This window comes from Corythoichthys intestinalis, chromosome 2 (assembly GCF_030265065.1).
Source record: "Corythoichthys intestinalis isolate RoL2023-P3 chromosome 2, ASM3026506v1, whole genome shotgun sequence".
NCBI lineage: Eukaryota > Metazoa > Chordata > Actinopteri > Syngnathiformes > Syngnathidae > Corythoichthys > Corythoichthys intestinalis.
In genome coordinates this window covers 44300754-44423163 of record NC_080396.1, presented here as the reverse complement: position 1 = coordinate 44423163, position 122410 = coordinate 44300754, and the positions used below count along the sequence as shown (strand labels likewise).

Sequence of the window (122410 nt, the reverse complement as noted above, 5' to 3'; positions counted from 1 at the left end):
ATCCGAGCAGTTCTTGAACGCAACACGACTCATCTGCACACAACAGAGAACTTTTTCCCCATTCCTTCCTTCCTAGTACTGCAACTTTGCCCGACGATGTTAAAAAAAAGCGACATTGGATAATTTCTCGCGGCACACCTGACGATCTCTCACGGCGGCGGCACAATCGGTTGAAAAACACTGGAATATAGGATTCATTCTCCCCGTGTGTGTGTGTTTTTGTGGAAGATTTTTTAAAAAATTACACAGTACAGTTTAATCGAGCTAGGGCGGGCACAGCCGTCCCTCAGGGCGGGCACGGCCCCCTAATGCCCGCCCATGCCGCCGGGTCTGGTTTTGACCTACGAAGGGCGCCATGTTTTAATCGCGCAATGGACGCTTGGGGTGATGACTCAGATTGTCACTGTCACTCGACTAATACTACCCGGTAAATGCAATTCCTTCTACGCGGCGAGACGTCCAACACATGCGCTTATCGGTTAAAAGCGGCAAGTTCTTACTATTTCTGTTTTTACTGAGTCTTTTTCATTGCCTCAAAATACTTTTTGCATGTATTTCCCTCTCACACTTTTAACTATTATTTTATGGTAGCTTTAAAGCATATTGTTGATCTTTTAAGCACATTAGTCATGTAGAATATCTAAACCACCCTTATTTGATATTACTATGTTTAAGTATTTTCTTAAGGCATCTTCAGTATGTTCTGTCAGTATGCATCTAAACAAAACAAACTGAAAGCGCACGGTAGTAGTTTGGGTGTCAAATTCGCCTCTTGTTGGACGTTTCGCCAGTGTAGCACATTTTGGCAGAACACCATTTTTCCCCCTACTCTAGCCTCGTCTCATCCCGTCTTTCCTTTTCATTTTGCTTTTGCTGCCCGTTTTGTGAAATATCGACAGTGGTGTCATGCTCATTAATGATCCTCTCGGGCTCAAATTGAAAGGGTTGAACAGATGACACGTTTATGTTGCTAGAGTCATACTCTGGAAGCCCTGCAGCGTAACAATGTGACATCAACAATGGCGACTTAAACAATGGCGACCTAAACTAATTTTACAAATTGTATAAAAACGAAAACATCAAGAGGGGTTTCAATATTTCATTATTTTAACCCATAATAACGTTTTTCTTTTAAGAACTATACATTTTTCTATCTGCGGATCCCTTTAAATTTTACATTTTTAATGTCTTTTTGGGTAGTGCTCTGTAGTACTTCTACTCAAGTTGTGCTAGGTTTTAAGCTCTGAGTCATGTGGGGATCAGGTTGGGTTTAATCCTCCAGAGAGAGTGTGCGTGTGAGTGCAAGAGAGAGGACAGAGAGAGAGTGAGGGAGGTCTTATTGGGTTTGTTGATTTGGAACTCTGCTTAAGGTCCAGTACGTCTTTTGTATTTTTTAACAAGGGAAGACTGGCTGGAGCTCCTGCATTTCAATGCCTAAAAAATAGTGGCTTCTCAGATTTTGGAATTTTTAACACCAATTTATCATTCAGGAGTTATTTCATATTATACCCTGGACTCTGGACTAGACAAAATCTTACCACAGCCAACTGGGAGGTACATTATTAATAGGAGCCATTGGTCAGTTTTTGGAAGTACGATAATTTTTTATTTTATTTTATTTTATTTTTTAAAGTTGATTTAAATCTATTCTTAGTTTTGAGCTCAGTCAGTAATTCTTTTTCCGCAAGATATAGACATTCAATGTTAAGACTAAGTCTTGAAGTTAGAGAAGTACTATCTGGGAAATCCGTTGTTGATCAGTAATTTTGAACCCCATATAGATCTACGATCCAATAGGGTGGCCATTTAGCCCTTTGTACAGTAGTTTTCCATGGCTCAGTCAGACATCTGGCCCAACCAGGACCTCTCAAGCTCCACTGTGGTCCACAGCCCTGTCACTTTTTGTTCTGAGGGAAATAACCAGAGAGACAAAAATGATGGGGACGAAGAGGAGGGAGACGAAGAGGTCGAACTTGCTGAAGAGGTGGGGGAGGACATATTGTTAATGGCTGAGGCAGGAGAGGGGCAAGCTGAAAAAGAATGTAAAGCTAGCGGTGAAAAGGAAGAAATTGGGATCCAACCAATAGCCATGGTACCTAATGAAATGACAAGTAAGACAGAGGAAGGCAAGGGAAGACAGGACGGGAGTGGAGAGGTAGAGGAAGCACACGAACAGTCCGACTTAAGGGATAAACAGACTAAGAAAGAGGGCACAATAAAGGAAGAGGCAATGCCAAGTGGAATTCTGTGCCACTTTGTAGAAGCACAGCGACTTGAAGAGGACAAAACTGAGGAGGAAGATAATGAAAAATACAAACATGGTCAGGGTTTGAAATTGGTTGAAAACAGAGAAGTTATAGAGAAATCTGTAGAAGCCCAGACAATAATTGAAAATTATATAGAGTCCAGTGACAACGTTGCGGTTTTAGGAAGTGAAAAAGGTCCTGTCGATGGAGAGGAATTGACAGCCGAGGGGATTGTAGAAGAAAAAGAATGCTCAAAAGAAAGAGAGATGATGACTGCTGAAAACCAGAATTATTCCTCAGTTGATACACAATTTCACAATAGCAAATGTCATGAAAGTGAAGACCAAAAAAAGTCTGGAGTAAGTGGGGAAGAGATGAAAGAAGATAAAATTCAGGATGGGGAGCACATAAGCGGAAGTCAAAACCTGCCTTGCTTTTCAAAATTGGTAGACAATAAAAGTGATCAACACACAGAAAATAACAAAGAGTGCGGAAAACGAGAGGAACCAATGAGGAGCGAAGGGGTCATTCAGGAAGAAAATACATCTCATGAAACAAACATGGAGGCAGACAGTCTAGTTCATCTCACAACAATAGACGAAGATGAAAATGGTAGAAACAAAGATGAAGAAGATCATGGCAAGCATGAGGAACTTATTGGGATTACGGGAAATTTACAGGAAGAGCAAAGATCATGTGACATATACATGGTGACTGAAGGTATACTGAGTCTCTACACATCAATAGAAGATGAAAAGGATGACAATGCCATAAGAGAAGAACAAAATGCCAATGAGATTGTGAGAATAAGCACAGATGTAGAAGAGGAAGATCAGCACCATGTAATATTGACCACAGAAAATGATGCTCATCATGTTGATACAGGTACAGAATCACAGAAATCCGATGAAAATTCTATTACAATGGATGAGGCTTCTCACAGTGATCAAGCCTCAGCTACAAATTCAACGGATTCTCATGAAGGGGCAATAACAACAGATGAGGTCACTCAGAGTGATCAAGTCTCAGCTACTGATTTACAGGGTTCCCATGAAGGCCGAGTGGCAACACCTGAGCCTGCTCAAAGTGCTGAAGTCTCAGCTTCAAATTCCGAGGACACCCATGAAAATACAGTGACAACGGAGCAAGCTACTCACAGTGATCAAGCCTTATCTACTAATACACAGTATTCTGATGAAGATTCAGTGACAACAGATGAGGCAGCTTGCAGTGCTCAGGTCCCAATGACACTTTCCCGAAAGTACCATCAAGGTGAACTGACCACTAATGAATCAGATGAAAATGTAGAAGCATCTCACACAGTTCAATTTTCATATGCTAATTCAGATAAATCCCATGAATGTTGGGAGATGGAGACTACACATACATCAACCTGTTTAGAGGACGATGTGAAAGATATCAGCATTGAATTAGCTATTCAGGTCAAAGGTAAAGATGATGACTCCCAGACTCCACATGAAAGTGTCGTTTTCATACCTCCCCCTTCTTCTGTCGAACACACCATTCAGACCAGTCAGTTGATTGATGAGGTGAAACACAGTGAGACATCCACATGTGACAACTTGGATAGTGCATTGGAACAGGAATTGACCAAAAACATCCCCCAGCAGGAGGTCCAGATGCAGGAGTCGGTGAATAACACAATATCTTCTTCAAACAAAGCCACCAAATCATTTAAGGAAACTGAAGAGCCACCAGATATTGCATTAGTACATCCCTTAAATAAATCGGATGAGGACATTAGCACTAATAGAACTGGGACATCAGAAGTAAAGGTGCAACAAGAAAACATTTCCATCATGGAAATGGCTGGAGATGACCAAACCCCAGGTGAGAAAGACAAATCGGACATCGACAGTGACCTCAGCCACCAGATTGAGGATATGCATTTCATCACCCAACAAGATGATACAGAGAAGGATCTGGGATCAGAGAAAGAGGTGAGACTGTCAGCAGAAGAGCTCATTCCAGAGGAATCTGAAGTTGTTTGGCACAAACATGTACAAGACCACGGCTTGCTGCCTCTTGACAAAAAATACACAGATAGTAATGATGTGAGGGACGAGCTACGTAAAGTAGAACCTGTGAACATTTTAGATGATGAGGTTAAAGTGACGAGCATGAATGAAAACAGACAACTTGAAGAGTTGGGGAGCATTGCGTCAAAAGAGTCTGTAGATTCCACGTCAAATGCGCATGAAGACGAGAGGCCAGTTAGCAAAGAGTTAGAACTGGATATTAATGGAAGAGTCAAAGAATTAAAAGAAGCCATGGAGAGTGGAATATTCTGTCCTGAGACACAGTCGATAAGGAAGGAAGTAAAACTATTGTCCACTAGACGAAAAGATAACGCATGGATTAAAATGAATCAAGGCGAACCAGATGTGACTTTGGAACAAAAAGACCAGAAAGACAATCTTGTAAAAACAGAAATCAGAGAATCTTTAACTTTTAACTCAAGTCTAGATGTGAGAGATGCATGGATGAAGGAGCTGAAGTCAGTCATCAAAGATGAAAGTCTTCCAAAAAAGAGAGATGAGCAAGTGAAGAAAAAGAGGGTGGTGCTATTAGAGGATGGCAAGCAATTCTTTCCTCAGGCGGATAGGAAGTCAGAAAAGCAACCAGAGATGACGTCACAAAATGTTGTGGACAGCTATTTTCCACCTGTGCAGGACAACACAACGACAACACCACATGACCAGGACGAGATCTCACTTTATGTCAAGGTAATGAAGTACAGCACAGTTAGTCAAACAATTGCTACAATGTGCTCATTCAATGAAAATAAAAGTGTAAGTGCCCTTTTGTAAAAAGTAGTAGCACCTGAGATTAGTACTCTGGTGATTCATATCAGTGTTTCACACAGCTGGTTTTATTCACTCAGCTCTGTAATTGGTAAACACTAAGTAGTGATTTAAGGGGAGGGAAACTCTTGAGTGATAGTATTTAACAGTAGCAATCTGGAAACTGTTTTACCAGAGAGTAATCAACCAATTATCAGGAATATTCATTGAAAGAGACAAAACATATTCCAGTCTATTAAAACATTTTATACTGAAGATGAAGGTCAAAATGTCAATCAATTCAGATTTAAAAAACAAGCAACATGGTCAACGAAGAAAGCAGATGAAGATGATGTGAAATGGATTACTGTGGCCTACTATCATGTGTTGGAACTCATTAATCCATCATTTTTTTGTATCACTTCCCCGCAACATGTTGTGGGCAATTCAAGTATAGCCTATTTCAGATGAACTTGGGCATGTACACTATGGAGTGGGCGCCAGGCTACCTAATAGGACAAAAAGTGGCTACATTTAAATTCAAGTCACAAAAAAGTAAATATCTTCTTGCTCCCTGTTGCTACCCCACCAACCTTCGGGAAAAAAAAAACAAGCACACTAACCCCCAAATAATTTACAAATTATTGTCTTTATCTATTCCATGACATGCCAAATGCTGCCTCTTTCTGACATTTTAGCAGGTATCTTAGATGCCATTAAAAAAAAAAAAAACAGGTGATTTTCTAATACTTAAAACTGAGAGCATGGTAGGGTCAATGTGCATGCAGGTGTGTGCTGATACTGCGAGAACAAATGGCAATCTGAATACGCTTATCTGTTGACATTAAGATGGTGATTTGCAAATCAATCTGGCTTGGCAGTCAAACATATACTGGCCACTTTGTAAGGTTTTATTGCACACTCACCTACAGTATATTCAAAGTACCCATAATTTAAACTAATGAGTAACTCAGTGCCGGACAGTGTATTTGGGGCCTGAGCGGTTGGGAATTTGAATAACCTATTTCATCACTATTATGTCACAATAAAAAAGTTGTGTATACAAAAAAAAAAAAAAAAAAAAAAAAAAAAAACAACCTCCTAGCCACCCAGAGGGCAGATTACATTGACAATGCAAAGCATGAAAGTTAAAATCTCTGTATTGGTTGTAGGTGTGAATGGGAGTATAAATGGTTGTTTGTTAATATGCACTCTGGTAAACAAGATCAGGGTGTACCCCACTACTCGCCGAAGTCAGCTGGGATAGGTCCCAGCACACCCAGGTCACAACCCTATGGGGAATAAGCGGTATAGAAAATGAAGGGCTGAATAAAAAAGCTACTGCACTGTATCTGTGTTCAAATGTAGGGAGTAAAAGTAAAAAACAATTTAAATTGCAAATACCTGTACCTTTAAAAAAATAGACTTACTAGGTACAGTGGCAAATAATTAGGTCTTTATTACATTCAACCATTTCCAGAAGGGAGGTTTAATAGGTTGAAAAAATGCACTAATGCTCTGTATTATGTGGGAAAGCAGCTTGTCTCAGGAAAAAAAAATGCATTAATCAAATTGTTTGTGTCTGACACCGTTGCTTTTGATAGGCATCCAAGGTAATGTTTGAAGTTTTTTTTTTCCTGTAAAGTGATGAACTGAAGATAATAAGAATAGCTTCTCACATAACCATGGAAACAAGTTGAGAGCAATTATTTGGAGCGTAAGAATGTTACTGCTGAAGGTAGAAGGCTAATCTCTGCATTCTCACTCTTTAAGCTGATTAGCCTTCTGTTTGGTGTTCAGAATTGTGGGCACAGTCATCCTGAAAGCAACACAACACACAATGCACAATGCAACACATTCATCTCATTTACATTATGCAGGGTTTCTACAGGTGTATCAGCAAATCTCATTTAATGCTTTTGAATGCCACCTAAAACAAATTTAATGCCCATGCCCGACTGCAGATAGTTTCACACACGCAAATTGTAAGTTGTCCGATAATGAATTTTTAGCCAATATCCCGATATTGTCCAAATCCCAAAATCCGATACAGATATCAAACCGATACAGATATATGCGAATGTGGACTTAACATTCATTCATTCATTCATTTTCCATGCCGCTTATTCCTCACGAGGGTCGCGGAGGTGCTGGAGCCTATCCCAGCTAACTTCGGGCAGTAGGCAGGGGACACCCTGAATTGGTTGCCAGCCAATCGCAGGGCACAAGGAGACACACAACCATTCACGCACACACTCACACCTACGGACAATTTAGAGTGTTCAATCAGCCTACCATGCATGTTTTTGGGATGTGGGAGGAAACCGGAGTTCCCGGAGGAAACCCACGCAGGCACGGGGAGAACATGCAAACTCCACACAGGAAGGCCGAAGCCCGGGATTGAACCCTTGATCTCAGAACTGTGAGGCAGACGTGCTAACCACTCAGCCACCGTGCCGCCTGGACTTAACATATTATGGCTAATTGCATATTGATGCCGCACTGGATACTTTTAATAATGGTAAATGTAACAACTTCAAGGTTTTCCCAAATAATATTCTGTGAAAAATAAGAACATCTTCAACTGAAATTATATGGTAATTTACCTATGTTTCACCTCTATATTTATTGTTGGAATCAAAATAATGCAAGCATAATTTTTTTTTTTTTTTATCAAGTGCAAGTGCAAAGTGCCAATAAGGCACTGCCATATGACATATGGCTCACGCAGTGCTTCTGGCTCAAAATAACAACAAAGGTACAAAGCTTCAGTATAGTGAATGTGCATGAGTATAGCCTATAGTTGATTATTTTTCAATCATTTAGCGTTCATTTAATTTTTGCATCATGCATGCAAATGGTCTGCTCACATAACAAATCCCAAGCAGCTTTGTTTGAGAACATCAATGGTCAACAAGCATAACTGCTGTACTAAGCTGTCACCAGCCTTTGTACAAAGGCAGGAGGCTTCTACATTCAAATTGTAGGCAACATGCATATTGGCCCAAAACTGATATTATCTCAGTAATATCAGACAACTCTAATAAATTATGTTAAAAAAAAAAGTTTTAACCATCAAGATTACATAATTTTGAATGCCTTAAACATTTAATGCTTTTTAAGGCCTGAAATTTGACAAAATCCATTTACTGACTTTTAATAACCGGATAAACCTTGTTATACCATATTATATTGTTTCAAAGTGGGTCAGTTTCAACACACACTGTACAAGTTTGTTACCTTTGTCAAAGCTATGGAGTTATTTTTACTTGGTCATTACTTTTTTTTTTTTTTTACTGAAAAACTTCTCTACACATGCACATTTACTAATTTAACGAAGAAGGCTTGAACAGAAAAAACAAAAGCTAGCAGCATGACCTGAACATGATGCTAAATTACTTAAAAATAACTTATTTTTTAAAAATACAGATGATTCGAGTATTGCTGAAAATCAGAAGGTTGTGCTTTTTAAAAAAAAATTTTTTTTTTTTTAAGGTTGGCAAAAGACCGCGCATATGCCACAAATGATTATTTGGGCGACCATGTCAAACAATTCTCTCAAATAGACTCTTATACAGTAGCTCATGCAAATGAAATAATTGTTTTCCACATGCATATTTAGCTGGTCTAACAGATTTCTTAATATGTGTCTAGGCAGGTAGTGATGGGGAGAGCATCGGTAACTGCCCATTCTGTCAACGTCTTTTTATGATCCTCTGGCTCAAAGGAGTAATCTTCAATGTCACCACTGTTGACCTCAAGCGGTAATTACTGTAATTACTTTAATACTCTGTTGGCATACATCAATGATGAACTACTGTGTTCTCAACTAATACGCAAATTGAACTGTATCACCTAACAGCACTAGAACAGTACAGAAAATGGAGGAGCTTATTGGACGACTGGTTCTCATACATTTTCTGTGTGAAATGTGTACTAATGTCTAACCTTGCCTTGCACGTTACCCTTTCTTTTGTATTGTCAGGAAACCTGCTGATTTACAGGATCTCGCTCCAGGTACTAACCCTCCATTTATGACTTTTAACGGAGAGGTCAAGGTCGATGTCAACAAGATAGAGGAGTTCTTGGAGGAGAAACTGGCTCCACCACGGTACATGAGTGCGCCCCATTGTAATAAGCAGAGTTGATAGTATGCAATGCACTAACATTCACATTTTAAATAGCATTGTATGGTGTGTTTCCATTAAAGACATACGTTTGTCTGTTCATTTTTTATATTACCAGATACCCCAAACTCTCACCGAAACATCTGGATGCCAACACAGCTGGCATTGATGTCTTTGCCAAGTTCTCTGCTTACATAAAGAACCCAAAGAAGGACACCAATGACAGTAAGATACAAATATTCAACTTTTTGTAAAATTACATTACACAAAATTGTTTTATCAAGGCATACCTACTGTTAATGCATTGATCTCACAAATTTCACCACCGTATAATCAATATTCAATGTAACTTGTGACCAGCTATGGCACAAATTACCTGTTCATAACTGATCTAGTTTCATGCCATTTTAAAAAGTAAATTAAACTTATTTCTGTAATATTTGATCGTCAATTACATCATTCTCTCATTCACGTTTTTATGATTGGCAAAGCATTGCACTCCTGTTTTATTCCTGTGATGTTTGATAAATATGAAAAATGGTTGAATCATGAGGGCATATGTATCAACACCTGGGCCTGGGGTCCTGATTTGACCCACCAAATCTGTTAATCTCTCTTCATTTTGATCCGTGTGTTCAGCCTTAGAGAAAGCGCTACTTAAATCTCTTCGTCATCTTGATGACTTCCTGCGGACTCCCCTACCATTTGAAATCGATAGTGATGGCTCAGGAGATGTCTTGGAGTCCACCAGGAGCTTTCTGGATGGGTCAGAACTGACCCTTGCCGACTGCAACCTGCTTCCTAAACTACATATCCTAAAGGTTTGAGGTTCTTCACTGAAAGTCAGTTACTTGCAGTGTTTTTTTTTTTTTCTACCTTAGATTTTCCCTCCTCTTACTAGGTTGTAGCCAAGAAATACCGTGGATTTGAAATCCCTGCAGAGATGACGGGCATATGGCGGTACTTGAACTGTGCCTATCAGAGAGAAGAATTCAACAGCACCTGCCCCGCTGAGAGGGAAATTGAGTTTGCCTATGTTGATGTTGCAAAAAAAATTAAATAAAATCAATTCAACTGGTAATCCAGATATTGGGGTAGCAGCGTATGGCCAGGGGGCACAATCGGCCTAATGCAGTCTTTAATCTGTACACTTCCTACTCCCAATTTTTTATTTTATTTTTTTAATGATTTGTATTCATTTGTTATTGACACAGTGATTTTTGATCAAATGAAAAAGTTTAAGCATAACTATTAATTACTTTTTATCAAATAATTGAATAATGAATAATTTAATTGATACTAACATTCATTCTAAATAACATGACAATTATTTATGGGAAAGAAATTTACCAATAATGCAATAAAAATAAAAGTTTGGTTATCATTAAATTTTTAGAACTAATTTCTGGATTGATAATGCTATTTTTAAAATGAATTTAACATTTTTACATACATGCACATTTGTAAACCTCTTTCATAAATGAACTGGCCCATTTCTCTATTTTCAAAGTAAATATGCCTCTTTTTATAAAAAAAAAAAAAAAAAAAAAAAAATGCTCAACCCTGATTCATTCTAATCAAAAGGAAACAAAAAGGACTGCAAATGATCATTACTCAAAAATTCTACTTGCGAGACACCCATTCTGAATGTAACCTACTGTGTGACTTGTGCAAGTAGGTGTAAACTAACAAGACAGGTCTCACATTGAACGAATCTCTACATAAATAATGCTGTATCAGTATAATTTGACCGCTCCAAAAATGAGCATGACTGTATATTTGTGTGTAGGCCAACAAGGAATCAAGTTGTTTTAAAGATAGAACAAATTGCAAATTTAGAGTATACTGTAATTTTTAACAGCACTTGTTACACTGTTGGAAACTCCTGTTTGCATCGTTTTTGTTGCACAACAATTTCAGTACCATGTTCTAAACCAGAAATTACTGCTTTAGCATCATTAAGCTAAACATTTCTTTTACGTCCTTTGTAAATCATTTACAATGATTATCTGCATTTACTAGACAAAATAGGGAAAATGTCAGCTCACCTCATTATTGCTATGTTGTGACTTTGAACTTCATTTTTTTAGGGGAGTCTGATTTAAATGCAAATTTGCCTAATGATGGATTTAGGTGAAAAATTTCGGGGGGGGGGGGGGGGGGGGGGGGGTCAAAATTTTCACAAAACAACTGCGTTCTTGTATCCTTAACGTCTCCAATAAACTGCTTTTTGTAACGATACTAGTAATGGTTGTTGTTGTCTAATTCCTTTCATTTCATCCATTTCTTTTCATTGTTTGCAAAAGTTTCCAATTTGCACACGCCTCGGTTCCATAGAAGGGGTCCACTGTTTAAACAATCACAAATCACTGCTCATCCATACATTCCTCATAATCACGGAAAGCAGAACTTTATTGCCGGTCATCAGCTAAAAACAAAGCATTCATCAGTTCAGGCTGTTGTCAGTTCAGGCTGTTGAAGTTATAGTCCTTTGTCTTAAAAAACAACAACAAAATTAATAAATAAAATACAGTAAAAAGGGGTTCTGTAATAGACGACTGCTGACATATGCTCATTAAGTTAAGAACATCTTACTGATGTTAACTGGATTCCTCTTCCAAATGCTTTAGTCTCTTCCTCAAATGCTCAGAGATGTCATTCAGAGGATTCCTTTTGCCACTGAGAATTTTCACCGCCTCGCCAAACCTACTGATTTCTGATTCCCTGTAGCAAGAACATAAAAAAATAAGCACAGATCTTTTGATAATATCACCTACTGTATTTTTACAACCATAAGGCTCACGTAAAAGTAAAAAAATTCCTCCAAAATGGACGGTGCCCCTATTGTGTGGACTGAGTAACAAAATGCGTGTGTTTGACTGGGAAATTTTTTACAAGGCGGACGTAAGTTAGAGCGGCATGAAAACCTTAAGGGGAGACAGTTGCGTGTGATGGGGGCGAGCTCCCAGTACCTATCAAGTTCAAATGTGTGCGTTACGCTAAACAACATTAGGAGGGGAACTTGCTGTTCTTGAACGAGACCTAGTCCAGCCGTTCAATTCGGATACAGAAGACAAGGACTTGAATTTGTGGATTGATTACGATTGATGTGAGTACTTTGTTAATTGTTCTTTAATAAAGCAAAATTGAACTCAGTTTTGCTCACGCTCTCTTTAAAATAAAAAAAAAATGCTAGCGCGCATGCTAGCGTTATGTTTTTCATGTGCCTAATAATGCGGTGCTCCTCGTGTGTGTGTGTTAAATACAAAAACATCACCTAAAAATGAGCCTGCGCTTTTTAATATGGCGTGCCCTATGGTCACGAAAACATGGTAATAATGAGCAAAAAAGGACTTACAAGAGCTTGCGTTTCTGTAGCGGTCTCATCTGACTGAAATCGGTTCCTGCGCACTTCTTAACAGGCCTAATGAGGAGGGGAGTCGTGATTTATTAAAAACATAATATTCACCAACAATCACATACAGTTTGATGTATCGTAACCACTTTGAAGCGTAATCTATTTGGAGTGTATGTGTATTGTTGGCGACACCAGGTTTAAAAAAACCCGTACAGGTTTGCGCATTCATTTTTGAGACAACTTACAATTTGTTTTTACGTCGAGTTGTAGGGCCATTGTGGGTTGTAGTCGCCGGTGAGATGAGCTCTGACAGCTCAGGCAGGGCTTCTGCAAGAACACTCATGTCTCCCACAATTGGAGTGGCTTTCCGCCGGGCCTGCGCCGCTAGACGCTCCTTTGCCAACTTGATGGTGCTTATTTCTGAGAAGGAAACCCAAAAACAGTAAGCAGGTAAAGCTCATTTGCACCAAGCAGTATGCTTTGGTTACTTTTCGTTTACAGTGTCGAGGGGACATTTATTAATCAACTCACTGCTAAGCCATCGTTCTCGCCTTTCTTTCATTTTTTCTTTCTTTGACTTGATATTCTTTTCTTCAACGGGACCTATAAACACAACACACAGACACGTTTACTTGCTAATGATGAAATGAGGCAAGCTAATGGTGTAGAAATGTCACAGAGATGTTTTCAAAGCCCACCTGTCTTGGCAGATATGGGAGGTGCCGGAAGGTCTTTAAATGTTAAAGTTTGCCGCAGGGCCTCTGGAGCAATTTCCGTACCTGAAAATATGCTGGGGGAGGAAGACATTTGGTTCTGGGCCTGCAGAATTAAGCATAATATTTTTTACTATAGATTACTCTGGTAATCAATCATTCAACGGATATGACAATAAACTGTGTTTACTCCAAGATAAAAAAAAAATTTAATGTAAGTATATTAAAGAATAGAAGTAAAATATCTCATACTGTGCTAAACCAGATATCACTTTAGAAGCATTTTAATGCTACTATAAACTACAGTGGTACCTCGACATAAGATTTTACTTCGTTCCAGGACTTGGTTTGTATGTATGTCGAAATGTTTGTCAATCAAGACGGATTTCCCCAAAGGAATACATTATGAAGTTTTTAAATTGAAATGGTTGATCAATTTTATCAAAAATGGACAGTCCTTTTGGTATATGATTCCCAGTGCGATTTTTCAGAAATTGGGGGGGGGGGGGGGGGGGGGTGTTAACTTTTTGTTACACTGCGTCTTTAACGACTGCTCTTTGCCGATAGAATTGTCAGATTTTCTTTCACAAGTGCTCCTCTATTTGGAAGATGATTTTCAAACATAATTTTTCTCGGCATAACACACCTATCAACCTTGAAACAACATTAATTGAGGGTGCAAAAGTGACGTTGATTCAACGATATAAGATCGACAGCGAAATGTTGATCCAACATCTTTTCAACGTCTTTCTGCTATCTGGGATTTGTATCAGGAGCCATGTATACTGGTACAGGGACGCTTTTAACCTTGAAGAATATGTTCCTTCTTTAGATGCAAATTGTGAATGCTATGTCTAACCAATGATTTGAAAGATATGTAAAAGAAGGCAGACAGTAGAAAAGCAGTCTCTAAACAGAGGATGCCTTGATAGTTGCCCAAACCCAGAGACATGTGAGTTTCTAACATACTTTGCCAAAAAAATGACTATTCCAATTCTGATGTTCAAATGAGGGTCCTGAAACATTTCTGAAACAGCTATACACAAGCAATTAAAAACCTAACAAACCTAATTAATATGGTAAATGTGCTTTTCTGTTTTCTTCCATTACAAATGTTGACCACTACATGTTGACACAATTTACTTTTAACGATAGTAACAATAATAATAAATACAATACACCCTGAGTTATTTTATTAAACTGTACAATGTAGAAACCATGGGAATTCTTTCATTATCGAAGTTATTGAAACGGATGGATACTAAATCGCGCTGCATAAAATGTTTTACAAGATTAACGCGATGCATAAAATGTTTTACAATACTAAGCAGTATAGACATTACTGGGGAGCTACTTACGTGTATATTTGCAGTAGGTATAAGAGAGCCATTTTGCACATGAGAACGGCTTGGTTGTTGGGTTTGGAAGGAGATAGGATCTTCCGACCCTTTTGACGAATCACAGGTTGGCAGCCACGTCAGTTTCACTGCATTCTGATGCAATTTCTGACGGACGTTCTTAATTTTTCCAACCATTGTCCCATGAAGTCAAACTGATAACGAGATATTGAGGAATAACTTTCCTTACAAGCTAAGCACTGAGGTATGATTTCACGCCACAACACGAGTGTCCATCTTCTTCGTTGACCATGACACTATCGAAGCTTCAGTGAGTGTTAGCTCATACCGCCACCTAGCGTCATGGAGTTTAGAATAAATGTTTAAACTACAAATCCCCCTCCGCACTCACACACACACTCACCCCATACAATTTTAATTGCTTTTTGTTTCCAGACGTGAGCAAAACTAAATGAATAAACAATAAAATAGTATTTATTTTGTACAGGTACTACACAAACTTCTGTATTCAGAAGTCATTTTTCACCAAAGCATTACTTGTGTTTCAATTTTCCATCACATTTGCACAAGTTCCAAAATGTGCACTTGAGTCGTGAAGGAATCCTGCTACTGATCAACGAGCAAAACGGCATATGAATGATGATCAGATATTTATTTTAAATGCTTGGTATATGCTATACAAAATCGGGACAAATCACTATATACAAATATAAATAATAGCACGCGAGCATTGACGTTGTTCAATATCAGTTGCTGTTCCGAATCAGATACATCCCTACCAGGTTTGCTACTTCGCACTGTCGTACATTTGTAAATTTGTTTAAATTTGCAGTGTGTATAGCTCACCCGGTATATTGCACAGCACCCGAACTATCCCACATTGTGCCTTGTGTTGGACAACAGATGGTCACCGGGAAATGGATGGTATCATGATACTATACATTGCATCCATAAAGACCCCTCCCCTCCCATTTCCTGTCAAAACCTGACAGATATAGAGAAGGTTTGTGTGGAGGAATTTGCCAAAATCCCTTTTTCCATATGTCAATATCTGGTGAAGAACTACAAAAAGTGTCTGACTTATGTAATTGCAAACTAAGGCTTCTGCACTAAATACTGTATTAGCACTGATTTTCTCAGGGGTACAAATACATATGAACCCCAGTAAATTACAAATTATTGAAAAATCATACAATGTGAGTTCCGGATTTTTGGGGGGGATTATGTCTCTATAAGTGGAAATGCATCTATGATTGAAATTTCAGACCTCTACCCATTTTCTAAGTGGGTAAGGTAAACTTGCAAAATCACAAGGGGTGCAAATACTTATGCTCCTCACTGTAGGCCTATATACTGAATTTTCGGACCATAAGCCGCTACTTTTTTCCTTCATTTTGAATCATGCGGCATATAGTCCAGTGCGTCTTATTTTTTTAAATTTGGGTTAATAGGCAACACATGCCTCCAAGCATGCATTGCAGCACTGCAGATGTAAATGACAATCAAAATTCATGTTCCGTGCTAATTATTTATTCAGTTAATGTTCCAGTTGTTTCATTAATTGCTTGTAACACTTCATTTGACAGCGGCGTCATAAGACTGTAATAAGACCGTCATAATTATGACATGACACTATCATGGGCATTACTGAATGCTTATGACAGATGTCATTAAGTGTCATCCAGCAAATTATCGGATCTTTTACATTCATTAAAAAGTGAGATAATTTGCCGAATAACACTAAATGACATGTTATAAGCATTCATTAATGCTCAGGACAGTGTCATAATTATGATTGTCTAATGACAGTCTTATGGCGCTACTGTCAAATAAAGTGTTACCAAATGCCATAACCAGCAATTAATGAAAAAATTGGAGCGGTAACTGAATAAATAATTAGCACAGAACATGAATTTTGATTGTTATTTACATCTGTTGTGCTGCAATGCATGCATGGAGGCATGTTGGACAACAACAGTGCTGGCAGTAGGTGGCAGAAGAGATTGACTGTCTCCCCCAAGGGAGCAGTGATGGCCAAATGAAACTTATTGAAGCATGGTGGTTCATTGGGTCTTATGACAGCCTTATATGCCGCTGTCAAATAAAGTGATACCAGTTAATACAGTATCTTTTGGTGTAAATATGCCATAATACAGTGAGGACAGCAGCGGCTTATATTCCTGCATGGCTTATCTATGAACAAATGCCGTTTTCGTGTCACATTTGGTGGGTGGCGCCTTATGGTCAGGTGCGCCTTATAGTGCGAAAATTACAGTATATAAACATATATATATATTAAAAAAAAAAGAAAAAATTACCATACAACTCATTCTTCCATAAATCTTTATTTTCGCCATGAAGATTGTGCAATAGCATGACGTGATTAAAACGTGATTGATGTGTTTGCTCCTGAGAAAAACCATGTTCAGGAGATCAACAAAGCTGGAGTCACATATTGTTGTCTCAGATAAGGTCATAGTGAAAACATGGTATGACTTAAAACACTGATTTAAGGCAAAAAAAATGCATATGGTAATAATTGTAAAGCATAAAATCGTCCCTATTGCCCAGCCACAACATTTAAATTGTAATGGACAGCAATGTCCAACTGTTTTACAGATGTCTGTCTAACGGTTAATAAACTTTATCCAATTTACAAAAACAACATGCTGTTGGCATAGATAAATAAATGAAAACAATATTTAAAGGATTGCAGACATTCATTCATTTTGGTTAGGAATGAGTTGTCTGACAAAAGTCTAAAAATCCATTACAATGTTAATTGTTGGCAGTGGGAAAAACTGGTATCTGCTTTATTTTCCTTGATTCCAGTCTAATGTGGCTCTCTTGGTCCCTGTTTGAGTGGATAACCTGGTTTCTCAAGCCGTGTGAAGCCCTACAAGCTCACAGCTCTTCTTCCACAAGTTTACTTGAAGCTCACAGTCATAAGAGTCTTCGGCCGATTGCCTCTTCTCTCCATTGTAGAGGTAGCAGCCACCCACTCCTTCCATCTCAGAAGCAGCTGCAGCATACATGATTATGGAGGCACCTTCTGATGGAGTCTGAGGACAGAAGTAAAATCACAATTGCTGGTTAAAATGTCAGTGGGTGACTGGTTAGCACTATGCCTCAGTTCTGAGATCATGGCCTTAATTGCAGACTGATGTGTATGTTTGACATACAGTACCCTGAACAAAGTCTTGGCAAATGGCTTTTTGAGTGCTTTTGCAAGGCTCCATAGGTTGTCATACAGTGCCGTGTCCACCATGCCCGGATCCACAGCATTGACCATCACTGGGAAACCTTGGGCTGTCATCTGATCTTGCAGGTAGTAGGTGAAAAGAACTAAAGCTAGTTTGCTTTGAGCATAGGCACCGTGGGAACTGTAACTTGCCCTGGGAAAGACAGTGAGGAGACCAGACATTAGTATTGTAGATACCCATTACATAATTAAAGAGGGACAATTCAAGGTTTGTCATTTACAAATTCTGGCTGCGAAAACACTGAACATGTGCACTTTTTCCGGTGCATTTAATCTGTAAGCCATTTACACTATATTCAATGCTAATGTAGTGAATTGAGTTTAAAAATATGTTTGTGCATTTGTGTTCAAAATGATTCAATCCCAGTATAGTGTGTATACCATGTTTTATCTTATCCAATCAAATTAAAGCAATAGCAATCTGAGTATAAATGACCTTCACGTGAAAGATGGTTGCTTAAAGAATCTAAATCTGCAAATCACACATTTCTTAGAACTTTGATAACAGATAAAATGATGTTCAAACACGGGTTGGAAATACACAGAAAAGAAACATCTTTTGAAAGATAAACTAATCATGAATATAGACGTCCGAGTCTTTTACCTTCTGTTGAGATCATCCATGTATATAACCCCAGCGTAGTGTGTTGCGGAGGACATGTTGATGATACGGGAACAAAAGCCTTGTCTCCCTGATTTCTTCAGTATGTCAAGCAGCAGATTGGTCAGTAAAAAGTGGCCGAGGTAGTTTAGAGAAAAGTGGAACTCAAAGCCATCTTCGGTCGTTCTCTCAGGTACCAGCATGGTCCCAGCTACACACAGTGAAAAATATAAATCTAACCTTGTTGCAATGTCAGAAAGTGTGACATATTTTACAGTGTCACACCAACAGTTGGCCATATATATTATTTGTAAATAGAAAGTAATCCTCCTCTTAACTCTAATAATAATACATTTTATTTCAAGCGCCTTCCAAAACACTCAAGGACACTGTACAAGAGAGATTAAAAAATTACCAAACACAAATTAAAGCAGGATAAAATAGGAAATTAAGAGGTAAAGATAAAACAGAGCTAAGGATCAATGTGGGTTAAGAATCATTGAAAAGATGTGTTTTGCGTCGGGATTTGAAAAGTGAGTGTGTAGATATGTTGCGAAGTTCAGGAGGTAGGGAGTTCCAAAGCTGGGGGCAGTGACTAAAGGCTCTGGAACCGAAGGTGGTGTGACAGGCATGAGGGACAGAAAGTTGGAGGGAAGAAGAGGAACGAAGTGAACGGGGGTTAATACAGAGGAGGGTAGATATTTAGGATCGGGCCAGGCCATAAAGTGCTTAATGATATAGTGATGTTTTGAGATATGAGATTAACTTGTTCTGACCATGCTCACTGGAAACTCTAAAGCCACCTTTCCCTAATGAAATAGATGGAAATGCAACAAATGCATTCACTGCCAGCTTTCCTAGTTAACATGGATATGACTTCGACAGTCATTAATAAAATTAGTTTAATGAATTCCATTCGCACCCGCCAAAACAAGAATTGTTTTTTAAAGTTTTTTTTTTTAAATAAGAAAAACATACACTCTATAATATTTGTCTTTATAAAATATATATATATATATATATATTCTTATAATACATCAGGTTTGTTTGAGTTTGTTCACGCTCATCACACAGGTCTTACTGAGTTTTTGCTTGCAAGTCCTCCCCCTGAAAAAAATAAGCCCAATTTTGGTTATTAAAAATGAAAAGCAATACTAATAATTTTGGGTTCTCGTATCTCGTGACTTTTATCAGTCATATTGATTTACTTCTTCTGTGTTGCAACTTGTCCATACACACCACTTTCATTCAATCGAGTATCTTGTGATGAACCCGGACATCCCTCATACCAAGTTACTGCAGTATTTTCTGTTCCTCTATCTGTAGCAAGTATTTTTGTTTTATGAGTTGCAACAATTCATGACCCAATCGTCTCAGTTGCCTCTTTAGAGTTTTCCGGTTAGGAAAACAGCAGTCCTATTATTGGTTTGATAAGCAAGCGCTGCGGGTAGTTTTTTGATGCTGTACTGTGTACATTTTTACACTGAAGGATGAATAATTAATTTTCTCATCTTGAGATCTTATCTCATCAATGGCACTACTATACTGAACTTAACACATTCCATCCAATAATGAATATTATATTGTTCACTTTAAATAGTAAAGTACAAATAAATAAGTACATTTTAAAAATAAATCAAAAAACGGTACTGTCAGGGAACAGGATGGCATGCAGTGTTTTTGGGGAAAAAAAAAAAAGACAGATATGGGAGGAAAAAAGCCTACCATTGTTAACAAGCACATGGAGGGGAAGACCTCTGCCTTTGAATGCTTCAACAAATTGCCGCACGGATTTCAGTGAAGTCAGATCCAGAAAGAGAAACTCAGCTGCAAATTGAGTACAAGTTAGATGTGAAAGACACGCTTATAAAGACATAAGACATTAAAATAAAACCAAAAGTTTAATTTTTTGTTTGGGACAATATTTCTCTTTAGTCTGTTCATTTTCCTTCATTTTAAATGATGCCCCATTTTCAGGGAATTTGCAAGAATAAAATATATGGCATGGCGAAAGTTCAGTATTAGTATGTATTTCTACATCAGTGCAACCATCGCTTAACAAATTTACATCGACTTTTGATTAATGTTGATCAAAACTGAAAAGTATTTGAACATTTGATCAACAATTTAGATGCATGTCTTGTATTCTGAATATGCAAGTGGGCATGATATTGCTCCATGTTGTTATCGTTAGATAAAAACACAGCAAGATACCGGACCCACATTACTAACATACAACTGGACTATTAGGGATAGGATTTTGCAAAGTTGTATTTAGTTAGAAAAAAAAGTGCTAAATAAAATGTTGATGATAAAGTGACATGATGAAAAATATCAAATAAATTACCTTTCCCCTCTTTGCATTCTCTCTGAATCGTCCTTGCAGCAGCTAAGCCCTCCTCTTTCTCATTGCCAGCTAGAGATGACGGTGATGATTGAGAGAAGGCTCGTTAAAAACACAACAGAAGTCTACCGAATATTTTCAACTTTAGAAACAAGTACGACTGTGCTACAGCGCACTACAGGCTGAAGGCTGTGATGAAGAGTGTGCCTACTTTTTATTGGCGAAATCGTAACCTATAACTGGCAAGTTCTGTAATGAATAATTAGCCCTTATATATATATATATATATATATATATATATATATATATATTTTTTTTTTTTTAAGCAGACTAAGATGATAGGTAGATACTGACACATGCTACATAGCTGCTGTACCAAGAGAACATGTGCTGCTGTACCAAGATAAAATATGGTAAAGTATGCCAAATGCATCTAACACTTAACAGGAAAGATTTAGGATTTAGTCATGTGTGTGAATGTTTTAAATGTCACACAATTAATAATAATTAAAATTCAAATTTTTGAAATAAAATCTAAAACAAGTCCATCTTTATCGTCAGGTGAATAGGAGGATGTGATATATATTGTTTCTGACCAACAGAGTGACAATTTGGAATGGATTATACAGGATTTAGTGTCAGAATTAGCCTGGCATAAAACTCCAATGGTTTAAAATTGACGATGGAGACAAATAGTAAAAATAAGAATGTTTAGTGTAAAGTGATTAGAAACTAGCCTACCAATTATGACATGCATGCCAAGTCTTGCCAGATGTCTTGCAGTTTCATAACCCATTCCTCTTGTACCACCAGTAACAATACCAACTCTTCCATTCTGTTTTTGTAAAACTGTAAGAAAAAAAGATGGGTTCAGATTGAAGTTTAATCAACTTAAAAAAATGATAAACACACCCAAAGAGAATGCATATACTCTACTGTTTAACTCGAAATCTTCATGTAAAAATCAGGCATTAATTAATTCAACAGGTAATTAATTCAACTATTTAATCAGCCCTGAGACAAAAAAAAATGTACTTCAAGGATCGACGCATATACAAGGACATCCCAGAAGAGGCTGCCGAATTTCATTCTGATCCATCAACAAATAACGGCGGAGTAACAATTTTATTCAGTGTCCTCACCAAGAACACGAATAAAGTAGTGAGATCTAGAGCCCTCTCCTCAAGTGGTCTAATAATTTTCAGTCAGCAAAATAAGGTAGAGAGTTGAGTTGTTTCAAAGTGTAATAAGGATTGGGGGGTGGTACACTGTCATTTTTTAATCTATTCCTCTGTTACTCATGAAAAAGGGTTGATAATTTTTAGGGACTTATACCGTCATAGACTTCAAAGTATTAAGCTAACTATGGGCAGTAGGCAGGGTACACCCTGAATTGGTTGCCAGCCAATCGCAGGGCACAAGGAGACTAAGAACAATTCCCAAACCTAAAGACAATCTGGTCTTAAATCAGACAGACATACATATTTTTTGGGATGTGGGAGGAAACTGGAGAGCCCGGAGATAAGCTAAGCAGGCACAGGGAGAAGATGCAAACTCCACACAGTAAGGTCGGGGCCCTGGAGCCATGTATGATATACAGTATGTCACAAAAGGTGGTGGCACTGTTGATGACTGCACAGAACATGTGTCTCACAGTTCTGAGAACAAGGGTAGGTAAGCAATAGTTATAGGAAATGAATGGGTGGAAGGCTCGTTTACAGAGTTGTAAGACTGCACTTTGTATTATACCTCAAAACTGTGCAATAGCTGGCCATTAATGATCCATTTTTATGCCTTGAAATTACACCCAATACAAAAGTTACGTAACATCTCTTTTCAGCTTATTAGTAGTAAGACGACAAAGCACAATACCCCTTTTGTGACTCTCACATGCTTTGCCTACTTTATTTAGGTTGGCTTTTTTTTTTAACCAGCTTTAGGTCTTGTTGGCTCTTTATCAATAAAGCAGATGAGGCATAAAGTACCGAATGTTCTGGATTGATTGTGTCAAACTGATTATCCTCATTTAAAAACAAAAAAACAATCGACTCTTTTCAACCTTGACAACACAACACAATATATATGAATACATTGATTTTTGGGCCAGCCAGTACAGCCAATTTCTCCAGTACTTGTTTTTATCCAATTGAGCATATTTGGTTAGGCATACACACAATGAAAGTTTTGATATCATCCAATTAAGACCCACTCCCATACCCTAAATGAGCACTTTACAAGCTTATAAGAATGGAGCTTTGGAAACAGACTCACAGGTCAAGTACCGCGGCGGACTAAGTATAAACTAGTTGCTGGAGAGTTGGTAGTCAGCTTCCTTGAGACCTATAATACAATAGTATTGAGCTGTCCAGAATTCCCCCTAGCTCAAGAGGTTTCTCGATCTCTCCTTGCATGCCTGCATGAGCCTAATTTGGTTGCGTGGGGTGTGTAACACAAATAATACAAGGCAGATTGTAACTCGAGTTTCCCTTTTAAGATTAGATCACCTAAAAATAATTTTAAAATAATTTCCTGTTGCTCAATGTTTCAAACAGGTAGGCCTGTTTTTTTGTTTTTGTTTTTTTGTAATAATTTACATTTAAAATATTCATAATAATACACAAATATGTGTGAATACCTGAGCATAATAAGAACATCATCATCAGACTCTATAACAAAAAAGTAGTCAAGAATGAAAATTCCTTTTATGTATTTTCATTTAAAAAAATAGAAACAACAATAATATTTAAGAATTGTTCATGCCATAAATGCAATACTTAATAATATTTTTCAATTAAAACCAATATTATTAATTTATTATTATTATTATTATTACCAACAATGCCAATAAAGACGTATAAAACAATAAGAGCCAACCTGGTAATGTAAAAGATCTGTGGAACATCTGGTAGATGAGAACTCTGATTCCACAGAAGTAAAGTTTGAGAAGAGGCACCAAAACCTCCAGTACATTCATGTTTGCTTTCCAGCGTCCGACTGCGTAGTCCCGTCGGTCGGCTGAGTGGAAACAAGAGTCGTGCAAGGGTTCCGCCCCCGATAGTATGACGTCACCCCGACCGAGCCTCACATCAGAAAATTCACCTTATCATTTCTAATTTGAGTCTAACTGCTAGTCATATTTTAATCTTTGGCCAGATCAGATCGTCACGCTCTTTTTGAATCCTGTATAATCCTGTATAATAAATTGACAACACTACAAGAGTGGACTGAGGTGGATTTATACTACCGGTAGTTTGAATACATACATTTTTCTATGTGAGGGAGGGGTTATGGGTCATTATCAATATAAAGTGCCGTTTGGTGTCCTCATCAGAAACACCCAGTTATCATGAAAATGTATACAAATAATTAAAATCTTATGTCTTATTATGGGAGAGCAAAGATTTTCACACATATCTGGACAACAATATGTCTCTTAAAATCTGTTTCCTTTATTTTATGTGTACGTTTTCCATTTGATATACTCCATTTTGACATGTCCCACACACTGCACTGCTAACTTCAGTGTGTGTAATAAATGGTTAAATGATAAAAAATGAAACGTTTTTACATATTAACTTATTGCCACAGCAAGTTATTTGATAGAATTGGTCATTTTGACCATGCATATCCTTACTTTCATGAAAATATTTAACATTTTCCCCCCAAAATACAATGTCCCTGAAAAAATTGTCCTCCCTGTCATTTAGGGAAAACTGCCTCTTTAGAAAACCTGCTGATTTTTTCAGTGATGTCACAAGACCAATTTTGTCTTCCTTTATCGGTGACTAAAACAGAGGCTAGTTGCTGAGTATGTATTTACACTTATGTTTCGCAATTTTTGTCATATTAGGTGTGTAGTCAGATGTTGTCAAGCTTAACCTGTCCACTCTGTCATTAAAAAATATCAATTATTATTAAAACATTTGATATATTTGAAAGCTGTATGTAAATACGTCCACAGTCTGCTTGCTAATTTAACCATTTTGCGCACTGAAGGTCCACCATGTGGTTAATAAATACCAATATTCGACAAAAATCTCCACCCTGTCATTGTCCTCCCTGTCAGCAAAGCTTCCATGACAGGGTGGACAGGGTTCTTAAAAGTTTAAGCCACATACTGATAATGTCAACGTGCTAATATGATAAGAGTTATTACGTACATTTTATAATGGGTCATGCTAGACATGGTAAAAATGGATCAGAGCAGCACTACAGAAAGTTTGATTGGGCAAGGCAGATTTACTCCCCATTAAATTGGTTAAGTTACACTTTTTGTGTTGAAATTTTCAAGGTACGAGATCAAAAGGAGCTAAGACAGTAAGGAGATAATCAGGAAAGTCGTGGTGCTGACACTGAAAGAAGAAGAGAATATCTGGAAAAAGAAAGGGCTTCCAAATGACCCTCCGAAAGACATGATCCCTTGTCAGTCTGGGCCCACCTCGATCCAGTTTTGAAGGTAGTGAGAGAACGACACCTACACGTCACAATAATTTTATCAGTTATGGGCCTGCTATGCGGTATCGACAAAGGACATATAACTTCCCTCTCAGCAAAGCCCTACTAGTATGGATTCAACGAAATGACATGGAATTACTTTGCAGCAAGTCATGTCAAAGGGGCACCAGATGCTGTGGGTGGGGTCCTCAAGAGCTCAGCAGATACAGATATCCCTGATGCTCAGACCTAGTATGACAAGCTGAAAACCCTTGACACATCTGTCGAGTTGCTCTTCATCTCAGAAAAGGATATTGTATCCAAAAGTGAAGTACCTGCAATAGCTGCCATAAAGGACACCATGAGAATCCACCAAGCATTTAAGAGGTCACTCCTGCTGATTCATCTAACGAGTCCCCATCATGTGGAAAGACATCAGAAAATACTTGGAGACCAAATATGATTGCGGTAAAACACATTGGAAACTGGTGTGTCGTTAATAATGACAATGAAGCATATTCAGATGTCATCAGAGAGGTCTAAGGGCACAGTGTGAAAGTTCAGTGCATGCACCGCCATGGCATAAACAAGTTCTATTGGCCAAGTACCTGGGATGACATTTGTTGGTACCATGACTGGCAGGTACTTTGCCGAATACCAGAACCACAGGGTGTGAACAAGCGCTCTGTACAGATTGAACCATCTTGAGCCATGCCTCTGCAGAAATAAAATTTGTTTATAGATGTGCCTCATTGGTGTTCAGTTATGTTCATTTGTTTCTCTTCAGGTCAATCATTATTCAGCAATTTACCATCTCATTGTACAGTTCAATGTTTGGCTGATTCAGCAGAATCATCCATGGAGTTAAGTTGTAGAATGCCACAATTATGGCTCATTTTGGTGTTTTGGTAGGTTCTGGTAGTTCCATCTGAAGGGGATAGGACCTCTGGTATATATATTTACATTTAAATTATTTGATTCATTCAACGATCTTTCACAATTTGTCCACTCTGTCATGCTAGGTCAACCCTGTCAGTTTACTGTCCACTCTGTTATTTTTTATATTCTAGGAAAATAATGCATTTTTTTTCACAAGTTAGCAAACTTTTTGTGCGATTTCTGCATGAACAAGTAAGGGCCTTATAGTATCAGCTGAAAATTTGACCACATATCTTTGTTGACAGATTTTATTGAGAAAAGAATGTAGAATTTTTGCTGATTTTCAGGAAAATCAAATAATTTCCCCTAATTTAATTATTATCCAAATACTTTTCCAATTAAACAAAACGTGGCTGTAGATAAGGACAAAAAACCTTCCTGAAAATATACATTTTATAATCACTATGCAATTAGAATATATTTATTCTGCTTTGAATTTGTCCATGACAGAGTTGACATAATTTGCTGTTTACGTGTACTTTGTCTGCTTGTAGTTATTATTAAAAAAGTGTGGGAGCTTGACCGACGTGCATTCCTAACAGTACAACAGGTAATTGATACTATAAATGTGAAGTTGAATGGAAAATCTCAGCTTTTTTTGGGGCAAGTTGGAAGTTCTCAAAGGCACCGTATATTGATAATGACCCTCATCATAAATTAAATTATACTAAAGGTAACGAAAACCCAGGAATTCGTGTAAAAGAACAAATGCAATTCTTACATATTATTCATAAGTGTTCAAACTCATAGTGTTAAATGAAAACTGCAACAATTAAACATCAAGGAAGTATTTGCATAATATTGTACACTGAACATGGTGTCAAAACAAGCAAAGTTGAATAATTAGATCTTATAACTTTGCGCAAATGTGCAAAATATATATTTTAAACGCTGTAATCCATTTCCTGCATTATTGTATTAATTTCTCTCTCATACCCGAAAACAATTGATAACAAAAATAACTTTTATGTTCTCATGTTGGCACTCAAGCCCATTGCAAGCATAGTTTGCTTCTGTCTTGGCCTATTTATTGCCACTGCAATCAATTTAATCCTGGACAGTATAAATATGATTTCCCCCCCCCAATTTATGTGATTATTGTTTGTTATGTGATTATTATGTTATTTTTTTAATTCCATCTAAGAAATATACAGAGTGTCACAGGACGCTTCATTTTTCAAATTTAGTTCAGCTACCACTCTGACAAAATTTGACAGTTTAGACCAGGGGTCTCCAAACTATGGCCTGCGGGCCGGATGCGGCCCGCCTCCACATTTGGTCCGGCCCGTTGAACAATACCAGAGAGCATTTTTATTTTTAAAAATTTTTTTTTTTTCAATAGTGCTATTTATTTCCTGCCTTTTTTCTGTGAAGAACCCAGAGAGGGTTATTTGCTTATTATCTATTTAATTAATACTGTTATTCTTATATTATATTATATTATATTATATTATATTATATTATATTATATTATATTATATTATATTATATTATATTATATCATATCATATCATATCATATCATATCATATCATATCATATCATATCATATCATATTATTATTTTATTTATTTTTGTTCCGTGAAGAATCCAGAAAGGGTTATTTAATTGTGGCCTTCTGAAAAACAATACATTTTTATATTTAGGCACTCCTGCAATCGTCACACTTTTTCTGTTACAAACTGACCCTGGCCCCTCATCAGAGAAGGGAAAAGTTATGTGGCCCTCACAGGAAAATGTTTGGGGACCCCTGGTTTAGACGTTGATGTTTACGCAAACATTTTCACCAATTGACCTTCGAGCAGTGTCACAAAATTGCCATCTGCCAATCAGTTTCTCCTTCTTCTACTGTAGTTTAATACAAATTTTACACCATACCACACCATAGCCATCACACAGCTCTCATGCATGATCCAGTTTACAGCAGTAAACAGCTAATAATGAAAGGGCAAAAACTATGTTGAGGGTGTCATCGGAACTAATAGTTCTAGGAATGAAAAAACTTTGACTAAGCTTCAGGCTAAAGATTATGACAACACCCTTTCATTCACTAATCACAAAGGGTTCATTTACAACAAGCCACTCTGGAATTTCTGTGGGTGATCAATTACACTCTACAAGACATTGAAAAGGTTGGGATTAGTACTTTACATCAAGATGAATGTGGTCTTCATCTTACAGAGGAGCACATTTTGTGAAATGATTGGATTTTTCACACTTAAAATGCTATGATTTGATGAAGTTATGCCTTGCTTCATGGGCGGAGCTTGGGGGGTGCTGAGGGGGCTGCTGCCCCCACCTCTTGTAGGACCCTGGGATGGAGAGAGGTTTAAAATTAAAATATTGGGTGAACTGGGCCCCCAAGTAGAATGCACACAAATTTGCACCTTTCTCTAGGTTATGAATAATGATAAATAATGATAAATAAAAAAATAAACATACCAGTACTAGTTTTGTTATATGCTACCTAAAGCCTGTAAATGCTCTAGCATTTTCATGACAGTTAAGACAGAAGAAGAAAGTTATATATTTCATACATGAATTAATAAAAATTTGTCTTTGCATCATGGCTGTCTCAAACGGCTGGAAATTGGACAGTCTCTCTAAACCCCCCCACCCATACTTAAGCTCTCCGGTTTACTTGTATTTCAGAGTCAAGCCATTTCCGACAAAGAGCATCGTCCTTTGAAAGTGTGAAAAGAGGAAACTCTCCTTTGCGTCTCAAAAATACATTTCACATAATATAACAACATAAATTATTAGATTAAAAAAAGCTGCCTTGTGCGTTTTAGATAAGCTGTAGCATTTCATGTAAAGTGTCTTGGGGCTTAGGGGAGGGGGGGCTTGGCGAGCAGGAGCAGTGGGGCGCATGTCAGCGCAGAGGAGGAGCTCAGGGAAAGGGGTGGAGGTTGGTACCACCGTGCATTTCAGCAGCCCCCAACGGCATATAGGAGAGATTTGAAGTTCTCAAACATAGGTGAATAGGTTAGAAAATCACTCCGTGTTTTTTTTCAACCAGGGAATGAACATATAGCATGATTAAAAGCTCAAAAAGTGACATTTGGATGCTTTCCCACTTAAAAAAAAAAAAAAGCCACTTTGCTTTTCTCAGTTGTACAATGGTGTTCCTGGTACTTGCAAATGCTAGGTGTTCCAAGGTAGGTAGGTAGGTACCTTACTGATATACAGTATGTATATCAGTTATGGGGATGGCGTGGCTCAGTAGTTGTTCCCTAACCCAGAGGTTGTGGGTTCGATTCTCTGCCCTGATGAACTTGCCTAAGTATCCTTGAGCAAGATACTGAACCCCACATTGCTCCTGGTGCTACGTCACCAGTAGGTGGATGGCGACGCAGTGTAAAGCGCTTTGAGCGCCTTGAAAGGTGGAAAAGCGCTATACAAGTATGACACCATTTACCATTACCAGTATATAGGCTAGCACTCAACTATAATCTCAGTAGTTCAAATAGTGGTTCTCGAAATAATGTGGTCACATTCCCTGATGCTGAACTGCTTTGAATTTGTGTTGTTTAATTATTAGGGGCCACATAGCGTACTATTATTGGTTTTCTCTTAGTTCATTCATTTTCATATCATAGTTGATCGCTATGGTGCTGAAGCTTTTAGGCCCCACTGTTGCGAGCATGTGTGTGTTGTGAAATGAATATTTTTTTTATTTGTTTTTTGGGGGGGACCATTCATATTCCTCGCCCCCTTTTACCCCTTTCATTTACCCCGTCAGTGCCTTGGTTTTCCCTGAGGGCAAATAATACCAGGATTGATATGAGAAATTTCCTTTAAACACTTGATTTAATACAGTGCAAGCTTGGTTTGAATAGTGCTTTTTGTCCATCCATTATATTCACCTCTTATCCCCGACAAGGCTCGCAGGGCGTTAAGCCCAAGTGAATATCAGCAGCAGGCTAGGTACATCAAGAACTGATTGCCAGCGAATCACAGGGCAAAAATCGACAACCTTTCCACCTGCAATCACACCCGCTGCCAATTTGGTGCTTAAGCATATTTTTCTGATGTAGGAGGAAACTGGTGTACCCAGAGAACCCACACAGGCCAGAATTGAACCCTAGATATCAGATCTGTGATTCAAACATGCTACCATGTCCCTTGGTTCATACCATTTCATGGTAAATTCTTTACCCATTAAGCAAGGAATGGTTATGCTCATGGTTTCGTACTTATCAACCTACCAGCTAGTTGCTTTCCTAAGGTCAAATTGAAAACCCATGGGAAAATTATGGAACCAATTACTATTCTCATGGCCTTTCACTGAGTTGTTTTATTGTGTATAAAAAAGGCAAAATACAGACAAGACAAACATTTCAAATGGCAACTGGGGGAGGGGGTTATCACTCAGCACTGTGGAATAACTATGGAATCATTGATCAAACAGACAGACAATGCTTTGCTGCGCAACCTTTGGCTTATATCTGGCACCAACATTTTCTAATTGATCAGCCTTACAAGTTGGAGCCTTGTCATGGACCATTTTCCTCAACTTCCACCCCAGATTTTCAATTCGATTGAGAATTGGACTAATTCGGGCCATGAAGTTGACAATATGGGTCTGTCTACATTCAACGTTTTCAGTTTTCGCTCAATGACATCGCTCATGTTGGAGCTATAACAACTTTATCGAGAAAAACAGAGTCTTTTAGATGAAGCAACAATGGCTTCAGAGAAAAAAAGACTTCGACGGCAATAATGGAATGCAATAATGGAATGCTTGCTGCCAACCGTCCCAGCCAAAATGGATTCTATGCTTTATGCAGGGGCATAGGTTTGCATTGGCAGGGTAGGGACATAACACTATAACTTTTCAGGGTGCTGAAATTGTCCCCACCAACTTTTAAGCAACCTTATTTGCTTTATATTATGACATCAGTTATATAGGTCATTTAGATTGTCTTCTCATATAGAATTTACCCTACCATTAGTAAGTGAATTACTTTCAACATGCTCAGACTTACATTTAGCCCTTTTAATTTGCTGAATGTGACTGTTCATTTTTTTGTCTTCAAACGCACGTTTGATTGGATGACGACTTGCATTCATTTGAAATGAATTTATTTATTTTCTGCATTACTTAAAAATAATTCTATTTCTAGCCTGTGCATGCATTTTTTCAGATAATCATACATTAACCATAGTCGAGGTAACACGTTTTCATTTGTGTTGTACTTGTGGACAAAAGCAGTTGTGTTTTACCTGAAGGAAAGCTCAGTTTTTATTTATATTTGTTATACCCTGATTAAGAATGTTTTTTTCCAGTTATATTAATTTATTTAGAAAGACAACGTTGAGTGGTCTTAAGACAAACGTATATTTTTTGCATTTCTGCATAGTTATGAGACAAGTGTGTATTTATTGTGAATGTTAATGTTATTTAAGTTGTTCAAATATTGCAATTTAGATTTGCTAATAAAATCCAGAAATTTACTCTGAAAGTTTTCAAAAATGTTTCTTTTGAAGTTTTTGGAAACAAAGGTTTGAATTGAACGGTGTATCACCTGAACTAATACACGTGACAGTTAGTGCAAGTCAATAAAGATTTATTTTGCATTGCTCATTTAGCCTATCGATTAATTAGGTTCATATTCGTGAGCAATGTAGCCCCGACCCCCGATCTGTTTGGTTTTAGTAATGTCCCGGACCCAGCAATTATATCGTCCCTACCAATGTTGACACCAAACCTACACCCTTGACTGTATGTCTGAGGTCGTCATTGGCACTTGAATATTAAGATTCACAGCCATCCTCGTAGTTTAAAAGAATTGGACATCTGTCGTTGTCAATGACAGGCCATGAGTAAAATACTATGAAATTGAAATAATAATGATAATATCTTTAAAGTGTTATGGGGGCCATAACTGCAGTGATATTATAGGAGTGGGAACCTCTTGGTACCTCACGATACGATACGATTTGCGATTCAAAGCCCACAATAACGATGATCTGACAATATGGTGATACAACGATTTTCGGTACATTGGTCAGGATATCATTCTAGGATATTCCACAGACAACTAATGAACAGAAAAACAAGCTTTTGCTGTGAATTGGAATGACTTTATCACTAGTAGACATCCAATCCATTTGAACTGGGAGGGCCATCCCTCCCACTTCAAATGGATAGTACGTCTATGGCTGTCAGTGGCAGCCAATGTCAGGCAATGAGGTAATTTTGGGCCAGTTCAGTTACTTCCTGTTGATTTGGGGGTATTTTATGGGTCACTTCCTGTTTATTTGGAGTTATAGAACAGCAAGTGACCTGGGAATCACCCAAATGAATAAGCAGGGACTCAAACTCAACAGGAAATGACCTGTAAATGCCCCGAAAATCGGACAGAATGTCTGCGAATGCTCTGGTTTCGAATGAACGAACGTTCCCAGCCCAAATGGATTGAGCGTCGAGCACAGTCAATGGGAGCCTAAATAGAGTTAACTGAAAAACTATTATGGTGGAAGATTTTGATAGCAACTTGTTGGTTCCTTTTTTTTTTATTTTTGTTTTTAAAATTATTAACTCATTCACTCTCAGCCATTTTCACCAGAGCAAGGCCCTTTGCTCCTGGCCAATTTTGACTGATTTTGCAAGGCCCACAAAAAAATCTGTTCTATTACTATATAAACATGGAACCCACCAAAAGAAAGATTAGACTCTCTTATTTCAGCAGGAAAAAAAGTAAGTTCATATCTTTTTCCATTCTTTATAAATCAGCATCAGAAAATAGCTTAGTTTGAGCAATTTTCCAATTTGTGATGAAAAAACAAAGAAATTGAGCTTTTTGTGATAGCACACATTTCCAACATAACTTTGACTTTAACACAGCTATTTTTTGCTTTAGTTTCATTCCCAACATCTGAATAATGTTTTTCTTTTACAAAATATCATAAAGAACAAGACAAATAGAACTTTTGATAGCAAAGTAACAATTTATTTACACATAACTGACTGAGAGATGACGCTGTTGTCGCCGAGATGACGCTGTTGTCGCCATGACAGCCAGGTAAACTTTTCCCTCATCGCTGCCTGTCTCATAAAGATGGATTTTTTTGAGTCTCTGCTGGGTCTGCTCGGAGAGCAGCACGGACTCAACGGCATATTCCGCTGCACTGGTGGTCCCGGTCGTTCTGCTTGGTCGTCCAGCGCCTGCCATTCAGGGCGTCCTCTCAGTTGTTCTGCTCGGTCGTCCGCCGCCTGGCATCATTCCGTGCGGCCCGGCCGTTCATTGCCATTGAATCGGGTTGCAGGTCTTACCAAATGCGCTACTGCACTTGAGTGGCAAGTTTTATTGCTTTAAAATGGATTTTCAGCTTTGTGCTTTGGAGCTCAGTTGAATCAGGACCCAGAGATGTCTTTTATGAAAAAAAAAACCGTAATGACGTCTTTGGGACACTGAAACATTTAAAAATAGAACGTATATATACGTTTTTGGGAGCAAATGAGTTGAACGTTGACACCTTTTTAAAACGATATCTCGATTCTTGGCAGGAGCATGTCGATAACCTTTTGGGATACAAAGTATCACAATTAGGCTTGCCACCCATCCCTTGAAATACAGAATCGTTCCGTAATTGGGAATTAAAAGTTGCGTTCCGTATCAAACCAATACGGAACGCAGTTTATTCCGTATTTCACAATTGTCCCATGGGGCAACCCCGCGCGACCCGCGGCTCCGGCGTCGGGGAGGGGTTGGGTGGCGGTGCGCCCAGCTTATGCACGTCTGTCACACACAAACACATACCTACGCTCATGAGTGAACACTGCGCCAACAATAATGAACAAAAAAGGGCAGGAGATATTAAAGACAGCCAGATAGTTATCTTCCTGCCCGCTGCTGTCTGCCCAGCACTGCGTGCCATTTCCGGGTTCGTTGCCTAGTTACCTCGCTCGCTCTGCTCAATGCACCGCCCCGTGCGTTTTCAAAACAAAGATGTCTCCAAAAGCAGACGCTCAGGAGTCAGGACACCCCACCATATCCTCAAATGAGGAAACGTCTCCAAAAAATGGAGTGGCTCGATAGAATCCCTGATGTTGATTATAAAGCGAACTGCAAGGCAAGCAGGAAAGTTTTTGCAGTGTCTCACGGAGGTGTAAAACAGCATGCTGCAAGGGACCTCCTCAAACGGAATATAAGATCCCAGAAGAGCCTTCATCACAATTCTTTGTACCTGAAACATCCCCTGAGCTTGATTTGGTATGCTATTATGCTCTTGTATATGGATAACATATAGGCTATATTTATATTTACCTTCATACATCTTGCATTGATAGGAGCATAGCTAGGCTATTTCAGTTGCTACTATGGTTGATTATTTTCAGGAATGTTGATTTTTTTTTTTTTAAACATGTTTTTATTATCAATCAATATGGAATGGATTTATGTACCCATAAAGAACATCTTATTTTGTTATGCTAACTAATGCTCCTCATTTGGAATTATTCCTAATAGATTAACAGCAAATAATCACTGAATAAATAGTCCTACTGCGAATATATACTATCTATTGATTGATTAATTGTGATACCAAAATTAGTAATTTGACATCATTGCACGCCTACCTTCTAAATTACTGCAGCTGAGGTGACACAGGTATACCACACAGTAAAACGTGGCCAGAGCTACAATAGTGTTGACTGTGGACACAGGCTTAATCAGAAGATTTTTATGTGATTCCAAAATGGTGAAGAAAATGACTTTGGGGAGAACAAAGCAAGAGGCATTGTTGAAACAAGTCCTGGGTTCAAAGGCAGTGGGTGATGTGCTCAAGATCTTAACGTCACCCATCCCATTCTCCATACAGACCGATGCCTCGAATAAATTGAGCAGGAATATGTTTCCAGAGTCAGGGTCACCAACAAAATGCTGGACTTCATAGAGAATGCAGACGAGTCAGCTGCTGGAATTGTAGCTCTCCTGCAACATTCCCTTAAGAAATTTGGCTTGTCAATGGATCACGAGACCGGATTCAGTGCCAACAACACAAATGTTAATTACGATATCCATAACTTAAGTTTTCACTAACCTGCAGAAAAAAACAAAACAGTCTGCTGCAAGGAAACTGCCATGCCCACATATTGCACAATACAGTTTTCGCATCTAAAAATACATACATTTCTATGCATTTTAGGATTTTTGGGGATGCCCCTATTTTTCGCCCGTAAGGCTTTGGGCGCGACGGGGTCGTCCCTTATTTCTATTTCTGAAAGGTGGCAACCCTAATCACGATATATCACCATTTCGATATTTTGTCACACCCCTACGCAGTGTAATTCTGTTTTTATTCATTTTGGTTTTATCAAAAATATACATCAACATTTTATTCATTTATAATCGTCATTTTGGAATGTTTTTACACACCCTACTCGATGTCCCTCAGGTGAAGTCAAACTCAAATGTACTTCGCCTTGCATTCACTAGATGGAAGTGCAGATTCATGTGAAAGTTCACAGTCGACCTTGGATCAGCTGAGCCGTGTCAAAAAAATAAAAAAATAACTCATTTTTATGTTGATACTATACTACCACTCGAAGAAAGGATTGTTAAACACTTGTTTTATTAGTCATTTTGTTAGTCACCAAGTGGACGGGCTTTATTTGAGAGGAACGCCCTGCCACACCCAGCCGGTATGGCACGAAGTTAGGGTTTGTAACTGGATACCACAGACTAGACTAGAGCCAGCCGTCGTGTTTTCTCCTGTGCTGTTCCCTGAAATATCCCCGAGCTCAAAACACGCACACCGGAACGGCCTCGAACCACATACCTTATTTTCGTTGTTACTTTCTTTCCAGTCTGGACACTTGAAACAGGAGATAATACTTTGTCAACATGAAGTTTTATTTGCTACCCGCGGTTCTCCTCCTGGTGACTGAGGCATTGACGCAGGACGGCAAGTTTCCCTCCCTTTTATATAATGCGTGCATAACTACTGTTCGAAAGTTAGGTTAAGCAAAGGTCGCACATTTATACAAATATATGGCGTTATACAGTCACAGTGGTAGACAAGGAACTGTTATTAATAGGTTTCTCAGAACTCTCGTCATGCATATATGGAGCTTCTGAGTCACCGCCCAACTAAACATGACTGGTTGCGCTAAATCTAGCTTCAACTAAACACCATAACCCAAACTACTTAATAAACAGCTTATTATTAAATGTTCACTCATGAGAATAGTTGTGCCCCTATTACTTAACCATAAAACTGACGCAATGGGGGGAAAAAGCAGTCAAAAATCTTAACTCTTGAGTACGGGTGTTTCCTATGGTCCAAACCAGTGATATTTAACAGCATCCCATACTGAATACATTAGTTTTAGTTACACTGTCGTCGTATGAGTCGGTTTTGTTCGGTTGACTTAATCCACTTAACAGTAAAGAGATCTCACTCATTTAATATCCAGACGAAATGTTTTCAGGGGGCGCATCTGCAGATTCGTATCATCTGACACCATATAGTGTAAAAACCACAAAAGAACACAATATCAATTCCAAGATCAGTACAAAATACCATGAAGCAACTCTTATATTACTCTTATATTACTTTTTATTAACAGCCACAGATCCACTTTCCGATTGTCAAGGCGGCTAATCTATAGCTCTTCTACTTCCTCTTTCTGTATCTTTGGCGTGATTCGTTTCAAGATGCAGGATTCTGTCGGTTTCAGATTTTTTTTGTTTTTTTGCCCCAAGAACCTAAAAGGTCAATTCTGTGTATGGACAGAAAATATTGCCACCAAATGTACAATCCACTCATGAATTTAACAATTTAATGTACATCAGGATTTATTTGGACCTATGGTCAGAAAAGAATGGCAAGATGCAAAAATGGACACACACAAGTGTGTTTTTTTATTATGAGGTAATTACATGAACTGATGAATGCTAGCAAGATGATGTGAAACTTGCTAGGCCCGAGGCTCACTTTTAGGTGACATTGATTGGGGCATTTGTCCGTCAAGGTCCCACAGCATTTTTTTTTTTTTTTTAAAGCAACAATATCTGCCAAGAAACAGACAACATAGATGCTACCATTTTTACATTGTTTTCCATGTGAGGAAAAAAGCAGATCAATGGGAGGTAGGGCTGCAACTAACGATTATTTTTATAATTGATTAATCGGATGAATGTCCCTTCTTTCAATTACCTTTCAAATTTACCTTGAAAATGTTTTCGGCATGATCTGAGTAGCAATGAAGACAAAGGCTAATGCACAATTCTGATTTTGTGTTATATCTGTTTTTTTGGTGTGTCCGTTCAGACTGCCTTTGTCCATTGAGCCTGTTCAAGTATCACGCATGCACACTAATTCACAGTCCGAGATTGACCCGCATGCGCAGGAGCATCAAAACAAATGCTGGCTCAACTTTATTCTAGGGTGACCATATTTTGATTTCCAAAAAGAGGACACAAATAACAGACATAAACAATCCCAGTTTCGTTTTATATTCAAAGATTATATGGATTGATAGAATGCACGCACTGTGCATGCGTGACGCACACATATACGGACAGTTTGCCCCGACTCTCGGCCGTGTAAGCACTCTTAAAATATTGCTCAGTTGGAGCACAGAAAGAACACTGAGCATTCTCAGGCTTATCATCCCCCCCTCCATTTAATTTTTTTTTATGACTGTTGTCAAGCTCGCTTCTTCCCTAAAAGCCGCGTTAAAGTTAGGCGCAAACGCTAATGCACAGCACCATTTCGAACATAGCACCCTGTCTCTTGCGCTTTGCTGATGTAATTGTTGCATGAATTCTGATTTGGGGGACTTGACAGTTCAGATCGCAGCCAAATTCTGGAAAAATGTGGCCCAGATTGGATTTTAACCATATATAAAAGTGACCTATATCGGATTTGAAATGGTCCACTTTTATTCAACCTGTCCCTTTCAGACCATCCAGTTAATGCCTGCCTGTCGGAAAAACACGAAAAAATTGGATTAGTGCATTAAAACCTGCGGTATGAACCTATACAAAATGGATGACTATTTCCTCCAACTGTATCGATTATCAAATTCGTTGGTAACTCATTTATTAATCGATTTAATCTATTAGTTGTTGCAGCCTCATTAAGGAGCTTGTTTAGACAGTAAGATGTCCGAACATTGGCAAAAATATGAATTGTTTTCCAAAGGAAAAGCAGATTTTTGTTCATGTCCCACTCTTATACAACAAAATTATAATGAAGAAATCTGATCATGTTTACAACTGAGAAGTTTTATATATGTTATAATTTCAAGAATTTAGACAAGTATAATGTGAAGAAGGTCCTAAACCAGGGTTCACTAAATTCGGACCTCGGTGCCACTTTTCCTGTCATGTTTTCCATGTCTCCCTCCTCCAACACACCTAAATCAAAATAATCAGAATCATTATCAGGCTTCTGGAGAGGTTGCTGATGACATAATCATTTGATTCAGGTGTGTTAGGGGAGAGAGACGTGGAAAACACAACAGAAAAAGTGGCACCGAGGTCCGGATTTTGTGAACCCTGTCCTAAACGATTATTCAGTTCTCAAAATATTTGTCGATTAATTTGCTAATCAAATAGTTGTCGATTAATTGTTGCACCTCTAATGGAAGGCAACCACAGCGTTAATCACACCCATCCTTGTGTTACATTGTAAAAGCAGTGCATCAACATCTTGGAAAGTTTTGACCTGAGGAATGTGCTTCCAAGCTAAAAATAAAAAAAAAGCTAAAAATATTCTGCATAAGTCACTTTGCCTCAACCTGTACAATTCTACGAGAAAATAATCAGAGATTTTGCAGGCCCAAGTTCTGTTTGATTTGATGGCTACAACCCACATTTCACCAGGTTCCTGTTGTCAGACTATGGCACAAAATCACAAAATGGCTGTAATGAATGCACTGAATCTAATTGCAAACATGTTAACTACAGTTTATAGATTTTATCTGCAATTACTTGAGCCAAATAGTTTGGCCAGTTTGTCGCTCTCTGACAAGTTATTTTTGTTTAGTTAAGCTTGTGTCTTCAGGGGGGCAAAATTCATATTGGCACATGACTTTTGTCAGTATTTTTTTGTTTGTTTGTCATTGTATTTTGAATATGATGACTGTAGTTGTAATTACTTTGCTTTGATTTTTTTATCTATAACATGTGACAATACACAATAAAGCATTCAAATAAATTATAATTTTTTGTCTCTTCCAAATAGGATTTGACCTGATGGATGCCCTTGATGATATAGGTGAGTAGTCTTAGGTTACTTGGCTATTTGCATTACATTCATACAAATCTAATAAATGTCAGAAAAGAGATCATTTTTCTTTTATTAATAATATATTGCATGTGTCAGATCTAATCACATGCTTTTGAAAGTGTTCAGATACTGACTGACAAGATTGTTGTTTCTCTTAGATCCAACACCACCAAAGCCCAAAGAAAACCCAAAAGCCCCAGTGAATCCTGACGATGATGGTTTGTAGTTTGTTTTTACAATTTTTAAAATTTATTTTAATGTTTATTTTATCAGGCAGTCTCATTGAGATTAACGTATCTTTTACAAGAGAGGCCTGAGCACAAAGGAACATTCACAAATATCTGACAACACAAAATACACTAACGGAAACAGTTACAATGATCAGTAAAAACATCAGACAAAAGAGATTTAAAATCACCAAGATGAATGATTGACTGTAGTCTAAGACTAGATTGCAATTCGTTCCACTTAAGAGGAGCATAATAGCTAAAGCCAGTTCTGCCAACATTAGTGCGTTTGAGTGGAATTTTTAGGGTTAAGTAGTTAGTTGATCGTGTTTTCTTAGTTACTCGATTTGAATGACAGGAGAGATGTGAGGTAGCCAGGAAGTTCGCACAGTAAAGCGTTATAGATGAATTACATGAGGTGTATATTTCTTCTTCACTGTAGTGAAGACCATCCAACGTTTTGATAAAGGGTACAATGAGTGCAAAAATTGTCATGGGTGATGAAACGTACTACGTAGTGCACTGTGATAGACCGGGTTTAACTGATGAAGAGTTGATGGAGCTGCATGACAATACCCCCATAATCAAGAACAGAAACAAAAGAAGATAACACAATGGTGTTTCGGTTAGAAGTTGACAGACAGCCTTTGATTCTATACAGGAAGCTAAGTTTGAATAATATTATTAATGTATATCGTAAAAAGGAGTGGTCCAAGGCAGAGGTTGCGCTAGACTTTTTCGTTGTCTGTCATTTTGACTGACAGTGTCATAAAAATCCGGTCATAATCTATTTTTACCCGTCACTTACATTTTAAAAATGATAATAATGACATATTCAATAGTATTTAGTTTTCATTCATTTTTAATTAATATTCTGTCCGAACAAGCTTAACAAGAGGCAAACAGACAGCGGAGTGCACCAATCAGCGACGGGCAGACGTGCCGTTAGCAAAGCGACGAGGGCAGGACGAGGGACTTGCGCGCGGAAGTAAACATACGAGGAGAACGGAGTTTATTCAACATGGCTAGCGCGAGACAGACTGTTGTCAATGACTCTTGTCGATGTGTTTTAGCTCATTTAAAACTGAATTTACCGCGGATTGGAACATTCTCGGCTCTCCCGTTTGCCATCCGTGTTGTTGTAGAGACGATTTTCGGCGTGCAAGAGTGACGTTGCTCGTGAAGAACACGTCACGCAAATAAACAAATCTGATTTGTCGATTGATTTTGTACCTACTCGAGAGGCTGTGTCCCAGACTTTTCTCTCAGTGTTTGAAAAATACAGGGAGAACAGTCTGGCCGTGCCAGGCAATTACTCAGTTGCCTTGACATTTTTCCGAGTAAGGCCAACGACGTCATGCATCAAGAGAGACAGTAGCTAATTAATATGCTCACTCGCCACCCTGTGGTCTGGGGTGTGAATTGCAACCTGTCAAAATGACGGATGGACTTTAGTTTTTTCCGTCACCGTTTTAAAAAACCGGTCAACGACGGAAAATATTCGGTTAACGCGACCCCTGGTCCAAGGACAGACCCCTGTACAAGAAAAGACAATAAAAAGCTTTCTATCTTTATGATATTGGTTTGATTGTGTATAAAAGAGAATTATACAGAACTAACATTTTTGTATGCATACATTGGTTCTTGGGGAACCTGCCCAAACATTAGATGTGAATTTGCCCAACCAAGCAAATCTTTCGCGAGCTGCCCATGGTCCCATGGATGTGCCCAAGTCGGATGTTTGTTGTTGTTGTTCTTAAACACAACATACTGATTCATTCATTATTTTGAAATAATCCAAAATCTTGGAAAAAGAGTTCAGTCCTTGAAATATGTTTTGGAAACAATATTTTCTTTTTAAACTTGGCTATAATTTATTGTGTTTGTTGACACAATCTGTGATTAAATTGGTCTTTGAGCTAGTGATAAATGATAAATATAACAGATTTACAATATTACTAGCTCCACATGCAACTCACGATTTGTTATCACTTTACAGTTAGACTGAGTCTGCACATCATTAGATATATTACATTTACATAAGGAGAAGACAAAGTAGTGTCTGTATCATTAGTTGACGTACTTTCTTCATGTGTTCATTTAAAAAATATAAATACATTACGGCTCGAATCACTGAAGTATCAGTAGTTTAAATATTTTGTTTAACAGTCAATTTTATAGAATAAATGTCTGGTATTGAAGGTACCAAAATTTGTGTATCAATCTGCACTCCTTTGAGCAAAAATTCTTGACTTGCATTTGTGTCATCTACACTACAGGAACTGTATAGAAAAGTTTTAGGACCGGTGTCACAAAAGATATATTTGAAGCCCAAACTACAAAAGTCAAATTTTCTCTTTGAATTTGGACCGGATAATGAAGCGGCAGCTCTACAAAGAGAAAGAGTGAAGAAGAGCCCAGAATTACAAATTTATAGTTGCTTTACCATGACAACATGTTTACAATGCCCTGAGCATCTGACACTTCCTGGCTGAGAAGACCATTGACAATCTGCAAGCACAATAACAGATGGATGATTGTTTCTGTTGTTGTTTATTTATCTTTTGCCAAACTGAGCATCTAAAACCTTTTATTTGTCTTTCTTTTCATAGATAGACTGAGCCTTTTTGATGCCTTAGGACCAGGTAAAATATTAATACAATTCCATCAACCACTATAGTAGTAGGTTCCCATAGAAAACTGGCAAACTGGCACTCATTAGTTAACTGTTTTCCCTAGGATTTGGAGACTATCATCTGACTTTCATTGCAGTTCAAAACGTCAGATCATTAAATATGCCTCATTGGCTTTCCATGACATGATGAATTTCATGATACTGAAAAGTATCATCCAATAACTGTACTGCCATCCCTTGATGGGGAAATTTAAAATACGAAATGTAGGAATCAGTGATTATTTTTGGTTGGTTCAGCTGCAATGTATCTAATACATTCACAAGTGTGCTACCTTTGATTCCACCCAACTGTTCCCAATTGATGGGTCAGACCGACAGATTAAATTTGGGGGGGGTGTCAGGTACAGTATTATACAGTACATCTTATTTTGTATTGGAAAAAAAAAGGCCATGAGATAAATACATGCAATTGAAGTTATTTCATATCATATCTCATTTTAATCCACCTTTGGACAATTCAATAAATAATGTCACATTTTAATTCTTTATTTCATTGATTCATGATATCCCCCCCCCCCCCCCCAAAAAAATGACATAGAGGAAAACCCAAACAAACATTGGGTAAAATAATGCTTAAATGCTGTCTTTATTCATTTTATTTGTTAAAGATGATCCAGAGCCAGCGAAACCAAAGAACCCAAAGCCCAAACCTGGAGATTCTGGTAGATTTTTCTATCTTTTTTCCTGTTGAAAATATGTAAAATCAAATAAGCAGCTTTTATTTTTGTACCACTGTCTACTACACTACCAAACATGCATTTGTTTGCAGGTGGCTTTGAATTAGACCTGGAGGATGCTCTAAATCCAGGTAGAACTTGTGCTGCATGTTCATTAAATCTTCAGGGGTCATTGCCCCAATGTCTAAGGAAGAACATTATTTGTTTCCTTCTATATTCATTCCATGTTTAAAAAAAAAAAAAATCATCTCAAGTAAAAAATTAAAGCTCCAAATTATAAGTAGCATTTGTAATTGTAACCATCTTGACCTTTGGTAATGTACTTTCTATACTGCCACTGGAATTGTGTTCTTTCAAAGTGAATGGTTTTGTGTTTTCTTAAATGAGTTTCCCTTTCTTTAAGACCCAAATTCCAAACCAGACAAACCTGCAGTCAATCCTCGAAGGCCTAGTGGAGGTGAGTTTAGAAATGGTCTATTCATAGAATCCAAGTCCAGTAAGACTTGCGTATATCCAGCAGTATCTTGGCTAGTCTGCCAACATATTCTGGTACAATGCAATATACAGTCCTGTAGTTTGCCTTCGATAATAAACTATTTGTCCTTTGGATAATGCCTCATAGGTGGAGGTCACTTTGATGATAATGATTTACTTGATGTAAGTGATGGAAACTACAGGCCTGAAGGAGGTAAGACATCATCTGTAGACTGTATACATTTTTATTTTATGACTGAACATTTGATAATTAAATGTTAAACTTCTAACATATGCATGCATTTCTTATTACATCTCAGGACGTGCAGGAAGTAGTGGCTATGATGAAGGTATGTTGAGATAATAATGCAAACGATGTACAGTATTAAAAGACAGATGTCAATTTTCTCGAAAGCCCTTGGTTATTTTGATGCCTGTAGTACAATTGTTCAGTTGCTCCATTAAACTAGATTAAAAGAATAAAAATATTAGACAGCTCTCAGCATAATTGCAAACATGCATACACAATTAGACTCAATTATACAGTAAATTACTAGCAGTATGGCCTGGCGTTGCTTGGGTTTGTGTAACACAATACAACAGAATGGCAGATAAAACATACTTTCCTTAGAGATGCAGCTGTAATGTAGTAATAGTAAAAAGACACCATCAGGAGATTAATGCACAATCGCTTTTCCATCACAGTGTACAGTGTGAATGTCCAGCTGAAATGAATCCCTTAGTAATATTCCAGAAAATTGTAAAAAAAAAAAAAAAAAATTTTAATCCAGCGTCTTGTTGTGGAGTACTTAAAGCCACAACGTACCATCACAGCACATTTAAACCGGAAAGTTTGAGAGCCAACTGCAACATTGCAATCGCAAGAGACAAAAAGGGATATAGTATAATTTTTGGAGTTTTGAATTAACCTTCTGCACTAATTGGTGGCCTACAGAGATCAAACCCGTCTAAGCACACTCCCAGGAATATAAAGTACAACTGTATACAATTCCACCTCCCTCCACACACACAGAAAAAGTTCAGTTTATATACAAGTTTAGATTTAATGATTTAATGAATGAGGATAATTGTGTCACTAAAAAACGAACAAAACCAACATGCTGGTGATTTTTAATTTACTTTACCAACATTGAATAACTATGTTTTTTTTTTCGTCTTTCCAGGTGGTGCTGATCAGCCTCAAGGTAACTTTAGTCTCTCGCTTTTTTTTCTTTTAACGTCGTGTTTATTGTCATGATATCTTATGACTGCTCCTGGAATCATTTAATCACCCCTTGGGCCATGAATAACATTTCCTTTTTCCTGTCGAAAGACAGGAAGAGCTAGCTTCTGTGGCCACCTTTTACATCTAAAAGTGGCCATTTTGAGTTTTTATTAAAAGTGCAACCAAAATCTAGTGCCCACTGGGACAAGAGAAGTGAGAAAAGTTGCATTTTATTTTATTTTTTAATTCACTAGTGTGTCAGCAAAGACAATGAATTCGCTCAAGGCTCTGTAAATAGGTTGTTACATTGATGGCTAGTCAGAATTTGAAATTATGCTACACGTTAATTACTATATCATGACCAAACTGAGATTCAGAGATTTGCTGGATTTTTTTTCCCACTTATTTAAATTTAAAGTTGTCAGTCACTCAGTTGTTACAAGACAGTTAAATTTACATTAAATGAGCTTGTGGTAAAATGAAGCTAATTTATGAGGGTTTGTACTCAAGCTCATTTTTTCTCAAATCAAATCATCTGACACTAAACAATTGGACAGATAGGGCAGAGGGATATGTATTAACATAATCCACAACATTAAATATAAAAATATTTTCTATCAGGTTAAAATATGCCCAACCAGATACAAACATTATAAGACAGATTTTGAGATGACAATGTTTAAAAAAACTTAGAAATTTCAGGTTTGGCTGTTGTCAATCCTGTAATGCAGTGGTCACCAACCTTTTTTGTACCACGGACCAGTGTGATCTGGGCCTTTTTTTTCACGGACCGGCAATGTGTAGCAGAAAATTACAGTAAATATAAAATAATACGACGGGGCTAAAAACGAAGATTAAAGAAACACTTGGTAGCTTTTTAGTTTTGGTCGATTTTAGCGACACCGGTGGACATAAGCGTTAGTGTTTTGCCTTAAGGAAGACTGAGTTTCCCATGAGGACCAGGGTACACCTTGCCTGCCACGGCCAGACTGTTCTTCCTGTATTTTCCAAACACTGTGAGAATAGTCTGGGACCCACTTTCTTAATGGCCTCTCGAGCCGAACGAAATCATCCGTGCAATCAGATTCGATTATTTGCGTGAGGTGTTCTTAACTTAACGAGCAACGTCACTCTTGCGCGTCGGAAGTCGTCTCCACAACAACACAGATGGCGAACGGGAAAGCCAATAATACTAGTATGTTCCAATCTGCTGTAAAATCAGTTTTAAATAGGGTTGGGCATCGAGCATCGATGGGACCCGGTTGTAACTCTCCGGTTCTCCCGAAACCGTTAGAATTTTAAAATTTCGATTCCATGTTTCGATGCCCTGACAGCCAAACAGAAAAAAATTGCTGCCGAAAACCACGAAGAGGGAGCCACAAGAAGCGTGTGTGTGTCCATTGCAACTTCATTACAACCATGGACACAGTGAGGCGGCGCTCAAAAGTTTGGCTTAACTTTACAAAAAAAAAAAGAAAAGACAAGTCAGCTCAGTGCAACACAACTATATCATGCAAAGGTGGCTGCACGACCAATTATGCACGACCGGCTTCGATACGAGTGCCATGTGCATAGCTAGCTGAATGCTGCGTATTTGACATGCTGCGCCGTCAAAACCAGGTAAGTAAAACTGTGAGTGAAAGCCGGGCCAATGTTTATTCTGTATATGCTGGTAGCCTGCTTTTTTTCCTCCTTAGAAAACGTTTTGTTTCTTGTTGCTCTGCCATTTTGGCAGAATTTGCGCAAAAGCGTTCGCATCGACTTCCGTCTTTATAATGAATAGGAAATGAGGTAAGTGATGTAATCCGTAAAGCAGTCAGCACATTCGTAGTTTTTTTATGTGGCAGCGTTCCTGCCACCCCCCTCAAAGTTAATTAGTGCCGGTGAAAGCGATACAGAAACCCCGCAAGATATAAAAGCGGTGTCATTCAACTAGTTTTCAGTCGACATATTATCTCAAATATAAGAATATATTTTATAAAGTTTGAAAAGCTACCAAGTGTTGCTTTAATTGCAGGGAAAATGGAACTCACCATACGCTCAACCAACCTTTTTTAACAGCGGCCGCTCCTAAAACTTGACAGCATATATCCTGGTCACAGGCATAATGAGTTCCTCTCCAATCGTGAACGGTTTCTTGGCCTTAGCAATACGGTTCGCCACAAAGTATGATGCTGTCAGTGCATTCGCTTTTGTTGCCTCGCGTGCTCACTTTTAGCCACTTATTATGCAGAATAGACATGGTTGTAGGCTCCTCTTCTGGCTCAGCAGGTGGCCTTTTAGCCGTAAAAAAGCTGCCCAAAGACGTCGCTGCCCGCAGCACATTGCCAACAGCAGCTAACGTTACTGTTTACATTGACAGACGCTAGGCTGCTATAGGTGTGCAAACACCCCACTAATGGCAGCCAACCATTAGATGGCGACGGACACAAATCTCTGCTCAGATTAGTCAGTAGGGTAGACAATCATATTGATGTATGAAGAGGCACAAGCCAGATTGCAGTCGTTTACAAATGATTTATTATTTCTCTGCGACCTGGTAGCAAATGCCCCACGGACCGGTACCAGTCCCCATCCCAGTGGTTGGAGATCACTGCTGTAATGGACTTTAGATCAAGTTGAACACTGCATTCAGCTGTTATCGTGTATTAAACAGGGATACATTACACAAAAATGCTCATTTGAATGCTTTGTGCTGGGAGCAAATATTTAATTTTAAGTAGGCTTCAGATGTGCTGCTTCTTGAGAGAGACACAAAAAAAAAAAAAAAAAAAAAAAAAAAAAAAAAAAGAGTTACAGTGGCTGATGCACTTTCAGCTGTCTTGTAAACATTACAATGATTCAAACGATCTAATTGAAAAATTTCACACTATACTGCAGTAGGCCAAAGCTCAAGGTCCGGATATTCAAAGACTAACCGTCCATGTTCTTGACGCCATTCACAAGGCCATGACCCTTTAAAGCACAGGTGTCCAGAAAGGGCCTAGTGGGTGCTGGATTTTGTTCCAACTGATAACGCGCAGAGAGTTTAACCAATGAACTTCCTGCTGAAACAAGCAGCATCTGACAAAGTTTAACTGATTACATATGTAAAAGATCTAATTGGTGAAAAGGTGTCCTCTTCATTGGTTGGAAAGCAAACCTGCACCCACTAGGCCCTTTCCGGAATCGGTTTGACACCTGTGCTTTAAAGGCACAAATGCAGAGTCGTTGACGTTACTTCCGACTTATCCTGCCCTGCTGGCCAAAAGTATTGGCAGCCCTGCAATTCTGTCAGATAATGCTAAATTTTTCCCAGAATGTGATTGCAATTACGAATGCTTTGGTAGTGATATTGATTTTGCTGGCAATGAAAAAACACAAAATGGAAAAAAAAACAAATTCTTATCATTTTAAACAAAACTCCAAAAAGGTGCCGGACAAAAGTATTGGCACCCTTTGAAAAATCATGTGATGCTTCTCTAATTTGTGTAATTGACAGCACCTGTAGCATATAACAGGTGGTGGCAATAACTAAAATCGCACTTGCAGCCAGTTAAAATGAACTAAAGTTGACTCAACATCTGTCCTGTGTCCTTGTGTGTACCACATTGGGCATGGAGAAAAGAAAGAAGAACAAAAAACTGTCTGAGGACTTGAGAAGCAAAATTGTGAGAAAGCATGGGCAATCTCAAGGCTACAAGTCCAAGGAAAAGAAAAATTGACGATATATTTCAATGAAAGATTGTGCAGATGGTGGATAAAGAACCTTGACTAACATCCAAACAAGTTCAAGCTGTCCTGCAGTCCGAGGGAACAAAAGTGTCAACCCGTACTAGCCGTCGGCGTCTGAATGAAAAGCGACTCTATGGTAAGATTCCCGGGAAGACCCCACTTATGACCCAAAGAAATAAAAAAGCCAGGCTGGAGTTTGCCAAAACTTGCCTGAGAAAGCCAAAAATATTTTGGAAGAATGTTCTCTGGTCAGATGAGACAAAAGTAGAGCATTTTGGGAAAAGGCATCAACATAGAGTTTACAGGGGGGAAAAACAAGGCCTTCAAAGAAAACAACACGGTCCTCACAGTCAAACATGGCTGAGGTTCCCTGATGTTTTGGGGTTGCTTTCCTGCCTCTGGCACTGGACTGCTTGACCGTGTGCATGGCATTATGAAGTCTGAAGACTACCAACAAATTTTGCAGCATAATGTAGGGCCAAGTGTGAGAATGTTGGGTCTCCCTCAAAAGTCATGGCTCTAGAACCACTAGAAAATGTTCTGAGAGAAAGCACTGGAGACTTCTAAAGTGGCCAGCAATGAGCCCAGACTTGAATCCCATAGAACACCTGTGGAGAGATGTGAAAATGACAGTTTGGAGAAGGTACCCTTCAAATCTCAGAGACCTGGAGCAGTTGGCCAAATAAGAATGGTCTAAAATTCCAGCAGAGCATTGTAAGAAACTCATTGATTGATACCGGAAGTGGTTGTTCGCAGTTATTTTGTCTAAAGGTTGTGCTCCCAAGTATTAGGCTGAGGGTGCCAATACTTTTGTCCGGCCCATTTTTGGAGTTTTTTTTGTAAAATAATAATTAATTTTTTCATTCTCTTTTGTGTTTTTTCATTGCAAGCAAAATAAATGAAGATATTACTGCCAAAGCATTTGTAATTGCAATCATTTTCTAGGAGAAACTGAGCATTATCTGACAGAACTGCAGGGGTGCCAATACTTTTGGGCGTCAGTGTATAGTAAAAATTGTGTTTTTGGCATGCACAGCAAATGATAGTTGATATACAAGTAAATAGTTACCTAGCTTGGTCACAAAATGAATTCATCGGTCAACATTTTTACTTTGTCAATACATAATTTGCAGTAATATCAAAAATGTTAAACAAACAGCTCCGTATGTGGATTGAGAATTTTGGTGGGACGATTGCGTCAGTGACACTTTTAACATTTTGGGCTCTGAATTTAAAGAGCGATTTTCTTTGTGGAACCTATCAACTCTATAATAAACCTACATTTATTGCCTATTCATGTCATCTTTATGAGAAGCCGTAATATCCCAAAGAGGGTGCCAAAGCCTTGGTATTTGGTCGTAGTATAGTAGCATTGGTAGTATTGTTTCTCTCTACTTGTCATTTTTGGATCATAATTTACCTTCATAAAATCCTGAACGGAAGTAATGAGGCAAATTTCAGACTGTCTCAATCACTAAACTCTTTCATCTCTTGATCATGTTACATGTGTAATTCATTTTCTGGCCATCTTTTTATGTTCTACACCACTTGTTATTCACTGGGTTGCGTGTGAGATGATCCCATCTGACTTTGGACAAAATGTAGCAAGTTTGATTTCACAAGGGGAAAAAAAGCAAAACATCATATCAAGAAGCCTGAAGATGAATGGCACTACTATAGAAAAAAAGAAAAGCTGAGATTTTTTGGGTGGTCAAACTATATCGCTGTATGAAATAATGAGCTGTTGTTGCTAAAAAAATGTTTTACCTACAAAGTTTCAGAAGCCTATCAAGATGGACTCAAGAGGGTTTTCTTAACGCCTATAATATTATTATTATAATAACTGGTGAGTGGTGATCTTTTGTAGTTAATAGTCATGAACTCCATTAGTGTGATGGTGAAAGATATAAATATGAGCGGGTTCATATCTTTATAAATTAAAATAGAATGTACATGTTTTGTTTGGATGAAAGTGACAATGAATGTGTTTTCGTAATGAAATGCATCAATGTTTCACGTCGAGCAAAATTATTTAATGTGTTGGGAGTTAATTTGCTTGATTATATATCTGCTGGACAGGGCTGGGATTTGCGTATAGACACATGATGTAGCCTAGAACCTAGGTGATGTGTGCAACGTTTATAAATGAGGATCCTGGTCTGGTGTGTCTGGCTAAAATTATGCTGCAATTTTGTGTTGTTGCAGAGGTGTGTCTGGCTAAAATTATGCTGCAATTTTGTGTTGTTGCAGATCCAGACCTGTGGCTACAAATCCTGAAGATGCTAAATTTTAACATGCCTGAGGAAATCTTAATGTGGATGTCCAATATAAAAAAGACCTTAATACCACTCTTAGAGAGGGCCTTGGAGCTTATGCAGGCTATTCCCTAATTGTACACTGCTTTTACATATGGGTTTGAACCTTCTACCAAGGTATTTGATACGCTGTAGTATTGTAAGAAAGATAAATGGCAATGGTCTGGGTTGTGCATCTTGTAATATTATGTTTTATTCAGTTGGCTCGCTCACCTTTGGCTTTGTATGATTGATCCGTGGAATTCTGTTAGGCTCCTTTTTGATGTTACAAATCTGTTCCTCCTTTGCCAGGTGAGGATCACTCTTTACTACTGGCACCATCAAGAATGTTTACCAAAATGCATCTCTAGGCATTATCAAATCATCTGAAAAAGTAGCCCTTTACAATCCACTCATCAAAGCAACTTTTTCACTTGTTTTTTACCAGCTCACTGTCATGCGTAAAAGTTACCAATACTGGGCATGTGACTGCAGTTTAACGATTGAGAAATTCACTGCCTATGCCTCTTGGCGGTGAAAGCAATTTTTGCTGTCACACAACCATGCAGTATACAAGACATCACCCTAAGCACGCAGATATTTAAATCCCAGCTCTAATGCTTAAAAGAAGACTGGGTGTTACTCTCCCTGGTTGTGGTCTACCACTGAATGCATGAATGATCTGTATACTTGAAATCATGGGTAACATACATGTCTTTGTTTCTCTTACTCTGTTAGCACCATTCTCAGGCTTAAATGTTATATCCACCGCCTAACAGGCTATAGATGGAAACTAACTAAAACTAGAGTCCTAATGTTTAATAATACACATGTTCCCTTGAAAATTAAACTGTTTTCATGGGCAAATTTGTTGTTTATTATAATATCCCTGAAATATAGTAATGATTAAAACAATTCCCCCCACCTCCAAGTCAGCAAATACACTTATAATATATTTTTGCATAATCAATGCTGTAAAATGTTTAAATGAATGAATGGATGGGAATATAATAATATGGAAACTGCGTTTTTTTTTAATGTAAAATGTTGGTGTACAGTTATTATTAAATTCAGATTTCTCTTAAATTACTGGTGCCTAATGAGCCGGGTGGTTGTCAGCATTGTGTCAAGGTCGTTGAAGAATTCTCAAAGATTTGAATGACACCTGCATTTATGAGGGTGTGTCGAGATTAGTTTTAAGTCTCCAGTTTATGAGGTACTATGAGTCATGTGTACTGTATGTGGCTGCTGTATGTTACATGATTAGATGGGTGGAAAAAATGAAAAACACTAATGTCAGTTTTCTATTGTGTACTATTATTATTGAAAATGAAAGTCTCATGACAGGATATTGAAGCAACCAGAAGTTCTGTTGGGACTAATAAAGTATCTGACTCCGACAACAATAAAAACGGTTCCTTTTTTTCTGTCACCTCATGTCAGGACACACCCTGCACATTCTCATCATAACCAACAAGAACAATCAGCTTTTCGTTTTTCAGCTTGGCATTATTCCTGTCTCTTTTTGTCAAGTTTTATAGTTCCTACGTTTGAGCAGGGCATTCACTGCTCGAGGGTCGGCTCGGCTTATCCCCCTAATTTGAAGGCACAGTGATCGATCCGCCAGTGACTTCTGTTAGTCTCGTAAATCAGTATGAAAGATTAGTAAAAGACTAAACTAGAATAATTGGTGAAATAGGGACCTCTTCTGGTAGTCAATGAGCTAATCAATTGAAATTAGACCTGCATTTGTACATGTAATCATCACAGTGTTCCTCTACCGAACACCACAATTGTAGCGTCACTTAAAAGTCTTGCATATTCGGACAACTGTATAATACAGTTATGCTTTGCTACCTATTTTAATCAATAGTAGATTAGTGCTCAAATTATTTTAAACAGTTTATATTTTTGTATCACTTAAATTCAAGGTATTCTAAGTATAGAGTCAAAGAAAAAGCAAATGATATAGTTTATGACATGTTCCTTTTTGGTCTTGCAGAGGCTGGTTCCGGAACAATTGCAGGAATCGTCAGTGCTATTGGTGTGGCTCTTGTAGGGGCTGCATCCAGTTACTTTGCTTACCAGAAGAAAAAACTGTGTTTCAAGATGCAAGGAGGTACTTATTCTTCATTACTATGACATGGTTCGAAAACCGCAGTACCTAACACATTATGACTTATGATCAGGTGCAGACCCAGAGAGCGGGAAACGGCAGCCTACACAGAATGATCCTCAAGGTAGGCAATTTTATTTTGCAAACAAGAAATACCAATTTCCCAATATTGGATCACCACTAAACAACAAGAGGTATCGCAAACTCTTAATGTTTTTTTCCCCCTCATTGTTATTAATGAGCTTGAATCAATCTATCTATACATTTGAAAACAGCAAATCCCCCATTCATATTACTGGTATTACATTTCAGAACCACCCACAACAAATAAAAAAAAAAAATTTTTTTTTTTTTAAACACTCTCATAAACATGTGAGAAAACAGCTTTTCAAAACTTTGTAAATATTCGTACACCGAAAAATGGCATGTTACTCAATGTTGAATATTTAACCTGACAATCATTGCTGAATGTGGCAAAGATTTAAACTGGTGCAGACACTAATGCAGACATTTTGTATTTCCTTTTTGGTTTCAGTTTTTAGCAACCTGCTCAGGACATCCTAGACAGCCCTCCGCAAAACATACGCCTCTTCCATGGAACTGCATCTAACTTTTACGTCTTTCTTTGTACAAAAGTATTGTGACTTCTTGGAAAATTCTGCTGCCCGATAGTCTGTTTTTTGTTGTTGCAAAGTTAATTTTGCCAACATGATCAGTCACTGCAGATTTGTCATTTGTAACCAGCTACCCTTCTGTAATGACACTTCCTGTTATCATTTTAGAAGGAAGATCAATTTGATGTGTTTTGTACGTCACGTCTCATAACATTTTGTAGTATATGAAGTTGGTTTTGTGTCAATAATAGGCAGAAGTATTAAAATAGCTTGGTGCAGGTTTTTTTTTTTTTTTTTTTTTTTAAGGTTTACAATGATGGGTATAATCCAGGTAACTCGTGTCATGAAAACCTTTTTTGTTGCAGTGGTAGCTTCACCTAGGGGTGCATTGACTGCTGGCTTTTGTAAATTACGGTTTCAATGTTTGTTCTTTGTTTTTTTGTGAGGCCATACTTCTGGTACGAGTTAACTTACATTGGTATCTGAACCTTTTGGAATTTCTCACATTTCTGTATAAAATCACAATCTAACGTGATCTGATCATACAGATGAAAAAACAGTGTCTGCTTTAACTAAAACCACCCAAACATTTATAGGTTTTCATATTTTAATGATAGTATGCAAACAATGACAGAAGGGGGAAAATAAGTAAGTGAACCATCACATTTAATATTTTGTGCCTCCCCTTTGGCAGCAATAACTTCAACCAGACGCTTCCTGTAGCTGCAGATCAGTCTGGCACATCGATCAGGACTAATCTTAGCCAATTCTTCGCTCCAAAACTGCTGTAGTTCAGTCAGATTCCTGGGATGTCTGGCAGGAATCGCTATCTTTAGGTCATGCCACATTATCTCAATGGGGTTCAAGTCTGGACTTTGACTTGGCCACTCCGTAACATGTATTTTGTTCTTCTGAAACCATTCTGATGTTGATTTACTTCTGTGTTTTGGATCATTGTCTTGTTGCAGCATCCATCCTCTTTTTAACTTCAACTGTCTGACCGACGGCATTAGGTTTTCCTGCAAAACATCTTGATAAACTTTTGAATTCATTATTCCATTAATGATTGCAAGTTGTCCAGGCCCTGAGGTAGCAAAACATCCCCAAATCATTATGCTCCCTCCACCATGCTTCATGGTGGGGATGAGGTGTTGATGTTGGTGAGCTGTTCTATTTTTCCTCCATACATGACATTGTGTTACTCCCAAACAATTCAACTTTAGTTTCATCAGTCCACAAAATGTTTTGCCAAAACATCTGTGGAGTGTCCATGTGCCTTTTTGCGGACATTAAATGAGCAACAATGTTTTCTTTTAGACCGCAGTGGTTTCCTCCATGGAGTCCTCCCATGAACATAATTCTTGGCCAGTTTTACATATAGTCGATGTGCACAGAGGTATTGGACTGTGCCAGTGACATTTCTCTAAGTCTTTAGCAGACACTGTAGGGTTCTGTTTTACGTCTCTGAGTATTCTGCACTGGACTCTTGGCCTCATCTTTGGTGGATGGCCACTCCTTGGGAGAAAAGCCACAGTGCCAAAATCTCTCCATTTGTAGACGACTTCTCTGACTTTCGATTGATGAACATCCAGACTTTTAGGGATGGTTTTGTATCCTTTCCCAGCTTTATACAAATCAACGATCCTTGATCGCAGGTCTTCACACAGCTCTTTTGACCAAGCCTTGATGCACATCAGACAATGCTTCTCATCAAGATAATTCTTGCCAGGTGTGTTGTGTTTTAGTGGGCAGGGCAGCTTTAAACCACTCATCAGTGATTGGGCACACACCAGACTTGTGTGTTTAGTAAAAATTTGTTTCAATTACTCTTTAAGTCTCCTTGGGCAGAGGGTTCACTTACTTATTTTCCCCCTTCTGTCATTGTTTGCATGCTATCCTCATTAAAAGATGAAAACCTATAAATGTTTGGATGTTTTTTTGTTAAAGCAGACCGTTTTTACATCTGTGTGATTTTGACAAAGATCTGATCACATTTAATGGTGATTTTATTCAGAAATATGAGACATTCCAAAAGGTTCAGATACTTTTCCATACCACTCTACATCAGAGGAAGCCACAACATCCGCTCTAACATAGTTTTATTCACAATTTGAGTTCAGTCACTGTAAAAAAATAAACTCCTAAGTCAAGGTACCACTTTATTTTGATGGGTGAATGTAATGTCGGTGCACGTTTGAAGTAGAGATTTGACTTTGTATTGCTGCCTGAGGCTAATTAATAAATATTAGAACTGCATTAAGATTCAGGTATCAGAAAACAATTCCTTCAGTTAATGTCCCACTAAACATGATTTATTCCCTCCTAAAAACATATTTTTGCGTCAAAACAAAATGATTTTGGAGAATTCAAATGTTAAATGCTTTTTTGTTTTTTTAATATTTGATATATTTCAAAATAACTATTTTAAGAGTATGCATAATTGAAACTAGCATTTCTTACCATTTTCAGTTCACATTTGTATTACAGAGGGATTTACTCATCATGTTTTGTCTTTGTTGGCAGTTGCTACGGATCAGTCACAACATCTGGAATGCATTCAGTGTGTTACTTTTTCCATATTTCATTATGTTACAGTGCTTTAGTCATTTTTTTCCTCATTATGGACCGTTGTAAAATATTCAAGGAAAAAAACATCAATTTCATTTCAAGCTGTAATAGCAATATCTGGAAAAAAGAAAAAACGAGAGTACTTTCTGGATGATCTATATGTTCAACATGTTATTGTAATAATCTTACTCTTGCCAAATAAAGTTCTGTTAATTTGTGGTTGGTAGATCACTCCATTGATAATGCCAATTCATTTAATTCCTTTTGAATGATGTCCCTTTATCGTAAAGAACACATTTTAAGTGGTGGGCGCCATCCGAGTGTTGCCCGCAAGGCTAAAAAATTCCAGGATGATAAGATAAAAAATGACAAAGGACAAGAGCACCTTAGAACCGCAGTTTTTTCTTTTTTAATTTCATTTCGAGTCATGTCACAATGAGAAATTGAGGAGAAATTTCAAGTGAAATTAGCAAACCTATATAGCAAAATTATAAGGCACCTTTTGTTGCCTTTTGTAAACAAAAAAAGGAAGTAGTATTTTCCCATAATACTTGCTCCTGGCCAAAAAGTCACAGGGTTCAGAGGTCACAAGAAAATATGCAATTGTAATGAAATATAAAACATCTGAGAAAGTAACAGTCTTGCATTTTCTTTGAAGTTTAGGCTCAGAAAGATACAAAAAAAAAAAAAAGAAAAGAAAAAAAAGGGCCAGTGGGAAAGAGTATAAAAAGCATGTTTAGTGGTATGATGAAAGTTACATCTAGACTCATTTGAAGTTGATGGACGTTTGCGGAATATCATGCCAAATACAGTGAACCCCCAGGATTCCCCAAGGACAGAGACCAAGACTGACCGCAAATAGCAAATTCCCATAAATATCCATGCCACTTAAAGTGATTATAATTGCTTATAATAGTTGAAATTGTAGACATACAGTCCCAATACTTATGGACCCAAAACACCTAAATAAAAAGCTTACAATTATACTCACAAAAAAATAGTTAATAACACACACACATTGTACAGTACCTGTACGTACACATAAACAAGAATTATGATAAAGAATTAGTCTAGTGGCGCAGTTTGTTGTTGAAACAAATATTTAACTGCATAGTTAACGAGATGTAAGATGGTAATGTTCAACTGAGCTGTTGTGCGGCATGGACGTCCATTGCCATCAATGGCAGTAAATGAGTTTGAGACACTACACTGCACTATTACACATATAGATGACAGCATTTTACCTCTTACACCCCCCCATAGCGGTACAGAAAACTGACAAGTGAGTTTTCCTGCTGATGGTAGTTTAAAAAAAAAAAAATCCTCGATTTGGTATATCTTTGAATGCCAAACTGCCAATATGAAGGGGTCCACTGTATTTCCTTAAAAGATACAGGACATGTTTTTCTTCTTTTTCTTTCAATGTTTCTTATACCCATGAATAAAACACTGTGTGAGATGTTAGAAATTTTTGAAGATCTCCAAGTCCCTTGGTGGAACAGATGGGTCCTTTTTCCATTCATCATTGGGATAAACTTCAAAGTTAGTTGTGTCGCCTTCATGGGAGACTTTGGGAACTATTGGCGGCTGTGGATTTACACATGAATTACAGTTAGAACTAGCTGCAAATTGTTACTACAGCTAAACGACAATACAAATATTGAAATAATAATGATTTATTATAACGAAACAATTATTGATCACTAGAACTGCACTCAACTTTGACATAAAATCAATTCACTTCAAATGACTCTAGTGCTCAAGGTTATGGGGGGGATATAGAATTTTTTAAAAACTTACTTTCAGTTTTCTTAACGGAACAGACTCCCATTCAATGGCCTTAAACCATCGGTGCTTTTTTACGTCATCTGCTCCATTCTGAAGTAGTGGAAAGAAGGTTGAATTCCAACTAACTTAACACCAAATGCATTTCAGAAAAACTCATACTCAATGTCAAAACGATAACAGAGTTTTCAGCAAATGTCTATGAGGAAGGGGAATTTTGGAAATAACAAGCATAATTACAGGCATGAAAATGGGTCAGAGGTTAAAAAGGTGAGAAGGGTGTGGAGGAAATATATTCCAGTACACTGTATTGTACACCCCAACAAAATATTGAGCTCTGTCGACCCACACTGTGTTTCGGCAGGGCCATGCAGAGACCGGTGGAGGGGTGGGTGCTCGTAGATCAAAAGGGGCACATGAACAAGTATTTAATACACCTTAAAACAACATAACTTCAATTTTAACCAGCTTTACATAATAATTGGCTGCGACTGTGACATACTTTAATTGGGAGGGGGCAACAGTGAATAGAAATCAAAACTGTCATCAACACTTTCTGGCTGTGACTCAGTCAGTCTGCCTCTTTTCTTCCTTCAACCTCTGCATCAAAACTTCCTTCCTCAACTTGTTCATCTGAGAACAAACCACATCAGATGGTCACTGAGCCACCAACAGCACAGTTTTCTTAAAACTATTATTTCATTATTATCCATACTTAACAACTCTAGCACCTAATGATTAATAAAGCAATGACATAAAAATCTTATAGAAAAATAACATTGTAATTGTGTTTATAAATGGATTTAATACCCGACTATCCTTGCAAACTTGTTCTTACCAGGTCTGCTATTCACCCAGCTGATGAGGTATCCACTGCCTTTAGCAGCCTCATCTAACTCCTTTTTTTATCCCTCAATCTCCCTTCCCTACGACGCATGTCTATGTAATGAAATATAAATATTTAAAAAAACAAACAGACTCCCCGGTGGCTTTTAGTTTTAAAGCTTTCTTAATTTCTTTCTCACTCAATAACGATGGAGTTAGATTTGTGTTTTTATTATTCAATCAAAAAACAAAGTTACTTCTATCAAAAACAAAGTTGCTTCAATCAAAATACAGTATATACTTTTAATCCCAAAAAGTAGCTTCAATAAAAAAAAAAATGTTTTTGATTGCAATAATAAATTTGAGACAAAAAAAGCATTTGAAAACTATTTTTCTTGATTGAAACAAATTTTTCCATTTAAGTAATGTTTTGCGTTTGGGCCACATTTTGGCTAGGACATTTGTGTCTTTATTATTCAATCAAATAAGTTGCTTCAAACAAAAAAATATATATAAAAAGAAAAACTTTGCACATGTGCCAATCACCGTTTACCAAAGCCTGAGAGGGTTTTGAGTAGACTCACTACAGTGCCTTGCAAAAGTATTCGGCCCCCTTGAACCTTGCAACCTTTCGCCACATTTCAGGCTTCAAACATAAAGATATAACATTTTAATTTTTTGTCAAGAATCAACAACAAGTGGGACACAATCGTGAAGTGGAACAAAATTTATTGGATAATTTAAACTTTTTTAACAAATAAAAAACTGAAAAGTGGGGCGTGCAATATTATTCGGCCCCCTTGCGTTAATACTTTGTAGCGCCACCTTTTGCTCCAATTACAGCTGCAAGTCGCTTGGGGTATGTTTCTATCAGTTTTGCACATCGAGAGACTGACATTCTTGCCCATTCTTCCTTGCAAAACAGCTCGAGCTCAGTGAGGTTGGATGGAGAGTGTTTGTGAACAGCAGTCTTCAGCTCTTTCCACAGATTCTCGATTGGATTCAGGTCTGGACTTTGACTTGGCCATTCTAACACCTGGATACGTTTATTTTTGAACCATTCCATTGTAGATTTGGCTTTATGTTTTGGATCATTGTCCTGTTGGAAGATAAATCTCCGTCCCAGTCTCAGGTCTTGTGCAGATACCAACAGGTTTTCTTCCAGAATGTTCCTGTATTTGGCTGCATCCATCTTCCCGTCAATTTTAACCATCTTCCCCGTCCCTGCTGAAGAAAAGCAGGCCCAAACCATGATGCTGCCACCACCATGTTTGAAAGTGGGGATGGTGTGTTCAGGGTGATGAACTGTGTTGCTTTTACGCCAAACATATCGTTTTGCATTGTGTCCAAAAAGTTCAATTTTGGTTTCATCTGACCAGAGCACCTTCTTCCACATGTTTGGTGTGTCTCCCAGGTGGCTTGTGGCAAACTTTAAACAAGACTTTTTATGGATATCTTTGAGAAATGGCTTTCTTCTTGCCACTCTTCCATAAAGGCCAGATTTGTGCAGTGTACGACTGATTGTTGTCCTATGGACAGACTCTCCCACCTCAGCTGTAGATCTCTGCAGTTCATCCAGAGTGATCATGGGCCTCTTGGCTGCATCTCTAATCAGTTTTCTCCTTGTTTGAGAAGAAAGTTTGGAAGGACGGCCGGGTCTTGGTAGATTTGCAGTGGTCTGATGCTCCTTCCATTTCAATATGATGGCTTGCACAGTGCTCCTTGAGATGTTTAAAGCTTGGGAAATCTTTTTGTATCCAAATCCGGCTTTAAACTTCTCCACAACAGTATCTCGGACCTGCCTGGTGTGTTCCTTGGTTTTCATAATGCTCTCTGCACTTTAAACAGAACCCTGAGACTATCACAGAGCAGGTGCATTTATACGGAGACTTGATTACACACAGGTGGATTCTATTTATCATCATCGGTCATTTAGGACAACATTGGATCATTCAGAGATCCTCACTGAACTTCTGGAGTGAGTTTGCTACACTGAAAGTAAAGGGGCTGAATAATATTGCACGCCCCACTTTTCAGTTTTTTATTTGTTAAAAAAGTTTAAATTATCCAATAAATGTTGTTCCACTTCACGATTATGTCACACTTGTTGTTGATTCTTGACAAAAAAATTAAATTTCATATCTTTATGTTTGAAGCCTGAAATGTGGCGAAAGGTTGCAAGATTCAAGGGGGCCGAATACTTTTGCAAGGCACTGTATGAAGCTTTTAATAAAGCCAAGCATTTTCTAACTACTTTATTCTTGTTTAAAAATAATTCGGTGGGGCAGTAACATGTTTAAAACTGATCATAATTCTTACATTTTGAAGTGCTTGAAAACCATTTATAAATGATACTTTGGTGAAAAAAGTGAAAAAAACATGTCTTATATATATGTATCTTTTTTCCAATGTAAAATCCGAATAAATGCATTGAACACGCACAAAAAATGGGGGGGGGGGGGGGGGGCGCTACTTCGCGGTTTTCACTTATTGCGGCGGGTTCTGGTCCCCATTAACCGCGAAAAACGAGGGATCCCTGTATTTCTGAAAAGCTTTAAGAAGCAGGACTCATTCCCACCACTCATCGGGCCGGTGTTGTGCCGACACCGGCCGTCAGCTCAAATCCAAGCCGAAAATAACACGTCTTCGGCGGACGACGGGAGCGATGTGAGGCGCCCCCTCCATCCGAGAGAATGCCGCTTAATTTGACTCAACAGTGTGTTTCTTCGTTTATATTACCGCTAAATACACAAGCTTGACGCCAATTTAACGGGAGCTATTTTTTTTCATGGGAGATTTGGCTAGCTCTGGCAGTGTTCAACGCAAGCTGCAACGAATGGCAGTAACTTTTTTATATCGCAAAACGTGAAAACGATTGAAACCGTTACTCACCAAATTCAATCTGCTGGCAAATACAGGCAAGTGTGTATGCTGCGCTCTGGTCTGCCCCGATGTGGATAAGGCCTGCTTTTTGTTTTCGCAGCTTTGCAATTCAACCGAAGGCTCTCCGAGCATTCCATGTACACGCGTAAGGAGTGCGCGCGTTTGGAATAATGGAACGCAGCTTGGGCCGATGATTGGTTCTCGTCAGCGAAGTATCTAGAAGGATTTGCTGACTGTGTTCTTAAGTGCTCAGTTTACATACTAAGTTAATCACATGATGATAATAATAATAATTAAATAAAACCTCCCGACCCCCCCCTCTCCTCCCAAAAAAAATTTCTCCTCGGATCTACGCAATTCACGTAGGTCGTCCTTTTTTACTTCAAAACGGCAAATTTCGCCGAAAGGTGAGAGATTTTCATGCCTGTAATTAGCATAATAAGCAAAAAAATCCCTTGTAGAGAAATTCCAGTAACACTTTAATTGAACTCCGTGTCAAAAGACCGTCATAATTATGACATGACACTGTCATGACCAGTAATGAATGCTTATGACAGATGTCATTAAGTATCCTTACCCTAACACCGTTCCTAAACTCTAATCACAATCTAAGGACATTTGGAAAAATCTCAATATTGCATTAAGTGTAACTGAAATTCCTAGCGGCAAAAAATGAAGATAATTATTTGTACACACTTAAAAGTGGTATTATATGGTTATTATTTTTATAACTTTGTGTTAAACAGAAAAACACCAAGGCATGTAATTCTATTAGTTACGTAATTGCTGGTTTGACATTTTGAAAGCATGCATTGAATCTTTTCCTTGGGCAAAAACTCAAATCATGTCTGATCATATCCTCTTAACATGACTAATACGAATACTACACTGCAAATGCACATTATGGTTTTTACAGGAAAAAGTGATAAATTTGTTGCAAATGTAAATGAACTTTAAAAATAAAAGTGTTCTCTGTGTGAACCTCTTCAGAACAGTATTTTTTCTGCTGGGAAAAAAATAAAAAATCTTTGCTGATTTTTACTCTACTGAAATACCAAAACAGCGCAGTTTTTTGGTCGAGGATATTTCATGGTTTTATTGGTTATTTGTAATGTTAAAGTTACATAGTTTTTAATGAGAAATGAGCACTTATATTTGCCTTTTTGAAGTTGAGTTTTGTCTCAGCCATTTTAGAGCCAAAATAGCAAAGAGGGCGTGGTAAACCTCATAATTTAATTTTGATTGGTAAAGTTTCATCCAATCATCTTCCAGAAATGGCAATAGCGACTAAATTCAGTGTATTTATTGATTTAGAGACGCGAACGTGTCATGTCCTTCCGCAGCATGCTCAGGTCTACAGGGGTTAAATAACGCATGAAAAAGAAAGGTCTTTTTTTAATTTCAAAAAAGGTTATATAGTTTTGGAATACATTGATCCTTCGCTACTTAGTGCTTCAAACTTTGCGCCCTCAGTGCATCGCGGATTTTTTTTTTTCAATTAAAAAATAATTTTATAGAGCTGTCCCAAGCCGATCATGTAGACTCTCACTATCACTCCTGCCGTTTTTCTTGGTCAGACAATGCACGAGATTTTCTTATTAAAGTTAACGATGATTAACAGACATTAAGGTTTGGTCTTGCCAGAGACACTTAGAAGCCAAAACCTCAAAGCGCCCCATGCGTCAATCATCATTATTACTTGTTAAATAGTTGCTGTGGCAACTCATTGTGTGTATGTGAGCAGCTTGAGTGGATTTGAGTAGACTCACTCAATGAAGCATTTAGGGTTAGGGTTATTATTGGGGTAGTTATTACATTTGTAGTGCTTATAAAACAATTTATTTTAATACACAGTGCCTTGCAAAAGTATTCGGCCCCCTTGAACCTTGCAACCTTTCGCCACATTTCAGGCTTCAAACATAAAGATATAACATTTAAATTTTTTGTCAAGAATCAACAACAAGTGGGACACAAACGTGAAGTGGAACAAAATTTATTGGATAATTTAAACTTTTTTAACAAATAAAAAACTGAAAAGTGGGGCGTGCAATATTATTCGGCCCCCTTGCGTTAATACTTTGTAGCGCCACCTTTTGCTCCAATTACAGCTGCAAGTCGCTTGGGGTATGTTTCTATCAGTTTTGCACATCGAGAGACTGACATTCTTGCCCATTCTTCCTTGCAAAACAGCTCGAGCTCAGTGAGGTTGGATGGAGAGTGTTTGTGAACAGCAGTCTTCAGCTCTTTCCACAGATTCTCGATTGGATTCAGGTCTGGACTTTGACTTGGCCATTCTAACACCTGGATACGTTTATTTTTGAACCATTCCATTGTAGATTTGGCTTTATGTTTTGGATCATTGTCCTGTTGGAAGATAAATCTCCGTCCCAGTCTCAGGTCTTGTGCAGATACCAACAGGTTTTCTTCCAGAATGTTCCTGTATTTGACTGCATCCATCTTCCCGTCAATTTTAACCATCTTCCCTGTCCCTGCTGAAGAAAAGCAGGCCCAAACCATGATGCTGCCACCACCATGTTTGACAGAGGGGATGGTGTGTTCAGGGTGATGAGCTGTGTTGCTTTTACGCCTAACATATCGTTTTGCATTGTGGCCAAAAAGTTTAATTTTGGTTTCATCTGACCAGAGCACCTTCTTCCACATGTTTGGTGTGTCTCCCAGGTGGCTTGTGGCAAACTTTAAACGAGACTTTTTATGGATATCTTTGAGAAATGGCTTTCTTCTTGCCACTCTTCCATAAAGGCCAGATTTGTGCAGTGTACGACTGATTGTTGTCCTATGGACAGACTCTCCCACCTCAGCTGTAGATCTCTGCAGTTCATCCAGAGTGATCATGGGCCTCTTGGCTGCATCTCTGATCAGTTTTGTGATCATGGGCCTCTTGGCTGCATCTCTGATCAGTTTTCTCCTTGTTTGAGAAGAAAGTTTGGAAGGACGGCCGGGTCTTGGTAGATTTGCAGTGGTCTGATGCTCCTTCCATTTCAATATGATGGCTTGCACAGTGCTCCTTGAGATGTTTAAAGCTTGGGAAATCTTTTTGTATCCAAATTCGGCTTTAAACTTCTCCACAACAGTATCTCGGACCTGCCTGGTGTGTTCCTTGGTTTTCATAATGCTCTCTGCACTTTAAACAGAACCCTGAGACTATCACAGAGCAGGTGCATTTATACGGAGACTTGATTACACACAGGTGGATTCTATTTATCATCATCGGTCATTTAGGACAACATTGGATCATTCAGAGATCCTCACAGAACTTCTGGAGTGAGTTTGCTGCACTGACAGTAAAGGGGCCGAATAATATTGCACGCCCCACTTTTCAGTTTTTTATTTGTTAAAAAAGTTTAAATTATCCATTAAATGTTGTTCCACTTCACGATTGTGTCCCACTTGTTGTTGATTCTTGACAAAAAAAATAAATTTCATATCTTTATGTTTGAAGCCTGAAATGTGGCGAAAGGTTGCATGATTCAAGGGGGCCGAATACTTTTGCAAGGCACTGTGTATGTATAAATAAAGCTTTTTTCAATTATACTTTGGGACAAAAAGTGAAAAAACATGTCTTATATTTATCTTTCCAATGCTAAATCTGAAATACACTGATGACATGAACAATGGTTTTCAAATGTTCAATGTGAATATGAACTCACCTTCATGTTCCCAAGTCGTCTAGCTCGGTCAATTACTAGAAATTTCTTGATTAGGTCTCTGTTAAAAAAAAAAACACAATCTGTGTTGATTGCTGCTCAAAGTCACTTCATATTTGCAAATATCAAAAATAATACAATCTACATATTAAAATTGCACTCCAAAAATGATAGGAATTGACTTTTTGTCACCATAGGGAAATGATTAGACTTGATACTAAAACTTTTTCCAATACGTAATTAATTTATTGGCAGAAAGTCCTGGTTGTTTTACTTAACTTTTTTGCAATACATTTTAATTCAAACATTATTCACGTACATTATCTAATGTTAGTCATAAAACAACTATACTTTTTTAAGTACAAAAAGCTTACTTGACATAAAAATCCAGATGACGCGGGAAATCTAGTTTTCCCGCCAGAATTTTCTGATAGATTCCAAATGGATTGTCATCAAAAAATGGTGGGTGCCTGGGGAGAAGGAATTAAAACTTAATTTCTTTGCATCTGAGCGCAAAAGATTTAATATAGCACTTGTTAAGAATAGGGCAAATATTTTCTACAACGCCGTGGTCACCAGAGTAGTTATATATACATAGTTATATACATTCTAGTGCGTTTCTCAACTTTTATTGAGCTAAAATCGTATGATACAGTACCATTAAAAAAATAACACAAAGACCATATATAAATGATAATGAACTAATAGTTTCAAATTCTGTTTAATATCTCAAGACACATTTAAGTATTTCTTTAAAAATTCATTATTATATTTCTTTCTGTCCCATTTGGTCCTCTGTAAATTAGGTCAAACAAAGAAACTGTAAGGCTTTTCATGCCACGCCACATTGTATATCACTGGCATATTTGCAGTGTTTAATATTTCTTCTCGTTGAGTTTTCACTACAGAGTTTATCTCCACGTTCTTCTTGAGCTTTTGTATCTTTGGTACGCACCCAGCCAACATTTCAAAGATGAGAATGCCAAGAGCCCACCAGTCCACTGCACGGCAATGACCTTTGCTCTGGATGACTTCTGGCGCAAGATACTCTGGAGTGCCGCACAGAGTCCAGGTTCTACTCCGGAACAAAAAAGACAGACTGATGAAACAATTCTGCCAAGTATTTCAACTCATTATTGAGTGTGTAACATATTATACTGCGCCCAGTAAGCCAATGTACAATCTACATACATCAGAAGGAGCAGAACATTGTGCAGTGACTGGGAAAAAAAATACGACTAAAACTTCTTAGATCATTAAAAAAGCTGAATCATTTTACCTGTCAGAAAGCTTCTTGGCAAAGCCAAAGTCAGTCAGCCGGATGTGCCCTTCCCTGTCCAGCAGGATGTTCTCTGGCTTCAGGTCACGGTAAACTATATCTTTGGAGTGGAGGTATTCAATAGCACAGACAATCTCAGAGGCGTAGAAGAGACCAGTGGTGTTACTGAAGCGGCCTCGGCTACGAAGGTAGCTGAAAAGCTCGCCGCCGGGCACATAGTCCATTAGCATATAAAGGAAGCATTCATCATGGTGCGTCCAAAACCTGACACAGAGAATAAAATGTAGATAAGGTCGCAGTTTCCTCGCCTTTACTGAAAAAAGCATGGCATTCGAACAATCTCAAAGCACACTACCAAACAAAAATGCCACCAAAACCTACATATACTACACTGAAACAATGACCATCTCATCTCAATTTTCTTACAACTGTTGGTGTCAAATTTCAGTTTGATATTGGGCAATGTAGTTTTCGCCAACGAACACTTTTTTCATGACGATGACGAGACGGTAACAAGCTTAAAACGTGTTTTGGGGGACTAAAACATAACGAGCCAAATGCAAGTTTTGGTCTGACGAGGAGACGAGAACGAGACAAAAACGCGCCATAGTTTCCTTCACATGTTCAAAATGTGTGACAAAAACAAGACTGATATTGGGGTACGTTGAGTTCTTTTGTATGCATGGCAGCACAGGTTATACGCAGGTTAACGAACTTCGGGCATCTAGTTGATCTGCCCGTTCCTGTATTTATTTATTTTTCCCTTCAGGCATGACAAATCCAAACAAACATACAGCATTTATATGTGTTTACAATTAATTCAACTCGAAAAGAAAAGAGCTGACGGGAGAAGCCGAAGCTTATTGAAACCCGTCCCCAGTACACCATAAAGGACGCAGAAAATATCAAATATAAAATTTTTGACATTCAGATTTTGTAATGACCACAAGTTTTTTTGTTGTTGTTTTTTTTTTTTAAATAATAACCATCCCCTCTGATTGTTCATTTTCCCAATAGTCCTTAGTCGATCGATGTGCTCGTTATGTTGATTAGATCCAGTAGACAAGTTCATAATTTAGTACTTAGTTTATGCAGTTGATTCGATCCAGAAGATAGGGAATAGCTGAGGACCGATGGTAGGCCGTGTCCGCCACACTCCTTTTGTTGACTTAATCCTCGTCGCAGTTTTTGTTCCTTGCTGACTCCCTACGAACATTCATCTCAAGGTTGCGCAGCTTCGTAGTAGGTTGCATCGCCATTTCGGTTGTGGACTCATGGCCTGGGGGACTGGCGTCGCTAGGTCCTTCAGAAGGACCGTCCCAGCGATCACTGTCCCACCTGGCACAATCAGAAGCTGCCAGCAGCGCACCATAAGGAAACATCCTCGATATCGTTCCTCTTCGAGTGTGGTCAGACACAGCGGCCGCCGTCTACCCCAGCTATCCTCCACAATATCCAGACGTAAAAATGTTTTCCAGGCAGGTGCGTTGCCCAGGTTCTGGCAGGACAGTGGCCAATCGACCAGTCCCATGTCGTTACAAATTTGAAGAATTTGAAGTCAGTTGTCTGTGAGTTCTGTTTGCATTGGCTTTGAGTTCCCTTTGTTTTTTTGGGTTTTTTTTTGTCTTCCATTGTTTTGGGTACACTCGGTTTTGCTTCCAGCTTTGAGTTGCCACCCAGACATTATTTAACATTTGTACAAACCAGACATTATTTAACATTTGTATAGTTCTTATTATGTCCAAGTTAGCTTGAGTCAGCAACATAATTATTTAATAAGCTTTGTTTATACCTCCTCTTAAAAACAGCCAATGACCCTGAGCTGGTCACTGCAGAATCTAGTTTGTTCCAAAGCTTTACATCAGAGTAAGGAATCGAAAATGATTTTAGGTTCTGTAACTCACTGTAGCAATCAATTGAAATCTCACCGCCATCGGACCAACCAAAGATGTAGATATGTTGTTGGACTGGACAGTTAAACAACAATAATTTTACTGGACCACAAAAGTCAAATAATGTTTGGTTTTGTGATTTCTCAGTTTCATATTCTATTGGGACCTATACCAGAAACATAACATTTATACACAGATAGTTGTTGTTTTTCTTTACATTTTTTTTTTCATTGTGACTTTTCTTTCATTACAGAGTGGTTTTCGCTCAGCCAAATAACTGATGATGTCACAAGGCTTTGATAGTTAAGGCACTTCAACTGTGTAAACGATAAAAGAAGTAATTTTGACAAACTTTTCATTTGGTGCATCAGAGTGCCTCGGCATCCTGTCAGGTAGCATGCAAACTCTTTCGCTTTGTCTCCCCAAATGTCTTGGCGTCCCGCTAGGTGGCATATGGGCATCTCGCATCAATAAACCAGAGTTGTCAGTGACAAGGAAGGAGATAATAGATATGTTTGTGCACTGGGAGGTGGTAAAAACCTTTGTGGATGCAAAACATCCTGAATTGATGCATCCTGGCCGTGATATAGGTTTGGTCAATGACACCTCTTCACACATTGTAAGAAAATCTTAAAGGCAGAGGCAGACGTTCTTTGAGACGTATTTTAAGTAGTGATGGCCAAATGAAGCCTTATGAAGCAATGAAGCTTTGCAGCCAATTGGTTTGCACATGTAGCAAAGCTTCATTGTGCTTCATTTACTCTATGGCGCCATCAAGTGGTCTACAAGCCCAAGAGGTCAACATTGTTAAGAATTCAATGGTTATTTGATTATGAGAAAGATATGAATGTGCTTATGTTAGTAATTTAGTATGTGAACAAAATAACAAAACAAAAATAACAAAACAAGTACTAAGGATAATTTGTTATTCATTTTTGTTGAGAAATAATAGTTTTCCCACAGTGGCTGGCTTTAAACGGTTTCTTTTTTTTTGGACAATATTTCACCAGCTTTAGAAAATATTCTTCTTTCACAAGGCACAGATGAAGCTGGGGTGCTGATAAATGTGAGTGTCAGTTTTTATAAATTTGGGTAGGTATTCTTTTGTGCCTCCCAGTACACTAATGGATTGTTCATTCTGTTGATGTTTGGTTCAGATAGGTACACACACTCACATTTATATTAATGTAGTTCTTCTCCCTTACCTTATTGAAAGCAATCAAATGAAAATGTTCCCATACAGGGGAGGATCGCTTTTTTTTTTGCGCAATTTCCATCGCAAGCAAAGGACAAGGCTCGAAAAAAGATTGCACTGGTTGCACTGTTGCGCACAGATCATGTAACAAGTACAGGAGCCCGAAATGCACAAAATGTGAGATAACAGGCGATCGCCATTGCGTTTTGCAACCAATTTATACCGTAGTCTGTAGCCTACTGTGTTTGCAATGCGCGCCGAACGTCGGATCACTTCCGAAGCATACATCAGCTTCAGCCGGCCGGCGAGGCTTCTCACGCCATCATTTCCGGGTTCTGCCGAAATGACGCGCGCCTCGCTACAAGCCTCGTGGAAACACCCCTCCCATTACTCGACACAAGCTTCGGAACCTCGGCCCATTTCGTCCCATCACTAATTTTAAGTGGTCAGGGGGAATCTCGCAGTTCTTGCTCTCCTCATACTGCAGTGCTAGCTCGCACTTTTGTTACACTGCTAGAAGACTTCACCCTCCAAGGTAAGTGCTCGTATATAAAAAACATTGCTTTTATACTTTAAATTTTTTTCCTCCAAACTATTTAGCCTTGAAAATGATGCCTAGAATTATTTTTAGGGGTAACATGGATTGGAGATGTAACGGGTACACTCAGGTCCGTTGAGGAGCGTGGAAACCTCCCTGCCGATTCCTTCATGTAAGGACGCTAGTGGCTGCACCATTGGCTCGGGCTTTATTGGCGCAGTGGTTACCGTCCTTGCCTGCCGAGTGGAAGCATCGTGGCGCGCGGTTCGCGCCCCGGCCTGGTCAGAGGTGGGAGCGGAATGCGGAGCGGCACTGACACACCGGTTACAGACACATTAAATGGTCTGTGCTCATATCTTGATGGTCCATCGTGTTAGAACTAAAGGGAAGTAATGCAGAGACTTCACTCCTATGTGATTATTTATTGAGTGTTTGTGTTCAAAATTATTCTCATGCAATTCTTTAAAATATTTTACCGATAGGCCTTAGACGCAACTTAAATTGGTACAATATTTTTGGAAATATGCCAATATATGTCATTTTAGAGATTTCCTCTCTAACAAAATTATTCAATCCCTTACATAAGTAGTGCAACACCCTCTGGCAGTGATGACATCCTCAGATGTGAATCTTATCGTATTTCCGATGAGCAAAGGCTTCAAGCTCATTCACATTCTTGGGCTCCAAGTTGCATGAAAGATTCTTCCGATGGAATCGGCCATAAGACATGGGCATGGTTCTCACTGTACATGAATGTTTGGATCTTTGCAAGAACGTGTGGGGAAAAAACTCACAGTTGTATGAGGAAGGGGTGGTTGACCTCTTTTAGAACCGCCTTCTCGTTGTGTACATGCTGCTCCTGCTTCAGGCGTATCACATCAGGTATCCTCATTTGCTTCAGGGCATAAAAGATCCTGCTGTTCTTGTCACGAACTAGGTATACGCGACCAAAAGTTCCAGTGCCTGAGTAAAGGAGACACAACGAAGGAAGGGTGGCAAACATGCAAGTGTTAACTACAGTGTGTCACAAAAGTGAGTACACCCCTCGCATTTCTGCAGATATCTAAGTATATCTTTTCATGGGTCAATACTGACAAAATTACACTTTGACACAATGAAAAGTAGTCTGTGTGGAACTTATATAATAGAGTCAATTTATTTTCCTCTCAAAATAACTCAAAATATAGGCATTAATATGTAAACCCCTGGCAACAAAAGCAAGTAAACCCCAATGAAAAAAACGTACATCCCTAAATGTCCACATTGAGTACCCTCCAAAATGTCATGTGGCTCGTTACAGGAGTGCTGTCAGCGTTGCTGCAGAGATTAAAGAGGTGGGGGGGTCAGCCTGTTAGTGCTGAGACCATACGCCACACTCTACATCAAATTGGTGTGCATGGCTGTCACCCCAGGAGGAAGCTTCTTCTGAAGACGGTACACAATTAAGCCCGCCCGTCTTATCAGACCATAGGACATGGTTCCAGTAATCCATGTGCGTTGTTGATACGTCTTCAGCAAACTGTTTGCGGGCTTTTGCGGGAAAATAAATTAACTCTATTATATAAGCTGCACACAGACTACTTTTCATTGTGTCAAAGTGTCATTTTGTCAGTGTTGTCCCATGAAAAGATATACTTAAATATCTGCAGTAATGCGAGGGGTGTACTCACTTTTGTGATACACTGTATATACTGCTAACTAGGCAGACTAAGCGTTTGCAATCAGCACACCAATCTAGAGAATCTCTAAAAGATACTACGAGGTTAGACATGTGCCGGTTACCGGTTTCACGGTTTACCGTGGTGTGAAAACGTCGCGGTTTCAAAACCACTAAAATTTTCCGTCATACCTTAGTACGGTATTCGCTATTTTTCATGTGCCAAAATGCAGCCGAAGTGGCTTGGTGCGGCACCGCTCACCCCTTCCCGTTTGTTGCTGTGAGTGTCACTAAACAGCCAGCAAACCCAAAAACAAATCCTCCAAACACAAGGCGTACTTTTCTTCAATTTATTGAGCTCTCAAATCGTGGTGAAATATACAAATAAATACATTTAAAACGCTGTACAATTGTATTTTTCCACGTGTGATTAGGTTCAACAGGATAGCAGTAGCTCCATTAAAAAGTTCGCCAAAAACAAAACACACATTTTCCTTTCAAATTCAATATAAAAAACTAACTAAAACTTACAAAGACGAATGTTAGCCTAGGCTAAACTGGGAGAGCAGCTTCTTTTATGTCTCACAGCCGATGAGTGAGAGAAAAGCTTGAATGAAGGGGGGGAAGAAAAAGAATAGCGTCAAAGATCGCTAATTGAGAAAGGAGGTCTCACTCCTCACTTTTTTTTTTTTTTTTTTTTAGATGAAACCTTTCCTCAACAATATTTACATTTTAACTAATTTATAAAACTAACTTATACATTTTTAACTAACTTATTAACTTATGAATTCTTTGTTCTTTTTAACACAAAGGCATGGCATCATGTAGACTAGAGTTGACACAGTGGCTGAAAATGACGAAACTTCACTTGAGCTTCCCCCCTCAAAAAAAAGTCATACAGTATATATTTTTAATTTTATTTAGAAGTGTTTTTACTTTTTATAGAAATTATTTTGTTCTTACTCTAATATTGAGCAACTTGAGCTGTGGCTGTGGGTATAGTCTAGGTTCTATTTATTTTAATTTTATATAATATTTGTTATTTTTTGTTAATTTATTTATTTTCACATTATATTCATGTTCCAATTTGCAAGTATGTTTTGAAAAAATCCTGTTCAATGGATTTTTTTTTTTTTTAAACCCATACATCTCAAAATTTTGGAGCTATAATTGCAATACCGTGATACCGTGAAACCGCGGTATTTTTGCTCACGGTTATCGTACCGTGAAAATCTCATACCGGCACATGCCTACACGAGGTATATTAACTCATCGGCTGCCATTAAGGGTGATAGACAAACCAGAGTTGCTTTGAAAAATGAACTACTCTTACATTGCAAACGCAAGTTTTTGAGTGTTCTAAGTGCTAATATGGCAAAGCTAAGGAAACACATCAACAACCTTTTGACTCTTCCAACAGCTTTAATGTTATTTTGTACTGAAGCGTGATGATTCAATGGCAGCCATTCTAGATCAAATGGATTTGATGCCTATCACTGTCAATTAAGGGTGTAACGGTACATGTAATAGTATTGAACCGTTTCGGTACGTGGTGCTCGGTTCGGAATGGACACGTACCGAACGAGTTTTTGACGTGATATAACCCTTACTTTTCGAGGCTGTGAGTCGATCGAGTTAGAGTTTCTTTGTGTAGATTATATTTACTCCGTCTTCTCTACTATAATGAGGACCAACACAGCAGGACAGTATGACCCAGAAATGTCAACGGCGCGACAATGTGGCCGCCGCGAGAACGCATTGAAACACGGGCGTTAAGAGTCAATCAGCCAATGCACACCAGTCGCAGTGCGGCCGCGTGTTAGATGAGTCCCAGAAGCAGCTCAACGCGGCCCTCCTGCGTCAATACTACTACCGGTAGCTAGGATCGGGCCGGAAGTCACTCGTGTAAAAATACGGTGGATCCGGTCGATTTTCAAACTAATATGCAATCATAACCTACTTTTTGAGTCCATCCGATCTCTTGAGTGGTAGATCGGGGCACAGTTGACTTGTCTTTGTTGATTTACTGCTGTCTTCTCTGCTATAATAAAAACCAACACGGCCCCGTGTTCAATACAAAACCCTCCTACCACAACAAAACAAGTAGGAACTAATATTCCATAGGAACTAAAGTTATACAACATAAAATATACAATATAAATGAATACTACATCACATTTGTAAAATATAAACACATAATAAAATAAATAATAGCCCATTGAAATATAATACATTTAAATGAGCTAAAACACCTGTAATTAAATAATAGGAATAATACACAAATCCTGCTTACACAATTAAATTTATTAATTTCTGTGTGGCGCTTTAACTTGAGAAAATCCACCAATAAAGCTTTTGAAAACCGTTCATAAGAAAAAAAAGTTTCATTGAGGCATTTCATTTGTAAAATACATGTTAAAATCTTTGTCATCGGGATTGCTTTTCTCTTTAGCACAGGACTTCTTTTTTCTTCTTTCTTTCAGAAAGAAAGCTGACCAATACGCGGGCTCTGAAAGGCAAATTGTTGTTGGATTATCTTTAAATACCCGCTACTTTTTGAGCAGAATTCTAGCTTTGTACAGGCTAATGTTCCTATTGTTGAAAGCACTAAAGTGTGTAATAAATAACTAGCACATTTATATTATGTATTTTGTTTTCTTACTGTACCGAAAATGAACAGAACCGTGACCTTAAAACTGAGGTACGTACCGAACCGAAATGTTTGTGTACCGTTACACCCCTACTGTCAATGTATACAGTATGTAATGTTTTGGGCCCTTTCGGTCTTCTCTGTTTTAGTACTGCTACTTATTTTTTTGTATTTTCCAGCACTGTGGATTTCCTGTGACACTGCGACAGTCATGTTTGAGAGACTCGTTATTGCTGGTAGGTATTAACTGAATAAAACATAGATTTACGCCTAAATGGAAAGATAAAACGCCTGTTGTTATAAGAATCTTGTTGGATAAACTGAAAATGATGGGTATTAGTTGGGGAAGCCAGTATTTCCAAACATTTAATCAATGACATTAGTATTTTGGCCAATGAGATGTGATTACTGTATCCCAAAATGTCCGCTCTTCCTCCTTCCCTCATTAATACCCATTGTAATGTGCACCTGTGCCCTTTTCTATCAGTTTATATATGCGTCAGCTGTGTCATTTTTTTTTCTACATGAAAACATTTTTTTCCATTGCCAGAGGTCTAAGAAATCAACCATTTGCATACTTGAATACTTTGCGCAACTGTCTTTTACATGAAGAGGTGTTGTCTTTCCCTTTAAGGAATATTAAATGTTGAAGCAAAACGACTAACCCAAGTTTTGGCAGCATTGTCGGTACAAGTCAGCAGCGTTCATCTGCCAACCGGAATGTACCTAGACATGTATTGTTTACATGTTTTCTGAAAAGGTGTTCTCTATACGAAAGAGGAACGTTTGAGATGTTCTTGCAACTCACCTACTGTGGCGATGCTCATCAGATCATCAAGACAATACCTCTGGAGGTTGTCCGATGCGTCACCCGAGGGACCGCTACTACGGACATTTTCTTTGGAACAATTGCTAACTGCGGTATCTGCTTTGGAGGACGCCATGAGTTACCTCCGAGGTTATTTAGTGAGGGTTGAAAATGTTGGAGGATTAAATAAATACGCCATTTTATAGTATCAGCATGAACTAAGGAAGGACATTTTTACAAACGTAACGACATTCTATATAATATTCAGTCATTGTCTATTCAGGCCTCTACTGGAAATAGCACAAAAGAAGTTGTTGACAAGTAAATGCCAGAGAAAAGTGGTTCGCTTAAAAACAAGCAAAAGCTTAAAATATTACAACAATTGTTAGAAAAAGCACCGTATAAAACTACGAAAATGAATTGCATGTTAAAAAATTCCAGATGGATGAATCCTACGCCTCCGCATTTCCTTATTTACGCCGAGTACGCTGTGTACGCATGCGTGAATCAGCGACTCTCCTCTTCTATATTTCTTTTGCCGTTTAACAACAAACCTAAATATGCATTGGCGTCCCCTAGCGGAGAAAAAAATTCTTCTATTTTATGTATTTGAAATAAATACGAGCATGCATACATACATACTTGTATAAATTATATAAAGAAAATCCAAGGACTACTACTATTATTATATAAAGAAAATCCAAGGACTACTACTATTATATTTGCATCTTTTTTGTTTATTTATAACCGAGGATCCGTCTGACTTGAGTGAGTGATTCTGATTCTTGAGTAATTACCCGCTGACGGTTTTATATGTGATGTCCTCAGGGCCATCGGCAAGTATAATGGGATGCTAGGCAAGAAATCAGGAGAGATGGTGATGAGTTGGTAAAAGGGGTGGAGTCGTGTACATGATATATGATGTTGCCAGGCAACTGGCAGGGAGAGAGCAGGTGAAGGGTGATGCTGGTTGGTGATGGAGTCTCGGATTGTAATAACCCCCTATACTAACCTCATTGTCGTCTTCCACTACATTTTACATTTCACTTAATGCATGATACATTTATTAGTCACCTTGTATGTAGCATGTTGAATGAAGCTATTTATATTATCTATATTAAAACATTTGGTTGATACACATTATAATATTATGAAAATTGAACATGTATTACATTTGCTGAAAAAATGAGCCAGTCATTCAGGGTTAGTACTATTAATGAAAATAATGAACAAAAATGAAATCCATTTTAAAAACAAGACATTTAAGGAAAAAATATGTAATTTTATTATTTTGGCATTTAAACAATTAGACCATATGTGCAGATAGCGTTAACTTCTGCAAGCAGTTCACTAAAATACCATTTTATGAGCAGTTAGAGATGGGTATTGGATGATGAATGGTTCATATCTACAGACAATTGCTTAATTTTTATCATTTGCATGACAAAAAAAAGTCAGGAGGCTGGTTGGCCATTATTAAAATGTGGTCCCTCCCTTTTTTTGTGTGATTAAATCTCAACCCTTGCCCAATATTCTGCCTTTCAACCAAAGTCAGCTATAAAGGGCCGAGTTTCCTTTGATCATTAACAGGATAAGCAGCATAGAAAACGAATAGATAAAAGTCACTCACTCTTCAAACACACAGATAAGCACCCCACATAAAACCTTGGAAAACCTGCTTTTTACTGAATGTTTTGGAATGGATTAATGCCATTTTTATTCATTTAGATGGGGATTTTTTTCCTTATATGGGCATTCCAAGCTTGATCATTAGACAAATTTAACTGCTATTTCAAGGAAAAACTATTTTTGTGTGTGGGATGGGTCAACAGAAACCAAAAATTGGTCAATATTTGAATTTATAACTGGGCAGTCTAACAATTGCTTTCTTTTAGGGAAGCACTACAGAAAAATCACAACTCAATGACCACTTTAAAAGTTGAATCCATCGTCCTAGTTAGCAGGTCCAGTGCTCATAATTTTTTTTTCTGTCAAATGTAACACTGTACCACTCAACCCAATGAGTGAGCAACAGTAAATCCAAGATGACTTTAGTCAAGAGGTAGGGAACATTCAAAATTGATTTTTGAATTAAAATTACATTACTTCCATGTTTTTTAATGTGCGATGATGCTGCAGTACCTGGAGACAGCCCACAAGTGCGAATGCTAGTGTTAATGGTTATTAATTCACTTCGTATGTACATGACCTCCCGCTCAAAGTCAGCTGGGATAGGATCCAGTTTACCTGTGACCTGAATCAAATAAGCAGGGGAAGGAAGGATGGAAGTTTGCATGAACGCAAAAGAAGTTTAAAGTTTGCTGATTGGAAGCAAAAAAACTGCTATAAAAATTAAATATGCACATTGTTAAGCTTTGCTGCTGAACAGTCTCATTTGTTCTGCATGCATACAATCAGCTTCGCTGTGTTGCATACATGCAAACGACGATAGTTTAAATTCTATAGGAACATTTTTGTGTCTGTGTGTGTTTTGTGTGATGAAAATAAGCAGGCAAGGAAGGCATTGAGGCCCCAAATGGACCAAATTACCTATAAATAGAAGTAATTTCTATTTTAATGCATGATATATAAATAATTTCCAACCAGCAAGAGATTACCAGATATGCAGAAAAAAAACTCAATTTTACTTTATCTAAAGATGATTTATCACAAATAATATCTGTGGGTCATCTATTGACTGACAACCCAATTAACTCCTATTGAACAAAACGCCGGTAGGTACATAACTCACACATGTACTCACTTTTTGTAGCATTTTGTGTGTTAGTGTGCAGTGAGATTTCTTTCATATGAAAAATGAGCCTTTACTCAATAAAGGTTGGATGATGCTGGTACAGACAGAAGTGAAAGGCAATTACAAGCTTGTTAACAATAGCAGTTCCCAGATTATTTTACCGATATATGGGTTGATATATTAGTTGATCAAAAATGGCCAATGAGTCTAATGTATATAAAAGGCACCTCTTTAGTGATAATTCTACACTTTATCTTGATTCTTGTCATATTCTGCAGTGTTCATTCTTACTTGCTGTTAGGCTAATAATAGATGAGACAATAAGACCTGTCACAAAGATGTTTTGACATATTTCCTATTGGCTCTATCCACCACGGGTTATTGTGGAACTACTGTGAGCTATCTGTTTTGGCTGCATTTCATTCAAACTTGGGAATTTGGCTTTGAAACCTGTGCACTCTTAGCAGCAGGTAAGAAGAGAAACATAAACGCTAAATCTGCGACCATTTTCCTCAGTCAGAAAAGAGTAGGAAGGGAATCTTTCCCCAAGTGCACGAGTTCAAGTATTTAGTGTTTCAAAAAAGGCAAAAACATATTCGAGCCCGTCCCCCACCCAACCAACAGCAGGAAAAAAAGCTGAGTACTTGCGTGATACGGCCATTTTTAAATTAATGACACTATCGATAGCAGCACTAACTACAGACAATTTAATAGTACACTCGAGTGCGTCAATTAACAAAACAACCAAACAGAGAATCACAAGTGTTTGTAAGAGTCTTTTCAAACTTCTGGATAATTTGGTCCCTTCAGCTATCATACTTGACATACTAGTACTTGCCCATTTCTTGAGTCATTCCTCAACTCCTAACGATCAACATACAAGCACACAACAATGGAAAACAATCTATTTCTTTTGCTCTTTCAAATCTTTTTTCTTCTCACTGTTTTCTTTCTCGTATTTGTCCCTGTCAGATTTTGTCACGCTGTTGTAAGAGGGAGGGGAAGCAGTGGATGCGGTCATTTCTGTTTTTTCCGAGGTGGAGTTCTCGTTGAATTTGCTGATGACCATAACGTCCTTGTCAGGGTCACGCAGGCCCTCTTTCAGGTGCTCTTTGTAGAGGGCTGAGGCCTTCTTCATGGCGGTGCAAATCATGTAGCGACGGAAAGCTCTCTGGATGATGATGGAGGACATTTCTTCCTGCTTGCGGCGGAGAGTAGTTGTGATTGGCTCGTACGACACCTTTGAAGGATTGGATGCCATAAAGCGTTCCTCCATCTGCCCTCGCAACACATCCATCTCACCGCCTTCCCCGAGTACGCGCTTAGTAAAGGCAAACAGGATGTCGAGGCAGTGGATGCGCTCGCCGCTCACCATCGGCAAGTCCATGGAGATGAGCTGAATCATGTTAGGTTTGGGCATACGCAACGGCGGGTCGAGCGCATCGGCAAAGTCTGAGAGTTTGCTGTACTCCACGAACTGCGTGGCATCAGGGTCGAAGCGCTCCCACACTTCGTAAAACATCTCAAAGTCATCCTCACTTAGCGGCTCGGCACTTTCTTCCGTCGCCACGCTGAAATTCTCCAGGATGACGGCAATGTACATGTTGACCACAATCAGGAAGCAAATGATGATGTAGCTGACGAAAAAGAAGATACCCACTGATGGGTTGCCACAGTTGCCTTTGTAGTAGTTGCCTGGGTGTTCCATTTGGCTATCACAGTCAGGTTCCCTCTTGTTCAGGATAGGTGCCAAAAGACCATCCCATCCAGCTGAGGTAGTGATCTGGAACAAGCAGATCATACTATTTCCAAAGGTTTCGAAATTGAACAAGTCGTCGATTCCGGACTCCCGTTTGACGTAGGCAAAGTTGGACATGCCAAAAATTGCGTAGATGAACATGACCAAAAAAAGGAGGAGGCCGATATTAAAAAGGGCAGGAAGTGACATCATCAGGGCAAAGAGGAGTGTCCGGATGCCCTTGGCACCCTTGATGAGACGGAGAATGCGGCCGATCCTTGCTAGACGGATCACGCGGAACAATGTTGGGGAAACAAAGTATTTCTCTATCATGTCTGACAAAAACATGCCTGCCAAAGTAAAAAAAAAAATCAATTATCATTTTGAAATACAATTAAACTCAAAGTAGACCCATTCATATAATGTCCTTACCTACAATTGACAGGATCACCACCACAAAATCAAATATATTCCAACCTATGGTGAAGTAATAGTGACGCAAGGAGACCATCTTTAGTATGCACTCCCCAGTGAAGAGTACAATGAAGACCAGGTTGATCCAGTAAAGGATGTCGTCCATGTCCTGAGTCTGGTCATCAGTCTCCACCATCATGGTCACCATGTTAAGGCAGATGAGGATCATTATAACGATGTCAAAAGCTTGCTTTGTTATGCAGTCGAACACACAGCCTTGAAATGCATTCTGAGGGCCAAATAGATTAAGAAAAAGATTGATTACAAGATCCTCAGAGTAAATAGAGCAGAATGAGCACCTGGAAAAAGGACCAGAGTGAACCTTACTGTTGGTCGAGGAATAGGTTTCTGCGGTTTCTTGGATCCTAACTTCTTCATAGCGTTGTAGTATTTCTTCTGTTCCTCTGTCATAAAGATATCTTGCCCTCCAAAGTATAATAGAGATTTGACAATATGGTTATAACCACAGAAATAAAATAACTACGACATTTTCAGGTTATCCTATTGTAATTTTTCATTACAGTTACCAGATTCACAATATTAAGCCTGACTGGTGCATTCCAGTGACTGTAAAACCAATCCTATGCCTTGGATAATTTATTTTGTTCAGTTCTATTAATCAAGGAACTTTTACTACATCTTGTCACATTTTTTTCTAAATAAATTGGCAGCTCAGAAAGGCTACTTATCTTTTTTTTCTGCTGGTTGAAGTTGTCAATAATAACGCCAATGAACAGGTTGAGAGTAAAAAAGGAACCAAAGATGATGAAGATGACAAAGTACAGGTACATGTACAAGTTCACTTCATATTTGGGCTGATCCTCCAGCTAAAAAGATATTGACAGAAAGAATAAAAATGGTGTCACTACATTGACGAATATATTGTTAAATTACAGTGTATTGATTTTCTAATTTGGAAAAACTTACATTACGAGAATCCACTGCAGCATACATTATGTCCATCCAGCCCTTAAAGGTTGCCTAACAACAGATAGGAAGCAATAAGTCGGTGTCATCGTGTCCAACGGTTTACCTAGAACTCTCAAAAGTATTTGGATTTTGAGAACAATTACTTTTGCTGTAGAGTGGAAATTTGGGGGTTTGAACATTGAATATGAGACAAAATCTCAGCTTTTACTTCCAAATGTCCACATCTGGGTCTGACAATTTAGCAGGTTCTGTTTGAATACAGTATGAAGATGAATGGATTTAAAGTGAAACACAAGCAATTGAGAAGCTTGCAAAAAAAATGACAAATCAATCACAGTCATTGCACAAACATTGATTATCTTGAATGCAGTGAATTCAAGACATTTCATTTTGTTGGAATTCTGGAAGCCCTGACTTATTCCATTGTATGAAAGAGACATGTTTGATACGGACTAAATCCATTTTCTGCCACTAGATGAACATGAATATTATAATAGTAATTTAGTGCAGCAATCATTTTTAGGCCAGTTTATGGAAAACGAATAATATCATAGGGCACGTCTGAAGATTTCTCAACATTGGCCTAAGTGTGGCTAGGTGATACGGCCTTTAAATTGCAGTGATTTTCACCTTAACACCTGCCATGGATGCCAATTCTCTTTCTTGTGGATGACTAATAAAAACTGCAGTTACTTTAAAGTGTAAGTGTAAATATTGTACGCTTTGAAAATTGGTTTTATATTACTTGTTTTTTGTCTTGTATTTGCCCAAATTGTCTCACTTGCAGGGGTGAAAGTGAGACGGAATGCACCGAATAGGTGTTCCGCTATGAAATACGAAGCTGAACGCCGTTCCGGCATATTGTGCTTTGATCCTGAAAATATGACGGCAAGTGTCATGCCATGCCATGTTTAAAAAAAAACCTGCCACGCTGCTACACACGCATCTCCAATAAGAACAATCTACTAACGTCAGATTTACAGACATAAGTGTTAACAACAAGCCCAATAAAGAGCTTGTGTAGCGTCATCCATTTCCACCGATATTTATTATTCATTTATTTATTCTGCGTAGTTCTTCCCAGCATCTCTCTGTATCTGACAAGTAGGGGTCTAAAAAATCCAGCCCGACCCAGCCCGATCAATGAACTTGATTTGCAGGGATGAGCCGAACCCGAATTGACATTTTGGCAGCCACCGGGGCAGATCGGGTTGGGTTCGGGCTTCAGATCTATTTTCTACAACAACAAAAAAAGCTTGTTGAATTAAAGGTGCAATGCAACGGAAAATTGATCAGATCTTTAAAAGAAAGGAAAGAGTTTATTTTATTTGGGTGGTTCAGAACACGTTCCATGTTATTGTGTACCTATTTTTGTTCATTTATGTAAGGCCTTTATGTACTGCCAATGGCAGTGTATCAAATACTTGTTCTCCCCACTGTATTTATTTCCTTAAAATTGAAATAAAGTCAGTTTGCTTTTTCTTCAAAATATATCCCATTTCACTGTGCATAATATAAGTCATTTGTACTTTTTTTTAATAAGGAATTTTATTTATATATTTATTATTTCTAAAAAGTCAGTGTCTACAGTATATTAACTTCAATTTTAAAGTATATCCTATGTTCTTAAATAATTAAAATTGAGGTTTCGCTTTTAAATTTGAGGAAATTTAAAAATTAGATGGAGTTTTAGATGGATTTTTTTTAAATCAGTGAGAAAATACAATTTTGAATGGAAATCAGTTTCTCATTTATGCCTTGTTCCAGTGTAATGCAGCAGCCTAATGCCTGTATGAAACCTATTAATTCATTCATTCATTTTCTGAGACGCTAAAGCTCACGAAGGTCACGGGGGTGCTGGAGCCAATGGAGTTCCGGCAAGAAATTTTAGCCACTTTCACCCCTGCTCACTTGTCAATTTTCATGCTCCCACCCGTTATTAGGAACGAATGTGATCAAGTCGTTCACTGGATTTCCCTCGAATCAAACAGCTGCTATTGAATGATATGCCGGACCATAGTTATTTTAATATTTTCCGTGATCAAAATGTTCCGTATTAACAGGTTTAGTCACGCAAAAGCAGTGCTTATACTTCTTTTTTCGCTTGTTATTGAGACATTCAAACCCCCTTGCATTTTGCTACGATAGTTCAGAATCCTTTGAGAAGACTGCCTTTGGCAATTCAATGGAAAGCAGATTCGCCTCTCAACAACGCCCAGAGAAAAATAATGCCTGCTGCTCGCCTAGAAAGAGCAAGTATGGCTGCACTCATGAGCGGTCATGGTGTCTCGTACATAAGGTTCCAGTGAACTTTTCTAAATTAATTCCAAGAGTAAAACAGACCAGGTTTCATTATAAACCATATCATGATTTTTTTTTTTTTCCTTTTCAGCTAACAATCGGAAATATGCTTGCATGTTGTCCTGGATTTCTATCTGACCTTGCTGGGTGGTTTTATAATATAATAATATTATTATTAATTATAATATTTAATTATTATTATTATTATATATATTATTTATTATTTATCTGGCCTGTTTATTGTTTTCTCCAGTAAACAGGCCAGGAGGTTATCAGGGTAGGGGGTGGTTTGTGAAAATAAACTTTGATGTCTCCTAAATGCAATTAAAAACACCATTTTATGTTTCCTTGGTCTAGCGTTCTGTAATATTTACATTTGATTGATCAATTTTAATTGAGTGGTCCAAGTACAAAATCAAATTGCAGTTATTTATAGGCAAAGAATGAACACATGCATGCGCATGTGCCCCAGCATACTACAGACTGAAGACTGTGCGCACATGCCCTCTACTGCTTAACTCGTAATTTACAGGCAACTCATGCCCCAATAAGTAACGCAATTATTTAATTAGTCCTGATACAAAAAAAAAAAAAAAAAAAAATCGGGCTCAAGGTTCTAAAGATGCTGGCCAATTCTACATAGCTAGCAAGTTTAAGACGACCAGTTCACGAATCATGTTAGGGTAGGACTTAAAATAAATAAATAAATAAAATAAAAATAAATAAATAAATGAAAAACCCAGTGGCGACTTGAGGCTTTCAGCCTGTAAAAATTTCAAATATTGCTACTTCGCGCATCAGCCCTTGAAATAAACAAGAAAATGTTGATGTTCTTTCTTTTGATGTCAAACACAATTGTTTTCAGTTCATAGCAAAAGTAAAGACATTGGCATCACTGTTCCAAAAGATTTTGGTAGGAAGTGCAATTTCTGTTTTTAAAATTGTCGCTGGTTGACTCGGCCATGATCTGTAAATTAAATAGCACATCAAAATGCATGCGGAGACATTTTGAAATCCTTACCACTTGTAACAATGCCAAATAACCAGCACCGACATTGTCAAAATTGATTTTGACATTCTTCCATCTGGCGCTGTCGTTGACCAAATAAAGGCAGTCAGTCTTGTTGTTGACCACTTCAATAGGGAAGACTTCGTCAGTGGTCGTATTGACGCAGTAGTAGTACTTCCCTGCAAACAGGTTGACCCCCATGATGCTAAAGATGAGCCAAAAGATGAGGCAGACCAGCAGCACATTCATGATAGAGGGGATGGCGCCCAGTAGTGCATTCACCACAACCTGGAGAGGATCAAAATACAGACAAACTCAGCACCTTGGTAGTCAACTGGAGGGGCTCTGTTTACCTAAATAGGGAGGCTGCTTAATCTGGGATAAGTGGCCATTACAATCATAATCACTTGACTATACTTACATTAAGTAAAAGCTACATTTATTAAGTGATGTCTGCACACAAAAGCTTTGACTACCAGACATAAGAATGTGACGGTTGATTGAGTCAAGTTTGTAATTTTATAGGAAAAAAAGCAAAACAGAAAAAAACCTTGGAGGCAGGATGAGGTCACAACATTTGTCTGACTGTAAATGAAAAAAGACACACAACAAAGAAAAAGATTACAGGTCACATTTACAAGGCACCAAACAAGCAGCGTCAAAAAGCAATGTCTGCAATACATCAACACAATGTAAAAAGAAACATGCAGATAGAAAAAGTACAGAGTTAAGTTGTAGGGGGAACAATCAGCATGCGGCTCAATTGAAAATTCACATTTTAAATATATTTAGTAGCGTATCCATTCCCACACAATGTCAGGCAAAGAAAACTACCTAAGATATCTAAAAGAGAATTAATTGTGTCTTAACATCAGCATTCCTTACAAAATTGTGATTAAAAGGGACTCTTACTCACCCTCATGCCCTCGAACCGAGATAAGGCTCTGAGTGGGCGGAGGGCTCGCAGCGTCCTTAGCGATTTGATGGCGGTGAGCTCAGAGTAGCCCAGAGCATTGGCCACAAGGCTGACAAGGGACACCTGAGAGTTTAAGGTGTATGAGATAAGCAGGGTGGACCTGGTTAAACTAAATTATCCCTTACAAATGTATAGAAATTTAAAGGGAAGAATGTCAAATGATCCTTAGATTACTACCTTGGGCATACTTGGTATAATAATACAAAAGTGGCATAAATAACGCAAGACTTCATATGAAGCCAAATCTGTTAAATATTGCACATACGTCAACAATCAGGAAGTCGAGCCAGCACCAGGCATTGGTGAAGTACTTGACAAAGCCGTAGGCCACCCATTTCAGCAGCATCTCCAGAATGAAGACATAAGTAAAGACCTTGTCTGCATACTCCAGCATTGTTTTGATTGTCCTCCTCTGTTCAATATAAATGTCCTCAAAAGCCTGAACAAAATTCACAGAATGAGAAAAAAATATATTCACATTAAGGCAGGAAGGGATGAACCGTTAATTGATTAAGAGCAAAGCTCAAAAGTAATAGATGTTTCCGTTAATTTGTTCAAAGGTGAACCTCAATTATTTTATTTACACTGGTTTTATAACCTTTGATGTCATTACTGTATATTAGATTTTGAAGACAATTTGCGTTGAAAACGTCCAGAATGATTGCCCATTGGAAAAAAGGCTGTGTCAGTGAACAGCGCTTATAATAAGAAGACATCACATGGCCTCCTGGCCAGTGGGTGTGTCGGTGCCTATTTAGAAAAAATATTGATCATTTGATGTGGGGTGTCACAAGTCTTACTACCAACGCGTAGCAGAATTAACAGTCTTCACGCAAGCATGCTAAGTGGACGAAATAAAACAGGTTGAATGAAATGAAATCGGTTGAGTTTTCAGTTTTCAAACTGTGATAAACTACTAGAGTAAGTGAGGCTACTTTGTCAGTTGTCTGTAGGCTTAAACAAGCAGAAATCCCCAAATTGAGTAAATTAAAAGAAGGAATGCTTCGATTTATTCATGTAAAACTGCAATTAATTCTTTTTGTAATCAAATATGTTGTACGCTGTTTGTATTGGTACATTTCAGTCCCTAAAGGAAAATTCTACCACACAGGACAAAATGCTGTACTCCAATTACATACACAGTTACGATGCCTCATTGATTCTTCATTTGAGCTGGGATATTGTGAAATTCATCTTGAATTCACCATGGTTACTAAAATGGCACATTGTTTACTTGGTCAAGGTCACTGTCTCGCAGTGCTGCCACTTGCTCATGTCTGCCAATACGCAAAAGTTCCCGCAAATTTCAAGAATGGATTCATGGATTTGCCATTTAAAGGACGTACTTTTCAGACGAAAATCCCTTAATCGATTCTTAAATGGCATGTTTTAAGGTTTCAATTACTTTGAATAAAATATTTCTCTTCCAAGACTCTTGGTTTTACTGGATTGCTAAAAAGCTCCCGTTTTTTTTTTATCACTCTGTATTTGTTGCAAGTTATGAGTCATGTAAGCACACATTTTAAACTCACCAGTGCACCGCTGCTAAGCAGGATCATAAATATGATAAAGGACTCAAACCAGTTGTGCTCCACTATAACAAAACAGGTTTTCCGGAGTGTCCACCAACTCTTAAACCCGCTTTCTTCCTCATTGACCTGGCAACACTGGAATCTGCTCACACATCCTGCAATTGGGGAGAAGAACAGAGAAGAACACAAATGAAACAAATCACAGAAGTTATTGGACCAGAGTTGCTACAATGATTAGCTACAGGATCTTGACCCCCACATCCCCCTTTCCAAACTCAAAGCTACCATTAATCCTTTCCTGTTTCCCCAACTCAACATATTTTGTAAAGGAAAATGGCACTTATAATAGGGATGTGACAAAATATCGAAATGGTGATATATCGTGATACTTCGTATCCCAAAAGGTTATCGATATGCTCCTGCCAAGAATCGAGATATTGTTTTAAAAAGGTGTCAACGTTTGATCTTTTTTTTTTTTTTAAAAAGGAACCAACAAGTTGCTATCAAAATCTTCCACCGTAATAGTGTCTCAGTTAACTCTAAGGCTGCCATTGACGGTGCTCGACGCTCAATCCATTTAGGCTGGGAACGTTCGTTCAATCAAAACCAGAGCATTCGCAGACATTCTGTCCAATTTTTGGGGCATTTACAGGTCACTTGCTTTTCATTTATAGGTAATTTCCTGTTGAATTTGAGTCACTGCCTATTCATTTGGGTGATTCCAAGGTCACTTTCTGTTCTGTAACTCAAACAGGAAGTGACCCATAAAATACCCGAAAATTAACAGGAAGTAACTAAAAATCAACAGGTAAATTACCTCAAATGGCCCACATTTACCTCATTGCCTGGCATTGGCTGCCACTGACGGCCATAGATGTTTGAATGTTCATTCGCTTCCTTCCTCCCAGTTCAAATGGATTGGACGTCTACTAGTGATAAACTCATTCCAATTCACAGCAGAAGCTTGTTTTTCTGTTTATTAGTTGTTTGTAGAATATCCTAGAATGATTTTCTGACCAATGTACCGAAAATCGTTGTCTCACCATATCGTCAGATCATTGTTATCGTGAGCTTTGTATCGCAAATCGTATCGTATCGTGAGGTACCAAGAGGTTCCCATTCCTACTTTATAATATGGTGTAATAAACACATATAGCAAATAAAATGTATATACAGTGTAATAAATGGGTTTGCGCATCTTGACGACTTACATCATAGCAACAAGCCAGCACCAAAAACATTTTTAAAAAGTCCCCCCCCCCCACTATTTCAAAGTTCAGTGACAAAATATTTTCTTCACACTAATGATAATTTCCCATTAGTCAGGTCTTTGGTGCCGCAGTGTGCCACCTTTGGAAATAATAAAAAGAGTCTCAAAATACAAATAGGTCCCAAACAGTGATGTTACCATGATGCCAGGTGTGGGTGGGCATTAGCCTTACCTGGGGTAAAAAAAAAAAAAAAGCTACAATGCTCAAGTAGGTCGAAATCCAGCGTAGGGCTACTGCACCTCAAAACATGTTTTGTTTTCTCCTTGAGATAACTGTTCTTGTGATTTGGTCTAAACAGATAAAAGTTGGTTTGATTTTATTTGACTTAGAACACATCCATAACTGAACAATATGGACATGCAGGTGACAATGTTTTTTTTAGGTAACCTATTGTGTTTCCTCGGTTTTATTATTATTATTATAGTTATTCTTTGTTCCGCACCCCCTTTGAGCTCTATTTGACCCCCTTAGAATGCTTCAAAATGCACCAAAATCGGCAGGCAGGTCAAGACAGGTGCAATCTTTGATAACTTGAAAAGACAAATTCCAAATACACTATGTAGTGCCAAGCGCCCCCTAGCAGTCATTTTTTGTTCCGCCGACGCTTTGAGCCCTACTTTGACCCCCTGAGAATGCTGCAAAACTCACCAAACTCAAAAAATTTCAAAATTCCCCCCAAAAATAAAATAAAATAAAAAAATAAAAATATGTGTAAATGTGTGTAGCGCCCCATAGGAACAAAACCAATATTTCATTTCATTTCATTTCAATTTTTTTTTTATTTTTTAAAAAAAATAAATTTAAGGTGAAAGAGGAGGTAACAACGCAAAGGTTAAAACTTAGAACACATCAGTACTATATGAATGGGATACCATACGCGGTGCCCAGACTGCCGTTAGTACAACATCCAGTTTTCTTTGGGTGGGCAAAGCTTGTCCGTGGGTGGGCACTGCACAGCACCCCCCCACCCCCGCCCCCATCCCCACCCCCCGGTAACGCCCCTGGTCCGAAATGTTTATGCAAGGAAAGCAAGGAAATTTGTTTATAGTGAACTACAAAAAGGCGGGACTTCACTTCATTTGATTTGAAAGTTCCTCTCACTCAGCTGAGCAGGATATTTATATATTAGAAATTTCAGATGTGTCAGACAAAATGCCAGGTTGGATTATTAAGCAAAACGACGACAGACTACTTTTCTTTCTAACCTGATGAGCATTTCTATTCACTGTCACTCAGCTATGAGTTGAAGAGAGCAGCGCAGAGCATGAGCAGTTCTGTCCCACTTTTTCTTGATCTATCACACTTGTAGCCATCTCACCCTCAGTAAAGCAGGCTTCTGGGTCCAGTGACTCTCCAAGCTCCAGTTCCTCTGAATCAACCCCATCTCCTGGTGGGCGAATATCAACAGTGCTCCCTTCTGAAGAGCTGAGTTGCCGGGGCTCAATGTTAAGCTTCTGCATAGAGAAGAAAAGTTGCAAAAAGCGAGACTGCAAATGTAGAGTCATTCCAGGACTTGACTTGTCCTGAATTGGTTTTCAGTGTTACTCTGATTAGTCACTGTCATATCAGAGTTGGGCATCCTTCTCATTGTCATCACATGCAACATTGATCAAATGTACCTACAGGCTTTGGAGTGACGTATCTGAATGCTCAAATCATATATAGCAACACATGACATGGGGTGTTGGATATTAAAATAATGCAACTGTGGGTACGTTTGATATGGCCTCAGTTTGAGGACGAGTGCATGCAGTATTTCAGTGCATCATCAATCCAAGCCTGAAATCGTACCAAGCAAAACGTGTGGTATTTTCACATCTACTGAGAAATGAAGTCCCCTGATCAATTTGTGTTTGTTTAAATATCTCCAATAAAAATAACTAGCTTGCTGCTTGAACCCATAGACACATAATGTATTCTTATCCACCCAGCAAAAGTTTTGATCACCAATTTTCCTCAGTGACATGAAAATACAGTATTTCCATTCCTTGAAAGCCGAGTTAAAGCCTTTTCTGTTTTTGTTGAAGTTGGTAGATGACTGCATTAGCTTTCCAGCAAAAACCAGCACTGTGCACTGTTTATAAGACAGCATGTGGTCTGGTGTTTTAGTTTTTCCCATTTATATGAGACTGTATAAAGATATGTATTGCAGCACTATCTTCTGGGTAATGTGAGACTTCCATCGTGATGTTCTTTTCTTTTTTGATAGAGAAACCTAATGTGTCATTCCAGAATTGGAGGACATTTTACGTCCTGCCCTTCGAATTTTAAATATCATCATACAAAATTCTAAAACGTGCTATTTCCGAGTCAATTTGCTTGCCCTGAGAGCAAACTTTTAAAAATGAAATAAAATAAATCGAGAGAGAGAGAGAGAGAGAGAGAGAGAGAGAGAGAGAGAGAGAGAGAGAGAGAGAGAGAGAGAGACGAGCATAAATCAAAAGAGAGAGAGAGAGAGACAGAGAGAGAGACAGAGAGAGAGAGAGAGAGACAGAGAGAGAGACAGAGAAACAGAGGGAGAAAAGTATGCTTGAAAATAGTTTTTAAAATACCAAATAAGTCTGGGGTACTTTTCCTTCATTAATTCTTTTGTGGCCGTGGGAAGATTAGTTTTAATAGATATAAATATATTAGGGCTGTCAAAATTATCGCGTTAACGGGCGGTAATTAATTTTTAAAATTAATCACGTTAAAATATTTGACGGAATTAACGCACATGTCCCGCTCAGACAGTGTTCTGCCTTTTGGTAAGTTTTACAGCAAGGCTTTTTGTGCTGTCTAAAAGCAAACTCTTGTGGTCGCTTTGCGACATGGTTTATTGTTTTCTTGCCAGTTCAATATGGCTGCACGACGTCTCAGGCTGACGCCTACATTGTAATGTTGTGCTTATATGATCCTTGGACAAGATTTGTCCGTAAGTATAGTTGTTGTAAAGAATGTACATATTATGTTAGTAAATGAAATGTTATATTTTTTGTATGAGACGCTTTTTGTTTATGTTTAGTGAACCTGTATAGCGTGCTAAGCTAACGTTGTTGCTAATGCAATGCTTGTGTACTTTTTTTTGTAGTTTTACAACGGTCTAAAGAGGACAATGGTTTGAGGCCATTTTATTAATAAATCAGATGAAAAAGGAAGAAGTCTGATTATTAAGGCGTCGTTCACTAGCTGTCTAGCTTTGGAAAAAGTAGACGCCTCGGAGTGAGGAAAGCATAGACAGATTTAAATGACAGTAGAGTGAAATGCCCACTACAGTCCTTATGTACCGTATGTTGAATGTATATATCCATCTTGTGTCTTATCTTTCCATTCCAACAATTTATTTTACAGAATATATATATATAATTTACAGAAAAATATGGCATATTTTATAGATGGTTTGAATTGCGATTAATTGCGATTAATCACGATTAATGAATTTTTAAGCTGTAATTAACTTGATTAAAAATTTTAATCGTTTGACAGCCCTAAAATATATATAATATTAATATTACTATATATTTATAGAACGTGTATCTCACAACATGCACCCAACACTATTACCATAACCTTTTCATCACGGCAGAAGAAGAAAGCAGTAAATAACAGGATTTTTTACACTTTACACCAGTTTTTTCCTCTTGAACAGCAGTAATGGCTAAATAAAACAGCTAGCTTCTACTTACGAGAAAAATCAAACATTAGTAGGCTACGCATCCCTTTTTTGTTTGATCCTATGTTACCTGCAACACAGTTACTGTGATTATGCCTGACATTGTAAATATCAAATAAATCGTGTAAAAAAGAAAACAAAAAAAAAAAACATTGAACCATGAGCTAATCAAGCCGTTGCTAGTTATCACCTATTATCGATGAAAATGTACTAGAAAACCAGAGATGTGAAGGCTTATTTTTCGAGAAATTTTGAAGCCAAAATATTTTCCAATTTTGGAATGACCCTCATACTAAATGCACGTGACTTTATTTCTGGTGTATAAAGTTTTGAAACATGTCATCCTAGACAGTGCAACAGTCCTGATTGCAGTGGGACCCAGCTAATAGAACATGGGAATGATGGAAGCATGCTTCTTAAGTGTGCCCTGACCTTTGAAAGGATGCTGCTTTACTCTACCGTGGTGCTCGTTTTACCCAAATGGGTTATGAGATGACATCTGGATTTACTTTTATATGTAGCAGGCTAGTTTAACACGTTATACTACACTCTGCACTGTGTGGCAGAAGGCTCACTTTTGTATTAAAAGTTATTGATAAATAATTAGGTTGATTTACACTATTTTATTATTAAAGTGAATGACAAAGAGTTGTGTGTTTTGACACCCTATGACATGTTATACATCAAAATCTTTTTCGTATAATGTTATGTGGGAAATAAAGGAAAGTGGGTTGTGGGCGGGCGGAGGGCAAGACCAGGCAAGAACGAAAATGCGCAGTCCATTAAAAATATGAGGAAAATAATGCCTGTTCGTAAATGACATTGGCAGTCCTCGTGGTGAGTGCTATGATACAGTAAAGTGGTCTTACAGTTCTTCTCTCACTGAAAACCTTGAGAGCATCTGTGACATAGCTGCAATAACAAATGGGGGAGTTAAAGTAAGTCATGCACACCATAATCCAGCATTCAACCTCATGCCTGTGTTCAGAATTGAGTGAGGATTTTCTTGCATAAGAGATACATAAACAGCGCACACCATCTGTAACCACAAATATTTCCATTATTTGGGAGAATTCGAACACCTATACCTATAAAATAATGGTTACAGTTGCTGGTGCATATGCTCAAGGACTGTTAACCACCAAGTCCTAGAGAACATATTATTGTCTGAATGACAAACGCCACAAGGAAAAATCCACGATTCATGTGGGGCGTACAGCCATCCAACAGACAAAACTATAGTGGTAAAAACTGATAGCTTAAATTAAGTTCTGGAGGATTAAAGAATTAATTACAGTGGCATAGGATCTGGTGAGAAAATGCGACAACAATAGGTTATTTAATTTTATCTGTAGTTTCAATTAGATTGTTTCTCGCTCACATAAAAAGGAAGCTGAGATCACCCTTTAGGCCTTTGTCAATGAAATTAGTAGCATCTGTAGTGTTTCACAATGACCTTCTTGGTCTGTTTTAAATTGATTGTCATAGTTAATCCTAGTCAATGGTAAAGAGACTGCAGCTCCTCTCCGAAAGGTTTCATCTTTGTAAATGTCACAGTTCATGTCCTGAAAATAAATTGCAACTATTTGTTGGAGGGATTTTTGGAGTCACCTACTGTTGTTACACCTTCTCAATCTGTCCAACCATCATCCTACCCATCCTGATCTGGCTTGCATAGAGTCTGAAGGTTATACCACCCACATGACACGACTTCAAACCAACCTACAAACGAGTCAAAAATATCTTGGGCAAGAACAGGGATTGGTACCCTGTTCAAAAGGGCTGATGAATTATAAAGTACTTCGTTACCATTACTCCAAACAGGGGGAATGATTGAACAATGTGCTTCAATTAATTCAAATCAAAACATCAAGAAACAGAAAGACATCAGTCTAATCTTACCTCTTTGCTGCCCTCTACATCTGAGGAATCGCTGCTTAAATCCTCTGTGTTGAGGTTCTCGAAGTCTGACTCACCCACAGCAATAGGCACTGTGACTGTCAGGCTCGGGTTGTGAATAAATGACATGTAGGGACATTCATCTATAGGGTACTTTTCAGTGCTATCCCCGTCGACCATCCCCCCGGCGACAAGGCCTCCACCTGGGCGTCCGTTGCCCTCAGGTGTCATGTACATTCCGCTAGGGTCCTTGGTCATTTCCACTGTTGTGTGATTAGTGATAAAGTTGCCTTTGCCATTGCTATGCAGTTCTTCCAGGGGTTTGCTCTCTTCATGCATACTAGATCCTTTCCCAGTTCCACCAAAGAAAAGGCTCTGGAGGAATTGTCGGACAGAAGATTTTAAAAAGGCAATGCCGCGCTGGATACGGCCCACAGCAATTTGCAAGTTATTCATTTCGCTGTCATCGTCAGTTGCCGCCAAGTTATCAGCGCTGAAAGAGCTCAGAAGCAGTGCCAAGAACAGGTTCAGAACCTACAAAGAAAGAAACAAATGTGACATAAGACTGAAAACAACTGATAAAAAGAACTAAACAAATGTGACAAAAGACTGTTAACAACTGATAACGTCAGGAAATGTACAGATTGTTGAGATATTGAATTTTGATTTTCCACTGCATTACATGCCATAATATGAAAATCTTTTTACCACCAAGTTTCCGATGACCATCACCATCATGAAGACAATCAGACACATTGTCGGTCCTGCTACCTCCATGCAGTCCCACATAGTCTCGATCCACTCTCCACACAGCACCCGGAATACAATGAGGAAGGAGTGGAAGAAATCATGCATGTGCCAACGTGGTAGTTGACACCCTCCATCGTTTATCGTACAGAAGAACTCCTTGTAACTCTTGCCAAAAAGCTGCATTCCCACCACAGCGAAGATGAACACGATGATAGCGAGCACCAGGGTTAAGTTCCCAAGGGCCCCCACTGAGTTACCGATGATCTTGATCAGCATATTCAGAGTTGGCCAGGATTTTGCCAGTTTGAATACCCTCAGCTGTTGGAAAATCAATGGCAAATAAAATAGAGATTAGTGCTGCAACGATTAATCGATTGAGTCGATTATAAAAAAAACTTCTAATCAAATTTTCCTGCTTTGAGGATTCGTTTAATTAGAGTGGCGTTGAAATGCTTTGTTTTGAAAGTGTTGCATTTAGCTTTATTGATTTGGGTGGCTACACGGCCCTCTAGTGGCAACAGTGACTATGACATAACTCATTTAAAGGGAACCTTGGACTAGTAGGCTCTAATTAGGCACAATTGTTCTCTTTTACTAAAATACGTTATTAGAAACACATATATCACTGCCATTTATTCAAAAATATATAATATGTAATACATGTTTTGGCCTACGGAGGGCGCCATGTCTTTTGACGCACAAGGCACGCTGGCAGTGATGATGTGGTTGGGCTGGACTGGGAGAATAGCTGTGCTAGCTAGCAAGCGAAGCTAGTATGATAACTGCCATGATTTTGTCACATTCTGCTGCTAGACAGATTGTTTTGTCACAGAGCTGTGGGATGAGTTCTCAACGTCTTACCTGCATCCAATTCCAGCTTATGAGCATTGTTTTTAAACCAATCCTAGGTGGCTTGCCGAGATATTGACTTGTTACCATTTGACAATTTGTATGTCTCTTTGTTTCTAGTTGCATAATTGCCTTGTTTTTTTTTCATGTGTCTGCCTCTCTCTGTGGTTTCCCTCATTTTTTTTATTTTATTTTTTTTATCCCGACCTGCTGTCACAGACCATTTTTGTGTCTCCCTTTTTCTCGTTGTCTGCTTGCTGTCTGAAGTGAGCCGCGTTTTCTAATTCCGTGGTCAAGCCGGCCGCACTTTCTTTTCAGTTGTTTCTCTTTCAGGTTTTACCGCACAGACAGAAAATGCGTGTGCTATAACATCACGTGGAAATACAGTCCTGTGGTACATGCGCTCTCTATCGCACGGCCAACATTGGTTTGAATCCCACTGGGGACCTTCATTTAATTGTTTTTGCTGCTCATTTTGTGAAATATCGACAGTGCTGTCCTCCTGCTCATTACTTTTCTGCTTGGTTTCAAATTTGAAGGGCAGAACCGACGACATGTTTATGTAGCTAACAAGTGACACTGTGGAAGACGGCAGCACTGCCCAGTGACATCACCACCCAAAGTGCATTACGTCGTCAACAAGAATGGCGACCTACTATTTTAACAAATTTTTCAAATTTTATAAAAACGAAAACATCAAGAGGGGTTTGAATATGAAATTATTATAAGTCATACTAACATTTAGTATCTTTTAAGAACTACAAGTCTCTCTGTCCGTGGTTCCCTTTAACATGGCTGAATCCAGCTGCTCCCTGTTAAGACCAACATAAGTTTTTGTTTGCGCTAATATGTTTTTTTTTATGCATTCTTAATTTAGTCTACAGGTATCTTTAGCAGAATATGTGTTTGAACGATTTGTTAAGGGCACTGTAAAATTTTTTTTTTTTTTCGCATTTTATAACATTTAGGCTAGTGGACTTTTTCTATGCAAGTTAGCCAATTGTTTTGTTGTACTTACAGTAGATCCTCATTTATTTCATAATTATTTTTTTTAATACCGTTTGGGTTTTTTAATTTAGTTTTAAATGCATTTATTGTTCTTTTGAAATGAAAGTGCAATTCTACATAGTTTGAAGAAACGCTCTGGAATTTTATTTTGTATTTGCATTTAATGTTTTGTAAGTGAAAGTGAAATGAAAGTGCAGGTTGAGATATTTATCGATTACTTAAATAATGGATAGCTGTAGCCCTAGTAGGGATTATACTCTGCATTTGGATAGTGCAGATGCGTTGGTAGTTTTTGTCACTTTGTCCCGTACCAGTCGAAAGGACCTGAGCACAGACAGGCCCTCTACATTGGACAAACCCAGCTCCATCAGACTTAGACTGACAATAATGCCGTCAAAAATGTTCCAGCCTTCCTGGAAGTAATAGTAAGGATCGAGGGCGATGACCTTGAGGCACATCTCTGCTGTGAAAATGCCAGTGAATACCTATTTGAAGAACAAGGTTAAAACCATTGTATACATGAATAGACGTCTCAAGTGGGTGAATGGTTGTGCAAATGTTACAAGGTACCTGGTTTCCGACAGAAAGGACATTGTTGAAATCTTTCGTCATTGGATAATGCTCCATGGCCATAAAAAGCGTGTTGAGGACAATGCAAATAGTGATAGTCAGATCCACAAATGGGTCCATGACAACCATGCTGACAAACTCTTTTATTTTAAGCCAGGCAGGGCAGCAATCCCAGATCAAACAAGTGTTGGCAAATCGATACCAGCAGGGGGGGAATTTCTGTCTCGACTCTTCAAGCTCTAAAAGGGGCATAAAAATGAAGTAAAGATCATATTGCAAAGATGAACAATATAAAACAAGTGCTGTTCATATCAATTGATTTTTGATTGATTATAATAAAGCCAATTGACAAATATTTAACATAATGTAAGGAGTAACGAAAAGTTTCGGTATTGGCCCACAACCTAATTGAAATCTTAGGTTTCTGACCTTCCATGGTGTTGGTGAGGATGCTGGCCACACTCATGGCTCTTTGCCTGCCCCCTGGTTCATCTAAATAATCAATCGAGTGTTGCTTTCTCACTTCAGTGTCTGTTGTGGTACCCTAGGGAAAATGCATAACCCAAGGTATTGATGAAATATTTGACCAAAGGCTCATGAGAAAACTACAATTTATAGAGGCATTCAAGACTTGCCAATCATCCCAAAAGTAGTGTCCTAGCAAGACCGCAGTATTACAATGCTGTGAGTACTATAGAATAGGTCTCAGTTTCAAAGTTTGGTGACCCCTGCCTCTAACAAACTACAGCCAAGCTGCCATATAGTAGTTTTAGAGATAAGGAGGTGGTGGGGCATATTTCTGGCTGTCTTATTGTACTGTCCTGAATTTCAACCATACACATGGGAACTGAGGCGTGCAGAATCTGTTTTGATTCAAATGAAGGGCTAGGCACTCTTGAAATGACAAATGTATCATTTTGAATTATCGGAGGATTAGAACAGATCCGACTGCTTTACATTAGGGTCCCAGAAATATTTGACTCTTTCAGTGCCATCGACAGGTGTAGATGTCTAATCAAGCTCTTTTCATTCTTCTGCTATTAATTTAAATAAGTTTATCACTAGTAGAAGTACAATCAATTTGAACTAGGAGGGCTGACAGAATGAACCTTCGTTTATTCGCTACCAACACTTTACATGGAATGGACGTATCTCACCATCAAAAGCAGCCAATCACCAACTCTTAAATCATAGGTTCTTTTTCTTTTGCCACACCAGCCAAGCCTGGTGACAATGCACTGAAGTTGAGGTTCTGTACTTAGATGTACATGCAAAATATGAATGCACCATCTTTACAGAGAATGAGAGTCCCACTGAAATTGGCAGCGAATGGAATGTTTCACACCCACAACAGCCCTCTTTCAAATGAGCTGACCTGTCCGTGTCTGCCAAACTATCAACATCCGGTTTAGGATACCTCCTCGCACCACATCGTACCGCATTTGTTCTAGTTCTGCATTTAGCACAAGAATAGAGCTCAGAATATTTGAAATTGCAAGAAATGTAGCATTTAAAAAATTCTGCGCACCAATTTCAAGTAAATACCAACACATTCTTGGGAGTTCAATAAAGCTTTTCTTGAATTAACCACAGAGTTGTGACTACAATTCGTCACATAGTAAACATACTGTATGTGGAAGTCATTAGTAAATCTCAGTTTCTCACAAAAACAAAACAAATAGCAAATTATCACACATTATATTGAAAGTGGTAAATTTCAGATGTAAACAGGGTTAGAAATAGGGTTGAGTCATGTGGTTTAAGTCATCTATACCAAGTAAGTCAAGTCAGTCCATACGTTTTAACTAAACAAGTCGCAAATTCAACTGGCATCTGGTCATGAGACCTGAGTTGCCCACTTCCTTCAAGTAATTAAGTTACAATTAATAACAGATGACAGTCACATAACTGAGTCGTGTCACAACATGAGACCTACCGGAGAGTTAGTTACAGATGTTCCTCCAACCAGTGAAACAACGCCATTGCAATCCACCGCGCAATGCATCTTGCCGTTGGCAGGAAGCATCACACGAGGTACCCTGAGGCTCGTCTGGCTGATGGCGCTGCAACGACGCTCCAGGCGACGGGGTAAAAAGAGTGAGCCCCGGCGGCTGTCGCTCTCCTCGAAGGTACTGTGCTCGTCGTCCGCAAAATCGTTTTCAGAGCCCATGTCGCGAGCTCGTCCACGGAAGCTGAAGAGGCTGCCCTGGCTGTTCCTCCGTGGTGAGAAGAGTGATCCTCGTATACTGAGCAGAGACTGTAACAGAGTATTTTTGAGCTCTTAAACCCATTCCTTGCAATTGACGGTGATAGATGCCTAATCTATTTTACTTCAGATGCCTGGCGATTAATTATCATCTTTCAATGCCGTTAACGGGGATAGACGTCCAATCCATTTTCAGTCTAAATGAATTGGACTCCTATCGCCATCAATGAATGAGTTAACATAGCTGTATGGGTCAACAACGATTTGTATTTTTAATAAATATACAGTAAGCTGCACTTTCCATTGAGAACTCTTTTCTCATAGCGCGATTTACAAGTGAAAGTCAATCATGTTTGAGGAAGTTATACCTGATTGGGTGAGGAGCATCTTTTCTCATAGGACAATCTGTTCGCATCCATGGAGAAGTGGAAGGATCTGTTGATGCTGTCCACAGTTACAGATTTATGGAACCTGTTGCATGAACCCCTCTCCTCCTCCTCTTCCTCCCTCTGTTTCCTTTTTTTCCGCCTATTGCGTCGCTCTTTTGCACTTTTTGAGCTGAGCTTGGATGTCACAGAGGAGGACTCAGAGGTGGGGCCCCCCCTCTGGCTGTACTCGCCGCACTCCGTGGCTGCTGCCGCGGCAACCTGTTAGCCAATCGGAAAACAAAACACAGTTGTCATGGCAACCAGATGGCAGGCTGAAAGGCTGTGTGAGAATAAGTATGGAAGAGACAGCCTGGCAGCTCAAAGCTGTCATAACACCACGAAGTACACTGGTATTTTTCAGTCAAAGTTACATTTTTAACTTAACTTGAGTAAAATGTCTGACTTATTTCTCTTTGCTTTCAACATTGAATTCAATTTTTGGATTTCATTTTTTTGGGGGTGTGGGGGTGGCATTTGGAAAACAAGGTTATAATCAAAATAAAAAGATAATAATAAGAAAAAAACACATACAAAAAACATGTTTTGTTTGTGCAGAACATTTTTAAAAAGTACAATTCAGAACATAATATACAATAAAATTGACTTTTTTTTTCAAATAATGGATTTCTCTTATAATGGCTTCTCCTTTTTTTTTTTTTTTTTTATAATTCTCATTAGAATTAGATGAAAATGAAAACGGTGGACGGGGACCTAACCTGACTGCTAATAGCAAAAATCTACTAATAATTACAAGTGCCATGGGAAAAATGTAGTCCGAAATCACAAATAGACAGAGGATTGGGTAAAAAAAAATGCAAGCGTGGGGTCAAAACTAAAAATAAAATAACTAAGGGTGGCCTTAACACTACAAGAGCATTGGGCTAATTAACAACTCTTCTGTCTAATTTGGGTCCAATTGTTTGGTAAGATTCTCTTTTTGTGTAAGCTTTCAAAAGGCCGATCTGAACACTTATGATTTGCTAAGAGAGCAGTTGTGACCGAAATCAGATTTCCAACAATAAATATATCCTGAAGTTTCCCCTTGTGAAGTGCGACACATCTCAATATATGACATGACGTATATAGATAGTAAAAGTGCTCTTGCCTGTGCTTCCTCCTGCTGCCTCTTGAGCTGTTCCATCATGGCCTGGAACTCTTCCTCTTTCTGTTGGGCCTCCTCTATGGTGGCCTGGTTTTGCTCATCATAAGCCATGGCCACAACAGCCAAAATCAAATTCACAAGGTAAAAGGAACCCAGAAAGATCACCAAAACGAAGAAGATCATGTAGGGCTTCCCTGCAGCACGTAAAGTCTAAAAGATCCAAGATTAGAATTATGACAATAACCCAAATGTTATTATAATGATAAATAAGCAGGAATACAACAGTATGACAGGGAAAACAAACCTGCTGATAGAGGTTCTCCCAGTAGTCCTGGGTCATAAGTCGGAATAGAGACAGGAAAGCCCAACTGAAGGTGTCAAAACTTGTGTAGCCGAAGTCTGGGTTACGGCCCGCTTTGATACAAACAAAGCCTTCCGGACAAACCCTGTAACACAATGACGGTGATAAATTCTGTCTAAAATCAATGTCTTTGGTCGAAGATTGCGAGTTTAGATCCGATGTATTTACAAACCGATGTCTCATATGTTTTGGGAAAAGTAAAATCCATTTTTGGAAGGCATGAAATTCACTTGTCGTTAATCTCAGCCAGAGGTGGGTGGTAACACGTTATTTTGACTCGGTTACACTTACTTGAGTAACTTTTTGAGAGAAATGTACTTGTAAGAGTAGTTTTACTTAGCCATACTTTTTACTTTTACTTGAGTAGATTTGTGAAGACTAAAAGGCTAGTCTTACGCCGCTACTTTGGGCTACACTAGTCGTTACATTTTTCCTCTTTGTTTTTGGCCATAGACGCCAACAGTTGCGCTACCAGTTTTACCAATGAGCCGTCGCACCAACAATCACATGACTCCATTATGCTAATCAGACTCAACCTTGCCGTTCTTTAATGTGGTTATGTAGTAGGTTATAGTCTTCTTCTTCTTCAAAGTACAGGTAGTCCCCGGATTATGAATGAAGTCTGTTCTTACACTGGCGACCTCAACCGAATTTTCAGCGTAAATCAGAATGAACCCTTTAAGTACCTCTAAATACCCCCTAAATCTCAAAATAACGATCTAAAAACATGTATTATACATTATATTAATAAAATTAAGTAAAAATAAGATACCTTGAGGTACGTTGTTTTAAATGCCGTTATATTCAATGACTATTTGGGCTTACTCGCGAGTGAGTCGCCATGCTGGGAGAAAAGGGCGCTGTAGAAAGAGTAGGGAGGCGAGCGAGGGGGGCCAGCGTCGCCTCTCTCAACGCTAGCCTGCCGTCTGAACTCAAAAAGGCAGATCAGGACTCATAAGAGGAGTCTACGCAGGGAGGAGAAGCAGCAGGAGCAGCAGCACCACGAGAACAAGGAAGCAGCAGATCTCCCGGCCAAAAGGAACTGCAGGACGGGAGGATCCTGACATGAAGAATGGCAACTGACAACTCGGTACTGTTTACGCGACAAAAAAAACAAAAAACAAAAAAAAAACAATGGAGACAAAATTGCGGACGAGACCCAACGTCGTAAAGTCAAAATTACGCAAGTCGGGCACGTCGTAACCCAGGGACTACCTGTATAATAATAACAGTTAGTATACATAACATTGTGCTGAGAAAAAAAAAATACAGTAGCTAAAAAAAAACAAAAAAACATCGTAAGCAGTTACTCACAATGTAACTCATTACTTGAGTATTTTTTCACCAAATACTATTTTACTTGTACTTGAGTCCATTTTTTGGATGAATACTTTTACTCGAATAATATTATTTTGAAGTAAGGCTACTCTTACTTGAGTAAAATTTTGGGCTACTCTACCCACTTCTGATCTTCGTCATGTGTGTTCTGACTGTTATGCAATAAACATGTTCCAAGATGACTGGTCAATTCTGAATAGTATCAAAACCACTGCACACCTGTGCAAACACATTATCTCTGTTGCTTATTTCTCTCCCGCATGTGAAAATATTTCATTTTTATTTTCAATTATGCTGTACAGTTTATCAGTCTTGGTCTCTTTTGGGGAGAGGGGGTCAAAATGTCTCAGGGACCAATTGTATATGAACGCTAAGCAAACCACTAAACAATGTTATAGTCCTGGATTTTTCATTATATTTTATTTAGTTTTGCAATTTTTCTCTTCTTCAGTTAGTCTGAATTAAAACAATGGGGAATGAAACAATTATTAAGACAATTCTTCTTAATAAAAATGTCAAAAGAATGGCTCATCTGCGTGTATGTAGTGGTGATACTGTCACTGCAATCTAGTTTAAGTCATTGCGTCTAGTTTTTGGCCAATGGTGGGAGTTCAAGTACTTTACTGTTCCAAAATTCCAATTTAAACCTTGATCTATATTCGTTTCATTAACACAACAGATAACTATTAAATGGTGTCAGTGTTTATTAGGGGTGCAACGGTTCAGTTAGCCCACGGTTCGGTTTGAACCTCAGATTTGGGATCTCGGTTTTGGGATCACGGTTTCGGTTCGGTTTTGGTTTGCTTTTTGCATTTTTGTTTTTTTTTTTAAACTGCCTTTATTTTGCTTTTAAGAAAATGAAATAAACACTTAAAATGTAAACATGTTTGACTGTTAAAATGCCTCTTAGCTCTTTGGCTAGTTTATGACTACTGAAATACACACACAGTAGTAAAAAAGTTACCTGGCAAAGTAACTGGTGTTACCTTTCATGTTTTGTTTTGTTTTTTCTTTCAAAAAAAGAAAAAAACAAAAAACAAAAACACAGTAACCTTTGCTATGTTTGGAGGTCATTTAATGTTCTGAATCAACCGTTAAAGTTGATAAAAATTGCTCCTGTTTTTGCATTAGTTCCCTTCTGTTTACTTTTGACATTTGAAAATTTTACAACTGTTTCATCATTTAGAGATAGACTCAAGTCAAGATTTTGCCGATTTAGGAGTATTTTAGATAAAAAGTTACTTAGGTTCACTAGGAAGGTTCACTACCTTTCTGAGAAGTTTACTGCCCTAAAATGGCGGCTGTTTACAAACGCTACCGAGTCTGTCATTTCGCATGTAGTTCTATATGCATGAGATGTCTAGGCGTAGGTTGTAGGCTGTCGGCTACAGTCAGGAAATATTGGAGCCACCTAGCCTAGCATCGCGTTTGCTACAGCGTCACAAAAAACACTCTTCCCTCTCCGTGCCTCTGACTTTTCTCGCATCATTCAACCAACGTATTAACGAACGGAGGAAAAAAAACGTGATGCACGAAAAACGTACAGAATTTGAACGTAACGGACGGCGTACACATTTAAAAATCAGTGCTCACTTGTACAAATTACGCCGAGACCGTACAACTTGACAAGTATGAATTATAGTGGACCGTCACAGTTAGGTAGTAGCACTCTGTAGCATGGGACGTCCAACTATCAGTGGTCACGGCGAAACTATGTGCTTTAGCGAAGTCATCTTCGATGGCTTTGCGTGCCTTTTCATAAATGTCGGGCAATACGTTGTTGGAGAAATATGTCCGCGAGGGAACAATGCAACGCGGGTCAAGCGTTGCAAATAAATTAAAGAAGCCCGCCGTGTGTTTTCACTGGTGTCAGCTCCGGGTTGTCCTGCTCTGAGAAAGTGATATCTGTGGGTGATGCCGGCTGAGGTGCTGGAGTCATGTTATAAGTGTTGCCATTAGCATAGGGAACAAACGCTGAGCAATGCTTGCAAATTTTTTTTTTTTTTTTTCAATATTTTCTCTCCCTCCTATTTTCTCTTCCACCGCATTGTAGTCCACGGGGAAACCGAAATGTTGCCACACCGCAGATTTGAAAGAAGCCAGTGCTTCCTCAAAATTCGGTCTCTCCACTCCTCCGCTCGCCATAGCTTTTTGTTTTCTTTCTTGTTTCACTTTCACTTCACTCGTAAGCAAGAGAGGGCGTTACTCGGCTTCGATTACACAGGTGCTTGACAGCGATTGGACATTTACTTGCGGCGGGGCGGGAATTTCTCCACAGCTGTGCTTCACGTCACACACAGAGCTCGACCAGTACATTCCACAAGCGTTTGGAATAAATTAATTGCAAAACCGAAAAGGCGCGGTTCATAACGGTGTATTGAACCGTACAGGGCGAACCGTACGGTTCGACTTTGAAACGCAAACCGTTGCACTCCTAGTGTTTATATAGAAATAAATTAAATGGTCAAGAAAATAAATATGAAACATAAATCTATCAACGCTTACCCAGCCCCACTGCCATTTCCACAGAGCAGAGCATCCCTACCACCAGGGAGGAAATAGTAATTACCTAAAAGAGAAGACAGCATAAATGTTACAGTTGCTTTTCCAATGGGATTTTACACACCGGGTTCCAAAGAAGTTGGAATTTATTATTATATTATTTTTTTATTCTCATTTATAATGTAGACTATTTGGTCTGGTTCAGTTTAATACATTTTTAACTTTCATTTAGTGAAATATCGACTCATATCAACATCGACATTCGGGGGAAAAAATTTAGATATCAAATTTAGACCATAACACCCAATTTACATATGACCATCACACATACAGTAGCTTGTATCAAATTTAGCATCAGTCTAATTTGCACCCAGTTAACAAGCATCTGGCCCGCTTTAAAAGGCTTACTGTCATTGCTGATGTACTCAGTCCAGTTGAATGCCCTCCCTGTGTTGTTAGGGAACATGTCGCTGACTTCTGCTAGGCTGCTGTTGAGAAGAAACATGTCGGTGGCAATGGATTCGCTGTTGTTGGTGTTGTTGCCAGGGATTGGCAAGCGCACACATTTCTGCCTTAGATTGCCCATGAAGAGTTGCAGGCCAATGAGAGCAAAGACGCTGAGGCAGAATACTGTCAGGATCATCACATCCGACAGCTTTTTGACTGACTGGATCAAAGCACCAACGATAGTCTTCAAACCTGAGCGTGGCACAAGGTAAGGGAAAATTAAGAGGAATTAGGATTATGACCTATCAGAAACTATTTTAATGACAAAAGCTTCTCCAATGAAAAGTAGTCAAATTTAGGTATCTAAATGAAATACTGTACTGGACTTTCAGATAAGCAAGATGATCACAATCACCATTCATCATGGAGAAACAGAATCTACAAAAAGTGATAGTGACGTGTGATTGACTTTTTAAAATGCATTTTGCATCAGACTCCAAAACAAAACAAAAAAAGCTTGCTCGGTTCCAAAGGGAACCCATTATTGCAAAGCATTAAGAAAACTCCGGAAAGTGGTCTGTGCCAAAATGAAAATTGAAAACATAATTTTAACTGTTTAACCTGAATAAAACCCACACAAGCATAGGGAGAACATGCATTTTCCAGATCGATAGGCTTCGGCTGATTGAACCTCTAACCTCAAAACAGTGAGGCAGACATGTTTTTTTGGTTAATTTATTTCATGATCATTCCAAATGGCTGGTTCAGTTTCTATTCATTTCATTATTCAGAATTTTGGACTTAAAAGTGATGGTATTAAAAGCCCAATGGAATGTATCACAATAAATAAATTTGTTGAGAGCGCCTATCAAAAAAAGTTGGACAACAACTGAGCTGTAACTCAAGCCATACCTGAAACAAATATGAATTTCCCACAGCGAGTAGGCAGATTCAGCTCATCTAATGGTATGAGAAGCTGTGAAGCATTACACTCATTTATTGTATCCAAATGTATCCAAATCTATGAGATGGTATTTAAAGTGAGCTTCATCTTGTATTTGTTGTAGTAGTTTTTTAGTAGTCGTTGTTTTTATAATATTTGAAATAAAGTATATGTAGAGGCAAGTTAGGTTCATTTAAAGACGTTGAATTGTTCAGAATCATTAAAAAGATACATCTTTCACAGTACAGTGGTACCTCTACATCCAAAGTTAATTCGTTCCAGGCCCGTGTTTGTAAGTCGAAATAGTCGTATGTTGAGCAGGATTTTCCCATAAGAATACATTATAATTTCATTAATTCGTTCCACAGCTGGAAAACCTACACTAAATCCTTAATAAATACTGCTGGTACTATTACAAATGGCAATTACACATATCAAAAAAAAAAATTATAAATAAAAACCAGAATAATGAAATAATAATCATAATAATCCCTGTAATAACGTAACGAATCGGGTTCTAACGTGGCGGATGTGTTTTGCGTAATTTACCTGAATGCACCGCATCGCTAACGTGACAGAACGAGGGAGCGGTGCGGTTGAAATTTTACTTTCTCTTTTAATGTTTTGTTGAGAACACTGTCAACTGCATGGACAATAGGTGTGTTGTGTTGCTCAAATTCTGAAATAAATGATAAAAACCTGACGAAGCTAGCGATTTCTTTGGCGATATTACCACAATAATAACTGTCACCTTAACTTCGATCGTAGATTGTAGACATTCTACGGCCATATTGTTGAGCAAGTTCACGGCTGCGCACCCCACGCTCATATTTTTCTATCATTATCTTGATTTCAATGGTCAGCGTCACATTTTTCCTTGTTTCACAACCTGCACTAACCTTCTTGGAACCTGTGTTGATTTCACTCACAAGAAAAACCGCCCTGCGTCTCTCTACGGCGCTGCCATGTCGTCGTATTTCAAGCATGTCGTCAGATGTAGAAACAAACGGTGAGTCAAAATTTTATGTCGGATGTCAAAAAGATCGTGTGTTGAAGAGATCGTATGTCAAGGTACCTCTGTACATTGAATTGAGTCATACTGTATTTTTAAATTATCATTGTAGTTTGGCTGAACATATCTTTAATATTCCATTTTACCATATGAACACCATCTTTAATATTTAAATCATCGTTGTAGTTTGGCTGAACATATTTTTAATATTCCATTTTACTATATGAACATCGCCTTTAAAAAAATGAAAAAAATAAATCAACATCGCCTTTAAAAAATGAAAAAAAGTAAAACAACATAACAAAAACAAAACTAAGGATAGTACATAAATAATTCATATTCCGTAAGGACAGCGAAGTTTCCTCCCACAGTTGAAACCATACTTAGTATAGAAATACAGTCAGTATGATTGAATACTTAATGTCGAGGGTTTTTTTTTTCTTAGCGCTATGCAGTGGTATGATGTGGATATTATTTGAATGTAACTCCATCAATTTTTCCTCCTGATTTGTGCAATGAAAAGTGCTTTGAAAAACTACTCACTAGATCCCAAACAACAAAACATGCCACAAACACAAACGCACATGAATTGCCACCAGCAAATCTTCCTTTGCAATGTGTCATGCGTAAAGGAGGGAAAAAAAAGCACAACAAATCCACAGGTGGCTCCCAAGGCAAGAATAGGTTTCAAAGAAAGCGTTCTGCCTTTCTATGTGTCTAAAAGCTAGGAATCCTTTCAATCTATGCAGATTGAATCCAGATTCCAGCTTTTTTTTTTTTTTTTTGAAGGCAACATGAGGGATGGCAAAACGGCGCTGTCAAGCTTTACTACAGTGAAGATGAGCTCGGAAGTGATTACATGTTGCCCAAAACGCCACTTAGCAGTGAGCATTTGATTGGCCTTGTTTAGCCTTGATGGTGTGCTCACCTGGGATGACTGATATAGTTTTCAGGGCCCGCAGAACCCTGAAGGTTCGCAGCGCTGATACATTGCCCAGGTCCACAAACTCTGTGACATATCTGTAAGGGAGGAGGTAGCGAGGCAGGGGTGGGGGGGTTCGGGGTGTTGCGAGGTGTTTTGGGGATGCGCACGTTCACGCACACACGGCACAGACATTCACACGCATGACATGAGAAAACAAAAGGGGAGGGGTCGTGGAAAAGGGAAGGAGCAGCAAATGGTCACACACAGAAGGATAAACTAGGGCAGCCTTACCTGGTATGACTGAGATAGTTTTCAAAGCTCTCAATACTCTGAATGTGCGCAGAGCTGAAACATTGCCTAGGTTTATAAACTCGGTTATATACCTGCAGAATTAAATGCACAGTTATCACACAGCATCACCCAAGCATGAGCACAAATGTACACATTTGAGAAAATTCAAGACACAGCTGTTAAATTGGTAACATTATTTTTGTGCGATGCTTCGTGACACTTTGCTTTGAACATGCTTGATGTTCCAGCTGATTCTTTAATTTATTCTAGCCATAGAAATTTGGATTCGTGAACTCGTTCCATATTGATCCCATCAATTATTAAGTGATTAGCGATAAAAGTCTCAAGTGTGCCAAAATACTTACGCCATGAGGATGACGCTAAAGTCCAGCCAGTTCCAAGGGTCACGCAGAAAACTAAACTTGCCCACGCAGAAGCCTCTGGCCAGGATCTTTATGAGTGACTCAAAAGTGTAAATCCCTGTGAATGTGTATCTGGCAAATAGCAATGACAAATTGTGTGTTACAATAAGACAAATTGCAAATTTGTCCAGCCGCCATGTTATGCTTATGTTGTTTGTGTTTAATCATGTTTTAAGGTCGTCTGCTTAAGCTTTTGTTACCATGACAACCAGGGACAGAGAGAGACAGTAACGCAAAGGCAAGGGTTAATGCTACACCAGAGTGTGAAGAAAAACAAGTGAGTGCTGGTACCTCTGCAGCTCTAGTTTGACCTGCTACTGCCTCTGTGCAGTACAGCAAACAGACTCTAGCCGTCATCTTTCCTCTCATTGGCTGCCATTGACAGCAATAGATGTCCAATCCAATTGAGTTAGGAGAAAAAGATCATTCATCAATGGCAGTCAATGAGTTAATAATGGACGATCTCCATCCAGCCGAGCTCCGAAGTTATGGCCAGAGAAACTATGTGTGGGCGTGGTGTTATGTAAATTAATATTTAATAAATACAGTATGTTTAAAATTGTTGCATTTATGAGAAGAAGGAACCAATGACTACTGTACATGTGACAGAGAATAATGAACTTACTCTACATTCTTGGCCCATTCTGGAGGGTTACTTAGGGTCATAAAAGCACAGTTGGTTAGGATGGTGAACATGATCAACACGCTGAACATCGTTGATACACAAAGGTCAAGGAACACAATGGAATATCAACATTCAGAATGCATACACAGTAAACTCAAAAATACATCCAACCCAGATGCAGTGTCTAAGTATTTCCGTGCTTCTTTAAGAAAGCTGTTTAACTTGTTTTCATTGTGGGGCACATCAGTATTAAGGTTGCTTTCAGTGGGTTGGTTTTCACCGAAAATATTCTGTATAAATGTATGGTCTCCTTACCACTTGCATTTATTGCATAGTTTAGATAAAATTCTGCAAGGTCTGAGCCAGTTACAACATGTCGTTTTGGTATACAGTACATCCAAGTCTCATTTTGTCTGATTAACACTTTATGTAGCTCTATGTACAGTACTCTTTAAAAAGGATATGAGTGGACTAAAACTCGAATCGCTATTCTCCTAAGCGGGTTGAAGGGGCTTAAGATGTACAAGGCAGGAGTGGCGTTGAAACGGAAGATTGCCTTCCCACGATTCAATACTATGAAAGTCTGAAAAGGAAAAAAAAAAAAGAGTGAATACATTAACATATTCTAGTTTATACAGTGCATTATTAAGAACAAATGTTAATGTGTGGGCAATCACACTAAACAGTTTTCTAGGCCTGATTTATTAGTTTTATTAATGCAAAAACGGGTACAAACTTGATTGCAAACTGAAGTGGACCTACTAACCAGGCACTCCTAGAATTTGTGTACTGTGCTCAGCAACATGTTTGTTTGTTTGCCTCTGCCAATAAGACTTCAAAATCCATTACCCCAAATAGACATGTGCCGATTACCGGTTTCAATGTATACCATGGTATGAAAACATCAAGGTTTCAAAACCGCAAAATTTTCTGTCATACCGTTCTGAAGGTATTAGCTATTTTTATGTTCCAAAAATGCATGGAGAAATCCCTCGCTTGCAGCTGCAAGGCTCAACCCTCCCCAACCGGTTGTTGTCCAGTGTCAGTGAGTCAGCTGTTCTACACGATGGCTGGGGGAGGTGAAAATGTTTTTCCCCCATCGAAGGAAACGAAAACGCTGGTGTGGGAATACTTCGGCTACAGAAAAGTGACAGACGGCTGCGGCTTAGACGCAGAGGGCCAACAGACATGTAAAACATGATTGCGGAGGGTGGCTGCTGAGGAGGCAAAACTTCCAATATGATTACGCTTTTATACAAAATTAAAGGTTAGTAAACCCTGTCATGAACGTTTCTCACCAGCTACGAGAGTTAACTCCAGCGTGTTTAGTGTGTCTAGCAGCGGTAACACTCTGGCAACTATCTGTGTTGAAAAAGAGAGTGTGTGTATAATGTAAACATGATACAAGTCATACACACGTGCTTTTTATGGAAAATAATTCAATTATTTCTGTTCTGATGGTAGTGATGTTGAGCTGTGGGTTAAGGCTCACCTAGAGGACTGCATTTATTTTAATTTTATTTAGAATATTTTTTAATGTACTTTTTTATTTATTTTAACTTAAAAATTATACTTATGTCCAATTTGCTAATGTTTTAAGAAAAAAAAATCATGTTCAATGGAAAAAAGTTTTTTTTCTAACCCAGATATCTCAAATTGACACACTTTAGAGATGTAATTGCAATACTGTGATACCCTGAAACCGGGATATTAAGGTTATCATACCATCAGAATATCATACCGGCACATGCCTAATGGCAAACTTCCTTTTGACCTTTTGTATTAGAGCGCCATAAATCAAAAGGCCTCTTTTGAATAAGGCAGACTGCAACAGCAGTACAGCAGTTGCAAAGAGTGCACACAATCTATTAGAGCAACGGAACAATGCAATTTAGTATCAACTACTCATCAAACAATGTCACAGACACAGACATGTTCAAATGCTGCATTTTACCACTACAAAATGCATTTCCTTTGCATGTCACTTGCTGTTCATTTTGAGTCGCTTTCTGTTGTTATTGGGGCATTTCTGGACCACCTCCTTTAGTGTTTTTTTTTTTCTTTTGTGGGTCCACCAGTGGAGATTTTGTTTTGTGTGGATACGAGTTTACAATCTATACGAGTAAATGGAAAATGTTTTTTGTTGGGTTTTTTTGGGGGGGGGTGTCTTTGTTTCTTAAGCAGGTGTTGAATGTGTGAAATGAATAGGGCCAAAGAAAGTGAATGGGGATGTTTTTGTGAAATTTTGGTGGAATTGTGTGTTTTTGAGGGGGAAAAATATAATACAAAATTGGTTCACCTTTATTCTGATTTTTGATAGATGAATGTTGTGAATTAGATTTTTAAAAAATGTTAGATTAGATACATTTAGATTTTTTTTTTTAGTTTTTGGCATATCAGTTTAGGACAAACCGACTGTGAGCGTATATCAAAAGGTGGCCTGTGTCAAGTACTTTTTTGGAACATTTTGGAGGTGGAACGTTAAAAATTGGCCAAAGTGTGTAGGCTGTGCAACATGCTGAAAAAATGGGTGAAGTTTAGTGTAGTATTTTTTTGTGTTGGATTTCCACAATCATTTTCAGAAAAAATAAATGTATGCAGATAGGAAGACGTCTGAAAATGTTAATCTAAAAAAAATCTAGTTATTGTCTAGTCACAAAAAGAGGTGTCAGTTATCTTAGTAACGAAAACGGTTACTAGTTTACTAAATGTAGCTTATGCTTTTATCCGCTGATCAGAAACTGTCTGCTCTGAACTTTTTGGGATTGATTCAAACAGACCTTCTGGTTGCTGTAAAAGCTGTCCAAATCCTCCAAGGGAGTGGACACCAAACTTGGAGGGATGTCACCATAGATGAAGGGAAGTGATTTTCCTGCCTCCAAGTCACTGTTAGGTTTGGGTCCATTTTCATCATCACAGTCGCTGCGACGCTCTGCCCGCGGTCTCCGGGCCTCTTCTTCGGCAATGCGCCTCTCAATGGCGGCCAGAGACTCCGGGACAAAGGGGCGGAAGCTGTCAGGACCAGGCGGTACCAGCAACTGGGCCATTTTGTCATCCTGCTCCTTTAAATCGAGAGTGGCTCAGTTGGATTAGGGAGCTGCGGTACAAAGGGAAATGAAGGGATATTACTTGGGTTGTGTCTTATTAAGTCTGTAGTTCAACAGCGTGTTTTTAAGATATATTGCACAATTTCTAGAGAATTTTAGTGGTATTACAAACAGTAGCTTTCCGAAAACTCTGGTGAGACATTATCAACGGATTATCTCTAAACTGAATGCGCCTCATGGGATACTGCACAAAATTTCAAAACTCATGTTTTCTTGCCTATCAGCTTTTAAACTAGATCAATCACCAGAAAAGTGGCAACGGCAAAGCTACCGCATCATTCACTGCTCAACTTGCAGGGGCAATTAGTCCCAGTGGCCTTGTTGTGACGTTTTAACCAGTAAAATAATGAGTCTTCCATTGTTTACTCTTCTGGCATCACAAAACAACTCCGCCGTTTAGTCTAACATACTACATGCCCACAGTATGTTTAGTTATACAACTGTAAATGTCGCGGCCAATTGCTGAAAATTTCTTCTCTGTTGCAGCTTTGTTGTTAGTAGAAGAATGCGCATCAGCTTGTTTGATAAATTGATTTACAAATACTGAATTTAATTCAGTTGGGTTCTCACAGACTCAAAGAACATGCAAAAGTATACTTGTGGTCATTAAGATTATACCGGAACAGCGATTCCCTAAGATTTTAACTGTGAGATATAATAGAGTATGCCCAAGGAAATGATCCTATTTCACGTAAGTGGTCTGGGAGGTATTATGAATTGACTACTTATAATATATTATATACAGTATACTTGTTGTATGTTATTTGTACAGTATATCTATGCCAGGGACGTATTGTGATGTGTGGAACAATGAAATACTGCTCCCCTTTAAGCATATTGCAAAATGTACAGCACCATAAGCTGTATAACCACCTGTTGCCATTCATATAACAAAAGAACACCTTGAACTAAACCGGTTCAAAAATCACACTGAATAAACTTCTAGGTAAAGTGAGGCAACATTATTTCATTTAGCACCTACATTTTGTGAAACTTTTCTCATATGGGGTGTTTTGAGATTTATCTAAAATAAAATGAGCAAGTCCTTTTTTTCTCTTGTCTGATTGATTGCAGTGCTGTTGTTAATCCTGGAGCACTGCCAGGAACTAAGGTGAATGTATCTTCAACATTAAGAGCTCAGCAGCAGCGTATTAAAGCAGTTGCTGCTGGATTTTGATAAGTCTAGTTGAGCACTGACTACATTAGGTTACGTTTTTTGAATGGCAAAGGTACCTCACAGTGATGCTAAAAGAGTGTTCTGAACAAGAAGAACAATCCTTGTGTCACTGTCGCAAAAGATGATTCTAAAAAGTGTCCATAATGATCCCATATCACTTACAATTTCCCTGAGGATCAAGTCGCTTTCTATTCTTTTGCTTAATATTAAATGTCCATGAATATCATATCCATCGTTGATAAATGGTCATTCTATGATAAAAATCTGGATTTAGTCTTTTCTTCAATTTTTAATTTCTATATGAAATTAAGGATTTGAAAATGGTAAATGAATGTCCAAATGTTCTTTTCTATGACATTGACATTTATAATTCAAATGGTCGGCGGGGTAAAGAGGCGTGTTGCTCGTGTGACTACTGATTCGTTGGTCCCCATTGCGTATTTAGCGCCCCCCCCCCTTCGGCTATACTGTATATATTTTTTGATGACATTACAAATTTCATTATGTAGATATACAGTATGTAACCATGCATGTGCCAAAACAACCATCACTTCAGAAACTAGAGTGACTTATAGTAAATAGTTAAATAATGTAAGTAGAGTATTATTATTTACAAATAAAATGAACATTTTAATGATTACAGATTCCTGTAAAGGTCCAATGACGTATGCTATGCTTGTTCTGGTTATAGAACAGGGTGATAAAGTTCCCAGGTTTGATCAAAGAAAGGTTAAGATGCCTTTTGGTGACACGTCATCCCTATAGTTGGCGTTCTGGCACATTATGATTTACAAATTAAGCACTGGTTATCTCCCAATATCAAAATTGCTATAAAATGGCTAGCAAAAAAGTAGTAGATAGGATTTTCATATGTTGTTAGGGCAGAATCCTTTCACTTCCTCTGCATTTTTTTTCGTTATGAGTTAAAAATATATTCAAGTGTTTATAGATCATATTTTCTTGGGCATTTATAGTTGCAAGGATAAATATAATATAGGAGATTATAAAGACTAAGACTGAAATATTTATTGATTTTACATTGAAATCGTGAATTTAGACATTAGCTATTGTGCTAAGAAATCTGCTAACTCCTGCCTCTTTAAGTGGGAAATAATTGCTTTTTACATTTTAATAATACATTCAGAAAAAATACTTGCTATAAAATTATCACAATACATCATATAAATTCATCCATGATGTGAAATTTATGCCATATCGCTCAACTTTCAGTCTCTGTCTGATGCAGTTAGTCAATGACCAAATATACACAGTATATTTACATGCAGTTTACAGCTACTTTAGGTTTAGGGCAAGATGTACAACACGCTTGGCAAAAAATATATTTGTACATATAAGATAATAACCTAAAATATCATTTGGATACAAATGGCAGTTACTAGTGAGTGAACTTGAAAGCAAGGGTGTAGGTTTGGGCTCAACATTGGTAGGGACGATATAACAGCATAACATGCATGTACACTTTTTGCAGGGGACGGGACGTGAATAAGACCAAACAGATTGGGTAAAAGGGAGTTAGGGCAACATTTCTTATGAATATGAACCGAATTAATTGATAGGCTAACTGATCATTGCAAAATAAATCTGTATTGCGTTATACCAGTGCTTCTCAATTATTTTCTGTTACGCCCCTCATAGGAAGATACTATGCGCTCATGTGCTGGTCCTAATGGGAAACGCAGTCTTCAAAAAACTACCGCTTTTGTCCACCAGTGTCGCTAAAACCGACGAAAACTGAAAAGCTACCAAGTTCTTTAAGACCACATAAACAAAACAAAAATGAAAATTGAGTAGAAGTGGGTAAACCTCGGTTCACTACATGTCTCACAGTTTAATTAACGTTGCAGCAGAAAATACGTACAAAAGTGGAGGACACTTCTCTCTCAGCAGCTCGAGTTTTGCAGGTTATCAAAATCACACAGTTTAATGTTAAGCAAACTCTGATACAGGTTGTAGCAAAATTTGTGGTGTGTTCCCCACATTCATAATATTGACATCTTTTTACATTTCTTACAGTGGCTGCCGCTGGCTGGGAAAAAAAAAACTTCTAATAGCCCTTCTCTTTAAAGGGGGCGGTTGAGGCGGCATGTTGGCAACATGTATTTCCATCGGGTCAGTCCGTGTGTGTGTGTGTGTGTGGGGGTCAAATCATCAGCAAGTCAAACATGAGTTTGAGGGGGGGAAATGGACTAGCACATTCAGCAAGTGAAAAGTGGGTAAATATAAGTCTGAAAATAATTCACTTAATAATGGTAGGGTCACTTGTATCCTTACAACATATGGGAAGGCAATATAAACTACCTATATAACTGAACTCATTATAAAATGCAAATAGGGTTGCTTAAAAGTTGGTGGGGACAATTTGAGCATCCTGAAAAGTTGGTAGTGTTATGTCCCTACCGTCCCCATGCAAATCTACGCCCTTGCTTGAAAGAGCCACATAACATTCGCGTGTCCTTGCATTATTGGTCAGAATTTACAATGTTTTGATGGGATTATGTTATCCCATGTCACGTTACTAAAGTTTAATTAGATTTTAATTAGATTTTTTTTCTAAAACCATACAACCCTTAAAAAACTACATCAGGGACTGACCATCCCCAGCATTTATCCATAACGACAAGTCTTTGTCACATTAAACCTTTTTTCTTTTCAACTATGCAATAAAAACAACTGAGGCTTTGCAACCAGCAATTTGTGGAAAATAGATTCAAAGCCAGGCCCAGACACCGCATGGCTGTCTTTGAATACACTAAATGACTAAAATGACACCCATGTAAACCACAGTGGTCTCTAACGCATTAATAATTCAGAGCAATCCCTAGAATATACAGAAATTCCATCCAGAAACAATCCGAGTGGCAAATATGACAATTCTGTTTGCGAAGATGCTCTTGCGAGTGAATTTCTGAAAAAAGTCTGGGCGTGTCCTTGCCAGATGTGTCTATTTACACGAGAAGGGAGCGGCCCCTTGTCTGAAAAAAGACAAATACCTTTCATATGCTATGAATGGCAATCTAGAAGCACATTAAAATGGTAATCTCCCAACGGTAATTTAGCCTGACGAAATGGTGGCTGTCAGGTTGAAATGTTATTTTTCGTCCATTTTGTGTCCAATATCATCCCTTTTCAACACCCCTCCAAAAAGGAGGCGAAATGACTGACTCATAGTTGTACGCATTCATTTGAAAATATTATGCATTGATTTTCGTGTGCGTGACGTTTGTTCGACTTTGAGACCGAACAAGCGCACAATTTTTAAACACACAACTGGTTTGATGCAGATTTAGTTTCCTGAAATTCTGGAAATATCTGAAATACATTCAATTTACATGGTTGGCACCTCCTGTAACAGAGTGAACTTGTTATTTACACCTAGCTTCTATAAATCAATATTTTCCTAGAGTGTCAAATCGGATTTGTCACACGTCAAGATGAAGAATATAATGGAGACTCACCATCATTGCGACGTTCCGCAGGTGGCCCTTCTAATGTAAAATCCCATCTCATTTTCGCTTTTTCTTAAAACCGCATTGGTAGAGAGGACGTATGCGACAGATGATAAAAGACATCTCGAAATCCTGTCCCCCAAACAGAACCGAATGTTTGTGTAGGGAGCACACGTGTCTAATGAGGCCCTGTTCGTCGATGTTTGCCGCTTCCTGTTGGGTCTGCTTGGGCACAATGGAAGCGCAATGGTGGCATTAGACGAACCCTTCGAGAACGTCAACAGGCACCAGCGAGGAGGAGGACAAGTCCACCTGCTGTCAGCTGGAGGAAAAGCGCATTGGCCGTCTTGTCCTCAGGTGTTTTTCTGCAATATTCTACTAATTTTGTTGATTGAAATGCATTTTCTAATCCATCTAAATATGATAAAGTGGTATCATGTGTATAATCATGGAGAGCATCTAAGTCTCCTTTCATTGCCTTAGGAAACGTTGCCACCTGTTGGCTCGCTCCTTATATTGCGTCAGCTCCTGTGGAAAAGTACGTCGCATGCTCACCATCATCCACAATGTTCACTTGCCACATTCTCGGTACATCCTTAACCCTTTATAGGGCAAGTGACTATTTATGGTCATTTAACACTCTCAGGGACAGTTATCACTCAGGTGGACAGCTATTCAAAAGTTGACACTTCAGACCTTTAACCCTGCAAGTAACTATTTTTGGTCATTGGAAAAAACAACAATTATACAGTATACTGTATATTATCATATCATTATTGTATTTGTGATATATTTTTGATAGTCACAAATACATGTTTAAAGTAAAACAACGTAATTCAAAATTCAATGAATACAACTAAAATGAATAAAAACGTCTAAATTTCCGGGCTATTAGCCGCTACTTTTTTCCCTCATTTGGCCAGTGCAGGTTATTTGTTGATTTTTTTGGGTTAATAGTAGGGTTGTTCCTATCATGTTTTTTTGCTCCCAATCCGATCCCGATCGATTTAGTTTGAGTATCTGCCGATCCCGATATTTCCCGATCCGATTGCTTTTTTATGCTCCCGATTCAATTCCAATCATTCCCGATAATTTTTCCCGATCATATACATTTTGGCAATGCATTAAGAAAAAAAATGAATAAAACTCGGACGAATATATACATTCAACATACAGTACATAAGTACTGTATTTGTTTATTATGACAATAAATCCTCAAGATGGCATTTACATTTTTAACATTCTTTCTGTGAGAGGGATCCACTGATAGAAAGACTTGTGACTTTGTATATTGTGATGAAATATTGCCATCTAGTGTATTTGTTGAGCTTTCAGTAAATGATACTGCAGCATGCCCCAATGCATGATGGGAAGTGAAACCATGATGGGAAGTAAAACCATGACTGTGTGTCATGCTACTAATGGATATATCTTCTCTGCTTAGGTAAATAAGTTAAGGTGTTAAGAAAAATATCTGTTGTCACCTTGCTTCCCCTATGATTACAATTATCATAGGTAGCAGGATTGCAAGGTTATAGCCTAGTGAAGGAAGACACCAAGGGCTGCCAAATACACTATACTTGTTTTGCGCTGCCTTCTATCTTTCTATATTGATAAAACTGTGTTATAACAGATTGAGCGCAATAATGAGAGAGAGGGTCGTGCAGCGCAAATGTTAATAGCATTAAATCTTTCAATGTGACACATTGTTTAATAAATAATTGCCGCCATTAATGGGCTATTTTTTATAACCCTACCTTAAGCCTAAATTAAAGACTCTGGCTGAATGTAACATATTATGTCTGTAACGTTAAATACAATTAGAAAACAAATTAATATATATATATATATATATATATATATATATATATATATATATATATATATATATATATATATATATATATATATATATATTTTTTTTTTTTTTTTTTTAAAAAGGCATGGTCGATATTTTTTTGCCGATTCCGATACTTTGAAAATGACGTGATCGGATCCCGATCGATCGGGACATCTCTAGTTAATAGATAACACTATGACGCGGATGTCATAAGACTGTCATAATTATGACACGACGCTATCATAGGCATTACTGAATGCCCATATCATTAAGTGTCATCTGGCAAATTACCGTATTGGCCCGAATATAAGACTGTGTTTTTAGCATTGAAATAAGACTGAAAAAGAGGTGGTCGTCTTATATTTGCAGTCTAGACATTATACCCATTCACGACGCTAGGTAGCGCCAGATATCATTGAAGCGATGTTCTGTCATGACAGATCTCAACTACTCTCAAGTTTAACCAGTTTACAATGTTTTATTGCAATGTTTTTCCTTATTCAGATTTGTTTGAAGACTACAGTTACAGTTAGACTTCACTTTGATGGTTAATGCAGTTATTGCAAATTTGTTGTTTTATCACAATAGATTGGTTTATTTACATTTAAAAAACCAGAAGCCATTCAAGGATGTGATTGCACTTTAGTTTACATATTTAAATGTTCAGATATTAAGATTTGAATGAGGCAAAATAACATGCTTTTTCTCTCAAATATATTGTTATAATTATTTGTTTCGGATGTACTGTAATTATTTTCTGTATAAAATTGAATTTGGTGTTCAAAAAGTCTTTTTTCAAACTTGAGTCTTGAAAAAGAGGGGGTCGTCTTATAATCAGGGCCGTCTTATATTCGGGCCAATACGGTATGTCACTAACTTCATTTATGTCCAGCTTGGATCTTTTACTTCCATTCAAAAGTTAGATAATTTGCCGGATAAGACTAAAAGACATCTGTTATAAGCATTCATTAATGCTCATGACAATGTCATGTCATAATTATGATTGTCTAATGACAATCTTATGACACCACTGTCAAATAAAGTTTTATCAAATACTAGGGATGGGAATTTATAATATTTTTACAATTCCGATTCCATTATTGATATTGCTTAACGATTTGACTCTTTATCGATTCCCTTATCGATTCTAATTTGGACTAATGGACCGTATGAGGTTCTGGGTTCAATATGTTTTATGGTTCATTCGCCTCGGGGTGTGTGTAAGAACACAAGGAGCGAAGCGTGGAGTTCGTCTTTGGCACTTTTAATCCAACTTGGCAACAGGCACAGCTATATACAGGCAATGGCACTTGATAGGACAATCACTCAATTAGCAGATGAGAGCATGCGTGGAAAGATGTTGTTGTATTTGTATGTGTGTGGAAGAAGACTGGCCTGTGTGGGTATATGTGTGGTTCTGAAAGGAAAGAAAATTACATCATATTAGTGCTGAGGCAATACATAATGCAAACTGAGTGTAAAGCAGTCAATAACACACATACATGACTCGTAATATTATAATGACACAAAGGTGGGGGGGGGGGGGGGCGCGAGCGCACGCGCAAAACCCGGAAGCATGCAGCGTGCACGTGCGGTCATCTTGGCCATAAAGTGGCGAAAACTAAGCACTTTACACTCATATGGATGTACAACATCATCTTAAGATGCTAAACTAACACATTCCCTTTTAACACAAATGTGCAATGCGAATATAATGTAAACAACGCTCTCCTCGACGCAGCGAGGACGAGAGGGAGCAACCAGCCAACGTAACAGTAAAAACACGAAACGGTCGCGCTGATAACAGCTCTAACTTATCATAAGAACTTTATGGCATGAATAGGAATTACTTACATTCGTTCATGTACGCACACAGATTAATACTTCCTCTAAAATGTGGCCGTCTTCTGCTCAAAATGCACACCTTACGCTTATTCTCTGTCCCAGAATACGCAGCGCGCATGACGTAGGACAATAACATAAGGTAACTGACTGGTTGCTATGGGAAAGAACACATACCTATGGAATCTTTCTAATAGGAGTATTAAAATTGCTAATAAAATCATTTAGAATTACTTTAGATGCATATTAGATTAGATGCATGTTATATTTTTCTTATAGAGTATACGACAAGGAATACGATAGACCCATTAATAGAATTTTGGGGAAAAATCATCGTTTCTTTAAGTAGTCTCATGAATAATGACCTGGTCTGTAAAAGTCAATGCAAATTCACTCAGCAATGACAATCTCCAGGTTACACTTAATAAGAAGTCTCTCCAGGAGTAAATATGTAGCTGTGCATGCCAAATCGAATGTGTGTGCTGTGCGTAAATTTCAAAACTTAAATTGTGCTGAACAGAACTGACAAGAGAATCGTTAGATAAATTGCCAAAATATTCCATGGATTTGGAACACACGGAATCGGTTCTCGATTCCCATTCCTACCAAATACCATAACTTGCAATTAATGTAACAAATGGAACCGTACCTGAAGAAATAGTTAGCACAGTGTCACACCGTGGTGAGGTTTGTCCTGTCATGGTCATTTCGTGCTTTATTTCGTCTCTTCCTCCTTGTTTCAGAGCACATGCCCTTCCGCATGTCCTCCCTAATCATCAATTAGTTCCACCTGTTCCTCATTACCTTTTGTGTGTATATATAGTCAGTCTCCCCTGACTGTCCACAGCCAAAGGAGAAATTCTGGTTGTGAATCTTTTGTAAGCATTCTTGAGTTGGTTTGCTACTTTGTGTTCATGATAATACTTCCACAGCGGAGTGACTTTTTGTCGTGCTATACTGTCTGATCATGAATCCATTATAAGCATTTTTTAGTTTGTTTGCTACTTTGTGTTTTTGATAGGGGTGTCATACGATTAAAATTTTTAATCGAGTTAAATAGAGCTTAAAAATTAATTAATCGCAATTAATCGCCATTCAAACCATCTATAAAATATGCCATATTTTTCTGTAAATTATTGTTGGAATGGAAAGATCAGACACAAGATGGATATATATACATTCAACATACGGTACATAAGTACTGTATTTGTTTATTATAACAATAAATCAACAAGATGGCATTACCAATACTAACATTCTGTTAAAGAGATCCATGGATAGAAAGACTTGTAGTTCTTAAAAGATAAATGTTAGTGCAAGTTACAGAAATTTTGTATTAAAACCCCTCTTAATGTTTTCGTTTTAATAAAATTTGTAAAATTTTCAATCAAAAAATAAACTAGTAGCACGCCATTGTTGATGCCAATAATTACTTACACAATGCTCATGG

At 38.3% G+C, this 122410-nt stretch overlaps 6 protein-coding genes across 12 annotated transcripts; 2 read left to right on the top strand and 4 right to left on the bottom strand.

The window, feature by feature from the left end:
• The first annotated feature begins 1317 nt into the window (after positions 1-1317).
• Positions 1318-11320, top strand: LOC130912118 (midasin-like). Of its 2 annotated transcripts, XM_057829966.1 has the most exons (6): positions 1318-4993; positions 8705-8814; positions 9036-9161; positions 9296-9402; positions 9817-9998; positions 10079-11320. In XM_057829966.1, exons 1-6 carry the CDS (start codon positions 1832-1834, stop codon positions 10238-10240), a joined length of 3849 nt encoding a protein of 1282 aa, XP_057685949.1. In that variant the 5' UTR covers positions 1318-1831; the 3' UTR covers positions 10241-11320. The 2 variants fall into 2 exon arrangements, with proteins under 2 accessions (XP_057685949.1, XP_057685950.1); XM_057829967.1 differs by lacking the exons at positions 9296-9402; positions 9817-9998; positions 10079-11320 and having other exon boundaries at positions 8913-9146.
• On the bottom strand, positions 10715-14929 carry slx9 (SLX9 ribosome biogenesis factor). 2 transcript variants are annotated; one of them, XM_057829971.1, is made up of 7 exons: positions 14607-14929; positions 13234-13354; positions 13067-13138; positions 12781-12955; positions 12536-12601; positions 11773-11901; positions 10715-11672 (listed from the first exon to the last, which is right to left on the bottom strand). In XM_057829971.1, the coding sequence occupies exons 1-6, from the start codon at positions 14781-14783 to the stop codon at positions 11778-11780; spliced, it is 735 nt and encodes a 244-aa protein (XP_057685954.1). In that variant the 5' UTR covers positions 14784-14929; the 3' UTR covers positions 10715-11672; positions 11773-11777. The 2 variants fall into 2 exon arrangements, with proteins under 2 accessions (XP_057685954.1, XP_057685953.1); XM_057829970.1 differs by having other exon boundaries at positions 10715-11901; positions 14607-14928.
• A 2014-nt stretch (positions 14930-16943) lies between these two features.
• Positions 16944-23816, bottom strand: dhrsx (dehydrogenase/reductase (SDR family) X-linked). 2 transcript variants are annotated; one of them, XM_057829968.1, is made up of 8 exons: positions 23688-23813; positions 23449-23479; positions 21555-21662; positions 20817-20885; positions 20195-20296; positions 18473-18680; positions 17794-18001; positions 16944-17668 (listed from the first exon to the last, which is right to left on the bottom strand). In XM_057829968.1, exons 1-8 carry the CDS (start codon positions 23781-23783, stop codon positions 17486-17488), a joined length of 1005 nt encoding a protein of 334 aa, XP_057685951.1. In that variant the 5' UTR covers positions 23784-23813; the 3' UTR covers positions 16944-17485. The 2 variants fall into 2 exon arrangements, with proteins under 2 accessions (XP_057685951.1, XP_057685952.1); XM_057829969.1 differs by lacking the exon at positions 23449-23479 and having other exon boundaries at positions 23688-23816.
• Positions 23817-35731: 11915 nt separating this feature from the next.
• On the top strand, positions 35732-56252 carry cd99 (CD99 molecule). Of its 2 annotated transcripts, XM_057820836.1 has the most exons (13): positions 35741-36097; positions 39386-39418; positions 39589-39648; positions 42270-42302; positions 42961-43014; positions 43122-43160; positions 43433-43486; positions 43652-43717; positions 43824-43853; positions 44688-44708; positions 52739-52855; positions 52926-52976; positions 53388-56252. In XM_057820836.1, the coding sequence occupies exons 1-13, from the start codon at positions 36037-36039 to the stop codon at positions 53414-53416; spliced, it is 648 nt and encodes a 215-aa protein (XP_057676819.1). In that variant the 5' UTR covers positions 35741-36036; the 3' UTR covers positions 53417-56252. The 2 variants fall into 2 exon arrangements, with proteins under 2 accessions (XP_057676828.1, XP_057676819.1); XM_057820845.1 differs by lacking the exons at positions 52739-52855; positions 52926-52976; positions 53388-56252 and adding an exon at positions 50693-52732 and having other exon boundaries at positions 35732-36097.
• On the bottom strand, positions 53108-75722 carry prkx (protein kinase X-linked). The gene is made up of 8 exons (XM_057820825.1): positions 75212-75722; positions 70891-71059; positions 66472-66735; positions 66148-66267; positions 65567-65662; positions 65196-65253; positions 57835-57912; positions 53108-57621 (listed from the first exon to the last, which is right to left on the bottom strand). The coding sequence occupies exons 1-8, from the start codon at positions 75345-75347 to the stop codon at positions 57496-57498; spliced, it is 1047 nt and encodes a 348-aa protein (XP_057676808.1). The 5' UTR covers positions 75348-75722; the 3' UTR covers positions 53108-57495.
• Positions 75723-76472: 750 nt separating this feature from the next.
• On the bottom strand, positions 76473-117719 carry LOC130906075 (sodium channel protein type 2 subunit alpha-like). 3 transcript variants are annotated; one of them, XM_057819994.1, is made up of 27 exons: positions 117288-117719; positions 112308-112624; positions 109993-110110; positions 109528-109618; positions 108846-108974; positions 108481-108572; positions 105271-105561; positions 104866-104929; positions 100966-101107; positions 100665-100871; positions 99500-99778; positions 98862-99182; positions 97355-97469; positions 96926-97164; positions 96667-96840; positions 94457-94816; positions 93752-94282; positions 89516-89651; positions 86927-87081; positions 85660-85833; positions 85335-85457; positions 84431-84706; positions 81106-81159; positions 80868-81005; positions 80506-80610; positions 80137-80407; positions 76473-80054 (listed from the first exon to the last, which is right to left on the bottom strand). In XM_057819994.1, exons 2-27 carry the CDS (start codon positions 112572-112574, stop codon positions 78871-78873), a joined length of 6036 nt encoding a protein of 2011 aa, XP_057675977.1. In that variant the 5' UTR covers positions 112575-112624; positions 117288-117719; the 3' UTR covers positions 76473-78870. The 3 variants fall into 3 exon arrangements, with proteins under 3 accessions (XP_057675977.1, XP_057675968.1, XP_057675987.1); XM_057819985.1 differs by lacking the exon at positions 108481-108572 and adding an exon at positions 108193-108284; XM_057820004.1 differs by lacking the exons at positions 108481-108572; positions 109528-109618; positions 109993-110110; positions 112308-112624; positions 117288-117719.
• Between the last annotated feature and the right edge of the window lie 4691 nt (positions 117720-122410).

Coding starts and splice junctions, on each gene's coding strand:
- LOC130912118 (XM_057829966.1), top strand. CDS start 1,832: ATGGCTCAGTCAGACATCTGGCCCAACCAGGACCTCTCAAGCTCCACT. Junction 4,994..8,704: donor AGATCTCACTTTATGTCAAG/GTAATGAAGTAC, acceptor ATATGTGTCTAG/GCAGGTAGTGATGGGGAGAG. Junction 8,815..9,035: donor ACCACTGTTGACCTCAAGCG/GTAATTACTGTA, acceptor TTGTATTGTCAG/GAAACCTGCTGATTTACAGG.
- slx9 (XM_057829971.1), bottom strand. CDS start 14,783: ATGGTTGGAAAAATTAAGAACGTCCGTCAGAAATTGCATCAGAATGCA. Junction 12,602..12,780: donor ACTCGACGTAAAAACAAATT/GTAAGTTGTCTC, acceptor CCTCCTCATTAG/GCCTGTTAAGAAGTGCGCAG. Junction 11,902..12,535: donor CTACAGAAACGCAAGCTCTT/GTAAGTCCTTTT, acceptor TTCTTGCTACAG/GGAATCAGAAATCAGTAGGT.
- dhrsx (XM_057829968.1), bottom strand. CDS start 23,783: ATGTACTGGAGGTTTTGGTGCCTCTTCTCAAACTTTACTTCTGTGGAA. Junction 21,663..23,448: donor GATGTTCTTATTATGCTCAG/GTATTCACACAT, acceptor TTTTTCTTACAG/TTTTACAAAAACAGAATGGA. Junction 17,669..17,793: donor TTGCCAAGACTTTGTTCAGG/GTACTGTATGTC, acceptor TTCTGTCCTCAG/ACTCCATCAGAAGGTGCCTC.
- cd99 (XM_057820836.1), top strand. CDS start 36,037: ATGAAGTTTTATTTGCTACCCGCGGTTCTCCTCCTGGTGACTGAGGCA. Junction 36,098..39,385: donor TGAGGCATTGACGCAGGACG/GCAAGTTTCCCT, acceptor TCTTCCAAATAG/GATTTGACCTGATGGATGCC. Junction 43,161..43,432: donor GGAGGATGCTCTAAATCCAG/GTAGAACTTGTG, acceptor CCTTTCTTTAAG/ACCCAAATTCCAAACCAGAC.
- prkx (XM_057820825.1), bottom strand. CDS start 75,347: ATGGCGTCCTCCAAAGCAGATACCGCAGTTAGCAATTGTTCCAAAGAA. Junction 66,736..70,890: donor CACCCCTTCCTCATACAACT/GTGAGTTTTTTC, acceptor TCTCTGTGTCAG/GTTTTGGACGCACCATGATG. Junction 57,622..57,834: donor TTCCGTTAAGAAAACTGAAA/GTAAGTTTTTAA, acceptor GTAAATCCACAG/CCGCCAATAGTTCCCAAAGT.
- LOC130906075 (XM_057819994.1), bottom strand. CDS start 112,574: ATGGCCCAGTTGCTGGTACCGCCTGGTCCTGACAGCTTCCGCCCCTTT. Junction 108,573..108,845: donor TTTAGCGTCATCCTCATGGC/GTAAGTATTTTG, acceptor TTAATTCTGCAG/GTATATAACCGAGTTTATAA. Junction 87,082..89,515: donor AGAAGCCTGCTTTACTGAGG/GTGAGATGGCTA, acceptor CCCCAATTGCAG/GATGTGTGAGCAGATTCCAG.